Consider the following 124,266-nt stretch of genomic DNA (forward strand, 5'->3'; position numbering starts at 1 on the left):
TCAGGGCCGCCCCCCCCCCCCCCCCCGAAGAAAAATATATAGGGAGGCTGTGGCGCATGCGCATTAGCTCCATTGTACTACAATACAGCACCGCTGCGGACGCTTCTTTGACAGCGCCGCAGCTGCTTTACAGTACAGTGCCTCTATGTAGGGGCACTGTTTAGCCCCCATTCTTCGCGGAAGGGAGGGGTGACTGGAGAACCAGAAACCCCCCCTGCGTGCGCCCCTGCATTTCCAAAGTGCAGTGCAGTTTTGAAATGGAAACCCTGAGAGTACCATGTTCTATTACTGCCTTTCCACTCCTGATGAAGTGGCAATGCTGGCATGTATATGTGACAGAGGTGGAAAGGGGATTCCTTTTTCAGGCTGAACTACAGGATGCAGAAATTGACCCCTCTGGGTCGTCAATAAATGCTGTCTAGCTGGTTACTCTGGTGTCTTTTTTTGCTTCTTTCATTTTTTTTGGAGGATATATTTGTGTCAGCTGAGTTATATTGCTGAAAAACAGATAACAAGCTATTGTATTTCCAGGCATGAGATTTTGTTCATGTGATCTACTTGCTGTATTCATTTTCCACTATGTACACATTTTTCTTTCCCCCTGCACTATGCACTTCTCTTTACCCATTTATTTTTGTACCCCCTTATGTATAACTTTGTAAAAATACAATAAAAAAAATCCAGTAAAAAACAAACTAATCTATTACAATTTACTTCCATCAGAGGTATTATAAATCAAATGATCTCCTCTGTTTCAACTATATAACGTTCTGATGCATGAATTCGTAAGATCACAGAGACCTAAACTTATTAAGAGTAATATGGAAAATAAATCCACAATGCTTGAAATTAACAAAATTAAATACAAAGATAAAATATGGACTAAACCGCCATCAAAAAGACAGTTTTTTTTAATACCTGTTTCTGATTGGCTTGATAGCTCAAACAGCACGTTTGAGCTATCTTGCCATTCAGGGCATAAGAGGAAGCACCTTTGACATATAAATTATGGGGCAGTCATTATTTATTGATCGTGGGGCAAAATTAATTTATAATTAACTTAAGGGGCAAATTTTAATTTTCATTATGTTATCGGGACAAAATTACTGTATTATTTTATTATGGGGGCACTATGTAATGCCACATTGTGCATCATAAATAATTATATCCACCATTAATAATCAAATAGTATTACCCAGTTACTATAAATATATATTCGTATTCCCCCATAATATAATGAAAAATAAAATCCTCCCCCCATAAGTTATTTATAAATTACTTTTGCACCTTAATTAAAAAATAATGATTTCCCCCAAAAGCATCATTAATGAATCTGGCCCCAAGAGTGGATCTGTTGTTCACATTACTTAATTATTTAAAATATCACCAAATAATAATATTGCAATTTTTTTTCTTTAATATAGTGAATTAAAAGTAATTAAAAGTAAAACAATAAACTCTAGCAAAACACTATAACAATAGATAAAACTAAGCAGTAAAAAAAAATATGTGCCCTTGCTTCATTCACCTATTTGGTGGAAAAGACGCAAACCATACATTGGGAAGGCGTTCCATAAAAGATGCGATTGCCATGGCCATGAAGGCTATCAATGTTTTCTTGATATGCTACAAATGCACAGTTTTATATGAAAGTTAAATGAATGTGGCAGATAGACAACAATGGAATCTCAATATAATTGAATCTGTGTTACCCCAGAAGGTAGTAGCAAGAAGGGAGTATAGTAACCTGGGGAATATAGTATACTGGTTGTATAATCAAAGATAAATTCCTAAATATAATTCACTACACAATAATTAATAATACCTAATAAAGTGTGTAAGGAGAACACAAATCTATGTGCAAGTGTATATTACTAGTACATTTTTATGGATATAAAGTGACTATACTGCAATTAAAAGGTATGAATGCTGCTCAGCAAAGAAAAAGTGACACTTCAATAAATTAGATGCTGGAATATAGGACAAATTAATGATCGCAATAAATGTAGCACACAGAACACACCAGTAATATATGTTATGAATGATAGTAAAGGAAATCTAACACAAATGTTGCAATTTTACATCTTGCAGCATTAACTCATAACACAACAATACATGCTGCAACATCTAAAGTTGTGGCAATGAGCTAAGAGACAAACTATATGGTTAAAAATTTCACACAGACCTAACCCACTATTATTAGAGGAGAAGCAGAAATCCTTAGACGCTGTAGGATTGTTCAAAATAGATGTAACAAGGTATCAAATGGAGCAAGAACATAATAATAAATAAATAAATATTGATCAAATAAAGGTCTATCTTTAATACCCAATACCTATGAGAAAAGAATGCACAATAAAATAAAATAATGAAATCATCCAGGATAGAGAAAAAAGTCAACACAGTGATACATTGTTGATAGAAACATACCTTCATAAAAACTAAGAACAAAGGGTCTTGGAATAAAATGTATTTAATTTCTCTTATATGATTTCTTATTCCTTGATCAATCACATTTTTACTCAATATTTCATTGGGATATTCTGACACTATATTAGAATTCTTTTAAAGAGTAATAAATATAACATATTATATAAAAATATGTGTACTACTGGTATTAGATTAAGAGTATCTCCAGTAACAGAGCTTCCTTTTCTTTTTCTTCAGTAAATACAGCGATAAGTGTTCTGAGAGAGCACCTCATTAAATGGAATGGAATAATCTACTGGTAGTATTAATAACATAAAGGTCATATCTGGTGCGACGGTGGGACAGTTTTCTCAAATTGGGACTGTCACAACTAAATTGGGACAGTTGACATGTATGCGTCTCTTTTTGTACAATGGCACCTGCTTTTATGGACAGCTGATAGAACTGCGAACCTAGATGATGGTAACGGCGGAGGGATGGAAAAGAAGTGAAAAGCACGCATTTAAGGAACTGTCCCCCTAGTCCAGTGTTGGCTAACATGTGACACTCCAGGTGTTGTGAAACTACATGTCCCAGCATACCCTTCCAGCAATAAGCTGCTATATATTGGCAAAGCATGCTGGGATTTGTAGTTTCACAAACACCTGGAGTGTCACAGGTTAGCCAACACTGCCCTAGTCAGTGGATGACCACTGTCCGCCCCCAAAACTCACACTTTATTTGCTAGACACTGGAAATGTGGATTTCTGTTAAATGCTGAAAACAGTCTTGCTTCTTATTTGTGTTTTCTCAGGGCCGTAACTAGGGCTGTGCGATAGGGGCGACCGCCCAGTGCGCAACGCTGAAGGTGTTACGAGCCGCGGTGGTGCCCAGCCACCGCGGCTCCCTTACCTCCGTCCCGGCCGTAGCTAGGCAACGGCCAGGACACTGAATGTGAGAGCGCCGAGTCCCAGCAAGGGGAACTGCTGGGCGCGTGCGCATCTAGATAGCCTGCGGGCTAATTAATACATGGGCTGTATTCTTGCAGAGCTAGGCTCTGATTGGTTGGGGTCACTAATTAAGGCAATGAGGTCTGCTACCTCATTGCCGGTTATAGCTTCGGACTCCCAGTCTGCTGACCTGCTTGTTCCTGTTCCTGTGTATTGTATTCTGCTGAACTCTCGTGTATGACCCTTGGCTTGGATTTGGCCTTCGCTCGTGTATCCCGTGACCCTGACCTTTGGCCTGTTTACCGTTTCTCCTGTTTGTCTGTGACCCTTGACCCCGGCTTGTTAACTGGAATTGTAACTTACTGCCGGCCCTTGACCTCTGCGTGGACCTCACTCCGCTTACCTGGGTTCTCCCCAGCCGGTACACACTTCACGACCCTCTGTCAGTCTGCGGCCCAGTCTGTCCCCACCATCAGGGGCTCCAGTGAACACCTGATTGGCAGAGTTGACTCCGGGTTGTGTTGTGCCGTCTGGAGGGGTTCCTAACATTATAACCGGCCAACACTGAGACGAGGTTGGGATGGATGAAAGCGGATCCACACCGTCTCCGGCACAAGCCTTAGCAGGCCATGTTGAGTCCTTGTACCAGATGATCCAGGGATTGGCTGAGCGGTTGTCCGTTCAAGAAGAAGCCGCGAGAACTTCACAACCCACTCCAAGTTCCACCTGTGAACCTAAGGTGAATTTGCCGGATCGGTTCTCTGGAAATAGATCCCTGTTTCGGAATTTCAGGGAGAGCTGCAAGCTCTATTTCCGATTGAGACCCCGCTCCTCTGGTTCAGAGCAACAAAGAGTTGGGATTATCATTTCCCTCCTACAAGGTGACCCCCAGTCCTGGGCCTTTTCTTTGCCATAGACCAGTCCTGCCATGCAGTCCGTAGACGCTTTCTTTGAGGCATTAGGTCTACTATATGATGACCCAGATCGAATGGCCTCCGCAGAAGCTCATCTACGGGCCTTGAAACAAGGCCGGCGGTCGGCAGAGGAATATTGCGCTGAATTCCGTAGATGGCCGCCTGATAGTGGATGGAATGACCCCGCCTTACGTAGTCAGTTCCGTCTCGGCCTGTCGGAACAGATTAAAGACTCTTTGGTGCAATATCCATCTCCCACTTCTCTGGAGGATCTGATGCACCTCTCCATCAAAATCGACAGGAGATTTAAAGAGCGGAAAACCGAAAAGGAGGCATCTTCACCTCCATCCGCCTTCATTCCTGTTTCCACGGATGGTGAGGAGCCTATGCAATTAGGAGCGTATCGTCTCTCCCCTGAGGAAAGAGACAGGAGACGATCACAAGGCCTATGTCTCTATTGTGGCACAAAAGGCCACTTCTCCCGTTCCTGCCCAAATAAGCCGGGAAAAGAGCATGCCTAGGGAACGAGGGGAAAGTTCACCTAGGTCTGCAGATTGTCTCCCTGAAAAATGCTGTATTGATCCCTGCACAGCTCACGTTCAGTGCTCGTACTGTGGACCTGTCGGCCTTCATTGATAGTGGAGCTGCAGGGAACTTCCTTGACATCGGGTTCGCCCGCGCTGCTGGAATTCCGATGGTAAAACTCCAGTCTGCTATTACTGTCTGTGGCTTAGATGGCAGTGCATTGCCAGGCGGCAAGATTACCTGGGAGACCCCGCCACTACAATTGAACATGGGAGCTCTCCACTCGGAATCCATAGTCTTCCGCCTTATCGAATGTCCGACAGTTCCTTTGATTCTGGGCCACCCCTGGCTATTCCGCCATAACCCTGTCATAGATTGGGTAAAAGGAGAGATTGTCCACTGGAGCTCTTATTGTACACAGTCTTGTTTGACACTACCTCTGCGTGTGATCCAGCCTATTCCGGAGCAGCTTCCTTCACAGTACCATGACTTCTGGGATGTTTTCTCCAAAAAGGCTGCTGACACTCTACCACCGCACCAGGATTTTGACTGTGCCATTGAGCTCATTCCGGGTTCTAAATTACCCAAGGGACGCTTGTACCCTCTCTCCAGTCCAGAGACCAAATCCATGCAGGAATATATTGACGAAAGCTGGAGAAAGGCTTCATCAGGCCATCCAAGTCCCCAGTAGGAGCAGGGTGCTTCTTTGTATCCAAGAAGGACGGAGGACTCAGACCCTGTATCGATTACCGAGGGCTGAATCTCATTACGGTTAAGAACACCTATCCCCTTACTCTCATCTCCGTACTTTTTGACCAATTAAGAGGGGCAACTGTCTTCACAAAAATTGATCTTCGTGGTGCCTATAACCTCATACGTATTAGAGTAGGTGATGAGTGGAAGACGGCATTCAACACGCTCTCGGGCCACTACGAATATCTGGTCATGCCGTTTGGCCTTAGTAACGCCCCTGCGGTCTTCCAGGATTTGATTAATGAGGTGTTACGTGAGTTTCTAGGACACTTTGTAGTTGTCTACTTTGACGACATCCTCATATATTCAGAATCGTTGTCAGTGCACCAGGGTCATGTCAGACAAGTCCTACAGAAATTGCGGGAACATCATCTCTACGCTAAACTCGAGAAATGCGACTTCGAGGTCCAGAAGGTATCCTTCCTGGGCTATATAATCTCCTCAGAAGGTTTCCCCATGGACCCAACCAAGGTCCAAGCAATCCTGGACTGGGTACAACCGAATAACCTCAAGGCGGTCCAGAGATTCCTGATTGGCAGAGTAGACTCCGGGTTGTGTTGTGCCGGCTGGAGGGGTTCCTAACAGAAGGGGGGCGCATTTTAAGAATATTTTAGGTTAATTTGGTTAAAATTGAGGGCTAGGTGCACGGCATTTGTCTTTTTCGCCCCAGGCGCTAGAATTCTAAGTTACGGCTCTGTGTTTTCTACCTGTTGTTCTATGCAGATATCTTAATAATTGCACATACTGTATAAAACATAGATACTATAACATATGTCTGATTTTAATTCTGACAAATACTCACATCTATCATAAATGCATTAGTAATTTACAAAATAGAAATAGAGCAGGTCCACTGTTTGATTGCTGGTTTGTGACAGTGCACACCTAAGGGAATGAATTTACAAAGCAAACACACGGTGTCTGTGGGAGTGTAAAGTTTTACTGACGCTGAGAAATTGGAGCATTTCTTTCTGAGGCATTTATAAGGAGAAGGCATTTCTCTCCCCTGTAAAATATAATTTTAAACGTTCTCAGAAGGAAACCAGGTCTAAGTCTATACTTTCAATCGGCTGGCTTTTGCACTAACGCAATAAAAACATTCAAACACACAAAGGTGACATGTAGTACAGACAGTCCCAATGTCCCCTCACCACTAATTTGATATATAAATGCCAATGAAGCAAGCAGTATTTTACTTTTACAAAAATTAAAAGATGAAAGTAAAGATGGGGAAAACCTTAGGTGTTCATAGGCATTTCCAGCTGGACCCCTTAATCCACAAAAAATATTTACACATATTGGGCCTAATTCAGTATGGTATGCCCACATTGCCCAGTGATAGGGTATGATGTATGTAGCTCAGCACTGAGGAGCAGGAAATTATAGATGCAGAGGTTTATTCAGCAGCCTTCTGTCATTAAGAGAGCTGTGTCAGATCTTCCCTGATAAATATAATGAATATCGGGGACTCCAGCAGAGAGACCCTTACCAAAGCAATAATACAGGGGAAATGTTTTGTTCAAAACACACAGAAATGTGAACCTGAATTGACATCCCTTAATTGTATTATAAATCCACTACTAAAGTGCAGTGAAATAAGTGATGCATCTATTTTACCCAATTTTACAAAAAATAAAATTGTTCTAGTATATATATTTCAAATTCAGCTAAAAAATAAATTACAAACGCGAAAAAATTCTGAGCCCACTTGCCGTGCCATTGCTTTTACACAATGCCGTGACTCGGATTCGAACCGAGGTTGCTGCGGCCACAACGCAGAGTACTAACCACTATACGATCACGGCGAGCTACTCGGGCTCTTGAGTTTCTCCCCCTCACAATAGTCTCTTTCACTAATGCTTGAGAGTGACGTAATTAAACCTGTTTCAGTGTATGCTATAAAGGGACACATATTGTTCAACAACCACTGCTTAGATTTCTTTATTACTTAATGATCTAACAAGCTCTGTATAGGTTACAAAGAATCACATTTTCAGCAATCCTTTTTTATTACATAACACATTTATCACAGTTCGTTGATTGCTCGTTATATAAAACAGCCAGTTGGGTGGCTCAATAAAGTTCAAATGACAGTATAGTCTGTAGAAAAAAAATATGTTCCATAGTAAACAACATAAATTAAAAAAACAAATGTACTAACTAATGATATACGAAAATTATATGGCTTTTTGCAAACCATATTGTATAGTTACGTTTTACAATAAAACATCCGTCTCAAGATCAACACCGCATATAACTGCAATAAAGTGTTGGCAGCATTGATAACTGCAAATTTCTGTAATAAATATTACATGTCACTTTAAGTATATGATGCGGCATATTATTACACAAAAAACTATTTCTGTAAATAAAAAAAAAAATAATTACAGCTATAACGTAATTTATAATCCTTAAATAATAATAAAAACTGAAGCCCACTTGCCGTGCCATTGCTTTTACACAATGCCGTGACTCGGATTCGAACCGAGGTTGCTGCGGCCACAACGCAGAGTACTAACCACTATACGATCACGGCGAGCTACTCGGGCTCTTGTGTTCCAGCGCTGCCTCTAGCTCTCTTCTCTGAGACAGCTGCTCACGTCACTGATAACTAAAGTGCGCATGTGTGAAAGATTCAACTTTTCTTCCCGGACGGATGATCTTCCTGTGCACTGATGCCGGTTGTTGGCATCTTATTGTATTGTGCACAAATCGCTGCAAGTGAATATAGTGTTGTTTCAGTCACCCACATAAACCTTGATTAGTGTTGAAGCACGAGAGGATACGGGGTTGTTCGGAGACATGCGCCGTTCTATGAATACGTGTGTCTGTCATGTCTCTGCAGTAAGAGCAGTTTCTGGGTCTACTGACTGCCCGATGCTCTGTAGAAGTAGGTGTCAGGTCGTCTCATAAAACAAAATACCTTAACAGATTGTTGTACGTGCCATGTAATTCACCCATCTCGGCCAGAAAACAACCTCCTTGCACACATCCGATATTAGACTCGGCGCCAACATGGTATCCTTTCCCACATTACTTCATCTGCCACTAAATCGTGTAAATCAAGAATAATCACAATCCTAGTTATATAAGGTATCATTTTTTATTTTAAACCCTTAGTTGCTTTACTATATTTTACAAGTATTTTCTTGTCCATCTTTTGGAACCTAGAGAAATATCCCGCTTTCAGGAGTGCTCTCACATTGGAAAGTGTTATTGTCATTTTACATTGGACTTGTCTTTTATTTAAAGATTTGCAATAACAAACCCAATTCAAAACACCAATTTTGTTTAAATCCACAGGACATATCCTGTTGGCATGCCTGCCTCTTCCACATTGGTAATGACACACAGATATTGCAGAGCGAACAACTCCTGTTGTAACATGTAAATAGGCATCTATCATGGCAAATATGGAGGAAAGAGCAATAATTTCCACTCTTTCCTCAATGTTTGCCAGGGGGTGCAGAGTGAGGGCACACACCCATGGAAATGAGATTAATCATTACTTACCAGCCTGTTGCACCTCCTCCTCTCTGCACTGAAATCCCTTGTTCCTTCCAAGGGGACAAAGGTCTCCTTTATAGGGTATGTTATTAATCTCAGGACTGGTCTACCGCATGGGCACGCTGGGTAGCTGCCCGTGGGCTCCACGAGCATAGGGGCCCCATAGACATGGCCGGCGGAACACAGTAAGCAAGGCAAGGGGGGGAGCGCCATGCCTGAGAGGCGCTCCTACTGCTTGCCATCCCTGCTTGTCCGCTGGCCCAAAAATGAAAAAAAAAATTATTTGATCGTGGCAGCGTCCGGCCCCCTCCTCCTCCCCTCCTTCCTGTTCAGTTCGCATTGAATGTCGGCCGTGACGTCATCACACCCGACATTCAGTGAGGAGAGCACAGAGATCAGCAAGACAACAGAAGAAAACAGGAGAATAAAGCAGAAGAAAGAAGGCAAAAGAAAGGTACCGTATTTCCCCATGTATATGATGCTCCACTGTATAAGACGCACCTATATAAATCATGTAAAAAAATTGAGGATAAACATTATCCTCAAGTTTTTCACAGAGTAATTGTGCAGCATTTACAGAGGAGAGACAACGCTATAGTAAATTCTGCCTTACCCTGTCAGATTATTCCTCTGTCCGATAAAGTCTTCTTTCTTCTGTCCGTCTGATCCTGATGCTGGAAAGCCGCTTAAGGTCCTCTTCGTGATGACCTTTCAGGACCATGTCAAGGTCCTAAAAGGATCCTATCAGGACCTTGTCGCATCGCGAAGAGGACCTTAAACGGCTTTCCAGCATCAGGATCAGACAGACAGAATAAAGAAGACTTTACCGAACAGAGGAATCATCTGACAAGGTAAGTGCTACTACCCCTGTATAAGACGCACCCAGTTTTTAGACCCAAAATTTTGGGGAAAAAGGTGCGTCTTATACATGGGGAAATACGGTAAGTAAAGGGGAGCAAAAGCAGCATGATGGAGCATACTTGCCAACATTTTTTTTTTTTCTTCCGGGAGATGCCGGCTGGGACGTGGGCGTGCAGGGGGCGGGGCTGCGAAATCGCGTCATTTTGGCCCCGCCCCCGTGACGGAATGACGCAAATCGCGTCATTTTACAGTGGGGGCGGGGCTAAACGCCGCGATTCCGGGTGAATCGCGGCGTTTAAACTAAATTTTTCCCCCTTCCTATCAGGGAGATTGCCACACTCGTCCGGGAGACTCTCGCAAAATGCGGGAGTCTCCCGGACAATGCGGGAGAGTTGGCAAGTATGTGATGGAGGGAGCAGTGTAATAGTGCGGAGACAGATGAAGGGGAGCAAAAGCAGCTGATGTGAATGTAAGGGGCATGTGTGGAGCTCTGATGTGGATGTAAGGGGCATGTGTGGAGCTCTGATGTGGATGTAAGGGGCATGTGTGGAGCTCTGATGTGGATGTAAGGGGCATGTGTGGAGCTCTGATGTGGATGTAAGGTGCATGTGTGGAGCTCTGATGTGGATGTAAGAGGCATGTGTGGAGCTCTGATGTGGATGTAAGGGCCATGTGGGGAGGTCTGTTGGGCATGCAAGGGGCATCTAGTTAGGTTTGATGGCATGTGGAGTGGTGTGATGGGTATGTTGGCTATTTATGACTTTTTTTTTTTATCCCCACTTCAACAGTTCCCTCCACAGCGATTGTGAAGTACTGTGAAGAGACTATATGAAGCCCTTTGAACCCTCCTCCGCTAGACACAGCAGCGAGGTAAGAGCTGTACTGATTTGGTGATTATTGTGAACATTTTAGCATTGTTGGATATTTTTTTTTCACTTAGCAAGATATTGTAAATTATGTTAAATTTTCCAAGTATGTGTGTGGTATGTGTGTATGGTGTGTTTATACTGTGTATATGTATATATACTCAACATAAAAGGTAATGTTTGCTCTTTGCGGTATCTACAGATAGCTTTTGGCTCTTCGTGTCTGACTGGTTGGCCACCCCTGCAGTAGAGAGTTTGGAGTAAGAATAAATACGGAAGTATAATGTAATATTGCTTATTTTTCTTATTTATTTGAGTGCCATAATGAACATTTTAGTACATAAACTGCTAGATTTTCAAGAGGAACATTATCCATCTCTCAACATTATACACAGGATTGAGTATATACACCGTGGTTCAATAAAAGGTTTATTCCATATATCTCTAATGTCTGATCACATCATAGTAAAACTTTACCAATATTTAGAGAATTCAACCAACAATATTATTCCAACATATCATAAAAATGTATTCAACGGATAAAAAGTTTTGAAACTTCATCTGCCGAAATTTAATTGTACGAACAATATTTTTTTACATTTTGTAACAAAGTATTTTTTTTACATGGAAATAGTCTTTAATATTTTTGTGAAGAAACTCTCAGTAGTATGGTTTGATTATTTAAAGATGTTCAGAATGTCCTCCTTCTGCTTGCACGCAAGCCTGGAGGTACTGGCACCATTAGGCAACAGCATCGTCGATAATCCTCTGATTCAGACCCGTCCACAATTTCAACAAATGTTGCTTCAGATTATTTACATCATGGATGACTGTCTGGTAGACTCTCCCTTGCATCACGCTCCACACTTTATAATCGACAGGATTAAAATCTGGACTGTTTGGACGCCATAATGTGGGAGGAATGAAGTCTGATGTATCTCATGTTAGCATTTCGATGATTTCCCTGGCGCTGTGGGCTGGCGCACTATCTTGTTGAAAAACAAAATAACCTCCTGGGGCCAGATTTCTGATAACAGGCAGTGCCATATAACGAGGATATTTTCTCAACAGTTCTCTTGATCTCTTCAAACGTGACAGTCGATTATTAGCTTCTGTCGGTTCCTGTGCTGGCTTCTTCTTAAGGCACTTGAGTTGTAGATGTTTATGAATTATTCGAACAACAATGGACCAATTAATTCTGGTTTCTTTGAATATTTGACGTGTTCTATGAGTATTCGGAGCATTCTCTTGACTCAGAATAAGATTTCCGACAAGGGTGACGTTTTCTTCAGTGCGCAGTGACATTCGTCTGCCACTACCAATGACGCGGTCGATTGACCCTGTTACTTTAGTTTTTATAAACAATTTATCTAGTCCGCCTCTAGTTCAATATTTTTCTGGAAACTCTCATAGAAATTTACGACTGTTGTAATTCTTGGATGCCCTCACACCTATTATCATGTGTAAATCTTCTTTACCAAAAGGCATTTTTATGGAAATGACAATTTTTTTAAGTTTGTTTTCTATCATAATATTGTCTGCTTTTTTGGGCGGGAAATAAAAAACCAGAAGTCATTAAAATAAAAAAGTAGGTACGTGGGTAGTTTTATTTTAAAACTATTGTTATTGAAGTTTGATTACTTTTTATTGAACCACAGTGTAAAATAATCAGCCAATCATTAATAGCAAGTCAAAGCATAAATGCATGCAGACCTGGTGAAGAGGTTCAGAATGTGACTAAGTGACTTTGACCATGAAATAATTGTTTGTTCCAGACAGGATGGTTTGACTGATCTCCTGGGATTTTTATGCACAGTAGTTTCTAGAGTTTGCACGCAATGGCACACAAAAGCTAAAAATCCAGGAAGCAGTACTGTGGGTGAATACACCTTGGTAATGAACGAAGTCTGAGTGAAACGACCAAACTGCTTGAATCTGACATAAAATGAAACAATCATGTGTTACAATGATAATATCCAGAGGAGTATCTTTGAACGTTCAACACGTCAAACCTTGAAGTGAATGGTCTACATCAGTGGAAGACTTATCATAGGTTCTCCCCCGCTCAGTAAAGAACAGGAAATATGGGCACAGGCTTTCCAAAATTGGACAGTTAAAGATTGGCAATATGTCACCTGGTATGAAGAATCGTAATTTTGGATGCAACACACAGATAGTTGGTTCAGGATTTGCCATAAACAACATAAATTGACTGTTACAATACACAAAGAAAGTTTAGGATGTAGTACACCTTATGCTACGTAGCTCTACCTGCAGGGAGTCTAATGTGAGACAGGTGTTCACCAAGAACCTCCACAAGGAAGGAATGTGCCCACACAGGTTATGGCCCTCCGAGCAGGTATTGGGCGAGAATATGAGGCGCAGGGATGGTCAGATAAGCCAGGGGTCAATACACGGTCACAAAGCACAGTAGCGAAATCGGAATCCAAGGAGAGTGGTCAGAGAAGCTATCTGAAGTCACCAGCGGGAATCCAGCAAATACAGCAGAAGATAAGAAATTATTGGGACGAGAGCCAGAGAAGCCAAGGTAGCGTACAGCCAACCTGACACAAGATCTGACAACCATGAGAGTTACCAGATCTAATTTATACAGCCTGAGATGTTGGGAAGGAGTGAACAGGACCAATAGGCTGTGAGTTGTGTCTTTAAGAGACAGCCGGTGGACCGCACATGGGTTCCCTTTCAAGATGGCAGCCGCCTCTACAGTAATGTTGAACACTGGCTACGGCGCGCGGACCAGGTAAATTGGCTGTTTATGATGATGTGTGATATTTATACATTATGCCTTGTTAGTGGTGATGTAGGGGATGGATTCTTTGCACACATTAAGCTGATTAATACGAATTGAGCAGTCTTCAAATGCCATAGCCTACACCAGTGCTGTTGCTGACCATGTGAATACTTTTTTGGCCACAGTCTACCCATCTTCTAATGGCTGCTTCCAGTAGGATAATGGACCTTAGGGTCCATTTAAAATGATATGTGGCAATGTGGCTGTTCCGTTCATTTGATCCCACAACATTGCCGCATATGTGTTCGTTGACCATCTGCAGTATTTACTGCCAGCACCATGATGCTGGTAAAATAGAAATTTGGAAAACTATAATTTTGTAAATCTGTGTAAAATCGCACACAGAAGCACTTTGTTCCAGCTCCAGCCGTAAAGGTTATGGCAGCAGAGGGACAGCTGCACCAGAGAAGACATTGGAAGGTGAGTTTTTTATCTCCTAATGTCAACCAGAGATGGTGATAGTATTTTAAATAATACTCAGAAAAGTTTTCGCTGTTAGAGAAATATGGGTACAGAAGGAATTGCAAGTGGCATTGCTACTGATTTAAATACTGCGGGGATTATATTTCTAATTAAAAGTAAGGAAGCAGCTGTTTTCATACTTTTAAGTAAAAAGGCCCCCATGTCATAAACAACACATAACAATGCAATCAGTGTTCTCCAATGGCCTCCGCAATCACCAAATCTCAATGCAATGGAGACAATAGGGATGAGATGCAAAAGAAGATTTGCATGTTTCCAGCATCTTCTAGAATCCATGTCTCAAAGAATTGTGTGTGTGTTTGTGAGTTTTTATATATATATATATATATATATATATATATATATATATATATATATATAATATGTTGTATTAAGCAGCAGCATGCTTCTTGTATACAGCATTGGATAGAAAATAGTGTTCAGCTGGGTACACAATACAGAAAATTTCTCCAAATGAGATATCTGTAACGATTCTACCAACAGTTGAAAGTCATGATGAGCATTCTGATTCATGTATACACACTGTACACTATTTACCCTCAGATCTGTGCTCTTAATCTGTCATAACCAAGTGCTGAAAAGATTGTGATTCTTTACACACTGCTGGTGGTGAGTGCATACACACTTCCATATTTGCCAGATATCATTCCATCGTTGATAGTGATTTTTAGTCAGTCTATAAAATCAAATCAAACTATATGATGTGCTTTGGTACAACAAGACATGGTCATGGGAGTGTACACACTAATGCAATATCGTACCTAACAGGCGTTTATCGTGTGATTAGCATGATAATTGGGTGAAAAACCTGTAGTATGTACCCAGCTTTAGGTTTGCTGCACAGAATCAGCAATCTCTGTCATCTAAGTTACGCAACAAAATTAACAAGTTGATCCTGTAAGGCAAGTCCATTCTCTTTTCCATGACTGTTGATCAGGGGCGGGCTGGCCTGGGGGGAAGGGGGGCAATGGCCCCCCGGGCCGCTGGGTCAGACGGCTATTAGGGCCGGGGGGTAGGCCCGCCGGCCGCCCCCTGGATGCAAAAAACATAGTTTTCCCATCAGATGCGGCCATGTCAGCGCACAGGCGGCCGCATCACATGACAGGGGATGCGGCCGCGTCATCAATGACGCGGCCGCATCCCCTGTCATATGATGCGGCCGCCTGTGTGCCCCCCGGCCATCCCTCTCCCAGCCCGCGCCTGCTGTTGATAAAGAAGAAACATGCACTTCCAGGGTCTAAGCCGTTAAGGAGAGCAAAGCACACAAGAGGAGCAAAGTTACACAGATTTATAGTTGGGGTAAATTTCACTATAAAAAAAAAAGCTATTAAATATATGTGTGCTACCAGATCTTGAAAAAGTAAGTACCTCCCCACCTGTTAAACCCAGTGGAGGGGATGTTTACTTATATTTGTTTGTGGGACTTTCCAACAGAAAAAATGACTGGAGATGTGATCAATATACCTGGATTGACCTGGGAAATCACATGTGCCACCGAAAATCTCCAAAGATACGAAAAATGTATCACAAGAATAAAACTGACTCTGGACCAGGAGAGTTCACTAGATATGGGTATATGCTAGTTGATGCTTTATCTGAGATGGTTCAAGTTCAATATATAGGATAAGAAAGGGAACAGCATGCACTGTCTGATGGAAATAGGAAAAAGTATTTGCACAGGCCTCATATAAGAACCTTGCCTTAAGTGCATAGTTGCCTACTCTCCCAGAATGTCCAGGAGACTCCTGAATTTCTGGGAGTTCTCCTGGACTCCTGGGAGAGCAGAGCAACCTCCCGGTTCCTAACTACCTCAATAGTAAAGTGGCGGGGGGAGGGGGCCTTAGGATGTGAATCGTGCGTCATCGTGGCCCTACCCCCCTGCTGTAATTGGTCAGAAAATGTGATGGATGTTTAGGGGGTGGGGCCAAATGTCACAGTCCGCTTGGCCCCACCCTCGTTACGCCCACCTCCCACTCGATCTCCCGGGGCACTCCTTGCTATAGTTGGCAAGTATGCTGAAGTGATACAGCAAATTACAGACAATAAAGTAAATTAGTGAAAATATATCTGAAACTTTGCACTACTTCTGTCTCCAGCTCTGCTCATTTACCACAAGTGCAACCAGGAGACATAGAACAAATTAGGAATAAAACAAAAATGAGAAAAGGAAGAAAAGTGTAAATCACAATGATTTATACACAGTGTATTAACTCACTGATGTATTGTAAGGGTTTTTAAATTCTATGTCTCTTTCCTGACTTTTTTGTTGTGGGTTCCAAAGAAATTTTGAAGGACCTATTATACAAATAGAAAAGGATTTTCCTGTCCTGTTGTCTTACAATAGAACATTCAGTTTAGGTGATTTTATGTTAGCACACTTGTATTTGGTCATTTAAAGTTTCATGAAACAAGGAAGGAGAAAAATCATAGACTTTTCCTTGACTGTCTACTTGAACACTGTCCACAATTGATTTCCAGCAAGGTCATTGTAGTTACAGACATTTAAGTGCTTTTAACACTTTGCTTCCATATGGAAAGTGGGTTGTATGCTGGAATCACATCAGACAAGATGTTAAATCCTCGCTCAGAAAGCATGGTGCAACGTTAATTGAAATCAAGGTTTATTTAACTGACATAGTAGATTTACTAAATTCACAATCAGTGTAATACATGAAGCTCTTAAATAAAGTTAAAACAAAATGGAGTCAGGCCTTTGTGTAGTATTTTGAATGTCAAATTAATTCTATAATCTGTATGTAAGCTGGATCATGGATTTTGAAAGAATATAAGATTTTGGAAAAACACGGGATCACAACCATTTAATACATTTACTATAGTTTCTGCTTTTATTCAATACACTTATTATGGTTCCCAGCGTTTACAATACATTTAGTGTCCACCTTTATTCAATATACTTACTATGGTCTCTGTCTTTTTCAGTACATTTAACATGGTTTCTGGCTTTTGTGTGGATCTAGTGTAGATCTGGGTGTTTTGTGTGAATCCAGAGTGTATATGGCAAGTTGTGTGTGTGTATATGTATCTGACTTTTGTCTGGATTTTTCAAAGCACTTTCTATGATTTAAGGCTTTTTCAATACATTTAATATGCTTTCCGGCTTTTTCTATTCACTTACTACATTATTATTACTTTTATAATACATTTGCTATGATTTACGGCTTTTTCAATGCATTTCATATGGTTTTCAGCTTTTTCAATACACTTTACAGGATTTCTGACTTTTTCAATGCACTTACTATGTTTCCCGCTTTTACCCACACACTTTTTTTTGGAACCCAAAATAATGTTTTTTTTTGTAATTTGGCGTGTCATTTGTAAAATCTACTAAAGCTCCTTTAAAAATGACCCGAAATGTCTGTCCCATTTCCATCTTTAAATTGTTTCGAAGAGCTTCCTATAATAATAATAACTATTGATTGATTTTTATCCATATTGGTTTTCGGAACTTACTAGATAACAGTTTTCCAGATAAGAAATCCTATATCTGTACATAAAAAAACCTATAATTAGCATTGCAGAAATTGTGTATTTTCCTCTACCATTAAGCATTTTATTCTTTAAATGATTTGGTATTTACAGTATTCTGTTTCTCATAGGTTCATATGCTCTCGTCCATGACTTCCACATATGCTTCCCGGACCTTTAACCCTCATGACAGGATCAATGCGTGTCCACACAAGTGGTAAGGATAGTTTGCATTTTCTCAGTTAGGTACATGTATTAAAGCAATAATATAACATATATATATATATATATAAAATATATATGATTCCTGGAGAATAAAAGAAATGGGGAATCACAATGGGTGGGTTTCTAGTATCAGCCCCTGCCTCTAATACAAATAAATATAATGAATGGTAACTTGGGAGTATGAAGCAAAAAAAAGTGTCAGTTGTGCTGCCCTTGGGGAAACGCTATGTGACCTTCACGCAAATCATCTCATTCTATCATGATTATGTTTCATTGTAAATTGATTTTACATTGAAAGCGTATTGTACACGACACATCTTTAGGTTTGTGGCACTTGTATTATGTCTGTGTGGGTTTATTGTTCTTCTCAATGAGGGGTTATAAGGAAACTGAACATAGAGCTACTAAAATACCAGCCAAAATGATTCTATTCCATTGCTTAAGATTGTGATATCATTAAGCATTAGTTAAACAATGATAATGACATTTCTTGCTCCTGTGTGAAAACATTTGATTGCATGTTCAATAGGAGTTGTTTACTCAACGCTGCTAACAATGCATATATTTGCCAAACATCAATGTGCTGAAAAAATTAATCTCTTAAATCATCAATGATAACAGTTTTTGCAGGCAGGGTTGTGAAATATTGACTAGTAGCTTTCCAGTAAACCTTGCATATAGTTAATGAAAGATATTGCACAAGTTACTTACACTTTTCTGTTTGACATTGGAGGTTCTGTAAGTCACTTCCACAGAACAGGAAGGATGGCTCTTTGCATAATACCAGTATATTGTTTCAGTGGATAGCTAATTTAGAGCTAATCAGTGGAATTAGGACATATATACCAGTTAGATCAAGTATCTGTTTTTAAGAACAACATTCTCTTGTTAAGTTTACAACTGGTGGTACTCAAGATGGTAGTTTGAAATGGTGAGAAGGCTTCCAAGGGTATCAGCCATCAGACAATATACATACATTCAAAACTTGGACACTCTAGAATATATAATTCATATAATGCATCAATGAAACCTAATTTTCTCTTTGTCTTTTTAAGGTGTTCAAGTAAAGAAAAGCAAACGAATATATAAGGTAAGTTAAAATAGCCACAAATGTTGTAATCTGACCATTCATTCAGATTATTTCTTTTTGAATGGTTAAATAACCTGTTGTGGATGACAGTAGGTCCAATACAGTCAAACATAGACAGTTAAAAAGTATAACCTCATCTAATCTGATGGGGTGAAAAATTGTCATCCAAAATAATTGAAGCTGGTTTAAGTGTGTGTATTATAATCAAATGTTTAATGTCTAAGAGGCAAACTCAGTTACCTGCAAAGTCCTGCCAGAGCCTTGTGTAATGTGTGCCTGCTTGTATTTGTGGGTGCTACGGTACACATAACATTGTTGTTTTGTGCTCGACCTCACAGGTAATTGAATTCCTCCTTAACAGTCCTACAACTGCCCTGCATCTTACTTGGCCTGGTAAGATTGTTCTACTGTTCTAGGTGAAAACTGTAATGTGTGTGATGCAGTAGCTTGTTTTATGATCTAGTTAAAAACAACCAGATTAACATTTTCGTGATTGTAATGTGTAAGCGAGTTGGAAACAATACTCCTTTGCTTATTCATTACAACATACATTGGCTAGCAGCCTACAGAGCTCAGTGAGCTTTAGTATTTAACACATATCTATCTATCTTAGAAAAGTTAACCCTTAGGGCTCATTCAAACAAGCTTGACTGGAGTGGTTTCTTTTAATAGCAAATGTTAGATTTATTTTTGTATGCAGTGTTTTTAGTTGCTTCTCTTGTGAACCGCACATAGGTTTAAGAGTAGGGATCAGTCATCCCTAAGTCTGCAGTGTTCAACAGTGCTCTATTTGCATCTTTATTACATTTACAATGCAGTGTGTGTCAGCGTGAGTAAATGTGCAAAATAGGCACTTTTTTTGCAAATATAACCTATATCCTATGTACAGTAGACTTCTAGATACACTCTCAGCCAATCAGACAGAAGGCTGCAAATGCCCAGCCCCTTAAAGATGGAGATGCTTCATTAAACGTAAGTACTACATACACTCTTTTAGAGTGTATCCAGCAAATCATTATACATAGAATATGGATTATATTTGCTATATAGTCCCTTTGGGTTTACAAAATGTACAATGATCTGGCTGAGCAGCAAGATTGACCTGTGTGTAAAAAAATGGGAAATTCCTGTTAAAACAGGAGCAATAATCATTACAGAAAACCTGCTTTGATAATTACATAATTCAGTTGTAGATGATGTATGTAAGGAAGTAAACCTTGCAAACCATGGATCAAGTCTGCTGCTTGACTGAAGTGGACAAAATGTGTCTGTTCAGGCCAAAAATTAGGATCACTTTTGGTTCCATTGAAACCTGTTTGTTAGTGTGGTCGTAAGATGACCGCATGCATTGGCCCATTTTATTTACCTTCAGGCTGCATTTCCCAACATACCAGGTCTTACGGATTTCATCTTAAGGGAGTGACCATTTACAAGAAGTGAAATCAAAAGGATAGATGGCTGTATCCATAACCTTGGAGTTTAGTTGGAAAGGAATAATATATTTGCCTTACATATAATTTATCTGTAAACGAGCAGATTAGATCTAAATATGATTTGTTCTGTCTTTTGTGTGTTTGTGAAGAAACACTTTAGTTTGCACACCTAGGGCCTGAGTCATTAAGGAGGGCAGAGCATATAAAAGGAGTAACTTTGCACCTGTGCTAAACCATTATGCATTGGAAGGGAGGTAAATTTAAAATGTGGGGACAGATTTATAGTTGTGATAATGCATGTCCTAGATAAACTTTAAATTTCTGTGTAAAAGTAAAGCTATCAAGTATTTGTGTGCTATATGAAAAAACAGCCAGTATTTAACTTATGTGCAAAGTAATAAACTAATTTTCACCCCTTGCATTGTAACATGATTTGTCCAGGAGCAAACTTACTAATTATTCTTTGCTTTGGTCTCCTTAATGACTCAGGCCCAATTTTCTTTACAAAACTTGCTCTACTTTCGTCTATCCACGTTCATTTTGTGCAAACCAAAGCGTTACTTTATAGTAGAGATGGTCACTGACCCCCGTGTTTTGGCAAAACCGCCCTTGCGTGTTTTGGTTTTGGTTTTGTTTTGCTATTTTTGTAAAAAATAAATTTTTTGGGTCTAAAATAACCTAATTTAGTGCTTCACCTGTTTCTTGGATAAGTGAGGTAATTCTAAAGCTAATAAACTATCTTTGAATATTGGCAATGTAGCCATCGTCTTTGGGTGTATATTACACCCTCCAATTGTAGTTAAATAGAAAAAAATCAGCCTGCATTGACTGTTAGTTAAATAGAAATGGACAAAGGCAGTTTGGTATCTGTCTGTGTATGACACCCTACCCTTATCGTGAAATTGACAAAACAGCAGCCTTTCAAGACTGTACGTGATATAGAAATGCCCCAAGTCCCTTTCCTATTTGGGGGTAGATTGCACCCTACACTTATACTTATACTTATTTTTTTTTGGGTGTGTTTTTTTCCCTGATTTAAAAAGACTATGTACTTTTACATAGGCTTTACCAGATGACGTACAGGGAAGATTACCATCAGGATTGGTGCCAGCACCTGCTTGCTGATCCTGCTCATATGTGGACTGATTTGAATCCATTTTAATGAGCCCAAAGCACTTGTAGTGCAAAATATTCAATAGATAGTGCTGCTAGATAAGACTTTCAACACCAGAAAAAATGTGGTTTCACACTGGGGAATATGGGACACCCCAAAGCACTTGTAGTGCAAAATATTCAATAGATAGTGCTGCTATATTATACTGTTTGCAGCCAGAAAAATTATTGTTTCACACTGGCGAATATGAGACAGTGCAAAATATTTAAAAAAAAATGCCTCCTCTATCCTCCTTTCTTCCTGCTCTAACAATTGCTTGAAGAATTGCTAGCAGAATTAATAATTCAATAATAATTGAAATAATAAGGTATACAATAATTGCTCTGTCCCTGCTCTACTACAGCCTGTGACCTAACCCTGCTCTCTCCCTCTGTCAAGTGGTCATGAATTGCTGTGGAGGCGGGTATTTATGCTTTTCAAATATCGCGAGAACCGAGCTCTGAGATCCGACGACGTCACAATGACGTTTTGCCTCGATTTTGAATCTGAATGGGTGGGAGAGTATAGTGGAAGTTCGGGCGGGTTCGGATCTCGGGGAACCGAGCCTGCCCTTCTCTACTTTATAGGTATCAATAATTCCTAGGAGTTCTATCTTTCCTCTGTCTAGCATCTAAATCTGCAAAAGATGTAAATTGACACAACTCGATCAAATCCACCAGTATTCACATATCCTTGCAGCTTGTTAATTGTGGAGCAAATAGACTAGAGTGTTTCTCTGTTCACAGCTAGGCCCCATACATATATTAGTCTTAATTGCAGCAAGAAGGGAGAATGTAATTTGACTGGTTGATAAGAAGCAAAATACAGGCTGCATACAGTCTTGGAATGAGAGAACTTGTTATGGTATGTTTAAAGTTCATTACTGCCCTACATTATCAAAATGTAAACATGATAGTAGAAGGGCATACATATCACTATGACCTTCTTGTACTTATGGACGTCAATTGTACTTTAAGACATACTATAATCAGCTGAAGACATACTAGAAACACATAAAACAATATTTGTTTATTGCCTATATTTACAGTTTACTGTGTGAAAGCAATAAATAAAATACTGATTTTTTTTTCTTAATTTCCAAAAATTTTATTATTTTTATGCTTCTGTAAACATATTATTTAGATGGAACTGTAATTATACTGTTCACATGTTCCCTAGTCCACCTTTTATAAACACTGAGAGGAGGGTTCAGCAGAGACAAGCATTATGTAAACGTTTGTTATGTAATCCTAGTTTGGTCAAACATAATAATGCTCAACATCAGAAAAGGTAACCAGTGCCAGTAGTACTGTGTTTTTGCTTTTATTTGATTTTGCTTTCAAAAATCAAAACTTGTTATGTGTGTGAATTAATCATTTGCTTTTTGATGTATGATGTGATGAAATGATAAGGTGTATGTCTTTATTGTATATTGATGTGTTTGTACAGAAATGCTTCACACAGAAACCACATTAAAAACATTGGTGACGGGACTGAAATGTGTAAAAAGGCAACTCCACACAGCAAGAGTACATAGTGTTTTTATAAAGAGTATACGGGAATCCCACTCATATTTTTGAAATAACCTGACAGACCTTTATTTATTCATTCATTTATCATTTTCTGTATTCATTACTTATATAGTAGTTGCTGTAACAATTGCTTAGCTTCCAGATTGTAGTGACTATATAATTATAAGGAGCAGGCACCACTACAAGGGGAGGCTGATAGTAACTCTTCTTGTTGGAAAATACTTTTTGTGAAAGTATGTGCAGTGCAGAGCTTTAACTTCAAATTTTAGCGCCTGGGGAGAAATGAAAATGCTGCCAATGATCGCATCTGCGTAGCTTCTGTTTGGTAGGGACACATAAAGTGAGTGTAGCATAAAACTAAATAAACTATTTGACATTTTACTCCAGTAATTAAACGATATCTTTAAAATAAACGGTAAAAATCGAGAATTTAACAGTAAATGACCTAAATTGATATAAAATGTTTATACATTACCTATTTTTCTGTATATATCCTAACTTACCTAAGGGGCATTTTTCTCTGCCATGGCTTGATCATTTGAGTGCTGGGTGCATATTCATCATCATCATTTATTTATATAGCGCCACTAATTCCGCAGCGCTGCACAGAGAACCCATTCACATCAGTCCCTGCCCCATTGGAGCTTACAGTCTAAATTCCCTAATATAGACACGCACTCACAGAGAGGGAGACAGACAGACAGCGAGGGAGAGACTAGGGTCAATTTTTTATATCAGCCAATTAACCTACCAGTATGTTTTTTGGAGTGTGGGAGGAAACCCACGCAAACACAGGGAGAACATACAAACTCCACACAGATAAGGCCATGGTCGGGAATTGAACTCGTGACCCAGCGCTGTGAGGCAGAAGTGCTAACCACTAGACTGACATTCTTACAGTGACCAAGTGCAACTCTGGTTTGAGCCAGACCATTTCTATGAAGAGGATAGGGTATAGATGACTACCTGCAGTCACCACTCATGCTGTGAGCAGAGTTCAGGCTGCCTCTGTTTCACTGGAACAATTGAAACTTGTTTTGGAAGTTATGAACAATAGTCAAAGAATAGCACAAATTTATTTTTTGTGTTGGCTTGTGTTGGTTGAAGCTGTAAATATATACAGTTGTTTGTTTCCTTCCATCAGACTATGAGGCACCCGCAGTGTTGTCCTCATTAACAGATTATTAGAAATCACTGCCTTACCAATAGAAAGGGAATATAAACTGTGTAAAGGAGAGAACTGACACTGCATTACTCAGAAGAAAGGGTGCAATCATCAGAATAGTGACTCAGTAGGAAATATGTGGGCCTATCCTTTGTTGAGGATATGCATTTTATTCTGTGGGTCAAGAATAAGGACCCAAGCCTCGTGTCGGAGCTCTGATTGGCTGGGGTCAACACTGATCATATGAGAATGCTGCCTACACAGTTTGTGTACATGCAGCAGGGGGGGGGGGGGGTTCTGTATTGAAACAAGTAGGTTGCATAAGATTATATCATATATGGGAAGTAATTGAATGTAGCACACGTATGGAAGCGTATGGGGTTGTTGTAGCAGCACAGATTCCATATGCCATACTGGTATACTGAGCTTCCAAAGCAGAGAGAAGCACCAGTTCTTTCACAGGTTAGTGAAAATTATTATTTGTTAACTATAATAATCACATCCTCTGGTCTATAGAGTAAATACGGCTTCACTGTTTTAAAGTAGCGAAGAACCAATGGACTAACAGGCACGTGGATTGGGAGAGAGTAAGTTATGGTCTGATCTTATTAGTGGGGAAAAAATGTTGGTTTAATTAATGGGAGCAATGTTTGCTTAATTAATAGGAGCACAGTGCTACTATGGCCAATCAGTATCAAATAGTACTGCTTAGCTAAACAAGACACAGTACTAGTATTATCAATTTGGGCAGTGCCTGTATAATTGATAGTAAGCAATGTCAATATAATCAATGGGGACAACACTAGTATTATCTGTGGGGGGTTATTACTTCCTGTTGTCATACTTGCCTCAAGCAGCAGAAAGGTGAGAATCCCTGCTGATTTGGAGACTATACAGATCATTTTAAAAAATATGTGTAGTGTAATGTGCCTATTTTTTCACAATTGTATTTTTTGCACTAATTATATTATTTTGTACTTGGTTATCTGCCTAGATGTCGAAGGCTGTGGAAAGAGCTGGGTGGATCAGGGTTTCCTTGAAGAATGAGCCCTAATCATAGAATCACTTTATGCCCAAATGCGCATGTGAGATTGTTAGGGTAATTTTGTTTTCATCTTGTTGGGTGTGAAGTTTAAATAAGTTTTAAGTGGTGTATAGTGTAGGGGTGTTCCCACCTAAGAGGGCATCTGTAGTTTCTCTAACCTCCCCCCCAAAATAAACACAATTTTTTTGCACATCCTTGTCGGGGGAGGAGATATCGGCCAACACCTTTATAGGGATGCACTTTGCACCTGCCAGCATAACCCACCCCACCCCGGAAAGTGTTTTTATATGCACAAATACTGATATCATAAAATCTTCAAACTAAGGTGGCACATGAAATTTTAAAAACATTTCACTATAGATACTAGAGATTTTCACTGACCCCCTTGTTCTGGTTTTGGTTTTGGATCTGGATAAACTTTGTGTTTTGGTTTTGATTTTGGTTTTAGTTTTGGCAAAACCGCCCTCGTGTGTTTTGGTTTTGGTTTTGGATCTGCATTTTTTAGAAAAATAGCTAAAGTATGCTGAAATCACATAATGTTGCTCGCTTTTTGTTCCTACATTATTGTTAACCTCAATAACACCAATTTCAAGTCATTTGCAGTCAATTTTTACCACCTCCAAGGTCACAATATTATTTTCATACACTTTCAAACAAAGACTGCAGCAGTTTGTGCCAGTGATAAGAAGGCAATTGTCATGCCTGGGTATAAGACCAAAAAATCCACCTCTTATGTGTGGAATTATCTTTACCCAAATTCTGACAACAGTTGTCTAACCATTTGTAGCATTTGTAAAGCTACAGTCAGTAAACGTCTAGGATCCTCATGCATGTTACGCCATTTGAAGCAAGTTCATGGAAAGCTCTTGGGAAAATCAGAAACTTATGCTAAAAAATAGCAACAAGCAGCAGTCCAGCATCAGCTACCTCCCTTCTCTCATCTAGATCCTGGCACCTGCAATCTACACCCCCAACACCTTCATCATTAATATCCTCACAAGTGATGGGAGTTAGTCCTGCATCCAAGTTGCTAATGCGAGATAACTCCTCCCCTGTCCAGGACTCCTCAGAAGAATCCTTGAGCATTAGGCCCACTGCTGCTGCTCCTGCTGCTGGGGTTGGATCTTCAACCTAGAAGCAGACCAAGTAAAAGACTACTTAGTAGTTTACAACAATTGACTGTTAAACAATCTGTAGCAAGTAAGAAAGCAGTCACCCAGTTGCAAAGCGGATCACAGACGTAATGGCGACTATGCTAGTATTAGATCTGCGTCCAATATTCACTATTAATGCAGCTGGTGTTAGACAATTACTTGAGGTCTTGTGTCCTCGTTACCAAATTCCATCACACCATTTTACTAGAAAAGCTATTCCTCACCTCTACCAGAAGGTTCGTAAAAATGTACTTATTTGGCTACAAAATGCCATTCTACCCACTGTACACTTAACTAAAGATATGTGGACAAGCGGAACTGGGCAAACTTAAGTTTATAAGACTGTGACAGCCCACTGGGTTGGTGATTCGCCTTCACCAGCAGGGACAGCAGCAGCATGTACCCAAGTATGTCACATTTTTCAGAGGCAGGCTACTCTGTGTATCATCTGCTTCACTAGGAGGCTTATTATTATTATTGTTATTTTTATTATCGTAGATTTGTAAGGCACAACAGTGCTCACCAGTGCCGTACAGTAGGGAAGACAAGGACATACATAAAACAAGACATAGGTAAAACTAGAACAGACAAGGCAGACAAAATGAATGGAGACATGAAAACAAAGGGTATGGAGGACCCTGCACATTAGAGAGCTTGCATTCTAAGTGAAAGAGGACTCAGCTAAAACAAGAGGAGTGAGTGTGGCTCAGAGTGGAGATTTTGATAGTTGTGAGGGTTCTTTAGTGTGAATAGTGTTATCGAGCATAAGGTCACCTCTAAAAAAGAGATGGGTTTTGAAAGAGCATCTAAAGATTTGAAGGCTGTGAGAAAGTCTGATAGAGCGTGATAGGGAATTCCATAAGTGGGGAGCAGCACGGGAGAAGTCTTGAAGGTGGGAGTAAGAGGTGGTTATCAGAGACGAGACAAGGCACAGGTCAGAGGTAATACCGCTGACAACCTGATTGAAAAACTAAGGGATGTCATTGCAACAGGGCTTATCCTGCTTGGACTTTCTTGAGGATATGTGATTTCTGATAACACCACCAATATTGTTAAAGCATTACAACGGGGGGAATTCCATCACATTCCCTGTTTTGCTCACACTATCAACTTGGTGGTACAGAACTTTTAAAAAAAGACAATGACATGCAGGAGATGCTGTCTGTGTCCCAAAATATTTAGGGTAATTTTCAGGATCCTGCAACAGCATGTAGGAGAATGCAGCAGCTGCAAGAAGAATAGAATTTAAGGGGAATGTACTTTAGTCCAGCGCAGTGGAGAATTCTTTCTGTGTTGTGCAAGGTGCTGAAACCACTCAAAGTAGTCCCCTGTGAAGAGAGTGAAGTGATTCCCCTCATTAGACTTTTTGAAAAGCAGCAAGAGAAATTGAAGGAGAAAATTAAAGAAAGCAATTCCGCTAATTATGTTGGACATGTAGATTAAGTACTTTATTCGCTTCACCAGGATCCAAGAGTTATCAATATCTTAAAATCGGATCATTACATTTTGGTATCTGTGCTTGATTCTAGGTTAAGAGATATGTCTTTTCTTTCTTTCCATCTGACCCAGATCTCAAGAGATGCAATGAGCTCCTGGACAGCAAGCTGACAGCTCAAGTGGTACATGACACAATGACGTCTCCTCCTTCAGTTTCTCTGGAAATTGTTGCTAGGAAAAAACTTAGCTTTCCCAAGACACCCAGTGGTAATGCAGATGAGTCTGCACAACATTTTGACATTTGGTCTGGTCTAAAAGAATTGCCCAAAAATCGTGACAGCTCTTCCGTAAAATGAACTACAAATTCCATGAGGAAGGCAATTACCGGAAATTACATCAAAGTATACAGACTTCTGTGATGATGGATTCCAGTGGAGATGAATTAGTATTGTTTGAGGATAATGTACACACTGATGAGGGTGAATATGATGATAGTGTAGATTGCAGGTGCTGAGATCTAGCAGAGAGAAGGGAGCTAGCTGATGCTGGTGTGCTTGGTAATATTTTGGGTAGAATGGCATGTAGGCAATTTTATGTTTTTCTACAGTAAACTTTCACCTTTATTAGAGTGGTGTTTTTTTCTTTAAAAAGGTAAATGCTTTTTATTTACATTTTTGTTTCCCTGACTTAAAACCACTATGCACTTGAACATAGACTTTACCACGTGAGGTAGAGGGATTAGTATTATCATGACTGAGACTGGAGAGTGACAAGAACAATGTCACCCCTCCTGTTTCTGTATGAGCTATGGCACAGTAGAATATCACTGGAGACTTTTGAGAACACTGACAGCCCTATTATTACAATTTCTCTTTTAGCACTGAACCCTGCCACCTCTCCTGTTTTTGAGTGAACTATGGTACAGTAAAATGTAACTGCAGATTTAGACCAAGACTGCCAGCCCTGTTATTTCTATTTCAGCAATGACAATTAGCAGTGGAACTCTCCTCTTTGTGTATAACCTATATAACACCGTACAATTTGACTGCAAATTCAGAAGACCAAGCCTGCTAACACTAGTATTTCTATTTTAGCAATGACAATTAGCAATGAAGCAATGGAGCTCTTCTCTTTGTGTGTTGACTATATATCACTGTACAATTTGACTGCAGATTTACACCAAGCCTGTCAGTTCTAGTATTTGTATTTCAGCAATGACAATTAGCAATGGAGCTCTTCTCTTTGTGTGTTACCTATATAACACAGTACAATCTGACTGAAGATTTAGAAGACCACCGTGGAGGGCGGTACTTAGAGAATCCAAAAATCGCGAGATCCGACGACGTAACAATGACATTTTGCCTCGTTTTCAATTCCGAGGGCGCACAAAAGTACTCGGATCTGCTAAGTTCGGGTGTGTTCAGTTCTCGGGGAACCGAGCCTGAGCATCTCTAATAGATACTGGCAGGCTTAAATGCCTAAGGGTCAAGCCATTGTGCTACACCTGATTTGCTTTTACCAAGGTCAGTTAGGTCTTATAAAAAGTTTTAGAGTAAAGAGATAGCTTTATGTTTAGGTGGTCTCAGTCATAAGAGGACATCTAAACGGTATTCCAGTCAGTTTCAGAAAAAATTGTAGGAGTAGAAGTTTGTGTTATCGTCCAAAAGTCATCGCCTCACTGTGCGTACAGATGTACTCACACCTGCCTGCTGCCATTCCTGAGCAAGCTCTGCACTAGTGGGAGTGGCATTAATCACAATTTTGCCTAAGAACACAGCCATGAATAAAGAATGGTACCAAAACATCCTCCAAGAGTAACTTCTCCCAATCATCCAAGAACAGTTTGGTGACGAACAATGCTTTTTTCAGCATGATATAGCACCTTGCCATAAGGTGTGTCGGGATTAGAACATCAAAATTTTAGGTACATGTCCAGGAAACTCCCCAGACCTTAATCCCATTGAGAATTTATGGTCAATCCATAAGAGGCGGGTGGACAAACAAAAGCCCACAAATTCTGACAAACTCTCAAGCATTGATTAGGCAAGAATGGGCGGCCATCAGTCAGTAAGTGACCCAGAAGTTGATTGGCAACATGCCAGGGTGAATTGCAGACGTCTTCAAAAAGAAGGATCAACACTGCAAATATTGACTCTTTGCATAAACTTAATGTAATTGTCTAGAAAAGCTGTTGACACTTATGAAATGCTTATAATTTTACGTCAGTATACCATAGCAACATCTGACAAAAAGGTCTAAAAACACTGAAACAGCAAACTTTGTGAAAACCAATACTTGTGTCATTTTCAAAACGTTTGACCATGACTGTATGTTGAAGCTGTAACAAGGAATGGGATTATATAGCTCCCATGCCGATGTGCGGGATTGATGAGCAGATAATTTAAAGTCATTATCAATGGGGTTCAACAAGTTCTGAAATCTAAAAATAAATTGTTTAAAAAATTCTGGATGAACGTTTTTTTGTGTCATTTGTTAGTGTGTCATTTGATGAATCAAATTCTATTTGAACTAATATTAGGAAACACCAGATTAAACAGATACTTAGTAATAAAGATCTTTACTATACAATTTGTATAAGCTTCCTGTAAGTGAGGTCTGGTCATGCAACATTCATCATGTCTTGAATTTTAATATATTTCACCATCGGGTACTTGTGAATGTTGGTCAGTGCATACTAACTATGTAATGCTGTTTAAATACTATGGTACAAATTGCACATACATATGTGCTGTAACCCACAACAACCAATCAGATAGATCAGTCTGGTGAACTTTATACTGTACTCATGACTAGTTGCCAAGGGTTACAACACATTTGTGCAATTTGCTTGTGTGGTTAAATAAACATTTATCTGTCATTTTATTGCAATGAGTACATAGTAATTCCTCTAAGTAGAAAATATGATTAATTATTAAATGGGGTGTGAATTTTTACAATATAGTGAACAAGGAAGATTAAGTGGTACAAGCAGTTGTTATCTGAAAGAAGTTCTATGTAAGACAGTCAGATATGAAGTAGTTATAGCTGTGGGAGCTGTTTAATCATGGTAATCATTTTAATCATTACAATTTATAGACGTTTAAATCAATAATTTAATGCCTCCAGATAATATGGTGAGCTATGTGTATTACAGTGATCGTCATTTACTTGACTTTAATGCAGAGGCTGGTCACTGGGAAGTGGGAATCGCAGAGGGATCTTTCCAGTCGCTGACACAGCTTTGGACTTTGCTGCCATTCCATAATATGCACTTCTTTCCTCAGATTATTCACAGAGAATAAGGAAAGCTGCAAGTGAATCGTCTTCACATCCACACACAGACTGGTAGGTTATGAGGGGGAGAAACAGCAAAACAAGTAAGAAGTTTCAGTATTTCCATTAAGACTTGGTGTACTCTGCTGTTAGATCCATCTTAGGTTTATAACAATAGCATAAAGGGAATATTTTTCTAAAACAAACAACAAATTACAAACACATTGGTGTGAGTGACTTATAAGATGGTACCTAAAACATATGATCTATCTGTGCTGTTTATATGTAGTGTCATCCCAGGGCTTGTCTACACCAACGTGTTTCAATGTATTACATTATTGTTATTAAGCATGTTTACACCTATGTGTTGAAGTTATGTAGTACATTAAAATGTTTCATGTTGCAGTTACAAGTCATTAACTAATGGTTTTCTATTCATACTTTTGAACTGAGACCTTCTCAGTGCATAAAAAAACATTGTTGTTGCAAACAGTGGTACGGAGGATCTCTAGCTGAAAATATCAGAGAATTAAGTTGTGATTCTAGTGCCTGTTACAAAGTGCACTTTTATTTTATCCCATAATTATGTTGCTTTTTCTATAATATGTGTATTAGATTTATTATCAAGCTATAATAGTCACCGTCCTATTTGAAACCTGAGACTGTTGTTTTAGAGAATAGATCATCACTTCAAAAAAACAAATCTTCCTTAGAAATTGTTTGAGCTGTTTATAAATATATGCTTACTAGGTAATATGAGCAAAACTAGCATGTTATTAATAATATCTATGCAGATAGTAACTAGATTATTAGATTATTAAATAATTTGATATGAGAAATGTTGACTGTAATAGAGATTCTCACGAAGAGACATATTTAGGAGAAGCAGCCACATGAACGTTAGGGAGTAAATGAATATTAAGCATAAATAAGCTTGGTGTTATTAAAGTGTAATAACTGATTGTCTAATCCAGAAGTATAATCCAAAAGTATCTAAAGTTTTATAAAAATAAGAAGATAGGGAGCTCAGTGTATAAACAGTGCTGTGCAGCTGGAACTTCTATAAAGAGCGCTCTCCCCCTCCTCCCATAAAACAGGTGTTTTATAGCAAAACTAATTCAGGAAATATAGGAGTATTGTGACACATTGCTACATCATGAATACATTAAACCCTCATTTCTTATCTTCCGACATCCCCACCATCATCATGGATGATTTCAACATTTCCATTGTAATCCACATTACACTTGTGCTTTCAAACTACTCTCTCTAATTTCCTCCCTCGGCCTCTCCCAGTGGACCTGCTTCTCTACTTATCAGGATGGCCACTACCTTGATCTCGTTTCCTCTAGACTGTGCTCAGATTCTGATTTCCTTAACACACCTTTCCCTCAGATCATCACCTTATCAGTTTCAAGCTCTTCGCCAGTACTTTAACCTCTCTGCTGTCAAACTCCACCAAGCCTCCTCATACCCGCAGCAATGTTAGCTCTATTCATTTTCATAATGAGATTTATGTAATTCCGCACAAGGAGCAGCACCTTCCTCTTTACAGTGTTCATACAGACAGTCCCTGAATAAAACCCCATTCGAGGAGGTGCTCTTCCAACAAATAACAGAGGTACAACTAAAAGTTGGATAAAGGCAAATGAGCACTCCAGTTCACTAATTTACAATTTTTCTTATAAGCACAAAAGATTTATCTTTAATATATTTTGTATTTCAGATATGTATTGGTGAAATATTAAGAAACATAGAAAGAAGTGTAGCAAAAGGAAATACCATAGACTCATGTCTGGGCATAATAATATCGATGGCATAAATTAATAGGAGGCATTGTAGATAATTAGGAGGACATTCATCCTTAGCGATATTATTATGCCCAGATATGAGTCTATGGTATTAATAACGGTGAATGTAAAGAGAATATAGGATACTTATATGGTAGTCCTGTAAAGAATAAGGATATATTTTAATTTATACATTATTATTAGCCTAATATTATAGATTGTGGATTGTCACTACAGATTTAGGTGTAAATGTATCAAGCTGAGAGTTTTCCGTCAGGTTTGAAAAACCAATCAGATTCTAACTATCATTTATTTCGTACATTCTGCAAAATAATAGCTAGAAACTGATTGGTTGCTATAGGCAACATCTCCGTTTTTCAAACCCGCCAGAAAATTCTCAGCTTGATACATTTACCCCTTAGTGTGATATAAGATGTTGATGAAAGTTTTTAGCATTGTGAGAAATTAATAAAGATTGATTATTGTGGAATTACTACACTGACTCCTATTGAAACATATCTACTTATCCCCACTAAAGGGTTTGATTATTTTAATTTTGTACTTTATTTCCTTTTGCTATACTTGTTTACCATTTCACCAATACATATCTGAAATACAAAATATATTAAAGAAAAAAGTTTTGTGCTTATAAGAAAAATTGAAAATTAGTGGACTGGCTCTTTTGCCTTTCTCCAACTCTACCTCTATTCATTTTTAACAGTTTTCCACTTTCTCTCACTTATCTCTACATTCTCTTCATCTGATATGGCAGTACCTCATTTTCACCAACCCTAGCAGCAGCCTTTGATCAAGTGGCTCCAGTGATTCTTCATACTCTGCATCGACTTCAATGTCGGCCAAAGCAAACTAAAGTAACACAAATAAAAAATAACATGATAGGGTATATACCTAGACCGTCTAGAGAAGTGCTATAGCGGGTGAGACTGTTCCACATTATTTTTTCCGTTCTGTTACGGATTAAGAAGTTTTCTTATAGCATAATCTTTTCACTAGGATCCTAGTTGTTACAATTACAGTGTACTGGCCAGACACTTTTTTCACTTCTTAAGGAGATATAACATATCTGAATCCTAAGTGATAATTATATTAGTAGTGTACAGATTTCTGTGGCTGATGTTTACATGTTTTTTTCTTTATTAATATTTTATGTTTGTTTTTATTGTTCTAATAAAACACATATATATACTTCTTACAAGATCCACCATCTTATGTTTTTATATTGTTTGGGATCCCCCACTTGGAACATCCTATCATGTTACTTTTTATTTCCATATAGGAGGTTGGCATCCTCAAACAGCATTGTGACAGAAGTGGGATCCTTAGATTTATATACTATTGTGGATGTTTTTTTTGTTGGAGCGCAATTAGTCTGTTTTGTTGTTTGATAACTAAAGTAACACAAAAGCTTCAAAAACTTTCTCGTAAAGCAAAACATCACTGGCGTAAATCTCAGACCTCTAATCACTTCCTCACATATACTGCTCAATGGAATAGATTTGATCCAGCGCTAATAAACCGTACCATGTATATGTACTAAAATGTCTAAGTGATGGAGGAACTGACCTGATTATGATTAAAATTTATATTTATTATTATGATGGCCAGATGCCATAAAATAATATAGTACAAAGATTAAAAACACATCAGATAAAACCCATATAGATATAGTACATGACAAATAAGTCCTCAGTATATAGGGTAGACAGCATATAAAATCTGACAACAATTGCTGATTTTACCCCACAAACCTGCTGCCTAGGTGCAATTCTTGACTCAGAACTATCCTTATGTTCCCCACATCGACTCTATACCTAAATCATGTTCCATACATCTAAAAAACATTTCCAGAATGCGCACATATCTCACACAAGACACTGCAAAAACTAAATGCACTCATTATCTCCCGCATTGACAATTGCAAATATATCCTTGCTGGTCTTCCCCGAATTAGACTCTTAAGCCTACAATCTGTTTTACATTGCTAATCAACTTTTTGTCAGTCTCTACATTACATGCTTATTTTTCACTGAATCCAATATAATTATTTCTACTAACATATAAATCCATCAACAAAACTGCACCAACATACATCTCCTCACTTGTCTCAAAATATCACCCAGCTCGACACCTCCGTTCTGCATAAGATCTGCGTCTCTCATCTACCCTCATTACCTTGTCCCATTCCCGATTACAGGACTTTTTTCAGGGTGCATCCATATCGTGGGTGCACCCTTGCACAATAAGACTTTCCTCTAGTCTTCAAACCTTCAAGTATTCTCTGAAATCCCAACCACCCTCTTAACCTCCTTAGGTTACCCTATTACCATTTCTTTACATAGTTCACACAATACAACAACCCTTTGACCAACATAGTTGTGTGACTGAATCATATAGCCCACTAAGCACTTTTTACCTTTGCAATCTGGCTGGACCAATATGCAATATGTAGCACGTAATCTCATGTATCCAGTTCCCATTGTTCCATATATTGTAAGCTTGCGAGTAGGGCCTTCTTATCTCTCTGTGTGTCTGTAGTACCCGGTATTGTTTTATTACTGTTTTTGTAAAGCGCTACGGACTTTGCTAAGCTATATAAATGAATGATGATGATTGAACACCTCTACTTTATTGGAATGTTAGATATATCACTCATGTCACATGAGATTTCATTATCTTGAGTTAATATCCATTAGGACTCAGGTTCCAGTAAATAGTTATTAAGGGCTATCCAAGTTCACATTGTCCGTACATCATAAAATGTAGTTAGTCGAAAAATGTACTTTTCTCTGTACAGTGTGCTTATTGTTCAAGGATGTAGATTAAACAAGTCCATATAAAGCAATTTTATTTTTGCTGAGGTCTGCAAAATAATCATCGTTGGATTAGGCTTACATGTTTGTTTAATTACAATGTTTCCTTTTTACTTAATGTGCATCTCAGCTAAGGTTTAAACAAAATGTTAGGTACAAAATAATGCTACTCTTTTTTTTTTCCACCCATAAGTAGTGGCACTTAATTGTATCAGTAGTATATATCACATTATTCATAATAGATACTGAAGCTGACTTTGTCATGCCACCCTCTGATAGCATTTGTGCTATCATATATTTGTTTCTTCAGTATCGCTATTACTGTCTTCATTCAGTTCCCATAATAAATTACCAGCTTCTTGTATCCTCGTAACACCTTTCTTACCAAACTTACAAAAATAATTACAGAGTATAGGCAAAATGAGTCAGTAGAATGACCCCTAGAACCATTAACAGGATTCTTCCCATGGCATATTGTCACAGACCTGAGTTTGGAATAGACGTCGAAAACCCTGCTCTAGATAGACTCACCCCCAGAGAGGTGCGGAGTCTAACGGTAGAGAGGTATTCACCAGGGATCCCCGCATGGGAATATGGATTTAGCTGCTCTCTAGCCGCAGGTCGCGGTCCTCTAAGGGAGAATAGAGCAAGGTGAGATGGAACCGTGGAGTGGAGAAGGACTGCTGGACGGTAAGTGCAGAGGTTCAGGAGTGCGGCAGTGAACCAAAGCACTGAGGTCCTTAGAAAGTGAATAACTTGAGAACTGGACCGATGATGAGGTACGAGGTTCTTGCAATAATACCACAGGTCTTGATCGTGGAACAGGTAGCACAGGATACCAACTGAGAGGTGGTGAACTGCAGAGAACTGATGCATTGAGATCCCTGGAAAAGGTGAATAGCGTGAGAACTGGACCGCTAATGAGGCACGAGGTTCTTGCAATAATACCACAGGTCTTGATCGTGAAACAGGTAACACAGGATACCAACTGAGAGGTGGTGAACTGCAGAGAACTGATGCACTGAGATCCCTTGAAAGCGGATAGCTTGAAAATGGGACTGATGATGAGGCACGAGGTTCTGCAATAATATCACAGGTTTTGATCATGAAACAGGTAGCACAGGAAAACAACTGAGAGGTGGTGAACTGCATAGAACTGATGCACTGAGATCCCTGGAAAGCGAATAGCATGAGAATGGGACCGATGATGAGGCACGATGTTCTGCAATAATACCACAGGTCTCGATCGTGGAACAGGTAACACAGGATACCGATGTGCAGACAGGAGCCAGACAAAAGAGCATCCTAACAGGTAAGGAGACCTGAAGAGCTGGCAACTTAGTAGAGAAACAGGTGCTTTAAATAGACAGAGCTGACAAGCAATTAGCTAATCAAGAGAATGCAGGGAGCGAGAACCAAGAGAAACAGGTAAGAACAGTGACCAAAATGCAGGTTAGCTGGTGCAATGTGTGACACATATTAAATACTTTTAAACCAGTTTGCTGTATCCAACTATGAAAACCAACCATCATCTCCTTCTGAAGCATCATCTTCTGTTTTCTCTTTGTTGAACCCAAATTTTAACTCAGCCACTTCTGCCATATAATGTTCTATTATTTCTTCTGATTTAGTATCATTTAACAAGTAAGTGCAACACTTGGTCCCACTATATACTTTCTAATGTCATCCAGTAACCTCACATTGCTGCAGATAAATAACCTATAACATGCCTGTGCTTGATCAACTCTACTTTTATTGCTTGCAATTCTTTGTTAATGTATGAGAAAGTTTCATCTTATGTTTCCATTATGTTACCAATTAAATTTCCCAAATCTCGAATCTTTCATACATCGTTTTCATGGCTGGGGGCCACAATATCTATATTTGCATTTTGTTAATAGATAAGGTGATGAAGCCATTAGTTGGGGTAAGGTTGTTATGTGCAACAAAGGAGCTTGGGCTATAAAATCACTGGTGGTGCCATGGGAGTGGGCAGGAAAATTATTGTGCTTCATTAACTTTCTGGTAATTTGGTTTTTAAACTGGATCTGTATACAAGTTCCCAATTGTGACCCTTGTATACTTAAATACATTTGATTTATGTCGGTTGCACCCAGAGCCTTTAGTTGCGTCAAACACATAACATAATCAAATGATGCATTATGTTTATGATACAATCTTAACCATTGTTAGGAGCCGCGGCGACCACTGGCACCGCCGCAAATCGTCTCCTTGACGACCGGGACGTCACTTCCTGCAGTTGGTTCGACCTTGCCAAGGCAACGGCCGGACTACATGTACTTCAAACAGCGCGCCCCGGCAAATAGTGCAGCCGGGCGCATGCGCTGATCCTTCCCCAGTCTGTGGGCTCATTAATGTGCAATTGTTCAAATTGAACCTGGCCTGTGTGTAATTGCAGGGCTGAGCCCTGATTGGTTGGTCTGAGTATTTTAGGCAGGGAGAGCTTACCCTCCCTGCCGGTTATAGCGCTTCTGACCCAGTTTTGCTAACCTGCTCCTGTCTGTCTGTTGGACCCTGTCCTGTGGATACTCTGCCTGTTGGATTTCCTGTTGTGACCTTCTGCCTGGACTCTGCCTGTTTTTCCCGTGACCCTGACCATTTGGCCTGTACCTTGGACTCGGCTACCTTGCCTGTGACCCTGACCCTTGGCGTGTTTACTGTCTACTCTGCTTGCTTGTGACCCTTGACCTCGGCTACTGTCTGACCATCCGCTGCCTCCTATTTAGCCTCCTGGCCCTCCGTTACGGGCTTGCATTACTAACTCACACTACGCCTGGAGTTAAGTCCTGGGGGCATCTGAGTACCGGTGAGCATATAAAGCTCTAAGGCAAAGGCGGCTGCTATAGGTGAAGACCTCCGCCATCTTGTTCTGTGAGTTGGTGATCAGACCGTCAGCCTAACAACCATTGGTGTTTGTTGATAATCCTAATGAAAAAGTTATCTTGGATGGTCACAGTTTTATTACCTTTACCAGAACTTTCTGAACTAGCATTAGCACCACTGTGCTCTATGTAACGAGAATAGGTTTGTCCAAACAGTGTTTGAGAAAAAGAGAAACCAGGAAAATATTCATGCCAGGGTTGCTTAAAGTGAGTCTTCCAGTGGTAGACTGAGGGATCAGCTCTGTCCCTTGTCTCTGTCCATGCCACGGCATCTACACCTCTCTTCTTCTTGTGTCTACAATGGTTCTTTCTTTTGGGGCAAGAAATAGGTCAGTCTTAATTGCCTCAGGAGTATCTCCAGATGACTTTTCTGGACTGGCCTTCTTACAGTGAGAAGCGTGGACTTGTGTGTCCCTTTTGGCAACATTAATTGGTGTGGAGGCAGTGAACAACACTTCATATGGCCCATCCCACCAGTCAGTAAGTGCTCCTGAGTGATAGAAGTTCATGATCATGACAAAATCACCTGGCTTAAATTCATGTCAATTGTCAGAATGCATTTCAAGTGATGTGTCAACTGTTTCTGTAGTTTCCTTAGTAGATTACTTATTTGTATGAGATATTTAACAGTCATTCCATTGTTGTAATTTAAAGTCATCGTCATCAACATTTATTTATATAGCGCCAGCAGATTCCGTAGTGCTTTACAATTGGGAACAAACAGTAATAAAACAATACTGGGTAATACAGACAGATAAGTAAGAGGGCCCTGCTGACAAGCTTACAATCTATGGAATCTTTTGTAGTTATCAAAACATTAGGTTATTTCCCCAAAAAGTATTTAAAAAAGTATTTAAACATGTTAGAGGTTAAGTGGGGCCCTGGGGATTGTTCTGATGCAGTGTAATTCTAAAGGTAAAGCCTCTGGCCATGCCAGACCCGTTTCACTCATCACTTTGCTTAGTTTATTTTTAATTGTGCCATTAAAACTTTCTATATTCCCACTTGCCTGTGGGTAGTAGGGTGTGCATTTTTTTTTACTTTGAATACCCATCAGATCACACATGATTTTTAAATACCTACTCTGAAAAGTGTGTAAAAGTTGCAGTACAGCTTGCTTGCTGGATAAGTCTCAATCCAAATAGAAAAGACATCGACACATACCAATACATGTTGGAAATGCCTATATTTGGGTAACTGTATCTTCATTGTCTGAAGTGGGCTTTCTGCAGGAGGGATATGGGATGGCTCTGTCGGTATAATCTTTTCTGGATTCATTCTCACACATGTAAGGCTTGAAACAGCTTTCTTACCTGCATGAGAGGAGAAGCCTGGCGCTAATCAGTATGCAACCTGCACATACTATTCTTTCCCAAGTGAGTTAGACCATGTGTAGCTTCTTCTACAGCCGGCATGTAAGTCTTGGGTGCCACTGGTCTACCTTGTCCATCTTTCCACAACCCATCTGGGTCTTGTCCACATTCCTTCAACTTCCATTCAGCCTGTTCCTTTTGGATTTCCATTAGATTCTGTTTATTTACCATTTCAAAACGCACCAGACCATCAGGCTTCAATGGCTGCCTCTGCTTGTTTTGCTGCTCTCTTGTTGCCTTGTAAAATTGGATCTGTGCTGCTTGTAGGTGCTTGGCACTTAATAACTGCTATCTTTCTGGGTAATTGGAATGCATTTAATAACTGATGTACTTGTTTAGAATGCTCTATACGAGTGCCTGCTGCCATTTGGCCACAGGGTGCTAAAAGCTTGTGCTGAGTGTGATGACTCTAATGGACCTGTTTCAGTGGTTTCATTATCATTTATCACTGTATAGCCAGTGCATAGCTCCTTTGTGGTTGTCTGTGACAGCTACCATGTGTGTAGAGTGTTAAATCTGCATCATCAAAGCAAGTGTCTCTTATGTCTGTCCTTGCTGTGAGTGTTTGACTAATGTACTGGAGATAATCATGGGATAATCAGTGCATGTGCAGAAATCAAAAGAATAATATGTGTCATTTATTCTGCATTATCAGTGTTTTCTCTAGTACCCTCCACCCTCTGGTACTGTGCAGTATCATTAATGGGCATTAGTGTGGTGAAGTTCAATACCTTGTATTTCTGTTAAATGCAACAAACACTTTGGGCAAGATTTACTAACCTGCGGGTTTGAAAAAGTGGGGATGTTGCCTATAGCAACCAATCAGACTCTAGCTTTCATTTATTTAGTACCTTCTACAAAATGACAGCTAGACTCTGATTGGTTGCTATAGGCAACATCCCCACTTTTTCAAACCCGCAGCTTAGTAAATCTAGCCCTTTGAAACCTACACAGAAATGTAAATCAAATTTATATTTGATTTTATAATATGTTTATATTTGACACAAGCTATAAGGCCTATACTTGCTCTGTAACTAAGTTTAACGTGAAGTATTTTCAACCCATAAATTCCATTCTTGTTTTTTCATTCCTTGGATGAATTCCTTCTGGACTAGGATTCTTTTCCTCAGTTATATTGCACCAATATTGAGCTGTTATCTTTGTTGACATGTATAATTTCTATTTGTCCATGGTGATAGTATCATGTATGGCTTAGCAGGGTAAAATGTGCTAAACAGTACTAAAGAACAAAACACAAAAGCAGAAATGAAAGATTGTAAGGATATCATTAAAATGTAATGTTACTGATACTACCAGTGCTAATGTGCTGCAGTTACAATATTGCTTAAAAATGGAATGTGTTATATTGCTGAAAGTTTCAGCCACTTTACAGTTGTAAAATGCTATTCACTTTTTTGTTTCCAACTTTAACAGACATGGAAATGTCAGAGAACAATACACCTGGAATTTCAAATGAAGCTTTTACTGCAGGGGTAAGCGTTCTGGACATCTGCACTGTATACTTATTTTTCATATAGGTTTTACTTGTCAATGATAATAGGAAGAATGAAATGTTTTGCAAAGCACAAACGTTTGTAGACGAAAAATATAATCCTGTTTTTCTACTAAAAATGACACAAAATGCATCAGAAATGCACATGCATTGTTATGCACTGTTCATGCATTGATCCATCCATACATAAGCTTCGTTACACATAGACGTCATATACATGAAAGACTAAGTAATTGGCACTCAGAACCCATTGTAATGCTCTAAAAACATGTCTCTACCATGCAGGGGCTGTGTAGGCTCTAGGGAAGATGTATTAAGATGGGTTGACAAGCTTGTTGTTGAAAACTTTGGTACAGATACTTTTATAGTTAGTTTTAGTGCATGAAGACCTAAATGAAATACTAAACTACTATTCCTCTGAAAGTTTTAATATTTTATTTTAATGTTCTCTTGCATTCAGTAGAATTGGTTTTCTGGCTACAGGTATGTACTTACAGTATAACATCTGTCTTCTTGGGTTCATGATCCGTCTGGAATTTGTTAAGCCTGCAATATGTCAAGTCACAAATGATGTTGCTGTGTTCACCTTTCATTGACCACAGCGCAAGGTAATACGCCAGAAGTTAACCAGCATGTGAATACATACCTTATGCGTAGCTACGAAAGTGATTGGGTGGGTGATTTATGAACCACAAACATTGTGACAATGAACTGCAAATGCAGTTTTTTCTACTTTTGTGGCTTTATGTGATCATGTGTCAAGATGGCATTGACAAATGCTTGGGAGACGATGAACAGATCAAGATCTCCCTTGATGAATGCAGAAGTGTGCTGGATTCTGCACCCTAATGCAACATTTAAATTTCTTGTTGCGGGCTGAGATATTTTAAGGACTTTCAAGGAGTGAAAACAATTTGAGGATTTTTGGTTATTTAAGCCTTTTTATCTCCATAAAATGACTTGATATTTATACTTCGTCTGAGGTGGCAGTCCTGGGCATCAGCCATTATATTCTGTGACATGCATTTAGCTATAGTTATGTGTGTTTTATGACGCATGAAATTAAATCTTGATGCTATTTATTATGATGAATTAATTAAAACAAGTCTATAATAAACTGTACTATTTAAGAAAAAGGGAAAAGTTATAATTAAGGAGGTGGCCTAAAAGTGTTAGTAGACATGACTATGAAGTAATGATTTTACTTTTGCCCATTTCTGGGACGGACCACAAACGATCACACCGCCTCCATGGATGGACTTCAGAACACATACTGGGAGTTTGCACACTGTAGACAAAAGCACCAAAAGTCTTGTTGTCTTGTTTGCGTCTTATTGCATATTTTTCTGGTTTGTAAAATCCTTTGTGAATTAGTAAGGATTATGTTATTTTACCAAATTTAAATTTGTGTATACCAGCAGACAGAATATATTTTATTGTACTCAGTCAATATGCCTTGATTATATTTTTAAGGAGGACAGTTACGAGAAACCAGATTTGTATGATGATGTTGGAGTTAACAGCAAACAAAGTGAAACGAAGGCAAATTTTTTAAGGTGGGTAATTAAGATAATTCAAGTAACTTTTGGCAGAGATATGCATGTTTGAGAAAGATCCATACTTTAACAGAACCTATGGGTTTTTGAATGTGTTTTCTAAACGTCATCACATGTTATCTGCTGCTTAAAAATAAACATATTTGACAATCAAACACTGTGGGCTCATTTATAGTTGGATGTGAAGTTTTTTATTTAGTAAAATAAGAATTTTCATACAGTAAATGTGCACCAAAAATGTGTATTCGTATGTCTATCAACTTTAAATAAATATGTTGCACCCTCCAATGATTGGCGGGGTTCTTCCAATACTTATTATGGGAAAGAACAAAAAACACAGTGGTGCACTGGTTGTGGTAAGTATTATGATTAAGCAAAAGCTATAGTTTGTCGAATCTAAATCGGATTGTTCACCTGTAAGCAGGGCCGCCATCAGGGGGGTACGGGGGGTACTGTTAAAAAGTGGGAGGCACATATAGAAACCGTTGTAATTCCTACACCGTTCACCTGATTTGGATGTAAATTCCCTCAAATTAAAGCTGAAAGTCTTCAGTTAAAGTACATCTTGTTTGTTTCATTTCAAATCCATTGTGCTGGTATACAGAGCCCAAAATATGAGAATTGTGTCGATGTCCCAATATTTATGGACCTGACTGTATATAGCACAAAATCACATATTACAGAAAACTATGCCCCAAAAGGTTTTACCCACTCATGCTTTCTTTACACAGATCTTGCTACATTCTCTCATTTTCACACAGGAATACTCCCCAGGGGGGAGTTGGTTTATCTCTTGTTCTGCCATAGTCAAGGTCATGGGCATAGTTTCTTGCAAACAATGAATTACTCCTACAAGCTTGCAGTATCTAATCTGTCTTTAAGCTATAAAATAACAAAATGGCTATAAGTCAACAAGATGGCGTCAGCTTAGCAAAATCACATTTCTCAAGTTCTAGCGTTCCACTGCAAGCAGCCTAGCAAGTATATATAGACCCCACTAAGTCCAGAAATATCAAACAACAGAAAAAATAATATATCTACTTGTGTAGTGAACATAGGGGAATTACAGTGATAAGGATTAACCAATAACATAATTATTAAGAATAAGGCCAAATCATAAATGTAATGTAAATATTGTGTATCAAATGAAGCCATTTATAATTTGTTTTTCTCTGTAAGTTAAAGGCAAATGACTTCAAAGCAGAGTCCTGCTCTCAAATGGGCTGTGTTTATTCTGTGGCTCTGCACACCCCTGTGTTACTAGATACATTTGTCACCTTTAGGGAAGTGAACAGCTTCAAAGACGTCATGGGGTGAACTATATCCTGGCATAAGGAATGGTTTCTAGCACGTAGAGAGACTTTAGGGATGATGGCTTACTGCATCTTATATAGATAAATATAATTTAGTGTCCAGAATGCAACTTACAGTCAATATAATTAGTGATCAACCCCATATTCATAAATCACATGATGAATTGAAGCCCCTACATCAAATAAAGCTGTCTGTCAGGCAGAGAAGGTGAGGAAATCTGTATTAGCTCTGCTGATACACTGGACCTATGCTGTTTAGTATCTATAAATTCATAAATTTATGTTGGATTTATTGATAATATAATTGGGTCTGTTTGACACTCCACAGGAAAGTTAGGTCACATATTAGAATTGGGTATTAAAGCTGTCAATCTTTCAAGCAAATTTCCCTTGGTGCAGATTATACCACTTGTCTATAAATTATACTCTGAATTTTATCCATTTATTTTACATGTTTTGCTTATGTTATGTCATGTCAACTTTTATTAATAGTTTTTATAATCTGTAAGCATTGTACTTTTTTGTATATTAGATCTAAAAGTTAATAGTTACTTTCCTTATTGCTCTAAACAAATTCACTGCCTGTAGAAGAGATAGGAGATTGCTTAGCTGTGTTAACCCTTTAGATAACAGTGTGTGAAGTGTTAGCTATTTTAGCTACTAGAGCACAGAGGGTGTGCAATTGGAAAATTAAGTCATAGGTTTGCTACGAGCCTTATACGTAGCTGGAGGCAGTTGCGGAGAGGTGTGGAAGCAGGTGTCTATGTTGGGAAAGGGACCAGCTAAATCTGTAGCCTAAGAGAGAGGTGAGTGTGAAATTTAGGCTGGAATCCTGGGTTTTCCCTTACAGTAAGTTCCAAGTCACGAGTGCGCAGAGGGCAGTTTGTGACTGGTAATGGTAGTCTGGAGAGGTTTCCTGACAAAATAGAGTTGATATATTGTGTAACTGGTTGAATATACAATAAAATATTACATCAGGGAGTGGCTTGAGGTGGCTATCCCTGACAACTTGGGCGATCACATATACATCTAAGGTAAGTGGACAGTAGAAATCCTCCGAAACAGCACTTCTTTAATTGGATGTGTATCTCCCAAATAAACATTAGTAGATAAGGAACCAGTTTCTAAATAGGAACTCAAAACTACAGGAGAACATACAGTGTAGTATGTTAATCCTTTTGGTATCCTCCACCTAAAAGAAAGTATAGAATAAGGTAATGCATTAGAAAAAAAATTCGGTTTACAACTTGGATGTTGGGAGCGTCACATAGTTTTCTAGTTTGAAGTGATGTTTACACCCTTTTAAAAATTGGAACACCTGCTATTATAACACTTCCTTTCTATACTTTCTTTTGGGTGGAGGGTACCTAAATGATTAACATACCACACTTTATATTCTCCCTGTTGTTTTGAGTCCCTGTTTAAAAACTGGTTCCTCAACGACTAATGTTTATTTGGGAGGTACACATCCAATAAGGAAGTGCTGTATCTGAGGGTTTAGATGGTAAGTATTGTGACATTTAGTATTGTATTGGTCTTCCCTCTCTTATCGTGTTCATGTGGCATGTTCTGTTGGGGAGACATGGGCAGATTGGGGGTGTTAATAAACGTGAGAGACTCCTACCCCCCCTCCCCCACTCCCACAATAAGACCTGATTTCACATGTCAATAGGATGCCTTTTGCACTGTCCAGGCACATTGTATGCAAGAAAGTGCATTTCTAGATACTTTTATACTACTGTAATAAAAGCATGCAAATGTATGATAGTGACACATTTAATAAGGACTGTCCTGATGTCCCCTCACTTTGTGATTTATGTAAGACATAAATAAGGCACAGTATTTTAGGGGAAAACCTCAGTTAAAATGAATGAAGGTGGTGGTCCTAAAGTGGTAGTGGGTTGCACTGTCAGTGATTTTTTTATGCTTTTACCACCAGGGACGGATCTAGACTGTTTTTTAGGGGGGGTGGGATATTTAACATAGCCCCCCCTTAACTCTGATTGGTGGGCCTCGCCCCCTCCTTTGCTTTAATCAGACCTGGTGACTGAGAACCAGGCAGTGGATGCTTCCCGGCTGCTCTGATTGTGTATACAACATAATAGGAGTTGCAGGGCAGGATCCTCTGCCTGCCTCTCGACCACTATGCTAATGTATGTAGAGTGTTGCTAGGGGGCCGCCACCTCGGGATCCGCCACTGTCCACCATGCACCTTCCAGTTGGACTTGCAACAGGTTGTACAGTGCGTTTTTATGGGTGCAGTTCAAAAAAATGGAATGTGACCCCTATTTTAGGCAAGTCAGAAAATGAGACACTTCTGAAAATGAAATGTGCTGCACGTCTGCATATTTATTGTAGTGTTCCACCAAGCCGTTTTCAAATACTCTTACATCAAAATAATGAACTCTCCAATGGTTCTGCCTAGTATATCCTCTAAACTTGTAGTTTTCCTCCAGTATGGAACCATATAAACTAATACAGTCATTTATGCTTGCATCCACCCACATCCCAATAATTACAACTTATATACTTGACAGAGTTTTATTCTTTCAATTTCTAATTTCACATCAGGCAACAATCTTTTCAGTTTTGCCCACACTACATACATATCTACGGGAGTTGTGCCTGTGGTGTATCAACTGTTGTAAACATTGTTCATTAAATACTGTAAAGGTCAATTTCTAACCACGAAATATGCAAAAGAGCAATTCATGCACTCACGGGTTAGGGAAGTCTTTGCCCCTCAGTGCCCAACGGAAGCCTATGTTGTCTAATGAATGATCTGGATCTGATCATGTTACAAAACAGCACTTGCTTTACATTTTGCCTGCATTTTTGCAGCTTCATAAATGATACTTTTTGTCCCTTATAGGCTGTAGAGGTATAATTAACAAGAGCAGAACATTTGTAGACGTGTGTTTTATCTGCTATAAAAGCAGTCCAGTAGCATCCAAGAACCTTTAAGGGCAGAGCCAGCTGAATTATTACATTAAATTTGTAATTCAACAATACTTTAGACAACACATAATGCTTTCCTACAAACAAGACAAAAGCACCCCACTAAAATATAAACCTGACTGTTTAATAGAAGCTCATCTGTCGCCAATTTGGTGTTAAGTTAATTCTCTCTTTTACATCTGATCCTAGCAAAGTAGCCAAACCATTTGATGAAGTTGCAAAGTACAGCAAGAAGCATTCTCGTATTCTGAAATACATTGCCATTGGAGTCCTTTGCGCAGGTAATCTCTTCCTATAACGTCGGTATAGTTTACGGTATAGGTGTACTGTACAAGACACTAAGTGCCTCATTATGTCTGCTTAACATCACACCTCTAACCAGGATGATAAGGTAAAGTTTATTTATTTAATCCATTTCTTCTACAAATGATGGAGTTAGTGTGTTAAGCTTTTCCAATTGGAATATACTGCAGGTTACAAAATAACCCTTTATCACCTTGCTTTGCCCTTGCCGTCTTATTGTCAAATATCCAAAATCAATTGTACAAGACTATTCAGAAGAGAGAATGGGAGATCAGTCATTGCAAAATCCAAAATGTGGCCCTTGGGAGGATAGCTCAGAACTTAGTAAGAGAAAATGCATTTCTAAAAGTATAAAAAAGTGCCTTTGTTGGAATAGGTGGTGATCTAATTGGGGAATCAGCAAGTCCAGTCATATGTACTGTACACTTTTTAAAAATAAAGTTGATCTAGAGAATGGCTGTAGTACCAGCAATGTCATTGTAATCTCCAACAAGGAGTCAGAATGACTGGACTCCTCCATCCCATATGCTGTGGTCTTAGTTATAGGATCAATGTGCAACAAAGGACAGACAAATGTCATATTAATGTGAATATAAAGGACAATCTACACTTTTTAAAACTAGTACATATGAAATTTGTTCATGAATTGCTCAGTTAAGGAATTGATTAGGGAATCTTCTGTTAAGGAGTTGTTTAGGGCAGCAGGTTGTTTTGGCTATTAATATGTAGTGCTTGTTTTACCAACACCAATGTATGAAACATAAATGAATTATTCTATAAGTAACTGCTAGGGAATTTCAGAATTGGTTCTTTTAATATATTTGCTATATATTAATTGGAGTATTGCTAATATTTTTCTTCTACAAGCGGTGGCTGAGCGTAATTGTTTCTATTTGTTTTACTTTCAATAATTAACTTTTTTTTTTTTTTTAAAAATAAGTTTTTATTGAGATTTAACAACAAATACAGGTTATATAAATGTACTTTCAGCAATATTCGTTTTGGATGGCGGGTGATAAAGAGGTTATAACATCAAAACAACATAACTCTAAGTCAAAAAAGAATTGAATGTATCAATGAGAATATACCTTTCCCAGCCATGGAAGGAGGGTATTGTTAACCTGGCACAAAGACAGACAGGGGGGAGAGGACACAGAGGAAACAAAAAGGAAGAATGGGGGATGACATGATGTAAGTCTTCAAAGTAAAAGGTCTACAACATACATAGCGTAGGTATATGACAAAGCCTAATCCAACAATCAGAAGCGTTTGATACAACCTTGTACCTAAAGATAGATGGATCAGGTGGATGAACCCAAGGCCGCAAACTCTGGTGAATCTATAAATTTTACCCAAGGTCCCCATATAGTATAATATGTTACAAAAGAGTCTTTATCTGACAAATATAATTCGTCCATGGACCTGTAATATTCTAATCTCCTAATCCAGTCCCGGATATTTGGTGGCGTGGTTGTTTTCCATCTCACAGGTATGACTGCCTTGGCGGCTGATATCACAAATTTTAATAGAGATTTTTTAAAGCAGGAAATAGGCATATCTACTTTATTGAGGAGCCAATACTCCGGGGTGTCGGGAATAGCTTGTCCAAGCAACTTCCGTGTGATGTCTATAACCTGCGACCAATAGGGTCGTAATATGGGACAGTCCCACCAGATATGTAATAAGGTACCTGATCCCAACCCACACCTCCAGCAGACACTAGACAGTCCGCGAAACATTTTTGCAAGATGTACCGGGCATCTGTACCACCTGGTGAGAACCTTAAAGTGGGTCTCTAATATTGAGACATTAGGTGAGCAAGCATGGATTGCTTGGAAAATTTTCGACCAATCAGTCTCTCTTAATTCTATTCCTAGATCCCTTTCCCACTCCAAGAGAAATGTCGGGGGAGATCTAAAGCGGAACTCGATTAAGAGTTTGTAAATACTCGATAAGGAGTGTGGGGTGTGATGCGGTCTGCTACAGAGGGATTCAAAGACTGTCAAATTCCTATTAATATCCTGTTTTGAGAGACTAGAAGCGAGAAAATGTTTAAGCTGAAGATATCGCCAGATCTCTATATTCGGTAGTTTCCACTTAGATTGAATCTCTGCAAATGAGAGGACCCTAGTAGCTCCCACCAACTGGCCGACACGATGGATCCCTGCCCGTGACCACAGGTTAAACGCTAATGGAGTAGTTCCTGGGGGGAATTTAGGATTATTAAACAATGGCGTTAGTGGAGATATTAAAGATGAAATATGAGTAAGAGTTCTTAACTTAGACCATTTAATAAGAGTGGGTCCTAGGGTAGGGTGGGAGACCCTGGGCAACTTGGATAACCAAATTACTGTCTTACTAGAAGAGTCGAGATATGATGATTCGATCGCTACCCACTGTTTCCCTCCCTTCTGGACTGACATCTCCATTATTCTAGTTAAGATAGCAGCATCATAGTACGAGGGAATATGGGGAAGCTGGAGACCCCCCAAGTGTCTTCGTCTAAATAATGTATCGTGCTTGAATCTTGGGCGCCTCCCACTCCACACAAAGTCCCGCACCAGACGCTGGATGCCCTGAAACCAGGAGTCGGGAATTAAGATAGGTAACGTCTGTATAAGGTAGAGAAGTCGGGGTAGGACATTCATTTTTATAATGTTAACCCTGCCTATCCATGCGAAATTCTTGCTCTGCCACTCTCTCAAGTCAGCCCGGAGATTCCCAAGAAGTGGTTTAAAGTTGAGGTCGTATAGGCGTGAGAGATCGTTAGAAAGTACAACACCTAAATATTTCAATTGGGTGGGATGCCAAATAAAAGGAAATGCACATTTTAAACCCTCCACCACGGGGGCCGGGGTATTAATGTTCAGAGCTACTGACTTGCCATAATTAATTTTGAAGTTAGATAGAAAGCTAAACCTTCGGAATTCCTTAACTAAGTTAGGTAGGGAAACAACCGGATTGGTAATAACGGCCAAAAGGTCGTCCGCGAATAAAGCGAGTTTATGTTCTCTCTCACCCACCTGGACACCGGATATATTCGGATTGGCCCTGATTGCCCTTGCCAACGCCTCCATGCATAGCACAAATATGAGTGGAGACAGCGGACACCCCTGCCTAGTGCCATTATTGATCATCACCGAATCCGACAGATCGCCGTTAATTTTAATTCTAGCCCTGGGTTGTCGATAAAGTGCTAAGATTCTATGTAGTCCCAATGGGCCTAATCCAAGATGCTCCAGGAGCCCTCTCATAAACGGCCAACTCACACGGTCAAAGGCCTTTTCAGCGTCTGTAGACAAGAGCATTGAAGCCGTTGTTGAGCATGAGGCTGAGTAAATCAAATCTATCACCTTGGTGGTGTTGTCCCGTGCCTCGCGATCCGGAACAAAGCCCACCTGATCTGAGTGAATCAGATCTGGGAGTAGGTATTTTAATCTTTTTGCAATAAGTTTTGCGTACAACTTAACGTCTACGTTCAGCAAGGAAATAGGCCTATAGCTTGCACATTGAGAGGGGTCCTTTCCTTCTTTGGGGATCACCGTTATATGGGCTTCCAAACTCTGTGGGGAGAAAGCGGATTCGTTGGAGATCGCATTAAAGGCCGGTACCATCAGGGGTATCAACTTATGTTTAAAGGTCTTATAGTATGCAATGGAAAAGCCATCAGGGCCCGGACTTTTACCCGAAGGTGTTGATTTAATTACCTCCCTCAACTCCCCTTCAGTGAAAGGTTGTTCCAGTTTATCCCTATCTGATCTTGAGAGAGTGGGAAAACTGATCTCCTTTAAATATGCCGCAATCTGAGCTGAGCGTGTGGCATCTATAGGGTCAAGTTCTTGAGTTTCGAGATTATATAGTTTGGTGTAGTATGTGTGAAATGCACCCGCTATGTCACCGGTTAATTTGCACTCCCGATCATTGTTGTCCTTAATCATGGCAATGTAGGCCTTAGCTCGCTGTTTACGCAGAGCCCTTGCTAACATTGTTCCCGGTCTGTTATAATTAACTTTTTTTAAATTAAGCCACGTTCATTAAGTCTTAGCAGTATCCATAAAAGATGGGAACATAAGCAAGCATGTTGATGAGAAAGGTGAGTGGGTTGGCTAGTCACAAGTGTTTACTTTCGTTATTAGCATTTAGCAAGCCATACATTTTCTGTAACATTTTCAGGAACAAACTTAAAATTCAAAGTGAATCAATCTATTCATTCCCATTACAGCGACAACTTAGGTTAGCTATGGGTTCCTCTGATGTAAGTCAGCAGGCAGTAAGCAGTGACATGATTACTAATAAAGTATTTCCTGTGCAAATAGAGCTATACTTCCTACCTTTTCTTCCGACTCTTCCACTTCATTCCCCTTCCCTTATCCTTATCCTCCGTTCCTCCTTCTCTCCCCCGTGTCTCTCTGTCAGTCTACCCCACCCCTTAGATTGTACGCTCCTTTGAGCAGGGTCTTCTCTCCTCCTGTCTCCACCACTTCCCCCGTCCCCTCTCGATCCCTCCTCTTCCCCTTGCGGGTCTCCCTCTTTTCCGTGCCCTCCTTCCTAGGTGCCGCTGTTGGCGGACCTACCCCTCTCCCCTCCCCCACCTCTCTAGCTGTGCCCTGAGCTCACTGAGTTACTGTGATTACTGTTCTGTGCTGTCTCACCTCGTATTGTAATTTTGTTCGTCCCTGTAAGGCGCTACGGACACCTAGTGGCGCCCTATAAATAAAAATTAATAATAATAATAATAATAATTTTACATAAAGTCAGTGCAGTTCACCAACTAGAAAAACCTTGACATTAAGAAATTCTCACCTTCACCCTAACATGCACCCAATACCTACTCTGTTCCTTCCTGTCTGATATATCCATAACAGGACATGCCCAATATTGGTAAAAACTGCTTATATCACAAGACTTACCTGCAGGTCACACACACAACCCTATGAATGTGTTGTCATACTGAAACCCTGCATAGCTGGGCTGTATAGGTAACCAGAACCTGTCTTTGGTAAATTTGAAATATCTTCTATTTAAATTAAATTTCTGGTCCATGAAACATTATGCTATACTCTCTTCTCATCTTGAAGGGCAAGAAAGGAGCTCAGGTATGAGCCCTCTGTATAATACTGCTGTGTGCATCCTGTCTGTGTTTGTTCCTGTGGTATTGCAGATTTTTGTGTGGAGAAACCCTTGGTTGTTTTGCACAATGTATCAAGAGGAGATACAGGTGTGGGTTCTACTAATAGAATGATGGGTTTTTATGAACTTTGCTATAGAAATCAGTACTCAGCCATGGCTTACATTGTGGCGCTGCGTGTGCATTTAAACAAAGCACACTGATATGCACTGAATAATAAATGTGATATTATATTTAAGTGTCCAATTTTGAAACTTAAAATCAGTACATTTGTCTTCTACTGTCTAGAACTCAGGATCAAATTAATAATTTTGGAGAAAAAAGGAAAGAGATCAAACTAATTAAGATGGTGGTCTAAATTTGCATGAATTGTACTTTTTTGAGGTGATGTTTGAGGGAAATATGCAGGGAAATATACCTAGTTGATGCATAGTGTGGGAATATAGCACAGATGCACATAGAAAATAAGCTGTGATGATGCAGTCTTTAGCGTCAGATGCATCTCAGCGGCTTCAGTTTTACACATATCAAATAAGCCTTTGCTTTTTAATTTCTGCTTCATCAATCAAATATCAATTTTGTGCTTGGTCTTTAATGCACAGTTTATGTACAGTCTAATTACAATCCAACCAACCCCTGGCGAAATGTGTTGAATTCATAGTAACTAATCATACACTCATTTTGTTTTCCAGGCTATGCTGCCTTTTTTATTGCAGCTTGTGTACTGAATTTTAAACGTGCTTTGGCGCTGGTGGTAATAACTTGTGTGGTCATTTTCTTCCTGGTCTATGACCTACTGGTAAAACTGTACGGCAAACATGTTAAACGTTTTCTGAAAAGATTCAGCCCATGCTTGAAAAAGAACAAAGTATGGATGAAATGGTGAGTTACTTTAGCACAGAAATGTCATTTGTGTCCAGTGTAATTGAACAAAGATATAGCAGGATGAAAATAATATATTAATTAACTTATTATTGTTAGAACTCCAAAGTTGAAAATGTAATGCTAAAAATGCACTTGAATTTAAGTGTACCTGTCAAGTATTATTTAATTTCTTACCTCCATTTGCACAACATATGGCAGACGGCAGTTAGAGTAAGCTGCACGTCAACTAAGCTCTATGCCCTACCTTCCACTTTTCCTTATTCTCAAAAATATAAAGCGTTGGGTATTCATGGACACTTTTGGCAAATGTCACAATTGCGCTGAGGATTGACATCACACCAAAAACAAGGCTGTTTTAGATTCTACTGAACTGCGATCTCTGTTCAGCTGCTGGACCTGATGGAGCCACTAATCTCAACTGTGATATTGCTGTTGCCAACTCTGTTCAGCTGTTGGACCCACTGAACTCATCTGAGATTGCTGTTGCCATCTCTATTTGGCTACACCCAACTGCCAGCATCCTGGATATTGTTGTGTCAGAACTGCAGAACCTGCATATTCTATTAACCCTAGCCAGGGGCTGGTAAAGTAGTCTTCACCGCCTCCATTGACATGTACTATTTGGATCAATTGTTCCTTCCCACTCTCTCATTACCTACCACTGCTAATACACATTCATTCACATCACTTATATCACGCCACCATGCATCTACTCAATTTACACGGTCTTTCTTCTATTTTCTACATTTCTCTCCAAAACTCCTCTTTTCTCTCCAGCATCTTATTATATCCCCTTCACAACTTCCACCTCGCTAGTCTGCACACATGAGCTGTTTTTTTTGTGTTTCCTGCACACACTGCACTCACCGACCTAAATACACAGACATAAACCTCACATCCACAAATACTTTTTCACACTCAGCTCCATCTCATGGCTGCTGGTGACATCTGAATTCTGATTCAGACAATCTAGCTGCTGAAACTCCTTTGTCTTATAGTGCTATGGTTAAAGCGATAAGGGAAACTATGGAACCTCTAATGCAAACACAAGCTACAAAATTTACAGAAGCTATTAAAGAATTAGCAGACCAGATAGCAACAACGAATAAACAGGTCAACATCAATGAGCAACAAATTGGCGAACAAATGCAAGAAGTATCTTCCTTAACGCAACAAGTTCCTGTATTGCGCAAAGAACACAAGCAAATGCTTAATAAAATTGATGACCTTGAAAAAAGATCAAGGTGTAATAATTTACGATTGGTAAGGCTACCGGAAACCATTAAAGAGTCAGCCATGATTCGATTCCTTAAAGATGACCTGCCAGCAATACTTAAAATCACAGATGATGTGAGAGGCCTAGAAATAGAAAGAGCTCATCGCTTGGGCCCAACTAGGGACAATCTGGACAGGAAATCCCATACAGTCATCTTCAAATGCCTGAACTATGTTCACAAGATGCATTTTTGGCCTGCAGCAAAACAAGTGGGAAAGATCCTGTGGCAAGAATGATAGCTGATGTTGTTTCAAGACTATTCGTCTGATGTATCCAGAGAACATAAGGAAATGTCACCTGTCTGTACACGTTTAGTGAAGGAAGGAAAGAAGTTTGCTCTCATGTCCCCGGCAAAACTGTGTTTTGTTCAGTGGCAAAGACTTAAAATATTTCAACACTGCTGAAGATGCAAATGTCACGAATCACCCTACAAGTTGTTATCAGAACCTGTTGTTGACGAGAGCTTCACCTATAGCAACTCCCTTTCCCATAGAACCAGATATGTTCGCCGGTACTCAGTTGTCCCCAGGACTTATTCTCCAGTAGTGATAACTCAACTCAGGTAGGTAGGCACCACAGAGGACTTGACAGTGGGATGCTGAGCAGAGATACTCCTGGACCAGATAAAGCAGAAACACTGAGTTTGCAAAAGAATGCAGTACCAACCACCACCAGTATCACAGATTGGCAGTGTGGAGTAGAGGATGGTGTAGTACCAGCTGTGGCCTATGTGAGATGGAGCTAGAGAGCAGCACAGTGTCAGGGAAAATGCTGGAGCAAGATTGAGCAGTAAATCTGTACTGTGAAACACTGTTGACACAGGTGAGTCTGATGGAGTAAATAGCTGGCACCACGATCCTGCGGCAGAGAGGAGATCTCTCAGACGAAAAGGCAGAGTCGGAATCCAGGCAGAGGTCAGGGTCACGAACAAACAAGCAAGGTAGGTATCCAGGCAGAGATCACAACGGGTATCAATCAGGAAAAACAGGCAGACTATTCACAGAACCAGGAGCACAGAGAAGCAAGCATGTGAACGCTATAACCGGCAAAGGCAGAGTGAAGCTGACAGGTATTTAAACCAGTAGTAGCCAATCAGGGCAAGTGTCAGATAGAACTGCAGGTGAGAGGAGTTCAGGTGATGACACCCAAGTTGAAAACAACACTGCAGCAGCCAAAAAGAAAACAGCAGTTACCTGCTGTTCCTAACATTACCACCCCTTGGCGAGAGGTTAAGTAACTCCTTAATCTAGGCTTATCTGAAAACTTCTGATGAAAAGTTATTTTTAAGTCATTGGCATGCAAGACCCTGGCAGGTATCCTGGATCTTTTTTCAGAACCATACCCCTTCCAGTGAACCAAATAGTGGAGTTGGCGTTGAACCCATTTGGAATCAAGAATATTTTCAACCACATATTCCGTGTGACCATCCACTATCACTGGGGCAGGTTTGTTGGCTGTTTCCTGGGAATCCTCCGGGATGTAAAAGCTGACTTCAATAAGGATGCATGGAACGTACGGGATATCCTCAATGAGTTGGGCAGTTCCAACTGAAAAGCAACTAGATTAATCTTCCTGATGATCTTAAATGGACCAATGTATCGTGGTCCGAACTTAAAAGAAGGTTGGCGGAGCTTGATGTTCGTAGTGGAGAGCCATACTCTGTCCCCTTCCTTGAACTTACAAGGACGTCTGAAGCGGTCCTTATATAACTTGGCTCGTGACGCAGCTTACTTCAATGAGAAGTTTATCTTTTTCCATATTCTCTTCAGAGAACGAGTAATGTATCCGATTTCTTTTTGATGTCAGAAAATGAAACGGTTGTGGGATGTCTCCCATAAATGCAGAAAAATGGGGCATAACCAGAGGAAGGCAAATTCCGCCCATGGCAGGTATTCTACCCAGTTGTCGTGTAATTCAGAGATGTAGCATCTTAAATATTGTTTCAAAGACTGGTTTACCCTTTCCGTCTGTCCATTACTTTGCAGCTGATAGGCTGATGCAAAACAGTTGAATGTCAATGATTTCCAGAACTGGACCACAAATTGAGTTCCTCTGTCTGAGACAATATTACTGGGTATGCTCTGTAATCGGAAAACATTTTGAATGAACAGAAGAGCCAAAGCCTTAGCAGAAGGTAGCTTCGGTAAAGGAACAAAATGAGCCATATTACTAAAGTGATCAACTGTCACCCAAATGCAATTACACCCTTTAGATCAAGGCAAATCTGTGATAAAATCCATGGAAATGTGGGCCCATGGAACACTGGGCACGGATAAAGGCATCATCTGTCCCATGGGCAAATCTCTGGGTGTTTTCACCCTGGAACAAATTTCACAGGACTGTACAAAGTCTCCAAGGTCTTTCTTCGTAGAAGGCCATCAAACAGAACGAGAGAGTACTTTAGTAGTCTTACTGATACCTGGATGTCCAGATATTTTGCTGTCATGGACCTCAGACAAGACAGACTGTCTCAGACCAGCTGGCACAAACAACAACCTGGGAGGCATGGAGGCTGGTGCCTGATCCTGAACTGCCTGTAACTGGGTTGCCAAATCCAGAGTTAGCCCTTAAAAAATGGTTTGAGAAGGTATGATAGGAGTGTTATAAAGGGGATCCTCATGTTTCTGTAGAAAACTTCTGGATAAGGCATCAAATTCTTTGAACAGGGGCGATATGTGATCACAAAACTAAATCAAGAGAAGAAAAGAGCCCAGCGCGCCTGTCTGGGATTCAACCTCTTGGCAGTCTCAATGTATTGAAGATTTTTGTGATCCGGGTACACCATGATGGTATGCTTAGCGCCCTCCAACCAGTGTCTCCATTCTTCGAATGCCCATTTATTGGCCAGTAACTCATGATTTCCCACATCATAATTAATCTTTGCCACTGAAAATTTCTTAGAGAAGAATGCACAGGGGTATAACTTCTCATCGGAACTGGACACTTGTGACAGAACTGCCCCTGCAGGGAGACACTGTTCGGGCTCCCAGCACTGTCTCCAGCACTTGGAAGCGTGGAAGGCAGCTCAAATACCGCCTGGACCCGCCAGGTTCACATTGGACCACCAGGGATAAGTTTAACTCTTTTCATCAACACTTTAAAACATTTGCAAGCATTTTCAAATGCTATATGTTATACATAGGTACGTGCAGGGGATGAGAGGTGAGCCAAAAGGGAACCCAGTCACAAAGATTATTGAGGTTTCTCAGGCATCTGATTGGTGGACTTAGGAAACAGTGTATAGCACTAGGATAGAGAGCATTGGAGAAATAAAGCCCACTATAGTATCTCACAACATGCCAATTACATTGCATATACTCGATTTCTAATCCCAAAGAACCTGTTGGTCTGTATGATGTTGGTTAGCCGAAATTTTGTGTTTTTGTTACCATAGATCCTAACCTCAGGTCTTGCTGCACTAAGGTAATTTGCCTATAACAAGAAGACTCTATTCTTATCCAAGCAGTGACGGTTCAGCTATCTTTCCTGCCTTAATTCACAAATTGCAGCAACTGCTGGAATTTCTTATTTGATTACAACCTGACATTGTCATCATATGCAAAATAGTCTAACTGAAATTTGCTGTGCAGCCTGTGATAAACGGGGCTTGCCAACCTCACTGGATAAAGGCTTCAGTTGCTAAACTGTCCATGGACAACATGTAATGCATTCTCGAGTTCAGGGTCGATTTACATCATTAGGAAAAACCCTAGAAAGTGGTTAATGTTTACACAGATCTTCCATCTTTAGTTGTCATGTCAACATGCCGAATGAACATCAGAGTTTGCTCTTCATTTCACATTACAAAAATCCTAAAGCAGCAGTGGATTTGCTTATCCAAACATGGACTCACCTGTTGGCTTGTGTCTATTCCCCTCTGCTGTACGTTCACAAGAAGATGTGGAAGTTGGACCTGTAATTACTCTAGGAGAGCTGTGCTCACCAAAATAATATAGATAACAGTAGAAGGACCTTTCCATCTGTGCCCACATTCTCTAGCTTTAACAAAGTGAACTTATGTAGTGGTGCCCACAATGGTGTCAGCCCGCTCTTACACTTTGTCTCACAACCAATATAATGTTTATTCAAAAAGTTAAATGCCTCTCGATGTCTACCACCTGGAGACCTTGATGTATATTTACTAAACTGTGGGTTTGAAAAAGTGGAGAGGTTGTGTATAGCAACCAATCAGATTCTAGTTATCATTTATTTAGTACATTCTACAAAATGACAGCTACAATCTGATTGGTTGTTACCCACAGTTTAGTAAATATATCCCTTTAAGTTTGTCCAAGGCTTTTCATCAGGCCGTTTTTAAAACCTTGTATTCTATTTAACTGAATTTCCTTTACAGAAAGTTTGACTACTTAACTGAATCGTGCAATTTCATGAAGAAAATGAAAATCTATTATAAGAGCTTACATTTTTGATTTTCCATGAAAAAAGATTGTCCAATTTCTCTTTATAAGGAACTATTGCAAAATTGTAAACTAATAAGAAATGCATTACAGCCCAAAACATTTTGTTGGGTCACTATATAATATCACAAATGCAAAAGTGTATAAATCAGATTTTGCCATTAACTGTAACATGAAAAACATATCATACTTGTGTTTAGAATTCTGATGAACAATTGCTGGTGTCTGATCTTGCAAAATCAGACCAATGCCAGTGTCTGATAATGTCACAGCAGCTTAGAAGATGGCAGTCTCGCCTTTTAGCTTTGCATCACATAGTATTACAAAGCTTAAAGATGTGGAAAGAGCTTCGGTTCTCTGTAATTAAGTATCTAGCTAATACTTCACTTTTAACAGAGCTTTTGTGGATAGTCACATTGATAATTAACAATGTGTTTTACCTTTATGGTTTATATCTGAAAATGTTAATTTGGGAATTTAATGGTTCTTTGATCATTCACTTATATAAGTGTTATCTGATGGCAGTCTTTTGAGTATTCAGTTTAGCAGCCACTAATGCTTAAGGTGCTATGTTTATTCAATGTTCTTGATGTTTATTGTATGTGTTTATCAATGTAAGCTCTGTGATTTCAGGGTGTTCATTGTATTACTTCTTATTGGACTTATCACCTGGTTGGCTGTGGACACGGCCAAGAGGCCAGTACAGCTTATATCATTTGGAGGTGTCTGTATGTTCGTCATTTTCCTCTTTTTGATGTCCAAGCACCACAGAGCTGTAAGTACCAGATCTGCTTGTGAGTGTACCCTTTTTTTTGTGTGTACAAATTTGCATATGTTTGTTATCATCATCATCATCATTTATTTATATAGCGCCAATAATTCCGCAGCACTGTACAGAGAACTCACTCACATCAGTCCCTGCCCCAATTGGAGCTTACAGTCTAAATTCCCTAATATAGACACACACTCACACTCACACACAGACAGACAGACAGAGAACGAGACAGACAGAGAGAGAGACTTGGGTCAATTTTTGATAGCAGCCAATTAACCTACAAGTATGTTTTTGTTAAGCAAATGGACTTATTCCCAACCCAGCATGGGCCCTAAAACGGCTAGTTATGCCCCTCATTCTATAAGTCAGTGACTGACTGTTATTAGCTATGTTGTTCTTATGCCTCTTGCCTATTTTTTAATAAAGGCTTTTAATCCAAAGATTGATCCACTAAACTAGACTACCTTCCTGTACAGTTGCACCCTCCCAGCTGTCAGTGGGAACATCCTTTTGCCAGTACGTATTAGTGTTATTCTAGTACACAGTACAGATTATTATCTAGGATGAAATTAGAGGCATCTCAAATCATTATCTTCTGGAAGTCTTCTCTTCCTGGGCCCAAGGAGAGCCCCTCCTGGAGATAGAGCTCTCTGTGGCCGACTGTCCCTGAGATTTATCAATATTGCTTTAAGCATGGCTAACAAAAAAAATAAATCAATAACAAAAACCTGAATTAAAAATGTTTTTGAATGCAATCAAGCGTTAAATGTACCTATTTGAATTATACTGTAAACAAACATAGACAGTTCGTATTTACGGTTTATGTATTTACTATTGTTTATTAAAGTGACTTTGCTGCTCCTGCAGTCTGTAACCAAAATATTGTATTCACTCCACTGCATTTAACCCATTGTTGCCCTTTCTTTTCCCTAGGTGTCTTGGAGAGCAGTATTTTGGGGACTTGGACTAGAGTTTGTTTTGGGAATCTTTATTATTCGCACTGAGCCAGGTTACCAAGCCTTCAATTTTCTTGGTAAACAAATTCAGGTAATGTTCAATTTACAACAATACCTTTTCTCTTCCATTCTATCTGGGGGACACTACTACCATGGATTGTGGCATGGAATCATGGAGCTGGCACTTAAATATTTAATTTTAACTTCTTGACGGAAACTCCTCCCCTCTACAATCCCTGACTTCCTCAGTTTCTGTTTAAGTGCTTAAGGAGTTGGGCTTATTAATGGAGGGCTGCTTAACAGCCCCGACTAGTGTAATTTTTTCTTTATTTTGTTTGCTCCTTATAGTAGGAGACAGGTAGTCTATGCAACAGCAGCATACACTAAAATTTGGATGTGTCAAACTCTGCACCGCAGGGTCTGTGAAGAGGATCGACCAGCGGGGAGTGAATTATGTTCACTCCCCCTTATTCTCCTTTTCATCCATGGGGTGACCAGGGGCGTTCCCTAGGTCCCCCCATTAGTAAGAAGAAAGTGGGACAGCAGCCCTGAGAGATAGAGTTTGCCACAAAAAAAGCTAGTCTAAAGTGGAACACACCCAGAGGGGTGTCGAGCTCTATAGCCGCATGGAGCACTCTCCACAGGGGGGAGGAGTCTGTTGCTGAGAACAGAACTCCTCCCCCCTCTGTAATGGTCTTGTCAGGTCAGTCAGCAGAGGAACTGCATAGAGAAGACTGTTACCTTCAAACATTTGAACTTCCTTTATGTTGATCTCTGTTTAAGTTTTTTTAGTTACAGATCTTTCTCTGGTTGATTCTAATAGAAGGTTGGTTTGGATTAATGGACTAAGATTTATATTGGGCAAACAGAATGTAACGTTTTTGGAATGAATGATCATCAGTGGCATTAACATTCATTTCTGTCTTTTGCAGATTTTCCTGAATTATACCACCGCTGGCTCAGGATTTGTTTTTGGACAAACTCTAATTCAAGAAGTATTCGCTTTTCAGGTTTGTACTGACAAATATAAACCTGCAAGATAATAGTACAGATACATTTCTTCATGTTACAAAAACTGGATGCAAGAATTAGTCAGACACGCTGTTTTGGTACCCAGAGTAAAGTTTCTGCTCTGAGAGCCATTTACTACTGCACCTATTACTATTGACAAATTTATATCTAACAGTGGCCCGCATACATTATGCCAGAATTGTCATTTACATACAGGGCCTGATTAAGGGTTCAGGCCGCCATAGGCTAATATGCTCGAGGCACCCCCTTGTCTTCCATGCCAGGCTAATACACGGTAGTAAAAATGAACTTGTCCTTAATTTAACAACCGGATTCTTCCCCCCACCACTACCACCAATGTTGATGTTCCCATGTGTTCGAAACTCAGCTCCACTTGGCTTTTTAAGAGGGTCCCAGAATCTTTGTCACTCATTTAGTTTTCATTAAAATCAGAAATGTATAGCAGAACGGAGGCATGAACGAGCGGTACTGAGGGTGGAGAGGCGGTCATGTCTGCACCTGTTGTCGTCCTTGAATCTCATACTCGCTTATCCTCAAGCGTCTACCTGAGCGTCAGCCTTTACCATGGGAATACATCAAGATTAAAATAATGTTTTCTTTTTACTTTGGAGAACAACTATTCTCTTGTAATATACAATGAATTTCAGTTCATACCTTTCTCTGTCACAATTTTGCACCCGCCCCCAAAAGCCTTGCACACTGGGCTGCAGCCAAGTGAGCCTATTGGATAATCAAACCCTGCCCACATACATTATTTAAGAACAGTTAACCCACACAATATATCGGCATAGTATCTTACCACACACAATGTACCAGTTAAATGCACTTATACAATACAGACCCATTCTCTGGGGGCTTATACATAAGGCAATCCAGTGCCTTGTGGCATAGCAAAAAATGCTGCTTCTCTGGTAGTCAGTGTACAATTCAGAGGCCATGTGTACAATATCGAGCCCAGTCCCTGGTAGCCAACTGTTCAATGCAAACATATTTATTTCCTCTTTAAAATGTTTGACACTATGTGCAAATAAATGAAAGATTTATGTCACTCTTGATATCTTCTTCCTTGCAGGCTCTTCCTATTGTGGTATTCTTTAGCTGCGTGATGTCAGTCCTCTACTATATTGGCGTAATGCAGTATGTCATTCTTAAGGTAAGCTGCTTGTGTGTTAGACTGTATTGTATGGGACCAGTGAATGGAGAACCTATTATCCTATTTATTAACACTAGGGGTATTTCAAGTATCGTGAATGTCCAACAAAACTGATATTCCTAAAATAAATATTGTACTGATATATTAATGACACTAGTATATTGTATTTCATTGTCATTCCATTTACAACTCTATACAGGACTTTGTGGTTTGTATAATATACATAAAAATATTTATGTTTATGCTATGTTTTATGTATATGATTTCCATTGTTTTATTTATATGTAATAGATGTATGATCTACATCAGGGTTGTCCAACCCGCGGGCCGCATGCGGCCCAGCACGTCTGTAAATGTGGCCCAGAAGGAGTTTTGGTTGTGGAAAGGGGGCAGCACTGTTAATGGAAAAAAAAATCCTGAAAAAAAAAGGAAAGAAAATACTTACATTGCGATCACGGCGGTACTCCGGCTCCCTCTCTTGTCTCCTCCTCCGTGCGGTGCTCACAGTAAATGTCGGGCGTGATGTCATCACGCCCAACATCCATTGCGGAGCGCAGCACAGAGGAGTCACCCGAGCGAGAAGAACAATCAGCAGCACAGAATTGGAGAAAAGAAGAGAAGAGGACAGGAGAACAAGCCGATTAAAAGGTAAGTTAAGGGGGATTTTTTTTATTATTTCAAGGGACGCTGACCAGTGAATAAAAGTCACCTGGTCCTGGAGCATCATGGACCTTATCTCCCTGCTACATACTTCTACTTGTAATACTAATGGGGCATATATTTTATTCTCTTTGGCCCATTATAAGTTGTTATCCCTTAACTAACATAGTGGTTTAATTAGCAAAACAGGTGACAATTTGGGGTCACAGTGGTGTATATGTCAGGTACCGCAGGCCTGGTCAGGGCACCCTGATATACAATGCCTGGCTTAAATGCACTTTATTGATATTGCATCGAAACAATACAAAAAGTGATTATAGTATAATAACTAGAGAGGATTTTTTGAACAGGGCGATTGAAAGGTAAGTATAGGGGGATTTGAAAAAAAAGTGATATAGATATATATATATATATATATATATATATATATATATATATATATATATATATCTACTATATAAATGCCTTGTGGCGTGTGTGAAAAAAAACAAAACAAGCTGCAGCGCCACCTGCTGGGCAGAGTTATACACTGACCTATATATTTCTTGAAGGAGAAGTGACAGTTGGGAGTGGTTGGTGGTTGCCGGGGGTGACAGTGGGGAGTTTTTAACACCTTAAGTAGCTTGATGAAGGATGTGGCGATGAAGATGAAGGATGAGGTGATGGAGAAAAATGATGAGGTGGTGACATGTGGACAAAACCACGTTAAAAAAGGGCGCTTGCGTCGGGAAGAAACGCTCTTCCCCTGAGGAGGCCTGGGCTAGGCCCAAATACATGACAAGAACACCTTAAGTAGCTTGATTTGACTAGAATGCATGAGTATCATGTACGGGTTAACTTGTATATCTATATATCAATTTTTTTTCTCATATATATATGTTAACTATGTTTTCTATGGTTTTTTGGATGATCAGCTATCGTTACTGTTAGTGTATCTTATGTGTGGCTCAAACCAACTCGTCGTCTTCCAATGTGGCCCAGGGAAGCTAAAAGGTTGGACACCCCTGATCTACATAATGAAGATTGTAAAATTGTCTTGAAAATGATATGTCCAATTATTTTGGCTGTCAGGATGAAACAATAATAAAATTGACATTGAAATATATAAGAAGACACATCTTGGTCTCATATTGCTAAATAATATTCAATATTGTAATAAATTTACAATCTGCACAGAAGCCAACAAAATCGTACTACAAATAGGATAGTGTTACTCAAAATAATTAATATTGAGCCACATTTTTTGTTTCCATTCATTTTTTACTTGTTTAGTTTGTGAAGTAATTATTAAATATGTTTTTCAGATTGCATGGCTCATGCAAGTTACAATGGGAACCACGGCCACAGAAACACTCAGTGTGGCTGGCAATATTTTTGTTGGACAGGTAAATAGAAGAAACATGATATTCATTTGTGTGTGATAGTTAATGAAGTCACCCCAAGGACCTCACTTACAGTGGGATACAAGTCTATATATGCATTTCTGTACTGTGCATGCCTACCAAAATGTGTTAGAGTTTAGATTTCAGTGTATTTTAGACTCTTACTCCTTGAGAGGCCGAACAGAGCTGGCAAGTTGAGTACCATAAGGGCGTGTACACGTAAGTGAAGTATGTCCTCTGGAGATGTGCCTAGTTAGACTTGGACACATCTAAAGATACACTTCTTAGGAGGGCTATATGTAATAGGTACCGGACGCCTGATGTAAAGATATGTGCTGATGATGATTACATGGGCTGCACTATCTGCCTGCTTCTGATTGACTGTGTGTGTACTGACTGCTCCAGCTGTAAGTTCATACAATAGTGTTGCGGCTACATTATGACAAGATGCACAATGGCTTTATAAAGCAGTAAACACGGATGTAGGGTTGTTTGTATTCAATTAAGTTGTATATGGAAAATGTGGTTTTTGCATTTATTAATAAAACTGAATCTACGCTAAAGTTGTAAGTGTACGCTCTTATGTGCCGGATATAGAAATACTGTTGTGTTTTGCATTGGACATATATTGAGATAACCAAATTTTTACTCATATGTTGGGTATGTAAAAATACGCCAAACTAAATCAGAACCTAAATGACCATTTTTTTTCTTTCTATCTTTTTCTGTCTATTTCTGTGTGTCTGTCCATCCAGTTTTTGTCAGTTATTTCTCAGTGGATATAAATGTGTTTTTTTTACCATGCTTTATTGATAGACCGAAGCCCCGCTGCTTATTCGACCCTACTTACCGGAAATGACCAAATCTGAAATCCATGCTGTAATGACCGGTGGCTTTGGGACCATAGCTGGCAGTGTAATGGGTGCATACATTTCGTTTGGGGTAAGATAATTTCCTATTCATTTCCCTGTATATCTATGTATGTCTTTTACTGCAGGTTGCACATTTTTACTTGCATAATCAGGTAGGTAAATATGATTTTATGTGAAATCATCTGTTTTAAATGTAGGAAATCCATTCGTAGTATAAACACAAATAGTGGGCAAAAAACAGAAACACTAATATAAAGTCACTTAATAGAACATTGGGCCATCACATGCAGTCGGTAGGGTCTGTACATGTCAATGTATGTGGAAGAAAGTAATTTATCTGACGTGCTTGAAAACATTATTGTCTAATGTGAATATTCCATAAATGCTTGTTTGTGTTCTAGTCTGGTGACTAATAAAGCCATGACACATGTATTACATTAGTGTCATGCTCATCCTGCCATTGGGTGACCACACACACTCTGTGGATGGCACCCCTGACATCAGGAAAATAAATGCTGTAACATGGGGTGAACATGATCACTCAGTATCATTATATAGCGATTAGTATTAACCTTGCCTTCTAAGGTAATGACTGCACCTAAACCATACCAAGAAAATGTTGCTCGCCTATTTTACCTTGCAGTTCGTATTAATGTACAGATATCACACTCCTGCCCACTGTTGCTCTTTGTTGATTATTTGTTCCCCCAGAGTTCCATGCTGATATCTCCGTAGACACCATTACTCACTTTGGCAAATTCAGTTGTCTTGGTTACTGAAGCTCCTGCCAAAAGCGCCCCAACCTTCACCCCTTTTTTAAAATCACTGAGGTCTCCTCTTACAGTACTGTTAGCTTTAATTAAAACTAAGCCATAAGCCAGGACAGGCTATTATTATTATTATTATTAATATTTATTTATAAGGCGCTACAAGGCATCCGCAGCGCCGTACAGAGACAAACAAAATCACAATACAATGGGAGACAGCACAGTACAGTAAACACAGCAACTCAGTACGCTCAATGCACAGCTAGAGAGGGCGGGGAAGGGGGAGGGAGGATCCGAAAATGACGGGGCCCAAGAAGGGGGGCGTGGAAGACAGGGAGACCCCCAGGGGGGAGGAGGGAGCGAAAGTGGATGTGGGGTGGAGGACCTTTGAGGAGGAGGGCTAAGTAGCTGGAGAGCAGAGTTAGAAGTGGTGGAAACAGGAGGAGAGATGGCCCTGCTCAGAGGAGCGTACAATCTAAGGGGAGGGGTGGACAGACAGAGAGACGCAGGGAAGAGAGGGAGAGTAGGGGGACAGAGGCAGAAGATAAGGTAGGAAGTTAAGTGGGAGACAGAAAGGCTTTAAGAAAAAGGTGGGTTTTTAGGGCCCGTTTGAAGCTGGATAGATTAGGGGAAGTTCTGATGGAGGGAGGGAGCTTGTTCCAGTGGAGGGGGGCAGCGCGGGCGAAGTCTTGGATACGCGCGTGGGAGGAGGTTATAAGGGGGGAAGAGAGGCGACGGTCAGAGGCAGAACGGAGAGGGCGGGATGGAGCATGAATAGAGAGGAGGGTGGAGATGTAGGGCGCAGTGGAGTTGGCGAGGGCCTTGTAGGTGAGTGTGAGGAGCTTAAAGAGGATTCTGAAGGGGAATGGGAGCCAGTGAAGGGCTAGGTAGAGGGGGGAGACAAAAGAGGAGCGGCGAGAGAGGAAAATAAGCCTAGCTGCAGCGTTAAGGACGGATCGAAGGGGATCGAGATGAGAGTGGGGGAGGCCAGTGAGGAGGAGGTTGCAGTAGTCCAGGCGGGAGATGATCAGAGAGTGGATAAGGCATTTGGTGGCATCTTGGGAGAGGAAGGGCCGGATGCGAGCGATGTTGCGCAGCTGGAAGCGGCAGGATTTAGCAAGAGAGAGGATGTGGGGGCCAAAGGAGAGAGAGGAGTCGAGGATGACACCAAGGCAGCGAAGTTGGGGGACAGGGGAGATAGAGGTGTTGTCGACAGTGATGGAGAGGTCAGAAGGGGATGGGGTATGAGAGGGAGGAAAAACTATGAGCTCAGTTTTGGCAAGGTTAAGTTTGAGGAATCGAGAGGACATCCAGGAGGAGATGGCAGAGAGGCAGGCGGACACCCTAGAGAGGAGGGAGGGAGAGAGATTAGGAGAGGAGAGGTATAGTTGAGTGTCGTCAGCGTAAAGGTGGTAGCTGAAGCCGAAGGAGCTGATGAGTTCACCCAGGGAGGAGGTGTATAGAGAGAAGAGTAAGGGTCCCAGAACAGAGCCCTGAGGGACCCCGACTGGAAGGGTGGATGGGGGGGAGAGAGACCCAGAGGTGGTGACAGAGAAGGAACGGTGAGTAAGGTAAGAGGTGAACCAGGACAGGACTGGGCCGGAGAGGCCGAAAGACTGGAGGGTGTGAAGGAGGAGGGGGTGGTCAACGGTGTCAAAGGCTGCAGAGAGGTCAAGGAGGATGAGAAGGGAGAAGTGGCCCCTGGCTTTTGCAGAGAGGAGGTCATTGGTGACTTTAGCCAGGGCAGTTTCAGTGGAGTGGAGGGGGCGGAAACCAGACTGGAGAGGATCAAGGAGGGAGTATTCAGAAAGGTAGGAGGTGAGACGGCTGCAGACGAGCCTCTCAAGAATTTTGGAGGCAAATGGGAGAAGAGATATGGGGCGATAGTTCGAGAGAGAAGTGGAGTCGAGATTAGGTTTCTTAAGAATGGGGGATACGAGAGCATGTTTGAAGGAGGAGGGGAAGATGCCAGTGGAGAGGGAGAGATTAAAGAGGTGAGCGAGGTGGGAGCAGGTGGTGGGGGAAAGGGAGCGAAGAAGGTGGGAGGGGATGGGATCCAGGGGGCAGGTAGTGGGGGGGGATGATAAAATGAGAGAGTGGACTTCCTCGCCGGTGGTGGGACGGAAGGAGTGGAGGGGAAGGTGGTTGGGGGGGGAGGACAGAAGAGTGGGAGGGGTGGAAGAGAGAGTGGAGGAGGAGATTTCAAGTCGGATGGCCTCGATTTTAGAGGAGAAGAAGGAGGCGAAATCAGAGGCAGTCAGGGAGGAGGGGGTGGGGGGAGGGGAGGGGGCCAGGAGAGTGCTAAAGGTGGCAAAGAGGCGGCGGGGGTTAGAGGACTGGGAAGAGATGAGGGATTTAAAGAAAGATTGTTTAGCGAGTGAGAGGGCAGAGCTGTAGGATGAAAGGATGAATTTAAAGTGGAGGAAGTCAGCCAGGGAGCGGGATTTTCTCCAGTGACGTTCGGCAGAACGGGAGCATTTTTGGAGGAAGCGGGTAAATTTGGAGTGCCAGGGTTGGGGTTTGGAGCAGCGGGGGTGGACGGAGTGGGCAGGGGCAACCGCGTCCAGAGCGGAGGTGAGGGTGTGATTGTAGAGGGAGACCGCCTGGTTGGGGCAGGCCTGGGAGGAAAGGGGAGAAAGGAGGGTATCGAGAGAGGAGGACAGAGAGGCAGGGTCAAGAGCATCGAGGTTGCGTATGGACAGAGTAGGTTTGGGCAGGGGGAGGGGAGCAGGAGAAGAGGAGAGAGAGAAGGAGAGGAGATGGTGGTCGGATAGAGGAAAGGGAGAGATGGAGAAGTCGGAGAGATTACATAGGTAGGAGAAGACAAGATCAAGGGAGTGACCAAGGCAGTGGGTAGAGGAGGAGGTCCATTGGGTGAGACCAAGGGAGGAAGAGAGGGTGAGCAGTTTGCTGGAAGCAGGGTAGGTGGGGTTGTCGATGGGGATATTAAAGTCACCGAGAATGATCGAGGGGAGATCGGAGGAGAGGTAGTGAGGAAGCCAGCTAGCAAAGTTGTCAAGGAAGAGGGAGGTGGGGCCAGGGGGGCGGTAGATGACAGTGACGCGGAGATGGATGGGGTAGAAGAGGCGGATGGAGTGAGCTTCAAAAGAGGAGAAGGAGAGGGAGGGTTCAGGGGGAATGACACGAAAAGTACAGGTGGAGGAGAGGAGGAGGCCAACTCCACCGCCAGGGCGGGCACCAGGCCTGGCGGAGTGGGTGAAGGAGAGGCCACCATAGGAGAGGGCAGCGGGGGAAGTAGTATCAGAATCGGAGAGCCAGGTTTCAGTAACGGCAAGAAGGTTAAAGGCGTTGGATAGAAAGAGGTCGTGGATAGCAGTCAGCTTGTTGCGGACGGATCTGGCATTCCAGAGGGCACAGAAGAAAGGGGGAGAGGAGAGGGGGGAAATGGGGATGAGGTTAGCAAGATGAGCAGCGCGCGGGGGATGGCGGGGAGGAACGGGAGAGGTAGGGCGGGGGGAGAGTATGGGTATGGAGTGAGAGCGGGGAGGCATAGTAGGGAGAGAGAGTAACAGAACAGTGAGATAGTGGGGACAGTGAAAAACAGGTAAGAACAAAGGCAGGAAGACAATGAAAAGGTGGAAGATAATAACGAATTAGGGCGTGGAGGGCATGGAACAACAGTACAGTGAGATAATAAGGACAATGAAGACAGGTAAGAATGATAGCAGAACAGTAAGATAATAAGGACAGCGGATAACAGGTAAGAATAAGCAGGGAGACAATAGCAAGATGGAGGACAATAACCAATTAGGGCGTGGAAGGCAAAGAATAATAGAAGGAGAGGTAATAAGGACAATGGAAATAGGCAAGAATAATAACAGGTAAAACTAGTTGCTGGTAAATATAAAATCAGGAAAAACAAGATAAAGGCATATAAATAGTAGAATAATAACAGGTAAAAAGTAGAAACTTGTAAATGTACAATCAGGAAAAACAAAATAATGGCATATAAAATAATGTTTTATATGCAGTTGATGCAGTTAAGCCAGGGATTCAGCAGGAGAAGGGTTAACTGACAAGCCGGGTCGGTACACAGTTGATCAGTTGCTGCAGATAAGCCAGGGATTCAGCAGGAGAAGGGTTAATTGACAAGCCGGGTCGGTACACAGTAGATCAGTTGGTGCAGATAAGCCAGGGATTCAGCAGGAGAAGGGTTAATTGACAAGCCCGGTCGGTACACAGTAGATCAGTTGATGCAGATAAGCCAGGGATTCAGCAGGAGAAGGGTTAATTGACAAGCCGGGTCGGTACACAGTAGATCAGTTGGTGCAGATAAGCCAGGGATTCAGCAGAAGAAGGGTTAACTGACAAGCCGGGTCGGTATACAGTAGATCAGTTGATGCAGATAAGCCAGGGATTCAGCAGGAGAAGGGTTAATTGACAAGCCGGGTCGGTACACAGTAGATCAGTTGGTGCAGATAAGCCAGGGATTCAGCAGGAGAAGGGTTAATTGACAAGCCGGGTCGGTACACAGTAGATCAGTTGATACAGATAAGCCAGGGATTCAGCAGGAGAAGGGCCAATTGACAAGCCGGGTCGGTACACAGTAGATCAGTTGATGTAGATAAGCCAGGGATTCAGCAGGAGAAGGGCCAACCGACAAGCCGGGCCGGCACACAATAGATCAGCCGGTGCAGATAAGCCAGGGATTCAGCAGGAGAAGGGTTAATTGACAAGCCGGGTCGGTACACAGTAGATCAGTTGATACAGGTAAGCCAGGGACTCAGCAGGAGAAGGGTTAATTGACAAGCCGGGTCGGTACACAGTAGGTCAGTTGAAGTAGATAAGCCAGGGATTCAGCAGGAGAAGGGTTAACTGAAAAGCCGGGTCGGTACACAGTAGATCAGTTGATGCAGATAAACCAGGGATTCAGCAGGAGAAGGGTTAACTGACAAGCCGGGTCGGTATACAGTAGATCAGTTGGTGCAGATAAGCCAGGGATTCAGCAGGAGAAGGGTTAATTGACAAGCCAGGTCGGTACACAGTAGATCAGTTGATACAGATAAGCCAGGGACTCAGCAGGAGAAGGGTTAATTGATAAGCCGGGTCGGTACACAGTAGATCAGTTGATGTAGATAAGCCAGGGATTCAGCAGGAGAAGGGTTAACTGACAAGCCGGGTCGGTACACAATAGATCAGTTGGTGCAGATAAGCCAAGGATTCAGCAGGAGAAGGGTTAATTGACAAGCCGGGTCGGTACACAGTAGATCAGTTGATACAGATAAGCCAGGGACTCAGCAGGAGAAGGGTTAATTGATAAGCCGGGTTGGTACACAGTAGATCAGTTGATGTAGATAAGCCAGGGATTCAGCAGGAGAAGGGTTAACTGAAAAGCCGGGTCGGTACACAGTAGATCAGTTGATGCAGATAAGCCAGGGATTCAGCAGGAGAAGGGTTAACTGACAAGCCGGGTCGGTACACAGTAGATCAGTTGATGCAGATAAGCCAGGTATTCGGCAGGAGAAGGGTTAATTGACAAGCCGGGTCGGTACACAGTAGATCAGTTGATGCAGATAAACCAGGGATTCAGCAGGAGAAGGGCCAACTGACAAGCCGGGTCGGTACACAGTAGGTCAGTTGATGCAGATAAGCCAGGGATAGATGGTATGGCCTTGTCTTTGGAGTGATGATGACACTCCTTTGTACCCCCACAATAATTTCCCACTGTCTTCACAAGTTTTTAGATGTTTTATAATTGTGGACAGATAATTCTGTGGCTAGCATTTTAATCCATGACCTTGACCATGCTGGGATGTTATTTGCATAATTATTGCATGGGCCACACTTGCGTGGAAAACCTTGCTCTGGATATGCTGGGTGTGTTTCATTTACTCACATATTTCCTTTTTTGCCCACTACATGTGCATGTTTTTCTTAACAGAGATTTGCTGTGCAAATTATATGTTATTGAAGCACATCACATTACATCAAATGTATTTCCCAAAGTATAATATTAACATTTTCTGCAATACATTTTTATACCACCAGATGACACCTTGATGGCAGTATGGTGGCTTAGTGGTTAGCACTTCTGCCTCACAGCACTGGGGTCATGAGTTCGATTCCTGACCATGGCCTTATCTGTGTGGAGTTTTTATGTTCTCCCCGCGTTTGCGTGGGTTTCCTCCGGGTGCTCCGATTTCCTCCCACACTCCAAAAACATACTAGTAGGTTAATTGGCTGCTTTTAAATTGACCCTAGTCTTTCCCTAGTATTTCTCTCTCTCTCTGTCATGTGTATGTTAGGGAATTTAAAATTTTAAGCAGGGGAAGGGGGCAGGGAATGATGTGAGTTATTTCTCTGTACAGCGCTGTGGAATTAGTGTTGCTATATAAATAGATGATGATGATGATACTACAATTGTCAGACTAATGAAAAGTGCAAAGCACATGTGTACTGTGCTTCTCGAATTAAATTAAGTTACAATCCTGGCTCAAATTAATAAATTCGCAGCATCCATGGTCTGAACAGAGGTAACTCTGAGTCATTTGCAGGAAATCAACAAGTGGCTGAAGTTTGACAGTGATTGACAGCTTCTTTGTTCATACCACAGATGCTGACAATAACAGATAACTAAAAAATGGACAACATACTCCTCCCAAATCTTCAACCTGCTCCAGTGTTAGACAGTGTTAGCTGCCTTCCACTATAAGCCACTATGTAGCTGGTCTGTTGCCTCTATATAGGAGGTAAAAACTCATTGTACCTCACCTCACAGAGCTACCAGAACTCTTTTGAAAAGCACCAGGGCTTTTCCCTAACTTTGTGGACTGTAGTTAACAAGATTTGGACCCTAGGAGTGGCAGCTTTGCATCCCCAGTTGTCTTAGTAGGATAATGGCCAACCCCTTAGAGGTGCCAGCTCTGCGCTGACCAGTCTAAGACTAAGTTTCACTATAACACAGGGACTCCACTGTAGTGGAAACCAGCCCACGCTGTTAATTGTTGAGTCTGATGTGAGTCAGTTCTCTGTACAGCGCTGTAGAATTAGTGGCGCTATATATATAAATAAATAAATGATGATGATGGCTGGTTGAGGAGTTTTTTGGTTTATAAACATTTTCTCTTATTGTACAGTGCTTTACAGTATTTTGGTAGTTAATTCAAATTGAATTGATTAATTGTATTTTACAGGGATAAAGAGGTAGCTGCAGTAAATTGAAAATGACTAACCGTGAAAATCTGCCTCTTACTGTTTCAGATTGACCCATCGTCACTTATCGCTGCGTCTGTCATGGCTGCTCCTTGTGCTCTTGCCCTCTCCAAGTTGGTTTATCCTGAAACTGAGGAATCCAAGTTCAAAAGCGAGGACGGTGTCAAGATAGAAAAAGGGTAAAATATAGTACATTTTCTTGTAATTTGTATTATTAACCCCTTTTATATGAGGTGTATCACCACATTTCAGTATATTGCTGTGTGTTGACTAAACTGAGAATACTTTTTTTTAACTGCTTTGTGTACCTTATTTTTTCAGGATAAAGAAGATTTTTATTTGGTAGCGTAGTGAAATAATAATTTTGCATTCCATACATGTGCACCAATATGTGTCCATATGTAGACTTGTGTCTACCTTCGACTCGGACTATCTATCTTAGACTTTGGGGCATATTTCGTATATTTACTAAACTGGGTTTGAAAAAGTGGAGATGTTGCCTATAGCAACTAATCAGATTCTAGCTGCCATTTTGTTGAATGCACTAAATAAATGACAGCTAGAATCTGATTGGTTGCTATAGGCAACATCTCCACGTTTTCAAACCCGCAGTTTAGTAAATATACTCCTTTGTGTCTATCTTCGAGTTAGACTATCTATTTAGACTTTGTGTCTATCTTAGACTTGCATTCCTTTACACCTGGAAAGATGAACGTGTTCACATAAGTATAAGGACCCCAGGAGATGCAACATAATTAGATGTGGATACATCCCTAGGTGCGTCTCTTAGGTCAGGTATCTCTTACAGGTACGGGAATGCTGATGCAAAAATACAAAGTGATAATGATGATGACCAGCAGCAATGCTATCTAGGCAATTCTGATTGGTTGTTTGTATATTGGCCATTCCAGCTGATAGTACTTAATTCATTAATGTCCCAGCTATATTATATCAAGTTGCAGCCATATATTTCACAATACTTATTTATAATTTCCATTTGGACTACTGCTGTAAATACGATTCACATTTATATTTTTATCGGGGTAAACAACAGGTGTGGAGGTGTTCTATATTTAATGACATTTTATACGGAAAATGCAATTTTCACATTTATTACTAATAGTTGAGACACTATTATTTCTTGTGTATATAGCATTTATTTACATAATTATTTTGTGTACAAATAGGGTGTATTATTTTTGTATTTACAAGTAACACCATCAAGCCTCATCTCTACGTTATTGTTAGGTATAAGTGTACACACATGTATGCCTGACAAACACTAATGATTTTGGAGTTGGATGCACCATGAAATAGGTGTGACTCAGCAATCTCATGTAAGAAACCTTTTTTGCAACAAAAATGTTAGGCCTCTGCTTTCTAGGGCAAAAGCATCCAATTGTAAGCGAGACCGTATATAAGAAAATCTGGCAAGTTTACCAAAAACATGATTCTTCCCATAGCTACTAAATGTCTACTTCTGTCACTATAGAAATATCAAATATGTGTGCATTATGTACAGTGTGATATTATTAATAATAGGGCCTAGAAATAAAATATTATTTTATTTAACTTTTGAATTAATATTCTTAATCTTTCCTTTACTTTTACCAGGTCTGTCCTATTTTTAACATTGATAGATTCAGTGTAACATAGATGAAATAGCTGTATTGTCCTTTGTGTTCAAAGGGAGGAACGAACCATATTGGAAGCGGCCAGCAATGGGGCCTCTACCTCGGTGGGACTAGTCGCCAACATTGCAGCAAATCTGATTGCATTTATGGCCTTACTTGAATTCATCAATGCTGCTTTCTCCTGGCTGGGCGGAATGGTGAACTACCCGAAGCTCACATTACAGGTGAGGAGATGCCAGCAAGGATACGTTATGGATTTTATGTGACAGAGTTTATAAACACCAGAGTTCCTAGCTGCCTTTAATGTTATTGAAAGCATATAGTGGGATCCAAAGGCCAATTACCTAATTTTGAGTTATGAGTAATTGTAGCTAGCATGTGTAGTTTTGCACCAAACTATGCTGCCATTTGGGGATGGGAGCTGGAAATACGCACCTAATTCGGGCATACGCACGTCCGTATTCAAATACAAGCGGACCTGAGAAAACTTCTCATGTTGAATATGGGTGTAGGTACGCTCTGCATATGCGGCACTTGCCGTGTTGAGACAGACACAACCCCGAGCATGAAACTAACAATATATATGTGGAATATAAAGTCGCAGAAGAATGCACAGAAAAAAAAAAGTTTTCAATGGTTGTTACTTGTTAATATAATCACTAATGAAAAAACATTAAAAAAATATATATTTTTTTCTACTTGAAATACATTTATCAGGATGTTATTAATGCCAACTGTACATAAATGCATTTTTACAGTTGCTTTGGATTGTAAACACACATTTTAGCTTGCATATGTGGCCATCATCACTATCCCTCAACACTTGTACCTGTCCTGTAACTGGTGCAAGTGATACCTACCTTAGAGATGCCCAAAGCTTGGATTGGCTGCTTTACTTCTTAATGATCATCATAATAGTATGAATGAAAAAACCCATAAGGAATCGCTTATTGGTTTATATTTAGACAGAGACTGTCACATACACTCAATTCAGTTATAATAGAGAATTCTTGGGTTCATTTATCTGTGACCATCTTACTACAGTGATTGCCCTATATCGGATCATTACTGTAAGCTGTGTATTTGCACCTATATATGTAGCTGAGGCTATGCAATTCATTTTGCATTTTTATTTCACCTATACACCTTTTTTGTTTTGTATTGCAATTTTAATATTTCACGCTTTACCTAACCAGACTAGTTTTAATGCATATCTAATAAAATTTAGTTTTAATTGGACCTACCCGGAGTGCCCCATCTATACACTATTTAAGTTAAGTTTGTTTTTATAATAGTACATTCAAGTTGTCTGAATGGTATGTTTGGTCATTTTTTTGCTCAAAACATGTAACAGCATTATAATTAAGATAAGGTAATGAAAGTTCACTGCTAAATATTTTGTGAGTATTAATATATGGACTATACCCCCTGATGCTAATAACATGCATTCTATTACTTTTTTTATTAGGTATTGCCAGGGGAGAGCTGGCAAATGGTTTCTAGTGTAATACCCAAGGGCAGGCTGGGCTGCCCGCGAGCTGTTCCCATAGTGGGCTACTTGGGCTGGGCCACCTGCATTTTCTTTCCTTTAAAATGTCCCTAATAGCCTGCTGAGTCAAGTCTTGCCCCCAGGTTAAAATTTGCCAGCCCTCCCCTGTGGCAGTAAGAATGCTAAAAATTATAAGAAATCTAGGTAACAGTAATAAATATGAGTAACCAAAATCTAGTGGGTCATTAACACATAAGTAATACCAATGGGTCACAATAATCCAAGCAACAGATGTATTCCAATCCTGTATATTGTGAATGTGAAAAAGTACATGTTAACCTTCTGGGTCACGTGCCAGATTAATGGGTACTAAACCATCAAAAGGTAAGTATGTGCGGTAGTATCATTCAGGAAACTTGTATGTAAACCTTAAAGTCAATATGAGTTGAACAACATAGATGTGGTGGTTCTTGATGACTTTCTTATATTTGCGTTCTTGATGAAAAGACGTTCACAAATGTTCATATAGATGTTCTGGTGAAGTAATAAGTCAGCAGGATAAAACAGGTGTTCAACACATGGTTATCTAAATCCCAGTGATTTGCGTTTATGGTAATATCTTCTTGTTATGGTGGTCAAATATCTCTAAGCGTTCAAGTTCAAGCAAGGAAGAGTAAGTAGCCTTAATCCGTATTCCTCAAAATGGAACACGAAAGGCAATGGTCAATGATGTGATACAATGCTAAGCTAGTAAACATATGAAGTGACACCATGCATCATTAATAAATGTGTTGTGATATGTTAATGAATCAAGGATAAGATGCTACAAGCAACTATTTATGTAATCAATTTATTTAAACTCTATACATCTTATTAAGATTCCATTAAAAACAATTAAAAACCAACAAATGTCCAAATCCACAATATCATGATGCCACTAAAAATTATCTAAACACTATAATAAAGCATAAATAACAATAAACAACATATACTAAAAGACTGCTCAAGCGCGCTTTTTTTAAGGATCATATCAAGGACTGCACAGAACAACAGATATTGCAGTTAACTGACAACTTCCCCAAGATGTTAGGGAAATAAACAACAGCTCACCGTGTGGTTATGAAAAATAGTGCACAATCGTTGTGATAACCAGCAGGGAGGCTCTGTCTTCAATGTGTAGCGGGTATAGTACGGGAGTTCTAAATGTGCGTTCCAGCATGGACCACGCTTGACTTCCAATGTAAGGGTGCCTGGAGGTGCCAAAATATGCCCTAATATGTTTCAACTCTTATAGGAGACTTTCTCAAGGGAGAGTAGAGTGGATGTGAGTGAAAGCTTTGTGTATTTAAGTGTATCGTTGAATTCTACTTGGTTTAAGCGGGACACCTAACTCCTATCTTACCACATTGATCAGGCTGATCTTAAACAATCAACTAAACAGCACGTCTAATATCTATAACTGATAAGAATAATATGCATAGACGTATATGGTTCCAAGTCTAATATTTTATACCTGCTGCCCAGTCTAATATGCATAGACGTATATGGCTCCAAGTTTAATATTTCATACCTGGTGCCCAGTCTAATATGCATAGACTCATATGGTTCCCAGTCTAATATTTCATACCTGGTGCCCAGTCTAAGATGTAGAGCCTTATTTTGTGGTCTATGCAAAGCATTATCTGGTCTTGACAACAATATGAAAATATGGATGAATCTTCCAAATTCCATTTTCTTTGTCTACTTGGTTGCTCTCATCTTTTTAACTTAAAAACACGGTCTTCGCGTCCCTCATTTTTTGTGTTTTCCCCCAATTATATTGCAATGCTGATTATTTTTATTTTATTTATCCTATGGTACAAATATTTGTATCTATATAATTTCCTTGTATGTATAACACTTAATGCAAAACAACTCCTAAATAAAGTGATACACTAATAATATGAAGATAAACGGTATGTAAGCTTTATAAGGGTGATAAAAGTATAAAATGGATGGAAAAACATGATAGAAATATAAGAAACCAACCCTTTTCTACCATAAAATTGGTAGATGTATCAAACCTTCTAAAAAGTAAATGTGAAGGTGTTGCCCAAGCAGGTTCTCGCTATCATTTTCTAGAATGTACTACATAAATCACAGCTAGAATCTGATTGGTTGCTATGAGCAACGCCTCCATTTTAGAATGTTAGGTACATCGATCCCATCATGTTATTACTATTAAGTTTTCTAACCGTACTTTGATTAACAAATATGTATAATCTCCAGCTGATTCTCTCCTACATCTTCATGCCTGTGGCCTTCATGATGGGAGTAGAATGGGATGAAGCAGGTCCAGTTGGTGAGATGCTGGGGACGAAGATCATTCTGAATGAGTTTGTAGCATACCGAAAGTTGGCTGATTATAAAGCTAACCGCCTGGATGGTATTGATGAATGGAAAGATGGAAGCAGGCAGTGGATATCGGCAAGTATAGCAAAATGGGTGACTTATATGTGTTTTATTAAATTGAGTGGGATGAAACCAATTTTATAACGATACTTTAATCATCTAAGTGAATAACACTAATATACAGCTTTTGGGGCTCACACATACAGGCCTTGCTGTCAGGAGTTTAGTGCACATTATTAAAGCCTATCAAATAGTTTTTTTTAACACGGATAGTCCAAAAAGTAATATAAGCTAATGTACCTATACACACATCCTTCCTGACAAGTGACACTTTGCAACAATTAGGACATTGCTTGGTACGATTATGGGCATTAACACTAAATACTTAGTACACTATAGTACACTATGCTGCAGGGAAGCTTTGAGAATAGTTTTGAACACTCTGGTAAAAGCAAGGACAAACTACAAGGTATCATACTTTGAACACTGTTTTGCAAACACCGGTGTGTAAAGGTCCTTAGAGTAAACTAGCTAACACTATAGCAACCTAAATCCTCATTGAGCACATAGGCAGAGATAATATGATGTTGGACCAATACTATGAATTGATGTAAACCATGCATTTTTAGAATGTACATATGTCTGAGTTTATGTAGACCAGGCATGCCAAGTGGGCTAATAATCAAAATCTAAAAAGAAAATAAATCATCAAACTATAAAATAAAAAAAGAAACCATCGTCAACACAAATGGATAAATACATTTGATAAACAATCAACAAACTGTCATAAATGTACTTGGACATCAACTTACCAAACGAATAATGATAATGTTTTGAGCACAAACAGTCACAGAATACCAAGTACCAAGCAGATTGCTTGAATTATGAAAGTGTACTGTTCTGACTGCTTGCAACAACATACGGCATAGATGGAGGGAGACGAGCGGAATCGGCGCTCGCATGTGTCATGTGACACTAGCGGGAAAGGTTATCTGAACTCCCAGGCAAACTGTTCTGTAATATTCTGTGAATTTGTAAGTCATTTAACCGAATAAAATAAAATGCGGACTGCATTCCACTAGTTATCCCATAGAAATTTGTTTGGGCCACGAGTTTGACAGTGAGTACTAGTGCACTTTAAGTCAATATTCTGTATACAGGGAAAAGACTCATTTGGAAGAAGACTTTGGGTCTGATGTAGAGTTGGGTACATTTTACGTAAAAAATGCAGTCGTAAAATCCATCCAAAAATAATGCACATATCTTAAGATATGGGTAACTCAGAACACTATGTAACATATGTATGCTGGAGGAAGATACGTTTTAAGTATATCATGCAGGAGATAGATGCAAACCATCATCATTAACTTGGTGATGACTGTATTTTAATGTTTTTCTTTTAAAAAAGTACCCTCATCCTACCCCAAAAACTGCTACCAGCACTTGGACTCGTATCCCTAGGCTGATAGCTCCAATTTCTGGAAAGCAAACAACATGGTTTGACCCCAAAAAGCTGCAACCAGCACTAAGCTATAACAGGCTATAACAGGAAAACCACAGCCCATTGAGCACGGGCCGGATTCTTTAGGTGAATCAGACCCACGAAAAAAAAAAGTGCCCCTCCCCAGGGAAAACACATCTGAGTAGGTGGGTGTGGAGTAATAGTTTGAATATTTAGATCAGTATTTTTTTTGCTGGTGCACTACAGGTCCCAGCAATCTCTGTCATGCCTAATGTTTTTGGATATGCTGGTGCTTGTAAAGCTATAAGCACCAGTATGTCTAGGCACTCAATGACCCCCTGGGACCTCTAATATGCCAGGAAAAAAATCCTATAAAATAATCACAAACACCGTGTGAAAGTATATTATTAAAAAAAAGACTCCCCACACACACTGTTACCCATTTATACGTCCACTGGGATCCTCGTCTTACAATACATTTGAAAGAAAATAAGAGCAGTCACCATGGTCCACAAGGAGCCAGAGCTAAAATACTCTGCTCCCTTTCTAGGTGGTAACTTTATAAATGGTGCATGTAACAATAGTAATTTTTAAGGCTCGGTTATACTAGGTTTTAAGAACCTTGTTTCATTCAGTCTTCAGCTACTGCTTATTCACTATATCTGCAGTTTTGTAGTACGCAAGGTTAGAATAACCATTAACACAGAGTTTGGGAGATCAATATACTGATCATGTGGAATGCAGGGAACTCTCCATTCAAATTTTTGTTAGTGAGGGCAGGGCTGCATGTGACAGGGCAATGTCAAGGTTAATGAAGGCAAGCTGCAGACTAAGAATAAAACAGTGAAAAGATCAGGGTCCCCCAGCAGCACATAGTGGCTATCTAAGGCACCTTTCCAACTGATGCAGGTAGACTCACCTGACTATGAAAGGAAGTTTATATCTTTGTTTTATTCATTAGCTATGCATCTATTCATTCTTTCCTGCCATAAATGTGACCTAAATCAGTTTTGATCTACAGGAGCGAGCAGAGGTCATCACTACATTTGCCTTGTGTGGATTTGCCAATATTAGCTCCATTGGGATCATGCTAGGAGGGCTATGTAAGTATATTTTATTAAACTTCACTCTTTGGAGATGAGAAAATAACAAGTCTACAGTAAATCTGAGTCCTGCAAAATGTCCAAAATCTAAAACTCATTTCTAAAATAATTATTAAACTAAAATTTGCGATTGACATATGTTGACTTTTTTTTTATGTCAAAGCCTCCATGGCCATGGAGCGCAAAGGTGATCTTGCCAAGGTGGTGGTTCGGGCTCTGATGACTGGAGCATGTGTATCGTTTGTCAATGCATGTATTGCAGGTAGGTATTATCAGCTCTCCTGATGCTGGAGGAAGCTTTTAGTAGTATTTACTGTTTTACATACCCAACAGCCCTGATTTTTGTAGGACAGTCATTATTAAGTGATAAGCTTAGCCATTTGCTCACATGGCCTCATCAAATATGGTATGGTATGGTTTGGCCTGATCAGAACATAGATTGAGTAGGGACATGGGACATATCCACATTGTCCTGATTTTTTTGGCCAGTGGAACATTGGTTAGTGTGTTTTTATATGTTCTCGCATACACATACAATATATACACAGCTGCATGTCCCTATATCACAGAGCTCTTCGTAGTATGTTGCATTTTTCAAATTATGCAGCTCAATTCTGCGCATTATAAGACTTATCTGCATTATTGCATTTACAAGATTATGTAAAAAATTATATTTTTCATTTTTACGGCATAGTTTAATATGCATTTATATATCCAAGGCTGAATCAAGAACATTTTAGATATAATTTCTTTTTAGGGTTAGGGAATTACTGTTATTCACTATTTTATTTATTAACAAATCACACAAAGCTTGAAAAAAATGAAATAAATTCACTAGTGTTAGTCAGTGTAATTCCTTTTTGGTCAGACTTTCAACAAAGATACTTTCCAATATTTGGTTGATTGAATTCGGGCAAACCTGAAAAATAACAACATACTTTTATATTCCAGGAATTTTATTTACCCCAAGAGAGGGAGTAAATTGTATGGAGTTTCTTGACAACCCTTTTAGGAACACAACCTATAACCTTTTTGTTTGTTGTAAAGACATTTTTGGAAGGTAAGTGTGGGAAGAATCTTCAAATCTGTGGAGAAGTAGTATTTTTTCTTAAATATATGAAAACAAGTCACAGTTTACAATTATTTTCTATGAATCTCCTGGTTGTTTAGGCAGCACGGTGGCTAAGTGATTAGCACTTCTGCCTCACAGCACTGGGGTCCTGAGTTCAATTATCTGTGAGGAGTTTGTATGTTCTCCCTGTGTTTTTGTGGGTTTCTATTAGCGCTATATTTTTTCTTAGATTGTGTAGTATTTCATAAAACTATGCATCTGTTTTACTTTGTGCATGTGAAGTAAGTAATGTCTGCAAGTTTTTCCCTCAGATTCTCCTATGTCCTTCCTTCCTGCTCATATTCAAGGTGTGGTCTAAATAGAGACTGACACAATCATACTATGTTTGTATCATGTGTACGTATTGCCCTTTGTGCTTCCTTCCTACTATTTTTAAAAATGATTTTCTGTACCCTGAACCGCCCCAGAAAACTTTATTGCAATCTCTCATAAAAATTAAGTGAAGGCCAATGAGGTGTAGGAGTTACATTATTCAATATTCAGATTTCAAAAGCAAATTCATACCTATACATCATACTTGCCAACTTTTCCTCGCTGGCTTCAGGGAGATCTCGGGTGAGGTGGGTGTGCGGGGACAGTGCTTGATGAATTGCATCACTTTTGGCCCTGCCTCCTAAATGATTGTCACAATTTTGGCCAATTGCAGCAGGGGACAGGGCTAAGATGACATAATATTTGCGTCATTAAGCAGCACCCCCGCCACTTATCTATTGCGGGGGCAAGAACCGGAAGGTCTCCCAGAAATGCGGGAGTCTCCCGGACATTACGGGAGAGTAGGCAACTATGCATTAAAGAAAATCAGCTAATGAATCTCTAGAGACTGTCTCCATTACTGAAGTCATGTTGTCTTACCTGTCAGTCTTTGATTAAATCTTGGTCTCCTTGAAAATAGCCACCTCCATAGGCATCAATACATGGACATAGGACACAATTTCTGAACTGTGTCATCATGCCACAGATGGCGAAGCCAACCACGTCCTGTACTGGCTCAGCATCAGGGAGAATGCCAGACTCTTCAGGGAGTGAGGGAGATCACCCCTATTTCAGGGAGTCTCCCTGACATTCAGGGAGAGTTGGCAAGTATGCTATACATCCGTAGCAAAGTCCAGATGTAGGATCAGTGATGTGCTTATGGGCTTAGCACAAGATATAGCATCTGGGGTCCAAAGGGGGAAGTCACTACGTTTTCAGTAGACTCTGCGGAGCTGAGTTATAGTTGCATGGTTCCATCTAATGTGTCCAAACTGCAGCAAATTTGCAAGGTTTGTTGGCAATAATACAACTACTATGTTCCATTTAATGAGCCTGCCAGATTCTGTTTATGTGAAGGTGGCTCAGAAATTCCTGCAGTATGTTGTCTGATATTTCTCTGCATTGAGAATATGCCAGATTATTTTTTGTGTGTGTTTAGGAGTATTTGGAATGGGACTGGGAAGGAGGTGGTAAGACATTGAGTTAGGCATATTAAGTTTTTAACATCAAGTTTATGCAGTGAAGAGATTTTTTATGTTTTAAAAACACAAACACCGTACATCATAAACCAATACTCCCACTAAAAACTAACCCCAAAGTCTAATATATAATTACAAAAATTTACATTACAATGGAGATGAAATAACTTATTGAATCATGATTCATTCTATTGATTAAGAGTGAACTAGATATTGTGCTGCTTGTAAAAGCAGAATGTTTGGGTGAAAGTCTTGAATTTTGGCTTATACAAGTTAGGCGAAATATCATTTTTTATACTTGATATCTGGTATTACACAGCTTATATCAGGTTTGCTATGTCGTTGCAATGATGATCTTGGTCAATGTTGTCAAGTTAAAAACATTCTTTAAGATTGTTTCTCCAGACTAAATCTCTTCCAGCGATACCCCAAATGTGTCCTATGACGCGGAGCAATGTCTTCTCCTGTTCTATGGACACATTGCCAAACACATAAACAGTCTTTGGACCCCAGGGCATTCCCACAACATATACCAGAATGATCCTGTTGCATTTTCAGATTTTTGACAATCCGCATTATTTGTATTTCCCACTTATATAATCTCACTGGAGTGAAATGTACTATATGTAGGATGTACAGGTGATGGCATGTCACAAAGAATGTTGTATCTTTAGTGCATCCCAAGATAAGATCCCAGGGTTCTATCCTCCTTTAAAACAATTAAAGTGAAAAGTTGACATTTCACCGAGATAAGGTGAGTGAGATTTATATTTCACGCACAGTATTGTTATTTTTCAAACTATTTTTAGTTTTACTGCTCCGAAACAAAGTAGCATGGTATACAAAATTGTTACAAAATATACATTGGTGTTCGTATACACAATAGGATTGCGCATGTCATAAACAATTCACAGTTATGTAGGTTTGAATTTTTAACCCAGAACATAGACATGTATTCGGTGGTATCCCAAATAGGCGAGAACATTGGTCAGCATGGAGGAAATCTATTCTCCACCTGGGACGTGACCTGCAGGTTAGATTCAAAGATCCAATAAAATCTGTTGATGCCGCATGGGACAGACCCCCTCCCCCGCCCTCTTATAGGAGAATAGTAGAGACGTCAGCCACAATTATCAACTCATACCATGATGTTGAAGAGAAACATCTGTCTGAGAAATCTAGTAAGCAACCTATTTTGGTAATGCCTCTTTGTTTCCAGGCCTCGAAGGGATAGGATTATGAGCTGTCCTGAAAATCAGGGTTGGTTGTAAGGGCTTGATATATAGGCTATGAGAATTTAAGTGAGTGTTGTGTCTTAGGATATGCCAGACTTTGTGTGTGTTCCACAGGTGAGGGTTATATTTTATGTCTTGGGGTATTTCCTGGTCATGCAAATGGAGAAAGGATACTAGATTTATATTTGGGATCAAGCTACTCTCCAAAGGAGTGTCTGTATATATTTCTGTTCCATGTAGCCAATCTCTGAGATGTCTGAGTAAGGCTGAATGGTTGTAATGAGTAATGTTAGGAAACTTGATCCCACCATTAATTTTCAGTTGTTGCAATTTGATCAGGTTAATCCTTGGTCTTTTACTATTCCATATAAAATTCCTAAATAGCAAGTTAAGAAGTTTGGTATCTCTTTGAGTAAGGAGAAGTGGTGAGCACTATATCAGGTACATACGTTTTGGGAAGGTGAGCATTTTAATCAAACTGGCCATCCCTAAATAAGAGAGTCAGAGATAACGCCACCCCTCCAATTCCCTGGTTATAGAGGAAATAGTAGTGGAAACATTCATTTGGTATAGAGAAGAGGGATGTTTACTAATTTGGACACCTAGGTAGGTGAGGCTTTTATTCGCCCAGGTAAATAGGGTATGTGTGCCCCATGACGGGCAGGTGATCCCAGGCTTAAGGTACATAGCTATGGATTTCTCCGCTATAATAGAGAGTTCAGATATTGATCCGAATTCTTCAATTTTGCTTATTACTAAACGTAATGAGGAAGATGGTTTGGAAAGATACAGCAGAATTTAATCAACGAAAGAGACTATGTTGACTTTGCGTTAACCAACCCGAATACCTCGAAAGTCTTGTGTTTGTTGTAGAATATGTAGTAAGGGTTCTAAGGATAAATTGAATAACAGAGGAGAAAGAGGACAACCTTGACATGTGCCCTGATGCATCTCCATCCTATTCCCACACAGACCAATTAAAACAAATGTTGTATATGGCATGTTGGAAAAATATCTAATGAGACCAATGAAGATGTCACTGAATGCCCCATGTGACAAGACATCATATAACTGTGGTCACAAAACTGTCAAATGCTTTGTTAGCATCAAGGCTAAGTAGCATGGCCTGTGAATTCCATTTGTAAGCAGAGGCAATTGTGGCGGCAATCGCTGTTCTGATACCCTTAACCGAGTGACGACCCCCTACGAACCCAGGCTGGTGTCCCGGCAACAAGGTAGGCAGGAGCAATTGTAGCCTGTCACCATTATTTTTGCTAAGATTTTAAAATCAACATTCCGAAGCGTAATAGGTCTTTATTAGGGCACCAGCTGAGGTTCCATATGTGGTTTTGGGAAGAAGATAGTGAGATAGAGTAGTGTTTGTTGGTGGATTACTTAATATAGTTCAAGAGGGGCTGATGATATGTTATGTTGTGTCCTTTTATAGTACTTTCTGGTGAGGCCATTCAGACCAAGGGCCTTGTGAGTCACCAGACCCTTTATAGTGGTATTAATTTCTGTTAGAGTTGTATCCATAACAAGGATGTCCCTCTGAATCATGGTTCATTTTGAGAGGGGGCAGCGCATATTCATTTTTCCTGAGTAGCAGGGTCCATTGGACGTGATTGATAAAGGTCTTCGGCATATTTACGGAATTAGTCTGCAATATCCGCAGATTTAGTGTGTTAGGGGCAGCACAGTGGCTAAGTGGTTAGCACTTCTGCCTCACAGTGTTGGGTCATGAGTTCAAATACCGACCATGGCCTTATCTGTGTGGAGTTTGTATGTTCTCCCCGTGTTTGCGTGGGTTTCCTCGGGTGCTCCAGTTTCCTCCCACACTCCAAAAACATACTAGTAGGTTAATTGGCTGCTATCAAAATTGACCCTAGTCTGTCTCTGTCTGTCTGTGTGTGTGTTATGGAATTTAGACTGTAAGCTCCAATGGGGCAGGGACTGATGTGAATGAGTTCTCTGTACAGCGCTGTGGAATCAGTGGCGCTATATAAATAAATGATGATGATGATTAGTGTCCCGAGGAAGGGACTTTAATAAAGCGCCGTGGACGCCCTGGCAAAGGAAGAAAGAAAAAAACAAACAAAAACTTACCACTCCAGTGGTGCTGGATCATCCTCCGCCCTCCTCACTGTTCTCACTGACTGTCTGGCGTGACGTCATCGCGTCCGACAATGTCAGTGAGGAGCAGCAGCAGAGAGAAACAACAAGAAAGAAGACATGAGAAAATGAGGAAAGAAGGTGAGTAAAGGAATGGAGAGGAAGCAGCGAAAAGGGGGACACAGAGACACAGAGTGGTTGGATGAAGGGGGACACAGAGTGGTTGGATGCAGAGGGACACAGTGATTGGATGCAGGAGGGACACAGTGATTTAGTGAAGGGACACACAGTGATTGGCTGTAAGGGGACACAAAGTGATTGAATAAAGGGGGACAGTGATTAGATGAAGGGCGACACACAGTGATTGGACGAAGGGGGACACAGTGATTGGACGAAGGGGAACACACAGTGATTGGATGAAGAGGGACACACAGTGATTGGATGAAGGGGGACACTGATTGGATGAAGGGGGACACAGTGATATAGTGAAGGGACGACACAGAATGATATAGTGAAGGGGAAACAGTGATTTGATGAAAGGCGACACAGAATGATATAGTGAAGGGGATACAGTGATTTGATGAAAGGGGACATAGTGATTTGATGAAAGGGGACACAGAGTGATATAGTGAAGGGGGACACCGAGTGATTTGGTAAAAGGGAATTCAAATTTCAAAAAACATATTTAAAAGATCAGCTTTCTTTTTACCATCTACAATTATTTTTCCTACTTTATAAGTTTTATTTTTCTTGCTATTTGTGTACTTGGGATTTGAGTGTTGCTATCTGTAGCAATCCGTTTTTTAGCTTGTCTTTGTTAATCTGATTTTTTCTTTACAAATTTTACTAAATTCTTTGTGTTTCCATAATGCATTTTCAGTTCCTTCTAATTTTAAAAATGTAAATACTCTACTTTTACACCTTATTACTTGCAATACTTTTTTATTTAACCACATTTGTTGCCTATTGTTCCTAAAAAATTATTTGCCATAAGGTATGTGAATGCAACAGTATATATTTACATTTTTTTTTTGCAATTTCCCAATTTGTTTCCATACTTTTATTTAAGAATCCCTTTCCCAGTCTATAAGCTTTAATGCTATTCTGAGATGATTAAAATTTGCTCATCTAAAATTCATAGTTTTTGTAGGTCTCTTACAAAACGTTTTATTAAAACTCAAGTTAAAATTTTATATTGTGATCTCTATTCCGGAAAAACCCATCCAAATTAAATTAGATTTAAAATCTGTTCTATTAGATAGTTCGCCGTGGTGGATAAACAGTCACAGTTATTACCATCTATAGAAAATGGATTTAGGGTTCCTAAGTGCCACAAATACCCTGTATATATTATTGTACAGTAGGTTGCACACTTTGAGGGGATGCAACGTTTAATAATAAAGAAGCATTCTTGTTTTTGTGGAGTTCTGCAGGGTGTTATGATTGCAAAATTTCACCAGTGTGACCAAACCGACTTGCACTACCTCAGATGAGGCAGAAACAAAAAACCCACATTGCATACAAATATGTTAATATAAAGCAATGTTCCTTCCAAGTTATTGAGCACTGTAAAATCTCACTCTCTTTCTAGTTGAACTATTCATGTGAGTTAACAGTTTTGTTCAGAATACCAAGATGTTTTACATTAATAAGTATATCCACCACAGGCATATTGTAAAGGAATTGTCCAACATCTGGAACACACACATTTTATAAGATGCAAGTCCACAACAAGACTGGAAGGGTAGTCACCAGTGACACAACCCCTACAGATACCACAAACCTTGGAACGGGTTTTTAAAAAGGTGTCCTTCCCAGCAGTGGGGCACTGGACAAATCCTTTTGTAGCCTTCCCTGTATTACAGTTGTCAAATGCTTTACTGCTGCTTCATCCCATCTGAGAATTCCATACATTTTTATTGGACATACCTGCAGTGGCGGATCCAGGGGGGGGGGGGGGGGGGGGCGATCGGGGCGATTGCCCGCCCTAGCAGACACTTGCTGCCGACGGCTGCACAGTATGTGCAGGTCCGTCCAGCCGTGACAGGCAGGGACAGTGTGCTGCCCGGCTGCTCTGACTGTTTAAAACACAATCAGAGCAGCCGGGCAGCACACTGTCCCTGCCTGTCACGGCTGGACGGACCTGCACATAGTGTGCAGCCGTCGGCAGCCTAAGAGGTTAGAAAGGGGCGGGGCCTAAATTGCTTCCCCCCCTAAATCGCCCCAGGTACAGCATTTTTCTAGATCCGCCCCTGCATACCTGGCATAAAAATTGGTCCAATCTAATTACAACCTCTATTGAAAAATCTGGGTTATCATGTTTCTTGGTGGAATATACTTATAAGAGAAGCTATAAAATTGATTTCCAGTTTTATTAGTTACTTTTTAAAAAAACAATTACATTGATTACATACCTTGTCTTCTCTCAATGCAGCACTGAAAACACAAATGGGACGCTTATATTTACAAATGGATGGGAAAACATGGTAAACTCTACCCTGGCTGTCTACAATTGCTGTTCATTTTACAATAATACAGTATGCACTGGTTTGTAACCAGATCCAGCTTCCTGCATTGAACTGTGGACATGTATTTGAGGGGCAGACCAGCCTCAAGAAATCTACATCAGGATTAATTGCCATTTGATGAACCATTTCTGGGAATGGTGATGAGAGATAAGACCACATGTGCTGAAGTTTATATTTTGAAGAGTCACATGCACAGAAACATATATTTATAATGAAATGTTGAACTTGTTGGCTTTGTTTTCTATTTAAAGTCCTCTACCTCTTGGCATGGATTTTTACACATTGATAACTTATAATATTCTTTTCCAACATTATTGGGGCCCCTGGAAAATTGTTTGCATCATACTGGACATGACATGTTTCAGACATTTGAAAGCACCCTCAAATAATCCGACTTGGATCATGTTTTCATATTCCTGTATCACTGATAATGTAACTATGCAACAAAGTAAAAAAATAAACCTCCATAGGAGGCAAATATTTCTGTAATATATATGTGTAATATAAATATATCATTGTGAAGAATATAAATAGATGATAAATTAATAAAAACAAATAAAAATTGAATATAGCATAAATAGCACACGTTCAAATGGAGGAAAAACTTACCTAAAAGTACCCTACAGCTCGTTGGAGCTGGGGAGGGGGTAGGGCTTGATGATATCCCTTACATCCACTACACTTCAGACAACACTAAAGAGCCAGGTGATGGGATGTGGGCACTAAAAGTGCCCTATCTCCTCAATCCTGGCACTCAGACTCAGTGGTACCTCTGTTAAAAGAGGGCAGTCCCATCTTCCAAACAATGTGGTTCCTGAGAAGTTATACTCTTGTGATCACACAGGAAAAAACTCATACCAGTGGAATCCATCAATAAATCCAGGTGTGAGGAGGGTCTCCCCTATCCTAGTTTCAATAAATTCGGGAGTAACCTCATTTAATAGAGTGGAGTCATTGTTTGATCACCAGACAATTGCACCCTACACTGCAGTAAACATTAAGGAGCCCAGGATGTGGGAGGGGTTTTGTAATGCCCATCCAGTGATGAATAGTCATGTTTCACTGCAGTCCAACACAGTCACATTGAGTGTACAGTGGTAAAATGCAGGTGGTCCTGGGATAGAAACATTGTAGCAGTATTTTTGTCCCAGGTCCCTCTGTATCATGCCCACGTGTTGTGCATCAGTATTCTAGACAAATCCTTTGTAAATAAATCCTTATTAAAGATATCCATGCAGTTATTGCGAGGACATCTTAACTTAACTTCAAAGTAAATCCTAGACAGCTTACAGTAATTGTTTACTGATCAATAGTCATTTTCAACCTATGTAGAATGTTTAATAAGTTTGCTACTGTGAATTGTTCTTGCAAACTTAAAAAAACAACAACGAACTCTAAAGACTATTACTTCTTTTCAAATTACACTTTTCACTAGAGGAGGACATGCAATAATCATAACCCATTGTAATTTTATTACAGATAGGTTGGTATTATAAGAAATATTGTCCCTCACCTTATCTTCATTGTAGGTAGTATTAAAATCTGAATTCACAAAAACTATGTTTTCCGGTTTCATATCGGTATGTGTCAACTTGTTGTCTTTTAGAACTGTAAAGAGGGAGAGTCATATTGTAAACTCAGACTAAGCAAATTAAAATAGTTTTTGTTTCATAAATACTCTATGTTTAAAAATAATAAAATAACCAATACCATAATACCACTTAGTGAAACTAAACAATCAGTTACAGTAACATTTAAACAGCCAAATAAATGTATACTGAAAATACACAGTATGGCTACAATGTTGCCAGGATATAAACTGTATATGATCAGAATATGCACTAATGCACTATTATAGGGGCAAAAGTCTGCACGATTATACAGAGACAATCACACATAAGGGAACTTTAGGAAAAAATATATACTTAAAAGTAAGAAGAATCAGTAAAACAAATCATAAAAGCTCTTAAATCTTTTTCATTTGGGGAGACATTACAGAAATTCGAAAAAAGAAGGGAAAGGGTACACGCTTGGGGAGTTTCTTGCTGTGCGGTGGGGAAAGCACAAAAAAGAACTTTATTTTTGCACCAGTTCTGAGCTGATTGAGATCAGGGGGTAAATGTATCAATATGCGGGTTCTTCAACACCCGCGTGTTCAGCCTCTTCCGCGATTAAATTTCAAGCGGCGCTGCATTGTAAAGGGTTAACTTCCCTTTACAATGCAGCGCCGCTTGAAATTTAATCGCGGAAGAGGCTGAACACGCGGGTGTTGAAGAACCCGCGTATTGATACATTTACCCCCTGATCTTTCCTGAAATTTTCAATAGGACACATCTGGCTCCACTCGTAAGTGAATTAGATACAAGTAACAACAAACCTCAAATAAGCAAAAGTGCTACATGTATTGAAGATGCCAATGTCCCCTCTCATGATTAATTTAAGTAATGAATGAGACTAAACAGAGCAGTACTTTAGCAAGAACAACAGCAGAGTTTTATTTTAAGGGGTAGTTCAAAAGTCTGTTCGTTTGATAGGACGTTTACACTTTTTATACAGTATGTCTTTACTGATTTTTTTCCATCTGGTGCATTTTTTGCCTCAAAGTTTATCGCTATAAATAAAACTATATCTGCAATATTTTGGGTGGCTGAACGGAATCTTATAAAGCTGTTATCCACAAAATCAAGATTACAAACATATTTCCAAAGACCATCTCAAAATTAACTCCGATACTGTGAAACAGAGCTCCTGTTTTAGTATTTAAGGAAACTTAACTAGAGTTTACACTTATTTTATTCCATGCAAGACAGAAGACAAGCCTGTAATAAACTCACATTTTAACGGGTGACACAGCTGGAAAGTCATGTGCCGAATATGACCAAGAGGGTAGGGAAGGAAGTTGTTTTCTTTCTGGAACTCAAAAGTACTTTTTCCAAGTAGTTCAAAAGCAATACACACATGTCCATGGTATTCAAACCAATCCCGCATCAGTACGCACATGCTGGGGATAAAAACACACAGGTTAGAATTAAAGTAGCACAGTGAATGTCAGGTTTGATATGCTCTGCACTTTGTTGAAAGCAGAGAATGTTCATTACTATACAAAATGACCAAGGATATTCAAGGTGGATGCACCTTATGAGCTTGATGTCCAATAATAAACTTAATTTACAAAGCATTATAGCTCCTTATGGTTTTCAATCCTTTATGGCTTACTAAAATACAGAGGATATTACTGTTCCAACTTATCATTCTGCATCTGAGGTGACATAAAAGGTGTTATGATGCCATGTGCATCATCATTTTATTTATACGGTGCCACCAGTTCCGCTGCACTGTACAGAGAATATCTCAGTCACATGACACTGTAAACTACCATTTGCGAGTGGTAAAAACTAGAATTGGAGCTCTGCTGGACTGGCCCCTTTTTTCTCTCCCCTTTGCTTCACTGGCTCCCTTCTGTGCCTGATTTGTTTAGGATGTAAGCTCGTATGAGCAGGGCCCCTCTTCCCTCCTGTTCCAAACCTGTTCTTCCGCTCCGTCTCTACTGTATATGCCCGGAGTCCCTGAAGTATTGGTACTTTTTGTTTATTGTTCTGTACTGTTTTACCCTGTATAGTCCACTGTTCGTACCGTGTATGGCGCTGCGGAAACCTTGTGGCGCCTTACAAATAAAAGATAATAATAATAATAATAATAATTAGATATTTGTTTTTATTAGTACAAGTGAGGTAGCATGTAAGGGTTAGTCATTATAACACAATAACATTATACTTATGTTTCAATAAAACATGTTGTAATGGAACTATGAAAAACTATTTTAGGAGGGCAACATTTTTGTCTGTATTCACAAACAAGGAAAAAGTGCCAGGAAATAGGTTGTGCAGCAACAGCATATAGATACAACATTACATGTTAATTCTCTGGCAAATGAGGTGCAGTTCCACCTAAATAAGATTAGGACAGATAAAGCACCTGGCCCAAATGGTGCTCACACACACACACGTGCTGAAAGAAGTAAGCTTGGTATTTGGCAGATCACTATCTTACAATTACGGACTTCTTCACGAGCAGGTTAGTGCCACAAAATTGTCAGAAAGCAGATATCACATCAATGTTTAAAATTACAAAAATTGGGACCAGTAAGTTATAGACCCATGACCCGGATTTCAGCTGTCGCTAAATTATTGGGATGTGATTCAGAATACTTTCGAAGCAAATTATTGGATAACAGCATCAGCATTGTGTCATGCTCAACAAACAGGATTAGTTTTTATGTTGAGGCAAATTTCAAAATGGATCTTGGTACTTATATAGGAGGTGATATTTGTATTTTTCTGGTACATAAAAGAGGAGCATAGTAGTACTACTGGAAAAAGTAACTTCATGGGTACAGAACTGATTGAAAGTGTAGTTATAAATGGCACATATAGAAGCTGGGCTAAAGTTTTTAGTGGTGCACCACAAGGCTCAGTATTGTGCCCTGTTCGTGTAGTCGGCCCTTTGTGTCGACTCCTGGACCTCCGACTATCGTTCTTGATTAATGAAAACATTCTTGGCAAATGCTTTCGCTCTGGTTCGTCTTGCGCCAGTCCAAGAAGTCGAGCCAAAGGTCAGGGCAACAGGCAAACGAGCAGGGTCCAGAAATCTAGCCGAGGGTCACAACAGAAGATCAAGCAATGGAGCAAACACAAGAACAGGGCAACAGCAGCCAGGAAAAAACGGATGAACTGCACATAGTACAGCTTGAGGCAGGTATTTGAAGCAAATCGACAGGTGCAGTTATAATTAGGCATCAGACAAGGAGATTAACTCCTTCAGGCATGTTGCAAAGTTCAGGAGCAGAACAGCAGCACCTCTGGTGGATTATCGGTACTGCTGCCAGATACGAAACATAGGCAATCAACAATGACAAGGGCTTCTAGTATTAGTTTTCTCCACAGCTGCTGAGCGCATAGAATAGATCTCACTTTGAGATGAAGCGCTGAAAGTTATTGGATCTCTAGAGAGAGCTTTGTGGAACCTGCCACAGTATGTTTCCCTTTCGGGGCTGCACAAAAAAAAAAAGTGAGTCAAATATCACATGAGAAAGTAATAATTATTCTTAAGCAGGCCACACATGAAAAACAAACAAACAATCTTATAGGCGCTACGATGAATGTAAAACAACATTTACCCGAGTCTGTGTAACATGTGTAACAAAACTCTAATCACAGCAAGCCCACCTGGTCTGTCTAAAAATGATTAAAAAAAAACTTTTATATCACACCCTCGCTATTTATGAAAAACTGCCACTACAAAGAGTTATATTCTCCCAACATATAAAATACCATTACAATTTATAATCCACTACAATTTTACATCAGTCAGGATGATCACTAACAAAATAATACCCTGTATTTCAGTTATGTAGTGCTATATAAGTCCAAGCTTAATTAGCACATGAATTTATTAAGAACACAGAGACAGAAATTATTAAAAGGAATTTAATGTGGCAGAATAGCCACATGCTTAAGATATTCAAAATAAGAAATTGATATACAGTAATATTAAAACACGTTTAGTTTCAAAATAAAAATTAGAAATACAGAAATAGAAAAACTCACATAAAAACATACTGGTAGGTTAATTGAGCGCAGACTAAAATGGACCCTAGTGTGTGCTTGTGTGTTAGGGAATTTAGACGGTAAGAACCAATGGGTAAGGGTCTGATGTGACTATTAGAGCATCGGAAGAAGAGTCAGGTCCAGTGCTTAAATACACACTACATCTCTTTGTAAATAATGTACTTTTGATTGCTTCCAACCTTGAGACCTCGTTATCAGCCTTATGGGAGAGCATCATATTACAATCTTAACACAGAGAATACAGAAGTCCTGGGAATAATGTCCCAGAGCAACCCAAAGCTAGAGACAAAACTCGCTGTAAGTCTCTCGGGTATATGCAACTTACATTTTACTTTATTATTTGATGAAAAATTGTTTAACAGTTTGGGTTAAATACGAAGTGTCATTATGGTTGAGTCACACAGCAGAAACAACAAAAATCCTGCATTTGTACGATTCCTTTCTATTGTCCATTTAATAATGTCATCTTTCATTAACAAGAAAAAAATCTCCCCTTACGGATAGAATTCTTCTTTACTTGCCAAACAACCTTGGGGACTTTTCAATTCCCAATGTAAAAAATATAATTTAGCATGCATCATAGGCCAACTCTGGGAACAGTTATTGCCTTCGGGCAGGAAAGTATAGGCAAAGAGCGCAGCTGGAGTCTTACTTCCCCCATAACAGATCTTTTCTGGATCCCCTTAGAATTAAGACCCCCTATTCTTACATCCACAGAAGCATACAAGTGCAAGATAGCGCTATCAAATCAACACAAATAGTATGGGACACAGATACACCAGAAAACTCATTCCTACTTATAACATCATTTTCAGGTTGCTCTCTACAGTGCTTCTTCCAAATTCAATCTCAATTTAAGTTGGACCAAAGTGTCCTGTCTGGTTCAGACGTCACATAACTCTCACTGCCACAAAGAAACAGCTTTGTTCCTTAATTTTCCTCCTCGCATCGTTAATTTAGATATTTAATTGAACATCTTGTAACATCCAGAGTGTTTTTTTTCACAACACTTGAGAGCCCAGACCCTACCTCTTGGACAAAACAATAGCCAGGATTCAGGCGAGCTATAAGATGGAAACTATTGAATTGAGATTAACAACGAATCCCTCCCTTTATTAAAATGGACTAACTGGCAGAGGAAACCTCCTCAACAGACTGCAACACTTGTGGAATTGTGATTAGTTCTTTATTGATATGGTGTTTGCAAACACCAAAATGAAGTTATGCAGATGATCTTTCTCATGCTAAAGTTCTTTTTCCTGTACAGTATTTAGTTCCACTTTAGGAAGAATATATAGATAATATACCCCATTTTTAATACTCTACCCTGCTCACCACTCTTTCCCAAAGCTTCAAACACAGTACATTTCAGAGGATAAAACACTCACCTTATCTGATCTCACAGTAGAGCAAGAACAGATTTAAACACCATCATAGAGTGCTTCCATAAGTGTACGTGAAGTCATCAGATAACTGCAAGAAAACATTTGGTTTTTGTAGAACATTAGATTTACCCACTGAGAACAAAGACATTTACAGTCCCACCCAATGTGTACTATGACACGCTTCGTTACAAACTAATAAAGTGATCATGTGCCCTTATATGGAAGCTATAATAACAGGGCACCAACGTTTGTCTGCTAGTTTGACTAGTTATGTAGTTACTTGTACACAGTTAATTTAATTACAGTAGAATTTAATTCACACAGAAAAATTATGGAAAGGTAAAGATTATTAGCAACGTTTATAAAGCCAGCACAGAGAAAGTTGCAAAAATCATACATAATAAATTTCATTGTGCAGTATCCCGTGCAATATAAAAAGCAGGTACGATTTAATCCACATGCTGCTGCATTATATTTAAAGTGTAACCATGCTGTCAGAGCTGGAATTTTTCAGCAGGAGAGGAGGGCAAAATGACAGCCTGCTCTGGAGGTACAGTAGAAGCTAGTGTTCTAGAAGTATTTCCTAAGATCATAGATTCCCCACATTTACACCCCCTGACTCCTGCACAGAATACACATAATTTCATCAGCTGTGGTAATTTTTCTAAGTGTTCCCCGTTGCAAAGTGCTCCACTTTTTAGATACATTTACAGTTTACTTCTTTCAACCTGAAATGAAACATGTATGCATAGCAATTTGCAATATCATATGTATTCATGTACAGCATTACAGGTAACACCAACAGTAAATGATGCAACATATACAAACATTGAAAGTTGTCAACAAATGGCAATCTCTGGGAGGCCAAACAATTTGCCTGGTCCGATCCAAATCCAGTTGGATGTACTTTTATAAAGCCAGACACCCTAAATTGAATTAAAGTTACATTAGTCCCAACTATTTGATGCTAATTTTCAACCCATATATAATGGACTTGAAAAGATCTGAGAGAGTGGCAGGGGAAGAAGTTTTCATGGATAGGTAGAAGTAATATTGTCAAGATGAACATTCTCCCACGTGTCTTGTACCTTTTGCAGACCTACCGATCCACATACCATATAAATGGTTCTCAAATCTGAACTGTTTAACCAAGAACTATGTGTGTGGGGGGGAACCCCACTTTAAGCATGATATTTTATTTAGGTGGTGTCGAAGTCATATAATTGGCTGAACGAAAGTATATTGGTTAATATTGTTTTGCCGTGCGATTGCGATCCGTACGCCACGTAGCACGTGGCATGATGCGATCGCACGGTAAAATACGCACGCACACACTCGCATTACAACATTTAGTTATTTATATAGTTCATATTCATATCGGTTCCGTCACACTAATTTATGAGCAGATAGTATTTGGTTTATTATTAGTCTACATATATATATATATATATATATATATATATATAATGATTTTATGTACACTTCAGTGATATTCAAGGTTCAGGTTATAGGAAAGGTATCATGCCTAGTATCATATTAAAACCCTATCCATCAGCAGCTGTCCGGTTCCATCGCCGAAGAGATCGCATATTGCATACTCTAGTTATTGATGTTAGGGAATAAACCTTTGTATGATGCTGGCTATGAAATGCTAATTTACTGAGATGTAACTTGAGCTTTGGCGGGAAGAAAGGAGCTCATCCCCTGGAGAGACGACCCCCACCTTTGGATTCCTTAGATTGAATCAGCCTATGACCTGTTTAGCCTGGACCCATCTGATGTCTGGACCTATAGAAGCAAGCTACGTCATCTCTATTGTTCACTGTAACAATGTACTGTATATATAATAGCTGCACCCCCACCAGCCTCAGACTTCACTGATCACAGTATTCAAGGGTGAATCACTGTCCAGGGGTGCCCGTGGTTAGCGCAGCGAGCGCATGCGATAGCAGCGGTATGTATGTATCTTTTGGTATTGGCTGTACTGTACTGTATCATAATATAATAATGTATTGAATTGTTGACTATTTACATCTGCTAAAATAAATCACTTTGTGCGTTAGAAACACAATACAATCGCTTGTGCAATGCTTATGTGAAAACAATAGAATTACTTTAATAATTTGGGGGCTCGAAGGTGAGTTACGTTATCGGCAGGTATGCAACGCTTACGGTATTCGGTTCCTCAACAAAGGGTGGATTGACGGACGCGTCGCATACGGGAAAAAACGCAATGTGTTTAAGACCTGTGGTTCACTTTGTGTTGTGAAACCGAATGTCCGTTGTTGCATAGACTGAAGGAACGCTAATTTGAATCTAGGGACAAGAAAGAAAAATGTTTCTTTTTATTGTCGTTTTGCGTTTTAAAGGGTATTGCATTGCATAGAGTATGTGTACTTCCGGTATTGTTGCCACGTGTGTAAACAGTCATGATCATAGTCTGTTATATATACATAGTGTAATCACTTGGTAAAATCTCTGAAAAGATAGTGCCATTGTTTGGGAAATTTATTTTCTGTACAGAAAACAAAGGTTATGTGTGTGTATGTGAATGTTATTTATACATAAAGGCAAAAGTATACTGGTAACGGAATATAAGTTTTGTTCGCACGCTCAATGCTAATCACGACGCTTACTGATAAATTTGAGCGGTGCAAATCGACCGCATGGTAAGGCCGTGATTGAGTATTGAGAGGGCAGCGGGGTTGTTCGCGTGCTCAGTGCTAGTCACGACGCTTACTGTGACCGCATGGTGAGGCCGTGATTGAGTATTGAGAGGGCAGCGGGGAATTGTTGAAAATTGATAGCGCTTTGGTTCAGGTGTGTCTGACGGGGCATGGTAAAAAAGGTGACCTGACAACAAAGGTTCTGTTCTAGGGCTGAGCAGGATATAAAGAAACCTTTGTGTGAGTGGTGTTCTGTTTTAACATAGAGCAGGTGATAAAGAGACACCACAGAGTATGCATGGCATACTCGAAGCGAAAATAACAGGTTTTCGTGGCATTCCCAAATATTAATCGCAAAGCTTACTGATAGTTAGTATCCAGTAGCGGTGAGATCGGACCGCATGGTTGATTTAGTGCAGCCGTGATTGCAACTTGGGAGATGTGGGAGGAAATACGCTGCAACTACCGATATTCTTGAGTGATATCGGTTGCAGTGGTAAAGTACTCAAACTAGGGAAGGCATTGATATTTTTAAAGGGACGTACCTGTTGAAACCGTCCACGGATAAAAATCTTTAGTAGGTTCTGTTTGAAAGGAGAACAGGTAAAAAGTCTTTTTGTGTAGCGTTGAGAAATAGGTTGTTTTTACAATGGATACGAAGCAAACGCTAGAGATAGTTCATGTTGTACTGCCTAATGAATGGCCGGTTGGTTCGGCGAAGTATGTTATGTATAATAAATACGGTGCGTATGCAACGGCATACTGCGACAAATGGGTCAAGATGACCCGGGAGTGTGTGAAACCTTTCGCAAACATAGGTAGTTTCGAGGCAGAGGTGTTAAATAATGTTAGAGATAAAGTACGGTTGATTAAATCAACAAGAACGAGAATTGAACATGATGACTGTTTAAAATTGTGGCAACAAGAAGGGTACACGTGGCAAGGGAGCGCGTGCTCAGCGGAAGCAGGCGTGGCGCAAATCGCATGCACAACGGAAGTGAGCGTTGCAAAGCGTGGAGAACTGAGCGCATGCGTGCCCTCGCAGCCAAATGCGATTGAGGTGATAGGTACAGCCAATACCAAAAATGTTAAAAATGTAATGAGTAAGTTGTATGATGTCTTAAGTAATGTTTTAGAGGAAGAAGATGTGCCCACAGTCATTTCAGCCATTGCCCATGCCAGTAACATACACGGACAAGGAAAGGGAATGGTTCCACCAGCAGGGGCAGCGGCTGAAATCGGTGAGAATAATGTAAAGGTTATCAAAGGGGGAGACATTCATTGTAGTGCAACAGCGATTCCAGCAACTAGTTCAGAACATAGTGATTTGGTAGGCTTATATCCTGTCCGCACAACAGCAATTCCCAATGGGAAAGCGGACAGAGATGGTGTAGTTCCCATGAAACAGGTAGCAATGTATTTTCCATGAACTAAGACGGAACTATTTACAATTATGTCTGATTTCCCTGATCCTAGAATAGATTTGGCCAAGTGTCAGAAATTTATTAGACATTTAGGTAATGCACATGAGCCTACTAATAAAGATTGGCGAGTGTTGTTTAAAGCTTGTCTTCCTCTCGATACTGATATACAAAAGTTCATTAAGGATTATAGGTTGGAGAAGGATAAACCCTTAACTGAGGATGACAATCAGGATAATATTGGACGTATAATCACAGAGTTGGCCATATATTTTCCAGTGACAATGGAATGGGGCAAAACATACACCATCAAACAAGGTAATGAGATTACAACTGATTATTTTTCTAGGGCTCTAGCGGCCATGATTAAGTACACAGGAATATCAGATATAAGGGTAAATCCACATTACAGGGAGATAGCTGTTGCAGTACTAATGGACAGCCTCCAGGAGGATCTAAGGAAATGGATACAAACCTCTTTTCCTAATTGGAGAGGTCTCACGGTAGATGATATTAGAGAACATGCCATAGAACATGATAAAAATAGATGTAAAAAGGAAAAAGCACAGAATGATAGGTTAATGATGTTGGGTATCCAGGCATTAGAAAAATTATATTCACAACCCCAGAATTTTAAAAACCACTATAAGGGATGAAAGAAACAGAAATCTTTAAAGTGTTTTAACTGTCTTAAGAAGGGACATTTGAGGAAAGATTGCAAAGAAAATATTAGAGCCAAAGCTAGGAAATTAAGACCAGACAAGGCAAATAATACTCGGTGGTAAGTATTAATGTGCAAAGTTTAGAAAAAACTGATTTAAAAGGTAATCTTTGTTGATGTTGCTTGTTTGTTTTTTGTTTGCTGTTTAAAGATAACTATCTTGTCTTTTCTTCACAGTGTTTAAAGGGGTGAGGTAGAGAAATAGAAGGGATTACTCTTGAAAGACTAATTAACATTGGAGCATTCTCTGTTTTAAGCTGCAGTGACACATGATATTTTGTTTGGCTGAGAATCATTATCCAAAAATGAAGTATATACATACTTTGCTCCAAAATATCATTTTATGTATTTCAGAGAAAATATGAGTCACTAAGAGTAAATTTTTCATTTCTCTATCATAAGTTAGGAAAGTCCGTTGAAAAGGTATGTAGTCAATGTGATACCGAGTTCTTAATGAACAAATGACGGACGACACTAGATTGCACGGTTGGTTTAAGACCCCCTAGTCAAGTATGGGGAGGGGGTCATAGTTTAGCAAATAGCTAAGGGGATCAGTGGAATGAATACTGCCATTTTCCCATAGAGTCCAATCCAGCTGTCATTTGTGTTGTAAAATCTCCCTTTCTACATGTATGTTTGTATTCAAATCTTTGTATTCCCATTATTCATTGCTTTCTTATTTCTCATTCTTTACACAAATGCTAGTACCCCTCTATCTTTCTTTTTCTCTTTCTCTCTCTCTCTCTCTGCTCTGGTAGAGATAAAAACAGACACAGTCTCATCAATGGGGCTAAGACATATATTTTTATTTTTTTACGTCAGACAAATTCAGAGATACACACACTAGATTGACATGAGTTACAGAAACAGTCAGGGGTTTTGTTTTCATGTGTATAGAAACTGCTGATTTTAAACAGAAAGGTTCTGTTGTGGAAATACGATTCATGTTTTATAGATTGCATATCTGTTTTGTTTTTTGTTTTTGTTTTGGTTCGGGCCTCCTGTACAAAAATGTGCCTTTATATGGATGCACAAAGGGTGGGGAGGACAGGAGGACAGAGGAATGCTAGAGGTTAAGCATACAGATATGCATCTCTGTATAGAACATTGGAGTAGGATTTGTGCCACAAGATACGACATAATGTGAAACCCTAGAAAATGTAGAATTTTCGTGTTTTATATTTTTTTACTGTTAGACAGACATGTACTGGGTACTGTTATATTTGAAGAAAGTGTTATAGAAATAGACCCCTTTGTCTTTCTCACTTAGTCAAGTAGCTGAATGTGAGGTACTGAGAATGACATGTGAGTTGGCAGAGGGAAAATCGATTGATATACAGTGGTCTTCAGCATTTTTCTAGTCTAGGAGGCGATGTTGAGATGACTGAGAAATCTTTTATAGCAATACTAGCACATGAGTAGGACACTACATAGAGGACTTTATACAGTGACACAGTTACCAACTGAAGTAGTTGCTAGTAAAGTCCACACTTACACACATGACCATACATGGCTGTCACACCAAGGCGAACATAGCTGTCAAATAGACAGCAGGGTTTTACGTGACAGCTTGTTTTGTTTATTTGTTGTATTGTTTTAGTTTTAAAATGTGAACACACACACATAAACCTGCACACATACACATATTAGTTAATATATGAAGATTTGTGTTACCTGAAGAACTAACTGTCTGGAAGGTGAGGAGATGTGGTGAGGAGTCTGGTGGACTCTGGAGAGACGGACAAGGTAGACCAGTAGCTCCCAAAGTGTATCTTCCAGACCCAGCGGAGGCAGCACATGGTCTGGCTCAGCTGGGTACAGAAGGTATGTGCAAGCTGGTAAGAGTATATTGGGGTGCACCACACATTTCGTCTCAAGCTAGTAGGACAGCAACGTCCTATCTTGATTAAGAGAATGTCAGGAAAATGATACCAATAGAGCCATCCCATATCCATCCTGCAGATTCGTTTTCCTCCAGGTAAAACAAATCCACGTCATCCAATTACCACCATGCAGGATCCTCAAGTATACACTGGTGTACCAATAAAATATGTCTGGGTAAAGGTGTATTGAAATGTGTCTAATGTATTACTGTGTCATACTCAAAGATTTTGTTATTCAATGTGATAGTCCTCGAGTTATAGTAGATGATAGGGGTATTCATGTTATTGATAACAGATGTATAATGTATGAGTAGTGGTAACAAATCACATATTTTCGATTAGCCATAAACCAGTGTGAACATAAAGTAGTGGTACTCATTAGAACGAATTGAATAGAATAAGAGTTGGAACTTGATTGAAGTGACTGATAGCTTCGGCCACTAGTCCTTCCCCGCTACCAAAAGATCACTCCTGGGCAGACTCTTAACCTGTCAGTTTTTGAAATGTTCTTGACCCCTCGTGAGATGAGATTGTAACTGGGAGGCTAGGTTAGACCTTGAGAGAAGGTAAATAGTGAGACAGTAACCAAGAACGTCCAAAACACTGTTTCCTGAAAAGCCACACTAACTGTCAGGATGTTGGATCGGGAGAGTAAGTTGTGAAACAGAAATTTCTTAGGCGCAGGTTATTTGACAAGACAGGTACCAGGTGTAGGCTACCAGCATCACGGCTTCAAGGGTAGCAGAGACACACTGGTGCCCATTCCACCCACTGCAGAGGGGCCAACACTCAGAGAAGGGTCCAAGGGCACTCATGAGTCTGTTCTGGAAGGCCTCAAATGCAGTTAGTAGCACCTGAGCCAAAGGCTAAGACTTTTGTCCAGCATGAAGTTGTAGTTTTTCCTGTTTTGTGTTCTCTCATTTCATTCTCTTCTCAGGACAGTCAATTCTTTTAATTATTAGCAGGTGACAGAGGATGGTTCAGGTAATGATAAGGAGGTATTGGGGATGAAGGAGAAGTTAGTAGCATAATCGGTCCAGCCAATTACTCTATTCAATTCAGGGGTAAAGGAAAATTTGGAAACCTTGGAGCTTGGAGAAAGTGCGAGGGGCTATTGTCTGAGTAGCATTACGTCTGTAAGTACGGCGACCCCATGGTTAAAAAGAGGTACACCCAGCGATGCCAGTCCAGTAATATTCGGACTTGAGCAGGCATCCTTGAGAATGATTATCATTCTTGGGTGGGTAAGGTTTTAGACCAAACATAGTGCTGGGCGTGCTCTCACGTGCCTCAGTGATTATATCAAGTAGGATTAGTTCTCTTTCCACTAAATATTCTTGAGATACCCGAATTATAAGTGGGAGGTCACTAGGGAAAAAGTACAACACCTAGGTCCCTTAGTCTGGATTCTCCCAATAGTTTGCAAGCCGATCACTAATTCAGGTACAAAGAAACCTGAGTATTGGGAGACTGGGAAGAACGAACAGACAATAGCCCGTCCACAAGTGTTGATGAAAAGAACTGATGACATTATTAGAAGTGTGTATATTAACGCAAGCTGAAGGAGATTGTATATGACATTATTGATAGACATAGGATGATGCTATTGATGAACATGAAGTGTTTAAATGTATTCTGAGCTTAAAGACATGCGTTGGACAGATGAACCTGTTAAACTTGAAGAACTGTAGTAGAGTATTCTGTATAGCTGATACATGTTCTATTGTACCTTGTACCTTTCCAAATAATGTATTACGTGTTTTATTGCACCCTTGAAGGGCATACAAAAGGTTATCTCCAAGCTCCAGAAGTGTACGGTTTATAGTAAAAGAAGAAGTCGTTTAGAGGATTAAGACTCTCTCTTATAATAACTTGTTTAGAGCTACAAACAGCGTGGTCATACACCAAGGGGGTCTTGTAGTACATAACAATGAAACGTGGTGCTGAGATCCTGCATATAACATCTTTAAGGTGATAGTTTATTATACTATCAAAGGGTGGACTGTCGAAGTCGTATAGTTGGTGCGATCGCACGGTAAAATACGCACGCACACACTCGCATTACAACATTTAGTTATATAATTCATATTCATATCGGTTCCGTCACACTGTAATTTATGAGCAGATAGTATTTGGTTTATTATTAGTATATATATATATATATATATATATATATATATATATATATATATATAATGATTATATGTACACTTCAGTGATATTCAAGGTTCAGGTTATAGGAAAGGTATCATGCCTAGTATAACATTAAAACCCTATCCATCAGCAGCTGTCCGGTTCCATCGCCGAAGAGATCGCGTATTGCATACTCTAGTTATTGATGTTAGGGAATAAACCTTTGTATGATGCTGGCTATGAAATGCTAATTTACTGAGATGTAACTGGAGCTTTGGCGGGAAGAAAGGAGCTCATCCCCTGGAGAGACGACCCCCACCTTTGGATTCCTTAGATGAAATCAGCCTATGACCTGTTTAACCTGGACCCATCTGATGTCTGGACCTATAGAAGCAAGCTACGTCATCTCTATTGTTCACTGTAACACTGTACTTTATATATAATAGCTGCACCCCCACCAGCCTCAGACTTCACTGATGACAGTATTCAAGGGTGAATCACTGTCCAGGGGTGCCCGTGGTTAGCGCAGCGAGCGCATGCGATAGCAGCGGTATGTATGTATCTTTTGGTATTGGTTGTACTGTACTGTATCATAATATAATAATGTATTGAATTGTTGGCTATTTACATCTGCTAAAATAAATCACTTTGTGCGTTAGAAACACAATACAATCGCTTGTGCAATGCTTATTTGAAAACGATAGAATAACTTTAATAGTGGAAACAACTTGGCGGGCTTCAACTTCCCCATTTTGAGACCTATTACAATGCTGTTATGCTCAGTAGAATACTTGATTGGACAAGAGTTAAAGCAGATAAGCAATGGGTCTCAATAGAGGAATGGTTCCTCGGACACTGTTCCAGCAGCTGTCCCTGGCTTGCGAGTCTACCTAATCTTCAACATCCTGTAATAAAGCCTACTGTGAGGTGTTGGGACTAAACTCCATAAATTTAAGTATATTTCTTCGGTTTTTTTGCCTTTGACCCCATTGTTTGACAATCAGTCTTTTCGTCCTGGAATCAAGGAAAAAGAGTTTAAAACCTGGTCCCAAGCAGAAATTGTTCGTGCTGCCCAGCTGGTGGGCCCTACGGGTGTGCATTCCTTTGAGTATCAACAGGCCAAATGGAGCTTACCCAATTCTGAATTTTGGCCTTATTTGCAACTTAAACACTTTTTAAGCACCGAAATGCACTTGGCTGTTTATAGGGAATTTACATAATTTGAAAACTAATTTGAAACTATGTGTATCTCCCTTCAAGCCCTACGTATATCCTTTCTGGGATTTATAAAATCTTGGTAGAGAACCGTTTCTCCTCTTTGCCAAAGTTTACAAAAGATTGGGAAAAAGACTTGGGGAACTGGGTGCAAGAGAGACATTGGAATATCTTTCAGGCTCCCAAGGCTAGCTCTCTTAGTGTAACGGTGTTTGAGACACAGTATAAGGTCCTCTCCAGGTGGTATCGTTGTCCTAATATCCTTGCTAAAATGTACCCTGGGAACTCTAATTTATGTTGGAGGTGTGGTTCAGGTGTTGGGACACCACTGCATATCTGGTGGGAGTGCCTATCCTTGAGACCCTTTTGGTAAGGTGTCATTGCAATTTCAAATGAAATTTTTAAAGCTGAAGTTCCAGATGACCCAGGTTTTTGGTTATTAAACCAGACAAAGACTCCAATATCATTATACAAAACAGCTTGAGTTTGCTAACAAATGCAAATACACTTTGTACCAGGACAGGTAGCATCTTTAACTGCCCTTGGAGGTCCAGGTTGAGTTACCTTTTGAAAGCTATCTTACAGTACAGTGAAGTGCCAGGTCACCAGGATGACCTTGGTCGAGTTCAGCAATGAGATTCCTGAATTGTCTGTGGTTAAAAGTGTTTGTGAGAATTGAATTTACTATTTTCAGGACAGGTTTCATTATGTGATCCAAATGCAGCTTATTAGACACCAGTTTCTCTCAATGGATAATCCAGTGAAACGTCCTGAAGTCTGGGAACCTTTTATCAGCTCTGCATAGCTCCACAAGTCCATTCACAGTACCGACCATAGATGGCTCCCCGTCTGTTGCTATTGCTGAAAGCTTCGGTAAAGTCAGATTTGTTTTTGTAAAAATCTCCATCAGTGTTTATTTTACATAGATGGTTCTGTCTTTCAATATCTAGGAGTTCTTCATTAATTACATAAGCAATTGACACAGTCCTTACAAATATTGACAACTGTGGTTTGTCCTGTACATCACAAGATTCGTCCAGTGCAATACTGAGGTACTCAGTCACAATATAACTATGATTCAATTGAATTATTAATTTCAGATATTCTGTGCTCAATTGTGTGGAGTGATAGTTGAAGATCTGAAACTGTATTTTTTCAGAGTGTCATTTTCTGGGCACAAGATGGGAACTACACCTGTGAGACACTTTTTAATAAACTTGCCTTCATTGTAAGGTTTTTTAGCGTGGGCAATGTTCCAAGCAACTTAATACGAGGCATATGTGACTGTCTGGGAGTGCTTGGCAAATTTACGGAACACTTGATTTGACTTTTCAAAGTTTATAGTTTGTGCGATCGGTGTTCAGTACCTATTGGAAAATCCTGATAAATGCTACCATGGTTTGGGTTGGAGATTTGAATTCTTGAAATGTGCTAATGAAGTCTGGCATATTAGACAGAGTGGTTTACCTTTGCGTTCAGTGAAAAAATGTAAACTTTCCCATTCCGCTAAGAATATTCTGTGTTCATCCTCGTATTTGCGCTTACTTTTACATTTACGATCCATATTTAAAGAGGGTTATACCATACATTGCAAGTGAAAAAGAAAATATTAGACATTGCCAAAATGTTCATAATAATCATCAAATCTGCACAGCACAGCTCTTACCTAACTGTATTGTCTGGTGGAGGAGGGTAGAATGGACTACTGATGGTCTTATTCTTCAAAAGTAGATCTCACTTCTATCACATCCCCAGTCGCTGAAGAGAACTGTTGAACTGAAGAAAAAAGTAATAAATGGTCCACATGAACCTCAGACCTCCTCACATGTCCTTAATATGTCATCAAACCTTGCCAGATGCCACTTAGATACCACAAGATTACCCCACATGCTCCTTATGTACCATCAGACCTCACCAGATCGCCATCAGATCCCCCATATACCCACCAGCCTTCCACAAATTTTATTAAATCTAATTCTCGTTCTCAGCCTCCCCTATTTCTTGGCCCACATCTCATAGTTAGCACACTATCCTTATATGTTATTAGACCTCTACCACATTATATTGCTCCTTGGGATATATTTTTTTTAATAACAATATGACCTTTACTCACTTATATACAGCAGACAGACGGCAAACCTCTGGAGCTTGTGCAAAAAGGAAGGAGGGAGAGCACGCTCCACTGTCTCCTCTTTCCCTGATTGGAGTGCTTACACACTCCTCCCTGCGTTGTGTAGAGAAGGTCACACGACTGGGGAGTTGCGCTAGCTGGGGACCAATCTGCCTCTGCAGACGCCTGAAGCATCAGAGCAAGGCTGGGGACTGATCTTCCCCTGCGGACGCCTGAAGCATTGGAGCATGGCTGGGGACTGATCTGCCCCTGCCAGCATTGGAGCTGCATTTGTAATGTAAAAAAAACACGGGTTGGCCACCCCTGCACTAGTTTCTTATGTTGAGACTCTCTGATTTTCCTCTGTTATGAGTGGGTATGAAATCAAGAAAATATCTAGTTTATTTAAAATCACTTCCAAACACAGTAAAAAAATGCAACCAGACAAGGTAAATGTTTTCACATAACATTGTATCAAATAGTATAAATAAAAATTTCTTAAGCAGGACTTGTACCAGACAGGGATTGGCAAGTGGACTCAAAACAGATGGACACCCGGGTAAGTCACACACGCTTCAGATGTAAAAGCAGCAGTCTGTCAGATTGCAGGTTAGTTAGCAGCTAAAGATAGTGTCCCCCTTCCTTTCAATTGTATGATCTTTTTCAATATGATGAAGGAGCATTGTACACCTTCCGGTATTTAAGCTGGGTGGTGGTAATTACAAACTAAAAACCAGTAGCATGCATTGTATTGTATGTATTACATACAGAACCCTCAAGCTAAAATAAATGTATCTAATGTAATGAAAAATAATATATATAGGTGTATATTTGGAACCAATAAAAATGAACATGAACGAATCATGTATTAACTACTCTATTTAAGACTTTAAAGAACTGAACAATGGGCAATAGATTAAAATATTTTGTTGAGAAAATCTGATGGAAACCTCATTGTTAAGCTAGGTACACACTACAGAAATTTCAACCAACTTTTTATGCCGAGCGATTTTACATGCAATTGATGGTCCGATTGCTCAGTCCATGGACTGCATACACACTAGCCTTGTTTAGGACGATAAAAGGAAGAGCGGACATCCCTTTAGCGACTTTTTACAGCCATGTTGTCGTGAGCAATGACTGTAATTTCGTACTCACTGTTGCGGATCGGTCGGAAGTTTATACACACTACACAACGGAAACGAGATTGGAACGATAATATTAAACGGTACGACCAACCAAATGAGGCGACAATCGTCCATTTGGGCAGACTTTCGACCATCGTGTCACTACACACACTGACCCGACTTTTGAATGAGCGGTCGTATGTCGGCTGATTGAGGCGAATATTGGACGAAAACCGTGTAGTGTGTACCCAGCTTTAGCTAACATGTAGGTACCTTATCTAACAAAAGATTGTACATATAAGTATATATTTAAGAATTGTATAAATGAACATAAACGACCCATATGTTGATAAATCTAAATATAGGTTTATAAACAGTGAGCGCCAAATAATTAAAGTCTCTTGAGAATGACGGATTCAAATATAAAAACTGTATATAATAGTCCCACATAAATTGACCCCTCTAAATAACAGTGACATTTGCAAACATGATATATTTAACAACCAATTAAAATATTTTTTAAAATGCTTAATGTAAAATGACAATATAAATAATTATAAATAAACAATTAAAGGTCAAAAATGGGAAGTGAACCGATTACACAATATAACCTCACTCATCAGAACTAATAAAAATAATATTAATATTCACTTAGGGACCACTTAAGTTCAAAATCTTGATTAAGACCTGCAGGGGACAACATGTTTAAACAATGAATCCACTTCATTTCACACTTTACCAGAGCTACTGGCCCGTCTGTCCTCCAGTTATTAACTACTTGTTCTATTGCTCAAACATCTTTTTAACCCTTTAACAGAACAATTATGGCATGATTTAAAGTAGACAGATATTGAATGACAAATATAAACTCTCTTAATATTATGAACATGAAGGTGTTCCACTAATCGAGACTTTAATGGACGAGATGTTTGCCCACATAATAAAGACCGCAGATCCACTAACAGATTGAACACATTAGTGTTGTTACAACAAGAGGATCTATGATTACAAATATTTGATTCTTTATGACAAATTGAGTTTGTTCATTACTCTGGTCTGTAAAATTTGTTATGCAGGCGGCACATGTACCACATTTATGGATTCCTTTGAAGTGGTATCTTTCATCTCATGGAGATATATTTACTTAACTGCGGATTTGAAAAAGTGGAGATGTTGCCTATAGCAACCAATCAGATTCAAGCTGTCATTTTGTAGAATGTACTAAATACATGATAACTAGAATCTGATTGGTTGCTATATGCAACATCTCCACTTTTTGAAATCCGCAGTTTAGTAAATATACCCCATTGTCTCTTAGGGTGCTCTTAACTAGTTTGTCTCTAAGAATGGGAGCACGTTTATAAATAAATTGTGGTCTCTCTGGTAAAACATCTGACAATATTGGGTCTCTCTTAAGTAGACCCCAATGTTGGAAAAGATGTTTTTCGCTTTTTTATACTAGGAATGGTATTCAGTTATAAAAGTATATTCCACCTTATTGGTCTTTTTCGGTTCTATGTGGGAATCCAATAAGAATTTTCTACTTATTTTGGACACCTTATCCATTGCCTTTTCTACAGTGGAATCCTTGTAACTTATATTTAAAAATTGGTTCCTCATGTTATAGGTTTATTCTTTTTATTTTATCTTCTGTACAGTTTCTTGTCAATCATGTAAACTGACCCATTGGAATATTTTTCACCAACCTATGATGATGGTTGCCTTAAGCCATTATATACAAGTTGAAGTCTATAGGCTTCTTAAGGTTTTAGTGCATATTGAATCATTTAATACATGCAAAGTTAGATCTAGGAAATTCACAGAACTTAACAGTATTTTGGTTCAACAAATTACTGAAAATATCTAAACTTGTTCTATCCCCACTCCAAATAAACAGCACACTATATATTGCCATACAGTCATGTCCACTCCACACATACTGATGTTCCCAGTGGGCCAAAACTAGATTGATGCAACTTGGGGCAAACCTAGTGCCCATTGGCGTTCCAATGCACTCTAGAAAATATTGATCATTAAAATAGAAGTTGTTAGTCACAAGTCTATCTCTTTCAAAATAAAGTCTTTTACATCTTGCATCATTTGGCTCCTATATAAAAAATATTGAGAGGCCTTGCTGCCATATCCATGATTTATACACATATAGAGGGATTTTACATCTGCTGTAACCAGAAATAATTTCTTCTCTCATTTAATATTCTTTAATTTTTCCTGAAAATCTCCAATGTCTTTCAGGTAAGATTTGTTTTTAATTACTAATGGTTCAAGATAAAAATCTATAATTTCTGATAGAATGGCCATCAAAGATTTTCTACCTGCTATTATAGGGTGGCCAGGTGGATGTAATGCATCTTTGTGTATTTTTGGTAAAACATATATCACAGGAGTAGTCGGATATGTTCAGACAACTAGAGTGCCCTGGGAGACAATGAGAAGAAATGTATCACTTCGAAGGGCTTCTATAGATGTGGTATATGCATCGCATGCAAAACAACTTTTACCAACCAGAGTAAAAATCAATCTCAATTTGTAGTAAATAATCAAACATACGAAATCAAAGCTTCAAAGATTTCACTTGCTCCAACAGCACTAATGTTGTATATCTGTTAGAGTGTACCTGCGGTTTTTGTTATGTAAGGTGAACATCTCGTCCGTTAAAGACTCGCTTAGCGGAACACCTTTGGAATATTAAGAGAGGCCATATTAATTATTCAGTGGTCATGCCATAATTGTTCTGTTAAAGGCTTAAAAGTTTGGACAAAACGAGTAGTTAATAACTGGAGGAAAGATGCTCCAACAGTTCGGCAAAATGTGAAATGGAGTGGATACATTGTTTAAACACATTGTCCCCTGCAGGTCTTAGTCAATATTTTAAACTTAAGTAGTTCCTCAGTTTAAGATTAACATTATTTATATTTATTATGTCTGACAAGTGAGGTTATATTCAATAATCAGTCCACTTCCCTTTTTTGACCTTTAATTTTTGATTTACAATTTATAGGTGTATACAGTTACAGTCATGGCCAAAAATTTTGAGAATGATATAAGTATTGGTTTTCATAAAGTTTGCTGCCTCAGTGTTTTTGACCTTTTTGTCAAATGTTGCTATGGTATACTGACGTAAAATTACAAGCATTTCATAAGTGTCAAAGGCTTTTATTGACAATTACATTAAGTGTATGCAAATATTTGCAGTGTTGACCCTTCTTTTTAAAGACCTCTGCAATTCTCCCTGGCAAGCTATCAACTTCTGGGCCACATACTGACTGATGGACGCACATTATTATCTAATCAATGCTTGGAGTTTGTCAGAACTTGTGTATTTTTGTTTGTGCACCGCCTCTTGAGGATTGACCACAAGTATTCAATGGGATTAAGGTCTGGAGAATTTCCTGGCCATGGACCCAAAATTTTGATGTTTTGATCCCCAAGTTACTTATGGCAAGGTGCTCCATCATGCTGGAAAAGGCATTGTTCATTACCAAACTGTTCTTGGATGGTTGGGAGAAGTTGCTCTTGGAGGATGTTTTGGTACCATTCTTTATTCATGGCTGTTCTGTTAGCTAAAATTGTGAGTGAGCCCACTCCCTTGGCTGAGAAGCAACCCCACACATGAATGGTCTCAGGATGCTTTACTGTTGGCATGACACAGAACTGATGGTAGCGCTCACCTTTCCTTCTCCAGACAAGCGTTTTTCCAGATGCCCCAAACAATCTGAAAGGGGATTCATCAAAGAAAATGACTTTAGTCCTCAGTAGTCCAATCCCTGTACCGTTTCCAGAATATCAGTCTGTCCCTGATGTTTTTCCTGGAGATAAGTGGCTTTTTTGCTGGCCCTTGTGACACCAGGCCATCCTTCAAAGTCTTCACCTCACTGTGTGTGCAGATGCACTCACACCTGCCTGCTGCCATTCCTGAGTAAGTTCTACACTGGTGGTGCCCCGATCCCGCAGCTGAACCAACTTTAGGAGATGGTCCTGACGCTTGCTAGATGTTCTTGGGCGCCCTGAAGACTTCTTCACAACTATTGAACCTCTCTCCTTGAAGTTCTTGATGATCCGATAAATGGTTAATTTAGGTGCAATATTCTTGCCTGTGAAGCCCTTTTTGTATCAGGACAGCGATTAGGGCTCTAATTTAAAGGAGAATATTTGATTTGGTAGTCTATGGTATCTATTATGATAAGATAGACAGAGGATAGATATTTTCACAAACATACCTCTGCATTAGGACCTGATATTTGCCCACTGACCCTTCAATTTATATCATATTACATGATTTATTAGCCCTAAGAATTTGACCATAGAGCGATTGTTGCAGTTGATTTGCAACTTTTAATTTCACTATTTTTGTTTTCTTTTAACTATTTCTTGCTAGGATGTGTGTATTTTAACATATACCAATAAAGATTTGCTTTTTATCATATACATCTCCATTAACCTCGTATCCTAGAGTGCCCCACTTTATAACCTCTGTTCTGTCTCTTTTTGTTACCAGGTAACCATGGTTAACAGAGGAAGAACAATGATTTCAAGCACCACCCTCCTTTTAAAACATACAGAGCCTGAGTCATTAAGGAGAGCAAAGCATAAAAAAGGAGTAACATTTGCACCTGGGCAAAACCATGTTGCATTGGAAGTGGAGGTAAATTTAAAATGTGGGGCAGATTTATAGTTGGGGTAGGACATGTCCTAGATCAACTTTAAATTTCAGTGTAATAATATAGCTAGCAAGTATTTGTGTGCTAGATGAAAAAACAGCCAGTATTTATCTTATGTGCAAAATAATAAACTAATTTGCACCCCTTGTATTGTAACATGGTTTGTCCCAGAGAACATTTACTCCTTTGTCTGCCTTAATGACTCAGGCCCACAGTCTGTTATTCTAACTTAATCAGCATGGCAGAGTGATCTCCAGCCTTGTCCTCATCAACAATCTCACCTGGGTGAACGAGAGAATCATTGACCTGATGTCAGTTGGTCCTTTTGTGGCAGGGCTGAAATGCAGTGGAAATGTTGTTTTTGGGATAAAGTACATCGTCATGGCAAAGACGGACTTTTGGACTTTTGAAATCATTTGCAATTCATCTGATCACTCTTCGTGACATTCTGACTTATATGCAAGTTGCCACCATAAAAACTGAGACAGCAGACTTTGTGAAATATAATATTTGTGTCATTCTCAAAACTTTTGGCCATGACTGTATAACTTCCATATATATATATATATATATATATATATATATATATATTACTTTTCATCAGATTAGATACATTTATGTTCCCTAACAATGAGGGGCTTCTTTATGTAATACATACGATTCATCGCACACTAGTGGTTATTAACTTGTCATTAACACTGTCCTGTTTAAATACCGGATGGTGTACAATGCTCCCCAATCACCTTGAAAAAGATCATACGATTGAAATGCATTGGTGTAAGGAAGGGGAACACTATCTTTACCTGTTACCTAACCGCGATCTGACAGACTGTTGCTTTTACATCTGAAGCGTGTGCGACTTATCTGGGTGTCCATCTGCTTTGAGCCCGTTTGCCGATCCCTGTCTAGTACAGATTCTGCTTAACAAATTTTCATGCATGCTATTTGATACAATGTTATGTGAAAACACTTACTTGTCTGGATGCATTTTTTTACTTTGTTAGAAAGTGATTTTACATTAAAAGGAATTACACTAGATATTTTCTCTTAATTTCATGATTTCATACCCACTGGAGGAAAATCGGAGAGTCTCTACAAAAGAAAATAGGCAAATGTTTGATTGGCAGATCTAGACACACTTCATTTGTACTGTGAGGGATCTTGTATGAGGACTTTCTTTGAAAATTATCCCCTGTAAGTATTCCCACAACAGGGGATATATGCAAGGTGGTTTTTCGCTGTTCTTATACTACAAGACTACTGTACATTCGTTATGTGTATATCAATAGTTGCTAAAAAATTTCAAATCTTTTATCTCCCTCAATTTTTTTCTGTGTAAAACACTGGTGGGATTAAACAAGTTATTTCACCGTAAAGGATTCTTGGAACAAAGTGCATGAAGAAAATACTCAATGTATTAATTCTATGGAGTGAAACATCTAGCAACTAATCTGATCGTATCACAGACACATACAGAGTCAGGTGAGCCAATAGTATTTCCCGTTCCAGTTAGTATATTCACAAGACGAGCGGGGACTGAAAGAGAACTTTTATATGCTTGTAAAATTTGGTATCTTTAAGAACATTGTCAAAAATTATTGGACATTTTATTTTATTTTTTTTTAACTATTCTTCAATAGTTTATATTTATTTTTTAGTATTTTGAAAGCACCTTACCTATTCTTTCTTTTTCTTGATACTTGATTTATTACAGTTTTGTGTGACTGTGTTAGGTTTATTTGCAGGCTGCATTCCTGCTCCATTTAAAATATATACACTATTTTATCTTTAATTTATATAGATTAATTATTATTACTTGTGTTTCTAAGATTTAAATATTTGAGTAATCCTAATTTTCAATGATCACCAGTTTATTATTTCTTTTGCAACTTGAATCGTGTAGTTTTAGTTAATGAGTAAATTGTCTCTTTATATTATTGTATTAATATAAAAAATTTGCATTGTTTTTGTATATGTAAATCAAGTGAGTACATGATATACATTTTTTCTTCCATTCACAATTATTTTATATGTTTAATATGTTTAAATTGTCTATTTATTTTTACTTATAAGAACATTTGATTATTGTTAATATATATTATATTTATTTTATTAGATTTCATGTAGGATTCAAGCCCTTATACGGTATATTGTTTGTCTCTTATGGAGGAAAACAGGACTTTTTATATTTAACAGGGTACTGTTTCTCTCCTATACCTGCACGCTTGTTTAAATGAAAAAAAATGTGTTCAATAATTGAATAGATCTTTGCATGTGCTAGCTGGCTATTGTTTATCTTTCTGCCCAAATATTAACGTTTTAGTTCCTTGATGCAAGCTCAAACTGGAAAGGCCTGGAAAGCAGCTAGACCATAAGCTAAGCTTTCACGAGCAGGGTCCTCTCTACCCTTTGTCTCACATCCACACCATCTTCCTCAGTCTCTTATGTATTTGTTCTGTCTTTATGTATGATTTGTCTCCATGTAGGGTTTGTTATGCCTACTGTCCAATGCTGTTGAGTTTTGGGGCTTGTTACAGATAAACAATGATGATGGTGAATAAGACCATCTTATGTTTTACTTAAGGCTAAAGGCTGTAGATGTCAGTGAGAACCTAGTCAAACTTTTCTTGTGAGATGCAGAGAGGTGTATGGTGCATTGAATCGCATCATTTTGGTCCTGAGACACAATGCTTCCTAGTTGCCCCCATGTCATGTTTATTTTTTCATGGGGGGGGTGGGGCTTCTTGTTTTAATTTATTCTTGGAATTGAGTGGGTTAGAACAAAGTTTGTGCTGGGCTGCATTTGATCAAAATATTTTGAGCAACAGGGCTGGGGAGTGAGTGTGTGTTGTTAGATCAAAATGTATTGATGTAAGAGGCATAGGTGTATTTCATACTTGCCAACTCTCCCGCAATGTCCGGGAGACTCCCGCATTTTGGGGGAGTCTCCCGGACTCCCGGGAGAGTATGGCAAAATCCTGCATCTTCAGAATTAGGGCCAAAATACCGCAATCCTCCTGGAATCGCTGCATTTGGCCCCGTCCCCCACTGTAAAATGACGCGTTTGCGTCATTACGTCATGGGGGCGGGTCCAAAATGACGTGACGTGATAGTGTCTCAATAAATATAGGGTACTGGCCTGTTATCAATGCTACAAAAAGGAAAATGTCAAGTTACGCTTATGCTTGCGTTACACTATGAATCAGGCCCATTGTGTTTTTACAAGACGCCTTTTCAGCAGCTTGCCACAATTTGTGATGTCTCTTGCTGCATTCGCTCATGTAGTCCAGCTCAAAAATATATCAGTTAAGTCTACCTTGATAATACTAAATACTTCCCATAAGTCTCGATATATGGGAGTGGAATTTTAACGGTTGTAGAATTTCAGTGTATTTTGGCAGATTGTGGATGACTATTGGTGGATCAGAGCAGGGCTTATTTTAACCTGAATTGGCTTTTGCTTATGTTTGGACATATGCAGAGCAGGACTCAAAAGCAAACCTTAAATAATAAACCAAAGCACATTTGTGAGTGTATGTAGAACCCCCCTCTCCCATATTGTAGACTTATTTTACACCTGGGAAAGGGGTGAATTGCCCCTTGGGCCACTGTGGTTTTTAAAGATGAGTGTCAGCACTGAGAGGTTATGTATCTATGATAGTAATAATAATAATGGGGTTCCATCAGTGCTGCAGATTCGCAGATCTGCACAGTACAATCAGGTAATATCTAGGATTAACTAGTGGGAAGTACCAATCCTTTATGACTCTCTACATCTAAATTCCCTGCTGTCATAACCTTTAAGTGTAGATAGGTAGGTAGTGCTTAGTACCACTTGCCAATTACTTATGTTTTCTCCCCCTCACAGCTGAACAACAGTTACCAGCCGTCAACTGCATATTGTAAACTCTTAGGGCTAGATTTACTAAGCTGCGGGTTTGAAAAAGTGGGGATGTTGCCTATAGCAACCAATCAGATTCTAGCTGTCGTTTTGTAGAATGTACTAAATAAATGAAAGCTAGAATCTGATTGGTTGCTATAGGCAACATCCCCACTTTTTCAAACCCGCCGCTTAGTAAATCTAGCCCTTAGACTTCAATGAAGAATACATAACTATTTTTAATATATAATTGTTATTTATCATTGTCATCAATTTTCCTTGCGTTGTCTGTCACCCAGTGCACTGTAATATGTCAACAAGAGATAGCAAGATCAAGAGAAATTACTTTAGAGATTAATATCTAAAGTATATGTTATATAATATACATTTTACTACCCGCTGTTGTCTGAACGTCCATTGTCGGGTGATAGAGCAATAATGTGGAATTGGTGACAAGTGTCAGGAACCCCTCCAACCAATACAACACCACCCGGAGTCTACTTGTGAGACGGACTGGATCTGTCCTGCTAGAATTTGGGCTGGAGAAAGGTTTGCCCCGTTATCTTCCATTGAAGCGAACTCTCCACGATTTTTGGGCCGGTTATAATGTCAGGAACCCCTTCAACCAATACAACACCACCCGGAGTCTACTCTGATAGTCAGGTGTTCGCTGGAGCCCCTAGTGGTGGGGACAGGCTTGGCTGCAGACTACAGAGGGTCGTTTGGCGTGTACTAGCTGCAGGGAACCCAGGAGCAGAGGATAATGGCAGACAGCAATTCCAAAGGACAGGCCGAGGTCAGGGCTCACTTGCTAGGAAGAATCGTCAGGAAACAAGCCAAGGGTCGAGGTCACGGGCAAGTCAGTAGAAACAGTGGTACAGGCCAGAAGGTCAAGGGCACAGGCAAACGGCAAATCCAGTAAACAGGCAGGGGTCATACACAGTAGGCAACAATCCAAAGGGAACACCAGGAGTACAGGAGTACAGAAGCAGGCAGCAACACAGGAACCAGGAAGCTATAACTGGCAGGGAGTTAAGCCCTCCCTGCCCTAAATACTGAAACAGACCAATGAGAGCCCAGCTCTCTGATTGCCCACAGGCTGTCCCTTGATGGAATTAATTAGCCCGCAGGCTTGCCCCGCTGTTGCGCACGCGCCCGGCTACCCTGTACTGCTGGGACGTTGCGCTGGACAGAAGAGCGTCTGACCGTTGCTATGGCAACGGTTGGCGAGTCCCCGGAAGTGACGTCCAGGTCGTCATAGCGACGGCCGGGACGGAGGTAGGAGAGTCGCGGCAGGGCTCGTAACTGTACCCCCCGTTAGGAGGGGTCAAGGCACTCCGACATCCAGGTTTGCCAGGGAATTGTTTGAAGAATTCCTCAATGAGTTTGCGGGCATGTAGGCGTCTCCACGGAATCCAAGATCTTTCCTCCGGGCCACAATTTTTCCACTGGACTAAGAAGTGGATTTGCCCCTGGACATTTTTGGAGTCCAGAATCTTCTCCACCAGGATTTTCTTGTGGCCCTCTGGGATGACAGGCTGAGATCTGCGTAAGTAACGGAGCCTGGACTTACGTGCAGGGATAGCCAGCTTCAGGAGAGAACAATGGAAAGTATTCGGCATCCTAAGTGACTCAGGAAGCTTTAGCCTGAAGGCGACAGGATTGACTTGTTTGATGATCAGGAATGGACCAATAAATCTAGGACCTAGGTTTTTGCAGGGCTGTTTGAGTTTGATGTTATGGGTGGATAACCAGACTTTTTGCCCCACCTTGAATGAACAATCCTTCCGATGACGGTCAGAATTTTTTTTAGACTGGAACGAGGCCCATACTAGTGCAGTGTGAACCTTTTTCCAAACGGTTTTGAGATATGAAGCCGTGGAACGGATCTCCGGAAGACCAGAATAGTTGAGTGATGATAATGAATTGGATCTTGGATGGAAGCCAAAATTACAGAAAAATGGAGAGACTTGGGTGGAAGAGTGAGATGCGTTATTGTACGCAAACTCAGCCCATGAAAGCAATGATGACCAATTGTCTTGATATTCTGTGACGTAGAGATGTAAATATTGCTCCAACGACTGGTTCACTCTTTCAGTCTGCCCATTAGATTGAGGATGATAGGCCGAAGAGAGACTTATATTAATTCCCAGAAGACTGCAGAAAGACTTCCAGAATTGGGCGATAAATTGGGAACCCCGGTCGGAAACAATATCAATGGGTAAGCCATGAAGACGGAAAACATGTTGCACAAACAGTACAGCCAGATCCTGAGCGCTGGGGAGTTTGGTTAGTGGAACGAAATGGGACATTTTACTAAAACGATCCACTATTACCCAAATTGTGTTGTTTCCTGAAGAACATGGCAGATCCACGATAAAATACATGGACAGATGTGTCCAGGGTCTCATAGGCGAAGACAGAGGCATAAGTGGACCTGACGGAGAGGTTCTGGAAGTTTTGTTTTTTGCGCAATCTTCACAGGTGCGGACAAAGCTCTCCACATCCGAGGACAAGGAAGGCCACCATACAGAACATGCAAGAATTTCAAGGGTTCTGGAGATAACCGGATGCCCTGCTGATTTGTTCTCATGGGCCTCAGCAAGAACCGCTCTGTGAAGATGCACTGGAACAAAAAGACGTCCTGAAGGTGTTTCGGAAGGGGCAATTTTCTGAAACTGATGTCTGGTGTTTCCTAGATCCAGAGTCAACCCAGCGTGAATGATAGAAGCTGGAATGATAGGTGATGGTTCACCAGTGGGTACTTGAGGAGGTAGAAAGCTCCTGGACAACGCATCCGTCTTGGTATTCTTAGAACCGGGTCTGTAGGTTAGGACAAAGTTGAAGCGGGTAAAGAATAAGGCCCACCGAGCTTGTCTAGAGTTTAACCGTTTGGCGGATTCAAGGTACAATAGGTTTTTGTGATCAGTGAGGACTGAAATTGTATGAACTGCACCCTCAAGCCAGTGGCGCCATTCCTCGAACGCCCACTTGATTGCCAGTAGTTCCCGATTACCCACATCATAGTTGACTTCAGCATACGAAAACTTGCGTGAGAAGAAGGCACATGGATGCACCTTTCGATCACCGGGGTCCCTCTGGGATAAGAGAGCACCAGCGCCTACTTCCGAGGCATCCACTTCCAGAATAAATGGCAACTGTGGGGGTAGGGTGCTTGAGGACCGGAGCAGTAGTGAACGCTGCTTTAAGAGCTTCAAATGATGCGATGGCCTCCGGTGACCAATAACAAGGATCCGCCCCTTTGCGGGTAAGAGCAGTGATGGGAGCCACGAGATCAGAAAAAGCTTGAATGAATCTTCGATAGTAATTCGCGAAGCCCAAGAATCTTTGGATCGCTTTTAGATTCGTGGGACGTACCCACTCCAGGATGGCCTGGACTTTATTCGGATCCATAGAAAACCCATCGGGAGAAATTACGTAGCCTAGGAATGATACTTTCCCAACATCGAACTCGCATTTTTCAAGCTTGGCGAAGAGATGATGTTTTCGGAGTTTAAGCAGGACCTGTTTGACATGATCACGGTGTTTGACTTTGAATAAATCAGCATGACGTCCAGATACACCCCTACAAACTGACCCAGCAACTCACGGAGTACTTCGTTAATAAGGTCCTGGAAGACTGCAGGCGCATTACACAGGCCGAAGGGCATGACCAAATATTCATAATGGCCAGATTGAGTGTTGAAGGCCGTCTTCCACTCATCGCCCTCCCGGATGCATATAAGATTATAGGCGCCGCGGAGATCAATCTTGGTGTATATGGTAGCGTCTTTTAATTGGTCAAACAGGACAGAGATGAGCGGAAGCGGGTAAGTGTTTTAGATGGTGATCTTGTTCAGGCCGCGATAATCGATGCACGGGCATAGACTACCATCCTTTTTGGAAAGGAAAAAACACCCCGCTCCGGCAGGAGACTTTGAAGGTCTGATGAACCCTCTTTGCAAGTTTTCCTCCACATAGTCTTGCATAGCCTTAGTTTCAGGGCCAGAAAGAGAGTATAACCTTCCCTTGCGCAAATTTTGATCCTGGAAGTAGATCAATGGCACAATCGAAGTCTCTATGTGGGGGTAGAGAATCAGCCGCCTTCTTGGAAAACACATCCTGGAATTCACCATACGCAGAAGGCAGTTAATCCGGGAGCGGCTGCAGGAGCCGCAGAGGCATGGTCAAACAGCTTTGAGAACAGTGAGAACTCCAACGAGTAATTTCTCCAAGATTCCAGTCGATCACGGGATAATGGAGGTGAAACCATGGATGACCGAGAATTAGCGGAACAGATGGGCAATCGATGAGGAGAAGAGACAAGGTTTCAGAATGATGAGACCCAACTGTAAGACATAGGGGCGGAGTCGTGAAGGATATCCTGCCACCCGTTAAGGGACCCCCGTCCAGACCGCAGACAGTAATAGCGGAATCCATTTTGATGAACGGAACTCCAATGGACTTGGCAAAACTTGTATCCATAAAGCTGTCTGCGGCACCGCTATCAATAAAGGCTGAGGTATCAGAAGAGTGTGATCCATAGGAAAGATTAGCGGGAACTATTAATGCATTTGTGGAAGAAATAAACTGCAGACCTAGATGAATCTCTTCCACCTTCTCTAGGCCTGATCTTTTCCCGACTTGTTGGGGCAGAAGCGCAGAAGGTGGCCTTTGGTTCCACAATATAGGCAGAGGCCTAAGGTGCGTCTCCTGGATCTCTCTTCCTGAGAGAGGCGATAGGCGCCTAACTGCATCGGTTCTGCAGCTTCCATATTAGGAGGAGGCACGG

At 39.9% G+C, this 124,266-nt stretch overlaps 1 protein-coding gene and 2 non-coding genes across 3 annotated transcripts; 1 reads left to right on the plus strand and 2 right to left on the minus strand.

The window, feature by feature from the left end:
* Nucleotides 1-7,284: 7,284 nt before the first annotated feature.
* On the minus strand, nt 7,285-7,356 carry TRNAH-GUG (transfer RNA histidin (anticodon GUG)). Its single transcript has one exon. It is a non-coding gene; the product is annotated as a tRNA-His (tRNA).
* A 659-nt stretch (nt 7,357-8,015) lies between these two features.
* On the minus strand, nt 8,016-8,087 carry TRNAH-GUG (transfer RNA histidin (anticodon GUG)). The gene has a single exon. It is a non-coding gene; the product is annotated as a tRNA-His (tRNA).
* Nucleotides 8,088-10,733: 2,646 nt separating this feature from the next.
* Nucleotides 10,734-91,207, plus strand: SLC28A1 (solute carrier family 28 member 1). Its single transcript, XM_075208406.1, has 21 exons — nt 10,734-10,789; nt 17,698-17,783; nt 18,847-18,881; nt 31,085-31,177; nt 41,405-41,463; nt 42,957-43,039; nt 47,500-47,591; nt 53,434-53,623; nt 59,954-60,095; nt 61,029-61,142; nt 61,984-62,061; nt 63,156-63,236; nt 65,201-65,281; nt 66,095-66,220; nt 74,139-74,269; nt 75,780-75,948; nt 79,482-79,679; nt 82,088-82,169; nt 82,333-82,431; nt 83,121-83,229; nt 90,534-91,207. Exons 4-21 carry the CDS (start codon nt 31,153-31,155, stop codon nt 90,652-90,654), a joined length of 1,980 nt encoding a protein of 659 aa, XP_075064507.1. The 5' UTR covers nt 10,734-10,789; nt 17,698-17,783; nt 18,847-18,881; nt 31,085-31,152; the 3' UTR covers nt 90,655-91,207.
* The last annotated feature ends 33,059 nt before the right edge of the window (nt 91,208-124,266 follow it).

This window comes from Mixophyes fleayi, chromosome 4 (assembly GCF_038048845.1).
Source record: "Mixophyes fleayi isolate aMixFle1 chromosome 4, aMixFle1.hap1, whole genome shotgun sequence".
Taxonomy (NCBI): domain Eukaryota; kingdom Metazoa; phylum Chordata; class Amphibia; order Anura; family Limnodynastidae; genus Mixophyes; species Mixophyes fleayi.

What these genes read in the sequence shown, in the direction of transcription:
- SLC28A1 (XM_075208406.1), top strand. Translation starts at nt 31,153, where the DNA reads ATGAGGGGGAGAAACAGCAAAACAA. An exon ending in ACGAAGGCAAATTTTTTAAG is followed by an intron (nt 43,040 to 47,499) that starts GTGGGTAATTAA and finishes ATCTGATCCTAG; the next exon opens with CAAAGTAGCCAAACCATTTG. An exon ending in GATCATGCTAGGAGGGCTAT is followed by an intron (nt 82,170 to 82,332) that starts GTAAGTATATTT and finishes TTTATGTCAAAG; the next exon opens with CCTCCATGGCCATGGAGCGC.